Source organism: Plectropomus leopardus, chromosome 18, assembly GCF_026936395.1.
Source record: "Plectropomus leopardus strain MGB_pleo_1.0 chromosome 18, ASM2693639v1, whole genome shotgun sequence".
NCBI classification, from domain to species: domain Eukaryota; kingdom Metazoa; phylum Chordata; class Actinopteri; order Perciformes; family Serranidae; genus Plectropomus; species Plectropomus leopardus.
In genome coordinates, this window is record NC_142193.1 from 5833199 (window position 1) to 5957612 (window position 124414).

General features: G+C 38.5%; 9 protein-coding genes and 1 pseudogene across 17 annotated transcripts; 2 read left to right on the forward strand and 8 right to left on the reverse strand.

The window, feature by feature from the left end:
* Positions 1-6666: 6666 nt before the first annotated feature.
* On the reverse strand, positions 6667-14012 carry foxj1a (forkhead box J1a). Its single transcript, XM_042504560.2, has 3 exons — positions 13800-14012; positions 12509-13127; positions 6667-10233 (listed from the first exon to the last, which is right to left on the reverse strand). The coding sequence occupies exons 2-3, from the start codon at positions 13064-13066 to the stop codon at positions 9373-9375; spliced, it is 1419 nt and encodes a 472-aa protein (XP_042360494.2). The 5' UTR covers positions 13067-13127; positions 13800-14012; the 3' UTR covers positions 6667-9372.
* A 9007-nt stretch (positions 14013-23019) lies between these two features.
* Positions 23020-43096, forward strand: ubald2 (UBA-like domain containing 2). The gene is made up of 3 exons (XM_042504593.2): positions 23020-23302; positions 31414-31470; positions 37756-43096. Exons 1-3 carry the CDS (start codon positions 23183-23185, stop codon positions 38107-38109), a joined length of 531 nt encoding a protein of 176 aa, XP_042360527.1. The 5' UTR covers positions 23020-23182; the 3' UTR covers positions 38110-43096.
* Positions 43097-43373: 277 nt separating this feature from the next.
* Positions 43374-64057, reverse strand: LOC121956203 (uncharacterized). 3 transcript variants are annotated; one of them, XR_015779624.1, is made up of 17 exons: positions 63407-64057; positions 57655-57735; positions 57425-57505; positions 56741-56854; positions 55260-55695; positions 54445-54530; positions 51306-51428; positions 50819-50887; positions 50573-50737; positions 50355-50473; positions 49454-49519; positions 49147-49254; positions 47567-47717; positions 47039-47150; positions 46540-46653; positions 45185-45373; positions 43374-44630 (listed from the first exon to the last, which is right to left on the reverse strand). XR_015779624.1 is itself a non-coding variant. In XM_088091018.1 (16 exons), exons 1-16 carry the CDS (start codon positions 63752-63754, stop codon positions 45243-45245), a joined length of 2304 nt encoding a protein of 767 aa, XP_087947144.1. In that variant the 5' UTR covers positions 63755-64057; the 3' UTR covers positions 44643-45242. The 3 variants fall into 3 exon arrangements, 2 of the variants coding, with proteins under 2 accessions (XP_087947144.1, XP_087947145.1); XM_088091018.1 differs by lacking the exon at positions 43374-44630 and having other exon boundaries at positions 44643-45373; XM_088091019.1 differs by lacking the exons at positions 43374-44630; positions 57655-57735 and having other exon boundaries at positions 44643-45373.
* Positions 64058-66257: 2200 nt separating this feature from the next.
* mfsd11 (major facilitator superfamily domain containing 11) lies at positions 66258-77451 on the reverse strand. 2 transcript variants are annotated; one of them, XM_042504539.2, is made up of 14 exons: positions 76928-77451; positions 76132-76250; positions 75980-76035; positions 75414-75521; positions 75245-75324; positions 75067-75163; positions 74905-74963; positions 74647-74794; positions 72300-72343; positions 72152-72217; positions 71937-72062; positions 71474-71648; positions 70190-70325; positions 66258-69941 (listed from the first exon to the last, which is right to left on the reverse strand). In XM_042504539.2, the coding sequence occupies exons 2-14, from the start codon at positions 76225-76227 to the stop codon at positions 69780-69782; spliced, it is 1353 nt and encodes a 450-aa protein (XP_042360473.1). In that variant the 5' UTR covers positions 76228-76250; positions 76928-77451; the 3' UTR covers positions 66258-69779. The 2 variants fall into 2 exon arrangements, with proteins under 2 accessions (XP_042360473.1, XP_042360472.1); XM_042504538.2 differs by having other exon boundaries at positions 76132-76295; positions 76928-77449.
* A 1712-nt stretch (positions 77452-79163) lies between these two features.
* srsf2b (serine and arginine rich splicing factor 2b) lies at positions 79164-84461 on the reverse strand. Of its 5 annotated transcripts, none has more exons than XR_015779625.1 (4): positions 83824-84460; positions 82858-83168; positions 80630-82507; positions 79164-79391 (listed from the first exon to the last, which is right to left on the reverse strand). XR_015779625.1 is itself a non-coding variant. In XM_088091022.1 (3 exons), the coding sequence occupies exons 1-2, from the start codon at positions 84210-84212 to the stop codon at positions 82871-82873; spliced, it is 675 nt and encodes a 224-aa protein (XP_087947148.1). In that variant the 5' UTR covers positions 84213-84461; the 3' UTR covers positions 79164-80702; positions 82858-82870. The 5 variants fall into 5 exon arrangements, 3 of the variants coding, with proteins under 3 accessions (XP_087947148.1, XP_042360515.1, XP_087947147.1); XR_006106699.2 differs by having other exon boundaries at positions 80630-80702; positions 83824-84459; XM_088091022.1 differs by having other exon boundaries at positions 79164-80702; positions 82858-83156; positions 83824-84461.
* A 3793-nt stretch (positions 84462-88254) lies between these two features.
* LOC148186424 (uncharacterized) lies at positions 88255-93002 on the reverse strand (annotated as a pseudogene). Its single transcript, XR_015774805.1, has 9 exons — positions 92894-93002; positions 91817-91907; positions 91290-91681; positions 91074-91162; positions 90799-90940; positions 90568-90683; positions 89828-90001; positions 89627-89716; positions 88255-89450 (listed from the first exon to the last, which is right to left on the reverse strand). The product of XR_015774805.1 is annotated as an uncharacterized LOC148186424 (transcript).
* A 1126-nt stretch (positions 93003-94128) lies between these two features.
* LOC121956389 (GTPase IMAP family member 7-like) lies at positions 94129-99374 on the reverse strand. The gene is made up of 2 exons (XM_042504571.2): positions 97220-99374; positions 94129-96258 (listed from the first exon to the last, which is right to left on the reverse strand). The coding sequence occupies exons 1-2, from the start codon at positions 97230-97232 to the stop codon at positions 95453-95455; spliced, it is 819 nt and encodes a 272-aa protein (XP_042360505.1). The 5' UTR covers positions 97233-99374; the 3' UTR covers positions 94129-95452.
* Positions 99375-99529: 155 nt separating this feature from the next.
* On the reverse strand, positions 99530-103335 carry eif1 (eukaryotic translation initiation factor 1). Its single transcript, XM_042504602.2, has 4 exons — positions 103150-103335; positions 101852-102015; positions 101632-101733; positions 99530-100849 (listed from the first exon to the last, which is right to left on the reverse strand). Exons 1-4 carry the CDS (start codon positions 103178-103180, stop codon positions 100805-100807), a joined length of 342 nt encoding a protein of 113 aa, XP_042360536.1. The 5' UTR covers positions 103181-103335; the 3' UTR covers positions 99530-100804.
* A 1351-nt stretch (positions 103336-104686) lies between these two features.
* On the forward strand, positions 104687-109424 carry LOC121957159 (uncharacterized). The gene is made up of 5 exons (XM_042505682.2): positions 104687-104853; positions 105569-105630; positions 105710-105820; positions 106504-106653; positions 106939-109424. Exons 2-5 carry the CDS (start codon positions 105604-105606, stop codon positions 107023-107025), a joined length of 375 nt encoding a protein of 124 aa, XP_042361616.1. The 5' UTR covers positions 104687-104853; positions 105569-105603; the 3' UTR covers positions 107026-109424.
* Positions 109425-109569: 145 nt separating this feature from the next.
* Positions 109570-120961, reverse strand: LOC121957245 (polyserase-2). Its single transcript, XM_088091020.1, has 10 exons — positions 120829-120961; positions 117300-117320; positions 116521-116683; positions 116138-116406; positions 115437-115582; positions 115092-115362; positions 114213-114384; positions 113052-113305; positions 112805-112899; positions 109570-112264 (listed from the first exon to the last, which is right to left on the reverse strand). Exons 1-10 carry the CDS (start codon positions 120881-120883, stop codon positions 111938-111940), a joined length of 1773 nt encoding a protein of 590 aa, XP_087947146.1. The 5' UTR covers positions 120884-120961; the 3' UTR covers positions 109570-111937.
* Positions 120962-124414: the final 3453 nt, after the last annotated feature.

Below are 124414 nucleotides of genomic sequence, written 5' to 3' on the forward strand. Positions count from 1 at the left end.
GGATTAGAGCATAAAGTATTGTTTCATACAGATGATATCTTACTGTACACATCGCATCCCCTTTCGAGTTTCCTGTTACCTGTTTGCCTGTTGTAAGTTTAATGATTCCTGAGTTTAGAGTGGCCTACAAATGTGACATTGCATTTCAGTACTACATAACAAACCACATGAGCTGTACAAAACAGAAGCAGTATTTTAATGAAATTATGAGTGTCTGGATCATAAAGACGACACACACAGATGATATAATAAGAGTTGATGATGCTTTGAATTTTGTTAGAATTGATGTGCTGATCTTATTCCTTTGCTATAAAACCTGTTGGTTTCACAGTCCTTCTTGTAATTTCCCAGCTCACTGTGAAGGTTTACTGGTCACTCCAGAACTGGCTTTGTCATGCTCGTCTTCTGCCATCTCATTCAGTCCCCTGAAACACCTACAAAAGAGCGTCCCCCCCAGTCCTGCGTAATGAATAAAGAGGCCCTCCCACTGTTTCCCTGGGTATTGTCTCCATGTTGTTACACAGAGTGTGTATTGCTCACTAAGCCTGTGATGGATGTCGGATTACCCCTCTGCCTGTGTCTTCCTGACAAAGAAGCATCAGCCTGCACTGCAACAGAGAAGACACACACACACACACACAGAGAGAGAGAGAGGCAAACATGCAAACACACACTCCCCAAACATACACCCACCACCATCCTTAACATCCTGCATACAATGATCTACAAATCTTTGTCCTGACCTCGACACCCTGAACACGTCAGAACCCATATGGCATTTTCCGGACATTCATGTTTTGTTTTTTTTTTATAGTAAACTGTTTTAGTGCATTTTGATAGAAAAAGTATCCAGTTTTTTTACTTCACTGCAAGTACTTATACCACAGTACAGAAATACAAACACTGGCTACAAATTGATCCTACCACAGAGACACAAATATGCTTAAACAAGATGTCCTTTCATGGTGGTGCAAAATAAAAACATAATTCCCCATAATGCTTACAACCTCTAAAACTCAAGTTAAATGTCTGTGAATACAGGAGTAAAATAAATGAATCAAAAGTTAATGTTTACATCACCTTATTGATATGATCTTTTAAGTGTTTTGAAACGTGATGAACTCACCACCAACCTGTTTTAAAGTGTCTCCTTGTATCAGGGGTCATTTAAGGGCATAGTTTAAGTAAACAGAGAAGAAGCTATAAAACCTGAAAGTCTCCCTGATGGATTTTATGGTGTTTGAATTTCCATGTACTGCTGTGATGATGATGTAAGCCGCATTTTTACTTACAAAGCAACATAAATTGTTACTGTCCACCTGTGTTGTGAATGGAAATGTGTTTTTTTTTACTTCATGTTGTAACTGGTTCATTTCAATGTGAACTGGGCAGTTCACTTCCTGAAAACATTGCTGAGTGACTTTTCTTAATATTTGTCCAACAGATCCTTCATCGTTTGAATTGGAAACTGGTGTTCATCCTCAGCCTCCATTATCTATGGAGTCCAACAAGGATCTTTACTAGGCCTGACTCTTTTTTTATAGGCTCCTTTTAGGTCACATTACCAAAAATGCAAACTTTCTTTTCACTTATATTGTTGATATTCCCATCTACTTCACACTAAATCCCATTTTGGTTGAGAGAGTATTCAGATTTTTACTGTAGTGAAGTACTAATACCGCATTGTGAATATAGTATATATTGTAATACATATAGATATATGTAATATATATAGTAAATATTATAAATATAACCAAATAGTGAAAAAAGGAACCAAGAGTGTAATTGGGTGAATGTTATAAAACCTTATGACTCAAAAGAATCATCATGAGCAATTGGTGGTTTTGCTGCTGCTAACTTTACATCAACAGGTTCTTCACTGCTAGGAGTGGCACTTGTTAGCTTGCTGCTTGTGGCCTGCATTTGGTGATGGACTTTGGAGCTTTGCTGTGTCAAGCCAACATTAATATTTTTTTTTCTGACGCACCCTACTCTGCTCCTGATTGGTTGACTCTGATAATCTTACCCTAACCCCAAGCCGTCTCTCTCCTCATGCCTAAACATTATCAATCCATTAGGGCAATTCATACTAGTCTGTAAGAGCCAGAATAGGGCGGGTCATGCCTTTGCCATGGTAGATGAACCAGTGAACCAAAACAGGTCCAAAACAGGTGAGCATCATGTGGTGCCCCCTGGGTACATAGTGCGCCCTGGGTAATGCAGTTTATTTAGGACTATTATTAATAACTCACAGAACCTGATATGGAGAGGTCAGAGGAGAGTAATGGCAGTTTGCAACGCTTGCAAAGAAAAAAACCCATCAACACCTGCTTACATCTGGCTTTTTATGAAATGGGAATGTGTATAATCGGCATTCACACCCAGGTGAAATGACTCTGCAGTAGACATGTGTTTTTTGATCAACATTGATGGGAACACAACACAAGTGGATGCATTCATTTCAGCTTCTTTACCGACGAGATGCAATGACGCACAACGACTAATTATTATTCGTTTCTACTTAAGAATTGCTAAAACATCGATCCAAGTTAGTCAGCACTGAGACTGAAAGAGATAATGAATAAGTAAGAGATATGTAAAGAGAAGACACTACCATAAAGGTTTCACTGAACTCTGTTGATGTCACTGTCTACGGTTTACCTGTTCTCCTGCTTGTCCGTGACATTCCACAGACACACCAACCAACACACATATACAGAAAAGGTACACTCATTCGCTGCATGGCTGCAGAGCCATGTACGCAGGTCTGTTACTGGCAATGGGAACACACTCTGTTGCCTAGTTTTAGCGGGTTTACCTGTGTTTAAAAAAACCTGCATGCATGCACTAATTTTGGTGGAAAAGGGATATATAAGAGGTGCCAGGATGCAAAAAAAGCCAAGGTAAAATAAAGAGCACAATGTGTCAGTGCCAGTACTGCAACTGTTGTCAGCCCATTCTGAGCACTAATGTGTGGCCATGTGATCTATTTTTGCTATCTCTTATGTTTTTCTCCTTTCTTATACTCTGTAAAGCACATAGAGCACTCTGTGTTGAGTGTTGGTGATATATAGTATTCGTGATTTATAAATAAACTGAAGCTATCATGCCGAAGAAAAGCAGCTACTTTAACGTAGAAGATCTCACAGAGTGGGAGCCTCACTTTGGTAAGGTAAGTGAACTTTCACAAAACCACTACGGTAATAAATCTGGGGCTCCATCCAGCTTCTCTTTCTGTCTGCTGTACTATCCCTCCACAGCTCTAATCAACACCACAGTCTCAACAAGACTAGTGCGAGAGAAACCTCAACCATTCCCACCCCCCGCTCCAGCACCCCAGTCCTACATGACAATGGTACCAGCAGTTGCCCAGGAAACAGGCCTTTCATTAGCTGTGTGATAAAAAAGATGTATTCCCCTTCTCTTCTACATCCACTTTTTTCACATCTTGTTTTTTTGGGACCCATGTAGATAAGCTTCAGCTCTGAGGGCTCCCAGCAGCTCAGATCCCTCACCAGCCTTTCGTTTTCCAAGTCTTACTCCAAAGGGATACCAGTGGAGTCGTGGGGCAACGGAAAAAGACATCCCGACTGCAGAGAACAGATATTTTTAAGTCATTGACCTCCCAGTTCCTGTATGTTTAAATTACATGTCTGAACTTTAACACAGAACACTGTTCTCGCTCCTTCACTCTGTTATTCACATGCTTACATTTCAAATTAACAAATGGTCATTCTCAGCAGTCGCAATTGGCCAGTTGTAGTTTAATTGTGGGTATTTAAACTTGTTTTTCTGGTTTCCATCTACTGATGATGAAGATCATGTGATGTGATCAAAAGCTACTAAATGCATCTCATGGTCAACTGCTGTTTGTGCGCGATGACAACTTGAAACTCAGTCAACTTGAAACTCAGTCTCAACTTTTAAGACAAGACAAGACGAAATAACCCTTTAATGTTTTTTCCGGATTAAAAGTCAGATCGATCAGCAATAAAACACACCCTTACTCAATTATCTGCTACAGTTTTACTTTGCTTAGTATGTGCAGTAGCTTATTTTAGCAACTTTACAACTCCCTTTACACTGTTTTAGCATTTGCTGTTTTTCATTATTGTTATTTGTGGCTGCTGTGCTACAGTTACAGAGACTAACTTTAAGCTGACTTAGACAAGAAGTCCTTGAAGTGGTCAGAAAAAGGTCATTTGAATGTCTTTCTAAATCTACAATCTAAGATCATGTAATGTTATCAAAAGCTCTAGAGCAGCTAGTGAGGAGATTTTGTGATAAAATCATTGTTAAATGATAGTTTCAAGGTGAAGAGAATATTTTTCTCCAATAACAAGCAGCTGTTGAACAGCAGTTCTAAATTAAAACACATTTTCAGAAAAGAACAAAAATCTCTGCATTTGTTGCAAGAAAAATATTTGAAATGGGCCCAAGATGTCAAGCTGTTAGTATCATCCTCTCTCACATCAACTGAAACCTGACTGTAAATGGCTGCATCATCGTCCGGGCACATTGGGTGTTGGCGTTTAGCACTTTCAGTTTGCAGCGTTTCTAGGTTGGAACAAGCAGTAAGGGTTAGCGTTTCAGCAGGAGGCTCCTCTTACCTGCAGCCGTCAGCAGGGCCAGGGAATAATACCTGCATCAGGTTACCACGGCCTCTCATCTAACCAGCCTGCCACATTATAATTATGAGCCCTGCAATCCAGCTGGAGAGCTAAGTCCAGCAGGTAATAGCTGTCCAGGGGGGCCTGCGTTGAGCTCAGGCTTGGGGGGGAAGGGGAAACGTCAGCTCTCCTTTCCAGGAAAAAGGCACTGGGGCTTGGGCATGAAGATCCAGGATCCTGCTCTTCCATCAGAGTGTTGGGTGTCCATCATACAGAGGTGTAGTGTTACACCACTTTATCTTTGCCCTTCATCTCTGAGCCATCATTACCTCATCAGTGACCACATACAGACACGCTCACTGACAGAGATGCCCGTCTGTTCACGACCCCGGGGGGACGCAGGCTTCTTAAATTCTACGTATATGCATTTGATTACTGCGGCTATTCATCCGACTCTGTGAACGCGAGCCACCCTGCTAATCTGCAACAGGGTCATAGAGAGACGGTGTGGTCTACAGCGGGGCAGACAAGCGGTGATATATGGGGCCGTGGGACACTTGTCCCCGTTAGACCCCACACCGACCCAATGAAGGACCACAGATCCGAGCGTCATGGGGAACAAGAGTCTGACTGAGCACAGACAAAGACCTGAAAGAGAAACCCAGCCACCCCCTGCTACTATTACCCATCCACTGCCTGATCACAGCAAGAGCCTCGAAAGAGATGAGCAGGAAAAGACCAGCGTAAATCTCACGTACAGGCACACTAAAGCAAAGTGGGGGTGGAGGGGGAGCGCAAGACACCAAGAGTAACATAAGAAAACAAGAGTCTTCAGCTATGCAAACAGCTCTGTGATGCTAATAATACTATGCTTAATGCTCACAATGACAATGCAACCATGCTGATGTATTTACCTATGTTCAACATCTTACATTTAGTGTGTTTTCTTACTAACAATTGCATATTAGCAGTAAACACAAAGTACAGTTGAGGCTGATGGGAATGCCATTAGTTTTGCAGGTATTTGAGGTTCAAGGTAAATACAATTCATCTTCTAGGGAACATGAAGGTCTGTATGAAATTTTGATCCAACCCATCAATAGTTTTTGAGACATTTCAATTTTTAAAAAAAAAAGTTAATCTCATTAGATGAAAAGTAAGATGATCATCAAAGTCAGTAGGATTCATCATCTGGAGAATATGAATGTTTCTACAAAATTCTATAGCAGCCTAGATGCAGAGATATTACATTTAATAAATGATGATGGTGCTGCAGGAAATGTCAGATGATCACCAAAGTCTTTACAGTTTATCCTCTGGGGAACTTGAATATCTGTACCAAATGTATTTTAAGGCAATCCACATAAAGCATTTTACACTACACAACAAATGTAAACCTTAAAGTGGCACTAGAGGAAAAGTGAAATGATCTCTTGTCAGTAGGGTTCATCCTGAAAGAATAACAAATGTTTGTACAAAAATTTCTCAGCAATCCATCCAACAGTTTTTGAAACATTTCAATTAAAAAAAATGCTCACAATGAAAGATGAAATGTGAGATGATCATTAAAGTCAGTAGGATTCATCATCTAGGGAACAAAAATGTCTCTAAATTAAAAAAAAAAATAGCAACTGAATAAATGATGATGGTGCTGCAAGAAATAATAATAATAATAATTTGTCCTCTGGAGAGCTTGAACATCTGTAATAAATGTCATGGATTCATTTAATAGTTGTCAAAAAATTAACTCAAATTCACAAATGTAAGCCTCAAAGTGGTGGTATCAAAGCCAGAGGGGTTCAACCTGAGGGTACCAGGAATTTTGTAAATATTTTCTGTAACCCAATGGTTGTGAAGCATTTTAGTAAAAAGAAATGTTGATCATACAATGGCACAAGATGATTCTTCATACAAATCTATCCAGTAGATTTAAAGATATTTCACTAAATAGGCGAAAAGAAAGGAGGGTTCATCCTGACAGGACCAAAAATGTCTGTATAAAATTTCATTGATCTAATGGTTAAGATATTTAATCTGGACTAGGCAGACCCACCAAAAATAATTAAGACATATCATTGAGACAAGCAAGATGCCGTTATTTTTTTTATTGTCAAAGAAAAGTGGAAAATAAAATGAAAACAGGAAAGTAAGAGAATACATACAGTGTCTCTGACCTTACAGAACCAATCATGAGGTAAGATGCCATTATTTTGCTTCAAAATTGTTATTTGAGCGAGAGGAGCAGACAAACATTTCACTTTTTTAACAGAGTCCTTCCTCCTGTCAAAGTGTGCTCACACCTCATAATACACACACTAGGGAAACTGTTGTCTCGAAAGTAAACTGCACGAATAGACTTCTACAACTGCATATAAAATATAACAATTATTGCTGTACATCAATTGCACTTTCACACATTTTAGAGGAAAATGGGAGCAATAAGTGTATGTTTAAAGTTAACGCTACTTAAATCGTATGAATTTTGTGACACATATCAGATCTTTTGTTCATGTACTGACAGCTCCATCTCCATCGCTGCATCTCCCTCACATGCAGTACTAAAAAAAAGACATTTCCTCTTTGTAATAAAAAAAAACAAAAAAAAAAACACTGCCACCCTGTCAAGTCCCAAGTGTTGTTCTTGGCACATATAAGGTCAGGTATTCATTTACAAGGCATCTTGGCCTTTTGGTGAGCTTTTTAAGGTCTTAATAGTTTTTTGTTAAAGAATTTAGCCTCTGGCTTTTTAACTTTTGCACCATGAAGCTCACACATGTCCTCGACTGCAGACACAGGATCAAAGACAGTGGTTACCAAATACTTTTACAAGGAATATTTCAGTCTGATTTGAAACAAGTTTCCCTTATTTCTGATGATTATCAATCTAGTTAAACTGGTCCTAATTATTTTGGAAAAAAATGCATACAGAGAAAAGTTAGTATTAAAAACCCCACGCAAAAAACAAAACCCTAGTACAGTGAATCACTCCTACACCAAACATCATTTGGCAAGTATGTCATTATTCATCATTGTAGTGCTGCTGTCACAGTATTTACATATTAAAAAAATTCTGAACAACAAATGATTTCTCTGTCAATCATAGCCTCAGCCTTAAATCTACCGATACTACTCGCTTATTTCTTCCTCTTTAAAACCTGTGGATTACTTGTCTTCAAAACTTATTCAGGTCTGATGAAGTGTACAATTACAGCCTGACAGCACACTTTTTATGATGTAAACAGAGACCATAATGTGTCATCCTAAAAGCCTGTTCAAACCCAAATTTTAAAAATGTGTTGAAATAAGTTCCTTCAAAAGGATAAGCTTGTATTGGTGAAGTGAATCTATGCAAATGATTTGAGTTAAAATCCATGTTTTAAAATGTGCGTCATAACTAATTACTGAATATCCAGAAAGAGCCTGCCTTTGCTGTCTATTATAGCTTATAAGCAGTGTGTCACCATCCAATTTTATGGAAGTTCCTCTCTCAGAGTACAAACTGGTTAACACATAGTCAGCAGACAAGAGGACATGATACAGCTTCAGCTAACAAGCCTGCTAACCATGGATGTATTATTTAAACTGGATAGCAGAGTCCAAGACGGTGCAAACTGAATCTATTAAAAAATTGTTTTCCAGGGCACAAAAGCCAAAAAGTTTGTCCCACTGCACATGCTCATTAGTGTTTCTCCTTCTGGCCCATAGACTTGATGACATCACTTTCCTTAAAATCAGTTTTCAAAGCTCTGGAAACGTTTACGAAAGTAACACCTCATGGTTGCATCGGGGAGGCTGAATATTTGTGGGCTCAGTCAGAAATTTCAAAAGGTCCCCTGAAGTCATTTTTCAAACTTGAAAAAAGTCGGAGAAACCTCTCTGACCCTGACAACAAAATCCAGTATGGCTACTCTTCATGCATTAGCAGTAGTAAAAGCTGTCGCAATATACAATTTATTAGCACTTCTTTCTTATTTATGTGTCATTCAAACAGTTGTACGCACAGTCCTGTCCAACTTCCACTACATCAGTGGAAATGTTGCTACGGGGTTTGAATGCATGAAATACAGTGATACAGTAATGCATTGTTATCAGCTGTTAGCTAGCTGTCAGCTAACCTGGCTAGAACTGGTGTTAAAATCTTGGTTTTCCGACTTTTCTAAGTTGTGTTGGAATGCTGTCAACTCGTACGTGACATCATTCCCAGGTCCGACCTCCAACTTTCGCAGTAAATGGAATGCAACCTAAGACAAAAACTAGTACTCAGACTTGTTTTGAGTTCAAGCATTTCTAGGAATGTATTTGTTGTAGTACTGCAATTGGCCACTGGGACAAACTTGCAGCAAAGTGGCCGCACTTTGTCAGGCTCCCTTCAAACATCCATGCTACTAACTCACAGGTTAGTTACTACGGAACTGAGTTTCTACAGCACAATATTTTGTGAGGACGAATTATATTCACTGTGCTGGTGTGACAAGGTTCTAATTCTGAAAGTTAGTTTGTGTTTGTCTTCAGTCTTTTCATGGTTCACCAAAAGAGATCAGACATAGGTTTGTGTTCTCCAGGTTGACATGAAGTACTTTTGCACATTGTGGCATCTTTGTTCAGTAGGCATTGGAAATGTACTTCCTGCATGAATAAGCATCAAAATGTAATTCTAAAAATACTTTAAACATCTTGAAAAAGACAATAAGGGTTGCTTGAGTGTAAAAAATGTCTGTTATTCCTCAGTGAGTTTTTAGTGTGAAAGAGGACCAACTGTTCCTCAAAGGAGGGTGTCAATCCGGGTGCTCGGATCTCCGCCTAATGAGTCTCCCAGGTCAAAAAGCTGGTCCAGGTTGACCGAAGAGGTACAGAGGAAATCGTTGCGGCCTTGTTCCTCCTCTTCTGGCCAGGGGCTCTCCAGGAAGGCGGTGGCAAGGAAGGTCTCCTCATCAAAGTCTGACACATCATTATTCCTTTGGTTCTCCGCCAACACGTGGATGTCCGCAGTCCCCACAGGGGCTTCGACTAGAGAGATGTGGGTCCCCCGCACTGTCAGGTCCTCCTCTTTCAAGATGGGGCTCAGAGGTTCTCCTCCCTCCAAAGTGAGCTCCCCGCTGAGGGCCGAGTCCAGCAGGGCGTCCCAGTCAAAGTCCCCCTTCAAAGGTCCGATCTCTTTCGGTTCGTCTGCAGAGAGCAAGGGGGAGCTGGAGCGCCGGGGGGCTTTGGCGCCGCCAATTCTGGACCCCAGTTTCCTCTTGTGCCCACCTCTTCCCCTCACCACCGGCCAGGACCCCAGCATGGTCCCTTCAGCCATATGGGGGTCCCAGTTCTGGTCGGCACCAGTTGCCTCTTCGAACTCCTTAAGGAGCCGCTGGGACTCTGGGTTGATGCACAGGCCACCCTGACCTCCTGTGGGGCTGCAGGGTCCTCTGGATTGTGGCTGGAGGTTGACCCTAAGCCTGTTCTGCAGGGCTGGGTTGATCTGGACTGGTGGCATTCGTCTCTTCTTATAGGCACCACTCAGGAGACGCTCAGCGTACTGAGGGTCAATCTTCCAGAAACCACCCTTTCCTGGCTCGTCCTTCTGTCGCGGCACCTTGATAAAGCACTTGTTAAGCGACAGGTTGTGTCGGATGGAGTTCTGAAAATAGAGATGCTTATTTTCAGATGATAGTTCACAAACAGGTTTATTTTTTTAAAAAACTTTTTCTCAAAGCCACCTATAAATCTGAAACTAAAGCCAGCAGCTCTTTAGCCTAACATAGGATAAAGACTGGAAACATGGGAATACAGCAAGTCGGACTCTGCCCAAAGGTAACAAAAACAATTTATCGGCATCTCTTAAACTCACAGATTAACAAACCCAGTCACACTCCTAACTCGTCAAATACTGATGCTTGGTCAGTAGCCCCTCTGAGTCAGACAGTGACACACTGAGGCACCCTATAGCAGCAGCATTTTTTGATGTTCTGAGCAACTGGTGCAGTATAAAGAAGGAGACTTGGACTTTCAAAGGAAAACTGCTGTTTGTGTCTTGTGTAAAACCAAAAGTCATTAGAGCTATTTCAATAACAACATAGTGTGCTAGTATGTGTAGAAGACTGTGCTATTGATGTGTGCGACATGTCACATAACATTATATTACATTACATTAGTGACAAACTTATTGTTAGCCAAATGATGATGTTTGTTTTCTGTGAAAACTTTACTAGCTTTTGTCTCCTAAACCTAAGGAAGTAAGGTTACATTTTTTTGTTTGCCTGTGTTCTAAATTTATTTTGAAAAGAGACTGTAATCATATAACCAGTGGAAACTATACATTTCCCAGTAAATCAGTTTATTTTAAAAAAGACAAAATTCATGAATGTGTGTAAATCAACACACTGCCCATGAGCATCCAAAACTGACGCTGGAGGGGTACCTGGAGTGTCATAGCTTCACATGAAGGGCTACTGACCAAGTGCTGCTATTTGACAAGTTGAGAATATTTTTAATTAACATGTTGTATTTCATCCATTTAACGAATACAAAAACTAAAGTATTTACAGCTAAATAAAGGAATTTAGTCAAGATTTTGTTTGTCATAGTCTGGCAATCTCTTGGTATTATAGCATCCCTTATGATTTACTATGAATACTCCAGGAAGTCACTGCTCCTGACCAAGAAACAGTCCCACACACAACTCCCAGTAAACTGCTACATCTTGTTTTTATACTTTGGTTTTTGTACAGATGACGCAAATTAGACATGTTATTCTTTTTTTTTTTAGAGATGTTGAGAGGGGCAGGTGGATTTTGTTACCTTTGGCCAGGCTAGCTGTTTCCCCATGTTTCCAGCCTTTATGCTAAGCTAAGCTAACCATCTGTTGGCTGTAGTTTCATATTTACCATGCAGACATGAGAGTGGTTTCCATCTGAACATCCAACGTTCTGCAAGGAAAATAATTTAGCTCAAAATATTGAACTAATCTTTTAAAGAGAAGCTACCACAGCCTATCTGCAGGAAGTAAAGATGGCAGTGCACCATACATCAAATTAATGCGCTGTGTACCATTGCATTCATCCACCTGTCGCCTCCTACTTCTTCTTCACTGGAGTCTAAATAGAGCAGTGACCCGGCGACCTTTGTTAAATATTATCTGCCCCATGTACTGCTTTACAATAACAGAATGCTGTGAGCCAGACGCTGAAACACGGGAGTACAGCTAACAGCTTCATCAATCATTTATCCAGCTAAATTAAACTTTTTCCTGAAAATTCCTGCCCTTTGGAGGGAGAATCTGCTGCGCCTCCCTTTCCTCCTCCATCACTTGTTTATGCTTAAGCATTAAAAACTATGTGCAAAAGCAATGCAACAAAAATAAAGTAAAGCACTTATTCATGTTTTCTAGTTAAGTTTTGTGCAGCTTAGGGAAGTGTTGATGCTCTGTGGAATTATTAATTACCCACAAAGCTAAGTCACTAATACCTGAGAGTGTGGCAGCAGGCCCAGGCCTCTTTTTACTGTGCTTTAACCCTTTGGAACCTGGATCACCATCACTTTTCTGTATGTTGAGTTCAGATGCCTCTTACAAGTATAGAAACCTTTTATTTTAGAAAAGTATTTTTAAAAAGCTAGCTTTTTTGTTTTAATTTCCGTTTTTTGTTTGTTTGTTTGTTTGTTTGTTGGCTAATTTTCTGAACTTGTTTACTAAGTTCTTGCTGATTTTTTTGGGTCATTGTCTTCTTTCTATGTTTTTCAAAGAAATCAAGACGATTTGCCCAAGTTACATAAGGGTTTCATGCCAGCTGTGATTTGACCTCAGAGAAACACATGGAGGGTGTTGGAAATTAGTCCTCTATTGTGAGGTGATGTGTGTGCTTGTTTGTGCGTGTGCGTGTGTGTGTGTGCGCGCGCGCGTCTGTGTGGTCCTTTACCTGCCAGGTGGGATCAGCATGTCGGTAGTAGCAGAAGTTGTCGGTGATCCACTTGTAGATGCAGGACAGAGTGATCTTGGTCTTCTTGCTGGCCTGCATGGCCATGCAGATGAGTGTCGCGTATGAGTACGGCGGCTTGATGTGCGCGTTGGTCTTGTAGTCCACCTCATCGGGGCAGTGACCGTGAGCCACTATGCCGGGGAGGGACTGCATCCTGCTGTAGGCCGCAGCTGTGGGCTTCCCCGGGGTCAGGGGCATGCCGATGGAGGCGGGGTCCCCGGCCAGAGGGGAGGCCGGGGCATCAGAGCCAAGCGGCTGATGGCCGAACAGGTGCGGCTGGTGGTGGGCCTGCTGCGGCACGTTGGCACCGAGGATGGAGAACTCCTGCAGCCACTGCAGGCTGGTCAGGCTGTCGTCCAAGTTGACGGAGCTGCAGCTACTGATGCTGTCGTTGTTGACGATGTCCCGCTCCTCCGCCTGGGCAGCGGCGGTCACCACCTCCTCCTCCAGCCCCACAGAGCCTTCAGGCCAGGGGTCCGCACAACTCAGAGACAGCATGGCTCTCTCCAACACCTCTCTGTCACCCGGCTCCTTCTCTTCCTCCTCCCCCTGCCACCTCCTGACAGGAGCGAAAATATACACCCAACTTCAACAAAGTGCGAAAGGGCAGGGCAATTTGAAAACAGAGCCTCTGTGTGCGCGTTTGTGCGTAAAATGGAAAACTTTCAGATTTGTTGATTAAAATCCAATGGCAAGTCTGTCACCTTGTGTTATGAGAACATGTAAGATGTAAGATTCTAAGGATCTGAAAGCCCTGCTGTCTCTGAGCAGCAGCCCTCTCTATCTCAAAGAACTTTCCTGAAAACCGCAGTGCGCACCAGACGCTCAGCGCAGAAAAAGAGCGCACGTCTTTCCCCACTACATCTGTTGGCTTTAAACCTACACAAATGTATTAATTAGTTAAATAAAACTTTAAGAAACAACTACAAAAAATTGTTTTGTTATAATTTAGATTTAGCGTATGTCCCCTTTGAGGAAACCCGCACATTTGGGGCGTTACGCGTAAAATGTGAATTTTTACTGCTGAGTCCTGTACGGTCAATATTCTAACGCAATTATATATTATTGTGAGTGTAGTTAAATATAATGTTTGTTTTACTTTTTGTTTATTGTAATGCTTATAATAACTTTGTATTAACTTATCCAAAGACGCACGGATAACCTATTTAAGGCCCTCTGGAGCAATTTACAGGTGTTGATATATAAAAAGTATATTAAGGTAAAAACTCACCTTCGGTCTGCTGTTTTGTTGAATAGAGACCTTTTAAATCCCCAAACGAGCAGCAAGTATTGAACGTTCAGCCTCCGCCTGCTTTAGGTGCACCTGTTGTCAACTTGTGAGTGAAAGAAAAGAAAAAGAGGAATTCCTGTGGATGCTGTTTGGCGCGATGTTGGGCGCTTCTTCTGCTCTGTGGAGGTCTTTGTATAACGGGTGTCAGCGGGCTGCAGGATCCGTCGGGGAGGCAGTTTAATACCTGGTGCAGGAGGTTTGTCTAGCAACCATAGAAACGGTACACCCCCCTTGTAAACAGCTTCCCGGGCCTCCATTGGCCTGCTGGTTTCTATAGCGCTTCATTTTTAATCACTCTCAAGTCAACTGAGGCTGCTGCCGTGCAGGTGCTCAAGCTGAGGCCCGGGGACCCAACAGGGGACCTTTCTACTTTAACAAACTAAGGATTACTCTAATTCTAGAGTGATTAAACTCTAGTTATTTCATTAATTTCAGAACATAAAAGGGTGGCTGGCTGTGGCCTAAATATAGCCTGAATGTAAAAATGCTAAATATGAAGCTACAAATAAACAGAGGCATCTGAAATATGCAGCGGTGGAAAGTCACTAAGTACATTTATGCAAATTCAATATTGAGGCACTTGTACTTTAGGTAAACTTGATTATTTCAGTTATTTCAGTCAACTACTTTTTACTCCACTGCATTCATCTGACATCTTTTATTTAAGATTAAGATGAACCTTTTAAAACCTTAACAAATTGGTATGATTCAAACATGGGAAGATGGTGAAGAGCAACCCAAGGAGAAATTATCCCAAAATTAGTAAGACATTACTAAAACATAAGAAAATTATCTGAAAATAATTTAAAAATGTAAAACAAAACAAAATAAAAAAAAAACAGCTAGCTCAAGATAATTCTAAAATAATATAAATCTAATTATAGTACTTATATAGTTTTCTAGACATTTTTCATAGTTTTTAGTTGTATCTAATATTTTTAGACACCTTTTGTCCCCTTTTACTAATTTTTATCCATATTGTGGAACACTTCTTGCCAAGTTGCTCATTATTTTTTTAATCGTGTTTTCGAAAAAATCAAACCAATTTCCTCAGGTTTAATAGCTTTAAATGCTGAATGTCTGAAGACACCACAGGAAAACTGATGTTGATCCAGGTGTTAAAGGGTTAAAGAGTGTAGCTGACATGTCTCCTCTAAACTTCTCACATAGTTTTATTTCAATCATTCTTCAAATGATCAACTTTTCACTTGAAATTTAAGACAAGATCAAGACAAGTCCAACAACTGAAAACAGAACATAGTTTCCTCTTCTTTCCCATTAACCATCTCACGACCTGTCGGATTTATCAGGTGACCCTTTGTAGGAGTCTGGCCCCTGGCTTAGGACTCACTGGACTAAACTAGCAAATGGTGTAACGTAATGAAATAGTACTTGGTTTTATTACTTCAGTATGTTTTGGAAGTATCTTTACTTGAGTTTTTACATTTTTGTGAACTTTCACCTTTGCTCCATTACTTTTCCTAAAATAGAATGTATAGTTTTATTCCACTACATTTCTCCTGCACATTTTAGTTACTTAAAACAGGGAGGACGGTAAGATGGGAGAGAGACGGACAAATGAAGGGATGGGAGGAAAGGGAAAATGGATTTTGTTCTTTAAATCCTCTAAACTGTGAAAAAGACCTTGTTTTGCTTCAAGTGTATGCTCCATTGTGTATGCTATGAAAAAAATAACTTCATAATTCTCTGAATTAAGGCCTACTTGTAAATTTACTTTCAACACTTAAATGGGTTTAATATCATAAAATTACTTTTGATACTTAAGTATGGTACATATCAGCTACTTTAAAAGTTATACTCAAGAAACATTCTGATTGGTGACTTTTATACCAAAGTCAATTTCTGGTAAGACATCTGTACTTTAACTCAAGTTAAGCCTCCAGGTACTTCATCCACTGCTACTAACTTTATATAAAGTAGTTTAAAGTAGGTCCTCCAGGAGCAGCTCCAACATGCCGCTCTAACGTCAATGCTTCAGTATACCTAATGATATCACATAGAATCAGATATTAGTCACAGGAGACATTTTACATGTACACAGCATGTACTTTTACTACATGAAGCTGTACATTTACTATTGATACTTTATAATCACAGGGTTGATGACACTTCATACTTTTACCACATATACTTTAAATGCATTACGCTGATGATAATACTTTAGCACTTATACTACATTAGGCTGATAATAATACTTTCGCACTTATACTACATGGCGCCCATTTCTCTTGCCAATACTTAAACTACATGAAGCTGAGAATACTTCTCACTGAAAAAAAAGATGCTTTGGACTAGCTTTAAAAAAAAACTTGTTACAGCTAAATGTATTGTACTATCTCAAATAACACAGAATTTGGTAAATACAATTACATGTCTATGTCTGTCTTTTTTTCTATTTTTCTTATCCCTAACTTATTTCCCTCCCCTGTACTGTGAGCATTGCCAACCCTGAAAAAATTCCTTGTTCCTCATTTGTTGAACTTGGCCAATAAACGTGATTCTGATTCTGATTAAAACCTAAAATATTTGTTTAATGTCAAGCAAGATGTTTCTTTGGCTGATGGCAAAAATTTACATTCACATAAAGTAAAAACATTTATTTAAAAAAAATACCATATGTAAATACCAATGTATAATTTTATTAGTTTTTCAACTTAAATGTTTGATTCAGTACAGTCGATACTATATCATCAATATCAATATATTACTTTTAGTCCCAAGCCAAAAATGTTATTTCATGTTGGTCAATTTGATGGCTTTTTTCTGCTTTTTTTTTACAACTTAAATATGACCATAAATAAACAGCAATAATATAAACAAATTTTTACTAAAAGATAAAACTGATAACATTTTTAACCGTCAATGTTCAATGTAGTTTACGTACTGTTAATAAAGACAGAAATATTTTCTTCAAAAGATCTTAATGTTTATTATGTCTTTTGCACCTCCTTTTCAGTTGTCGTGTTACTGCAGTGGGATTTTAAATGCAGGACTGTTAGTTGTAATGACGTACCTGCTTGTATTGGGGCTTTAATTTGTCTGAATACATTTTCCACAGCTGCTCTGCTGTTTGTCCACATTCTGCACGTATAATGAAAACAGAAGAAGAAAACAGCTCTGGCTTCATCTTTGAATAAATTTAATCAGTAACAAACTAACTTTGGACTTGGAAGGGAGGGCTGGGGGGTGGAGGGGTGAAGGAATGTACTTTTGTTCATACGTCAGAAAGGGAGAGAAAGGCGAAACAAAAAGGTTTGGCCCCTTGAACGTTCTATTAGTGTGGCTGAGTGGTTTCCTGAGGCCCCTCACAAAGACAACTGTAAAGCAATAAAAAGGCTTCCTCATCTCTTGAGTCCCGATGTCTCTTCAAAGCTGGACCAGGAGGACAGTGTGCCGCTGAGGACGGCTGCCTTCAATGGGTCAGACACTCCACTGTGTCTCATCTCCACCACTGCTGATCTGAAAGAGATTACACTAATTTAGCATCACTCCTCTTACAGATAAGCATAAAAAAGAAATAACAAACAAATAAGTTGAAACAGGTGTGCTTCATTCACTGGATATGGAAAGTTCTGGAGATCTACTTCAAAATAAATGTGGCGCAGACAAGATGAAGGGAGTACGAAGAGACATAGTTTGACATAATATTAAAAAACATAAAGAATACATAATTTATACTAACATTTTACATGTGTAGTAGCCAGGGGAGTTTTTTGGGTTTCAGGACATTGTAGGCTCAGCCCAGACCACAGTAGGGGGATCTGGGGGATCCTCTGCTAAGAATTTATTTATTTATTTTTTAAACAAGTTCCTTTTTGATTGTTTTACCTGCACTCAGACACTTTTTTGCACTTAAAGTACATGTCTCAATCATTTAAATATTAAAATGTGCACCTTAAAAAAACGTGTTGATTTTACAGATTATGACTTGAGATGTTAAAAATATTAGTAGTCATAGTATTAGTAGGCTTTTGCGTAAAAACAGAATACCTCACAACTGCTATCATAAAATATTTAACAGGAAAATGTATTAGCTAACATTAAATTTGTTTTTGGGAGATATTACATTTTGTTTAACTCACTCACTCACTTGTCAGATACATGTGTTGTAGTAAGGCACTGTAGCCTAAATCTATTAGCTTCCTGAGGTCTCTCCTATGGTTTTAAATTACATATTCGCAATTATGGAAGAAATATTCAGATGTGTAACTTGAATAAGTCTTGCAATCTAACTCAGGCTGTTAAATATAGTTTAGTAAAAAGGACATTATCACCTGCTGAGGATGTAATGGAGTAGATGTTTGAAGCGGCATAAAATGGAAATATTCAAGTAAAGTAAAAGTACTTTCAAATTGCAGTAGTGAGAAACTGTATTTAGCTGCTTAATACCACTAAAGCATGCAAAGATTGAAACAAGAATGAAAAGTCAACTGGGTCAAGATTAGCAGAAGCACAGAAGGGAGCGTGGCTGTGTGGCGCTTTAACAAGGTCTGCTTCCTGTCTGTGTCAGCTGACAGAAAACAAAGCAGCACAATCAAACCAATAAAACCAACCCGATCAACGCAAAACATATGATCTATGTCACCGCTGTCACTCTTGTTTCTGATCACAACATTTATCTGTTTTGCTGCATTGTTCGAACTCCTCAACCAGCCCCCATCACATCACATATCAACTCCAGCAGAGGTCAGAGGTCAGAACAGGAGCAGCCAACCAGAGTAACCTCAAAGAGAGAAGAGGTCAGGGAGACGAGTCAGGACTACAGAGGGATTATAGTCTGATGGTGGACTTGACTGACAGTCAAATCAGACGCATATAAACACCCATTGTCAAATAGCAGATCGCTGCAATACAGAAATTTAAGTTATACATGTTCCTTTTCCATCTACTCAAAACATCCTGCAGAGTCAATGTTCAAGAAACACAAGAAGGAAAATGTTTGATAAGCAAGAAAAATACACAAAAAATATGTATTTTTCAAAACCAGCTGAAATCAAAATAATTAACCACGGGCTCACAACATCAAATCCTAATAGCTGCTCCGGGAATAACTTACACTGTGAAGGGTGGTGAAATAAAAGTCCACTGATGAATATTTCCCTACAATAGTTACAATGATTTGCAACAGGTTTAGAGAGGTAAAAGGTAGGATACTGTGGAATTTCCCTGTCTGAGAGAGGTGACATACACTTTACAAAAAATCTGGTTCTTTTAACAATGAATTACTTGATTGTGTTATTTAATAACTTTCACCAGTTTCAGCTTCTCTAATGTGAATATTTTATGCTTTTCTTTGTCACATATAAAAATTAACTAAATGTGTTTGGGGTTTGCATTGTTGGTTTTAGATTACTTTGACCACTGGAGAACTGTGATGTAATCGTTGTTTTATTTTTTTCTCAAATGTTTTTAGAAAAAGTGATAAATACAGATCATGGCAGTGTGAAATCAGTTTAAAGCCTAAATGAAGCTGTAGGTTGAGTTTTGGGGACTTTTCAAAGTACAGTGGTGTTATCTGGTATACCATAGACACCCACAAGAGTTGTGTATTAAAGTACTTCAAGTTAATTTGTCTTTTAGATCTGAATCTAGCAAGCATGTCTTGTCTGGGCCTTTTTTGTGTTTAGAAGTAATGCTAGCTGTTGGACAGACGAGGGAGCCAGATACTATTGGATGAGAGTAAGGACCATGTTCTGTCTGTCTCACTGTAGTGCATGTGAGGACCTTAATTGGAAAGTATAGAAAGCTACAAAAGACAATATTTGGCTTCATTATTACCAGACAAGGAGCATACTGTAAATGAATATAAATATGTTATTACTACTAAGTAACCCTCACCGTGTGATAATAGGCTATTCATAATTTTTTACAAACTAAACAGTCATGGAATGAGAAAATTATCAGTAATAGTTTAAAATGAGCTCCACCTTAATCAACTACAACCTACTTTTACATTAATACATGGGTCATAATAAATGAAAATAGTATAACAATCATAAGGGACTACTTTATAGCCCATTTTACAGAGTGGTATTATGAGCTACAGTCTGGTGTAAAAGCTTGTGTTTGTGTGTTAGCTCACACTGAATCATCTTTGTCATGTAATAACACCTGGGTGGGTGGAGGTGGAATCACGGGGAAATCCGCATCATGGACTCCAAAAACAAACAAGAGTGCCTGTGGAACCCTCTGTGACAAAGTCCAGTTTGTTGAGACAAATTCATGTTAATCATTCACTCCACAGTTTTAATACAGAGCCCTCTGTCTTTACTGCATGATCTTGTTTTGGAAAGAGAAATGTCTTTCAACCAATCAGAGGGCTGATTTACAGACAGCAGCAGGTCAGAGAGGATGACTGAACAACAAAAACTCCAGGAAACAGAAACTATAGAAAACAGCACTCAGTTCTGTGTAAGAAACTGCTCATTATTCCACACCTTCTGGTAAAACCCAAAACATTTCAATAATTGCCCCTAAAATGTGGAACAGTTTGTCCCTCGCTATTAGATCTTTCTCCTCAAATGATGTTTTTGCAAACCAACACCAGATAATAATAATAATAATAATGATAATAATAATAATAAAGAAATAAAGTAAAAAGAAAAAGAAAATCACCAGATGTTTCCACCACCAGACCACCAAAATGTTTCCTAAAAATATACACACATTTTTAAGTAACATAATTTATAAAAAATTTAATTATAGTAATTATAGACACGGCTTTCTGGACAATTTTTTCTTTTTTGTTTTAATTCCTCATTTTTCAAAAAATGTTGTAAGGGCATTTTCTTGTCACCTTTGACTTTGACTAATTTGCAATTTGTGGACATGTCTTGGAAGGTTGCTAGTTGCCTTTTCCCCTGTGTTTTTGAAAGAAACTAATTTGTTCAGGAACCAAAAGAACACTTGTTTGAATACTTGTAAAAGTTGTCTGAAAGCAGCACAAGAAAAGTGATGCCAATCCAGGTTTCAAAGGGGTAAGGGTTAAATGAGTTGGTTTGAATTATTTGCAGTGATCAGCTTGGCAAGGAAAAATGAAAAATAGTTAAAGTCAAGTTAAACAAAATTATCCAGTAGCTGCAGGAAAAAGTCCAGAAAGAGGTTTGTCGTCATTATAATTATGTATTTAAAATTATGTTACAGAAAAAATGTGAATTTTTTTTTTATCTTTTTTTTTTGTTTGTTTTAGTTTTTTTTGTTTGTTTGTTTGTTTGTTTTGTTAACTTTTTAGCATTTATTTTCAGGTCATTTTATTGCAATTATTATTATTATTATTATTTTTACTTTTTTGTTTTGTTTTTGGGCAATGATAAGTTGCTCATTGCCTTCTTTCCATGCTTTAAAAAGAAATCAAATCAGCTTGCTGGTATATAGTTGGATAGAGAAAATAGTTCCTACATGAAACTGCAAAAGTCTGTGGATTACCTTGAGTAACTGGGTCATGATATCTAAATAGAGACATTACTGAGCACCGCAAGCTGAATGCCATCTAGTTCCATTTCATCGGTCAAATCTCTAATACTCAGCAACTCACAACAAAACAATCGAGATTAATAAATATCACCACAGGTACAAGGAAAAATATGCATTTTTGATTTTCGTGTGACCCGCCCCTTTAAAAAGGTTAAATATAGACTACAACACACTTAAAATGATTAATATTTCTTCAGGAGGTTTCTGTTGTCCAATACTGACAACCCTTTAGGTAATAACACCCTCCAACAATGCATAATAGATAAGATTTCCTCTGTCACGTGTGCTTTCACCTGCACCACCACTGAATTATTCACAAGGAGAAGCTTCACTCATATGATAAGATTAGCATTGTACTATCAGGAGAACTGTTTCGGTCTTGTCAGTCCTCAGTACATCAGAAACACATGTCAGTTTAGGAGGCAGGATACCATTATTATTAAAAGACTGATTATAAAATACTTTCAAATCATCAATACCTGTCCCTAACGCAGTTTTCTTTAACCAAACCGAGATTTCAAAATGTAAACACCCTGAATATTTAGCCTACCATTATCTAAGTTAATATATGGCCATATATATTTTTGCACAGTACATTTTCAGTAGCTCTTTTTCAAAAGATAGGAGTAGTAATACTATAATATTTATTACAAGAGCAGCTGAAGATAGTTACAAGGAGAATGTGACATGGTGTGGTTAATAGCTGAGTCAACAAGCCTTTAGCCTATTTATGCAAAATGTGTAGACCATAAATTATTATGGAATTACATAATGAAGGAGTTGTCTGTATTAATATAGCATCATGGTTCATATTATATATAGACTTATGTAGAAGGACAGTTAAACATATAAGAGATTTTGATATAGTGCAGTTAAGTATGGTATTGGACATAAGATATTGTATGAGGTGGAATATATTATATAAGATATAGTATAATGTGCTATGTAATACTAACAACAACAATACTAATACTAATATTAATACTAATAATATTAATAACAATAATGATAATAACAATAGTTATGCGCCTTTCCGCAATATAACATGAATTTTAAATGCAAAATGCCATAGAAAAATAGCATAGTAGTAATATAGTGTAAAGCATATTATAAAATGCATTATTATTTGGCTATTATTATTATTATTATTATTATTATTATTATTATTATTATTATTATTATTATTATTATTATTATGTTACATAGTACGTGATAGTAATAGTAAGGTATGGTAAAATATAAAACGTAATAATCCCTATCAATGGGACCTGTAAAAAGTAACGTAAAAAGTATACATAAAAGTATGAGTAAACAAAAACATTTGCTATGTTTATGTGTGCGTGTACTTTATACACCTGCCTAAAGAAACAGCCAATCAGAACTATAGATTCACGCCCGATATCCAATCAAACGATTGACGTCAGTGTCGAGGACATGAATAAACTCATGTGGACAAACCGACAGAAAACCACAGAGGCGGAGAAGTTATTAGGTTATTACTGACTGTTACTCTGCTCAAATCCACTCGCCGGTGGTGTACAGGAGACACAAAACAAGCGCACCGGTAAGTTTAAACGCTTCAGCCAATCAGCGCTGTTCTCGGTTAGGAGCCGTCCAATCAGGAGCTCGCTCCTCTTTGTTGTTGGTGATGACATGAAAATATTGTTGTTGCTGCTGGAGGCTGCGGAGACTCGGCGGTGGGAGACAGACAGGCAGACAGGGAGGACCGCGGGTCTAAAGGGTTCAGAGGTGTCGATCCGAGTGAAGATTTTACTTGTTTAGTATTGTTTTGGACTGTAAGGCAACTGCGCGTTGCGGGGAAAGCCGTCATGTCGGTGAATATGGACGAACTCAGACATCAAGTCATGATCAACCAGTTTGTTTTGACGGCTGGATGCGCCGCCGATCAGGCGAAGCAGCTCCTACAAGCGGCCCACTGGCAGTTTGAGGTGAGACCGGACGCTGTTTAGTCATGTCTTTAATGCTGACTGTTCATTTAATCTCCAAGCTGCATCTGAGCTGTCCACACATTTTAATGAAAGCCTCGTGCTGTGTATTTAAAGTAGTTTGAGTCCTGCTTGACGACCACGCGCTCCTGGAGCTAACATCAGCTAAGCTAGCAGCACTGAGGACGTGGTGGTAGCCTCCTCGCCGTTTTTTGTTTACATTCTCGTCAGGAATCCACCGTGTCATTGCCAAGCTAATTGTTGTTAGCCTAACTGCTAGCTGCCTTTATCAAACATTATGATCGCCCCAGATCGGCTATTGTTTTATGGTTTAATGGCTGTCATTGGAAATAAAAAGGGTTTATGATAACGTGGAGAGCTCAAATCACTGATGCCATCTTGTCAGACAACAAGGCCTGTCTGATAGCATGTTCTCATCCATTACTCAGTGATCATAAACTACAGGTTTGGCTTGTTTGTTCAGATCAAATCTCACAGGATGATAAACTGAACCCTCCCTGCTAAACGGATTCAAACAATCTCTTAATCACATTTCCTCTTTTTATGTTTATTGAATGGGTCAGAGGAGTCAGCACAACATTGTGCTGAATGATTGTACTTTTGGTCCTTTTACAATAGAAGATCAGTTGAGGAAAATACTCAAACACTGCTCTTAAGTACAAATTTGAGGTACTTTATTTAAAGGTCCCACAGAAAGCTAATCTTCAAGTTCATACCTGTATTTTAGGTATCTACAAGAACATGTTTACATGCTTTAATCTTTAAAAAATCATTACAGACAGGGAATGACTAACAGTACTGTAGTTGCAGTTTCTACTTTTATATATTATAGTTGTGATATCACAACTTGGCAGAAATCTTGATGGCTTGTTTACAGTCACATTTTCTGTGTATGTGCTGTGTACGTTTGGATACTTTAACAGTATTTATATTAGGGCTCAGCAGGTCATCGGCCAGGCAGATTATCAGGGCCAATATTTGGTATTTTTCTCATTATCTGTATCTTTGTTTTATTTTCATGATTGCAAATAAAATGAAACAGTGCAGAGAATGTGTCAGCATGGGAGGAACTTTTTGAGCTATTTTTGTTTAATCATTTTTAATTTAAATTTTCATTTGTCTGAAGTTTTGTGTTTGAGTTTGTTGTATTCTAAATTCTAAATGCTGACAGAAAAACATACATTTTTATTGTAAATGCATATGGGTTCCAAATATTGGTCATCAGTCTCTTTCACTACTAATAATCGATATTGGCCCTGAAAACCCAATATTGATTGACCCGTAAATTATACATACCTACACCTGCTTTACACTAAAAAAAGACATGGAAATGTGACTTTTTTTTACAATATGGGACCTATAAATATTTGCATTTAATGCTACAACACCATGAAAAATTGACTTTCTAGGGATTCGTGGTTCCCACAGGATAGCCACGCCCCAAGCATATGATCTTATAGAAAATGATGCATTGCTGTAGATTGAACTATCCAGCAGTATGTAAAGGAGCTAAATGATAAGCACAGCCTTAAACATCTACAGCATTAAAATGTAACATACACATTAATGAAGCAGAAATATTCATCCGAATACATCACTGACAGGGAAAATTGTACTACACATTATATTTTGATGCAAATACATATATTAACTTAAGATTTTAAATGCAGGAGTTTTACTTGTAGTGGAGTATTTTCACAGTGTTGTATTACTGCAGTCAAGGGGCTGAGTACTACTTTCATCACTGGAGCACATAGGTTAGAGAGTTCAGACTGGCTGTACTGAGAGCTACGTTAAGTGGTCTGACATTGATCCTAGTCTTGTTCAGTTTGGCCTATATATAGACTGATTAAGATGCATTATCCTTCCAGCTGTTCTCAAGCCTTCCTGCGCTATGAACGCTTATTAAAAGCTGAACTGATTAGTCGATTAGTTAAGTCTCTGCTTCCAGCTCCTCCTCCATGTTAGGGTTTATAAACTGACTGTTTGGGTTTTGGATTCTTGGCCAGACAAAATAAGATGTTTTAACTCCTCTGGGAAACTGTGTTGTGGCATATTTTTCTATTTCCACACCAGAGATTTCCAGAAATAGTGTGCATTGTAAAGTAAACAAAGTAAAACACATATCACATGAGGAGTTCAACTTACAGGAGGAACTTACAGCGTGGCTGAGGTGAAGAAGTCAGAACAAAAGCAGGGAGGCAGTATTTAATGCCTCTGATTAGGCTCAAGTGATTCCACCTGAGGAGGCGGGTCTTTCCCAGGCGGGAGCGCTTGATCCGATTCACCTTTCAGGTGAAGTCTTCGGGAAAAAAATAGGGGGAACATTTTTAAAAAGCTAGGGAAATATAATAATCACAATTACACATTTAACATTATGTTGAAAATTTATTATAATTTTTAAGCACTTTTTCAGGTCATTTCTGTGATTTTTTAAAAACTTTATTTATTTATTTATCTCTGTACACTAATTGTTAATTAATTTCTTATTCTCTTATCCTTATTTCTTATTCTTAACTTTTGGGTCATTTCTTTCATCTAATAGAATATTATTTTAAAAAAATAAACTAGGTGTAAAGGACTAGGGAAAAAAGAAAAAAGCAAGGAAAATAGAATTATCAAAATTCCATATTTATCATTATGTTACAAATTTATTATAATTTCTTAACACTTTTCCAGGTCATTTTCATTTTTTTTACTTCATTATTATTACTTATTTATTTATTTAGATAATTTTTAGATACTTTTCTTGTACTTTATACTAGTTTCTTGCTAACTTTTGGAGTCATCTCTTCTTCCATTGTGCATTGCCCTCTTCAAGCCAGTTTGCACTGGTTTCAGTTGTTTAATCAATATCACAATTGTTAGATTAATATAAAATGTAAATAACATTAGTTGCAGCCCTGCAGTCATTACTCTTAACCCTTCTGTTCCTGTCAGCTGACTTGGATATGAATGCAAACACCACTCTGTGTGTGTGTGTGTGCGCGCATGTGTGTGTGTGTGTGTGTGTGTGTGTGTGTGTGTGCGCGCGCGTGCGTGTGTGTGAAGCCCTCGGGCAGATAGAGTGTCAGATACAGTATATCAGGCCTGTTGAACAGCTGACAGACACCTGAAGCATGTCTGACTGCTGAGCCTCCAGATGGTTGTGCTCAGACCACACCTCCATCTGTTCATCTGTTGGGGCCGAGCGATCGGTGGAGGAGGAGGAGGAGGAGCAGGAGGAGGCTCAGCTCCTCTCAGGTGTTTGCTGTGATTGTCTTAACTTACTCAGGAGCTCAGTGGTGTCAGTGGTACTCAGAGCAGCAGCGAGTCAGGCTATTGGTTTATTTTGGTTTTGATAATTAGCTGGTACAAGTCGATACTAAATGATCAATAATCGATAAGTCTACAGAAAATCAATCTGCAGCTGTTCTGAGAACTGATTAATCGTCTCAGTGATGGCAACAGAGAGGCTGAACATTTGAATGTTTAAGTGAAAGCTGAGAACATGTTTGGTAGGTGACTGTCGGTCAGTGTTCAGAGACCATTGTTCTGCTGCTGCAGTGACTAACCTTCATGTTACCAGGACAGCACAACACCGCAGAGTCCTGTGAGACAAACAGCTGACTGACGACAGCACGGCCGGGAAACACATGTAGTCTGATCAGACTTTTTTTTAAAAAGACATCCTTCTGCATCAGCATCTAATGTGACATTTGACCTCCAAAGCGAGGCTGTGAGGACAGTGTGTGTCACATTCTGTACTGATTTATGGTTTGTCATATTGTAGGCTTATGTTTAGTCATTTATAAGCCTTATGACTAACATGGACTTGATTTAAACGGATTTATTACTAATTCTTTATGGCAGAAGTAATCCCATTGAACGAGCAAACAACATAAAGTGCTTCAGAGAAAGTCAACTATGGAGCTGAAACAATTTATCCACAACTTTTTTGTTAATAATTTCATCCATTTTTCAAAGAAAGACACAGCTTCTTTCCTTCGTATCTTTGTATTTTGGACTGTTGATTGGACAAAACAAACTATTTAAAGATGCCCTTTTGGAGTCTAGGGAATAATAATGGAAAATTTCCCACATTCTCTGACAATAAAACTTTAAACCCAAACTAAAATCTGCCTGTTTCTGAACCATATGTTTACAATTTGCCATTCTAGAGCAAAAGAAAAGAAAAGGGTTAATTGGAATACAAAGCTGCTTTTTATTTTAAAAATAAAAACAAATAAAAGGCAATCATTAAAGATCAAAAGTATAGCTCACATGTGGAAATAAATATCATCAGTATGCTTCCTCCTCATCCGAATGAGGAGATATTTTTCTGTGCTTTTACCATTTTTGCAAAATGTTTTTTTTTTTAATTAAAAGGTGCCCGTGTAGTCTGCTAAATGTAAAAAAAAGCAAACAAATTATTTTCAGTGTTGATTAATATGCAGATGCATTCTCAATGATCCAGTTTGTTTGGAACATAATGAAAAATATTAAATTGCAGTTTCCAAGGATTTAAAGTCACATCTCAAAATTTTCAATTTGCAACGATATAAAACAAAAGAAAGCATCTGCATGCAGGAGAAGCCGGAACATGGCAGATATTTGGCGTGTTTTTTTCTTGATAAGTGACTTGAAAGATGAAGTATCTGTTATTGGGCTGATGGATTCAGCGCTGATATGCATGTGTGTGAGACTGGAGAATACAAGGTGGTGTTTGTGTTTGGCTCCTCTCCGTCAGTGTGAGAACGTAGTAAACAGACCATTGTTTCCGTCAGTGTGACAGCAGCGGCCTGATTACTCGCACTGTTCTGATTCTGGCTGTGAGCCGAGGCTGAAGGCAGCTTCTGTCCTCAGCCGGAGCTGCAGCGATGCTAACAGCTCTACCACAAGCATTAGATAGACACTATGCGGTATGTTTCAAAAAATAATACTTCTGAGGTTTCTGCAGGTTAACATTGTATAAATTTGACTTTTACTTAAAAAGCTCCTGTAGTCCTGTACAAAAGGACCGTATTGTTGCTAAATGCTGTGAAAGCTGTGACATAAATAATTGATTTCAGCATTATGTCCCTTTTTTTATGCCCCAAATAATAACCTGTTATCATAATAACAATAAGTACATGTACTTACGGCTGAGCAATATGGAGAAAATAAGTATCAAGTATATTTTTGACCATATACTTCAGTGATTATGGTACGGTTGACTATTGGTGCCCTTGCTAAATATTTACACTATGAGATTTTTGATGACGAATCATCAGTAATCAGTAATGCAAATAACAGAACAGCTAGAACAGTCTGGTAAGTTTATAAAAAATGACATCAGTGTCATATCCCGATATGGTTCTGATATTAATATATTGCACAGCCCTACATGTTTTTTTTTTAATCCCAGCACATTTTCAACTTTTTAATCCATGTTGTTTAAAATATGACATCCAACTCGTCATATTTTTTTATAGGATGAAAACATGGTTAGATTTTAATCTGACACGGGACATGATCTAAAAGGCTTAAAAAAGCTTTTTTGATTTTGTCCCCATTTTAAGTAACAACATACTGAATTTAAAGTGAAATTTTTCCACCTAAATATATCCACCTGTATTACATGAACGTTTCTGCTCTGAGGACATAAACTCTCCAGTGCCGCAGCTTTGGGGTGAACGCCGGTGTTCAGCTGCAGGTCAGTATCACTGCGCTCCTCCGTGTGAACCTCCCCCTCAGTGTTTGTTTACAGCAGCAGGAAATGTGAATGGACAGTGTGACATTAGCGACCGAACGGGGTCCTGAGAAATAAACCGAGACGAGACAAAGAGCCGCGTGGACTCTGTGGCCTTTTTATACAAAAGCAGCAAAGCGCTTTGACGCTTTGAGATGTGTGTCACGTTGTACGGCAGACATTCCTGCACCGCCGCTGCTGTTGTCAAACAACCAGACTGTGGGAGGAGGGGAGGAGGGGAGGAGGACGGGGGAGGCTGCGGGGGGAGAAACCACTGCATTCACTCAAGTGTTGGTGAGGAAGAGGCCTCCAGTGAAGGGAAATGGAGGCTACGCCGAGCAGCAAAGCAAGCTCACGCTGCCCGTCTGCTACTCGCTCTCCCGTTTAACCCTTTCAAACCTGGATTGACGTCACTTTTCTTGTGCTGGGTTGTGACGCTCTCACCCTGAGCAAATTGGTTGGTTTTCTAAAAATCTATACTTAAAATTATTTTACAGAATAATAATTATTATTCTTATTTCTGTTTTTTTCAGGTCAGTTCTTTGTTTGTTTTTTTTGTCTTTTTTTTTTTTGTTACCTTTCACTTTTTTTGCACATTTTTTAAAGTTTCTCAACGTTTTTCCATGTTTTTGAAAAATAAAAAAAGGCCATTATACTCCGATTTCAAAGGGTAAAAACATGGTGCGGTTGAGGGAACGGCATCTACGTATGAGAAAGTAATTTTGGAGAACTTTTATAATGCAGTGTGAAACCAACATCGTTTTTTCAAAGTTGTTGGTTCACTTCCCACACTGATTATCTTCTGACTTCACCCTCAGTGTTTCCCAGCATTCACATGAATCAGGCTGCAGTCACATCCACAGGAATGTCTTCCCTCTGTTATCAGCTGCTTGTTTCTCTTTCTCCGAGGTCATGAAGTGTGTGTTTGTTCTGTGTTCACAACAAAGAGGAACAATACAAGAAGCCAACTCATTTCCTTGTTTGTGCAGGGGAGCAGCCATGAAAGCAGCTGTTTATGTTTTATAGCTGTTTTCCAGCCAGCCGACTCCTCCGACTCCAGCTGGAGACCTGCTGTTGTACGGCTGCAACAATTTTTTTAATTTTTTTATAAATAACCAAGTATTTTCTCTATTAATTGATTAATTGTGTGGTGTTTAAAAAACAGTGGAAAATTTTCATTTTAGATTTTCAGAGTCCCAAGGAGACGTTTTTAAAAGTCCAAAATGTTCAACTTACTCCAAAAAATACCAAAGATGAGCAAAAAACATCAGCAAAAGTTATAAATATTTCATAAGCTTTCGTTTGGTTTGCGATCACAGAAGAGTAAGAAGCTGCAAATGTTTTTTTTTTGTGACATTTGTTTGAAAAGTTACCAAAACAGTTAACCAATAATGGAAGTTGTTGGTAATTATTTTCCTGTTATTTGCTTGTTTTGTTTTTTTCATTCATTAAAGTAAAATGCAGATGCAGATATTGGCCCCAATAATCAGCCAGGCCGATAATCTGTCGACCCCTTCTCTCGATTATTAGGAAATAAGTTACAGCTGTTGATGAATCATTTTAGCTCAGCTTTGTTGTTGTAACATTAGCAAATTTGGAGGAAGTTTTGGTGTCATTTGGCTTCCTGTGAAGTTTCACTCTGTATGTCAGCGAGTCAGTTAGCTCGAAGCTAATCTGTGAACGCCTGGCTCTGCTCTGCAAACCCTGTTTCAGATCCCGGCGTGGAGATAATGCTTTTAACCCCGAGCTCACGTCACCAGTTGTGTTAACTGACCCGCGAGCTGATAAAGGCGGGGGAGAGAGGAGGAGAGAGGGGGGGAGAGAGGGAGAGAGGAGGAGAGAGGAGGAGAGAGGGAGAGAGAGGAGGAGAGAGGAGGAGAGGGAGGGGGGAGAGAGGAGGAGGAGGGGGAGAGGAGGAGAGGAGGAGGAGAGAGAGGGGTGTGTGGGGGTCACTGACTGTTGGAAGAGGAAAGAAGGCAAATGTTTCTGCACTTCAACATGTGGTTGTTTTTATGAAATAAAAGTGCTGATAACACAATTCTCTCTGTCTGTCCTCCCTTACATCTCTCTCTGCCTCCCCTCTCTCTCTTTCTCTTTCTCTTTCTCTTTCTCTCTTTCTCTCCCCCTCTCTCTCTCCCTCTCTTGCTCTCTCTCCCCCTCTCTCCCTCTCTCCCCCTCTCTCTCTCCCTCTCTCCCTCTCTCTCTCTCTCCCTCCCCCTCTCTCCCTCTCCCCCTCTCTCCCTCTCCCTCTCTCTCTCTCTCTCTCTCTCTCTCTCTCTCCCTCTCTCTCCCTCTCTCCCTCTCTCTCTCTCTCCCCCTCTCTCCCTATCTCCCCTCTCTCCTCTCTCCCTCTCTCCTCCTCTCTCCCTCCCTCCCTCTGCAGACGGCCTTAAGCTCCTTCTTCCAGGAGGCTAACATCCCCAGTCACCATCACCAGATGGTAAGTCCATTTGTTTCCTCTTGAAGACATTTTTTTTTTTTAAAAAAGGCATGTGCGTCTAAACGGAGGCTGACTGGCTGTTACTGGATGGTGGAGTGGATGAACCCACTGACCCGCTGGCTGCAGACACACAGCTGGGCTGTACACACACAGCAACACTCCCCGCAGTCAGAGCGAGCGAACACAGATCAGTGAAAGATTTTACAACACTGCTCCTAAAAACATAAAGAGATGTTTTATTAGAGCAGGTTATAAAGCGCTAAACTCACCTGCTCTACTTTTTGCTCTTTAGCTGCTGAGCTGACGGTGCGAGTCGATCTGTTTCTGTTGAGTGCTCTGAATTCCCAGGCCCTCTGAACTACCCACAAAACCCAAGCAAACACATTCCACAGTTTACACAGTCATGGAAAAACCTGGAAAAGTTGTGCAATTTGCAAATAGCAATTTCCGGGCCTGGGAAAGTTTGGGGAAATTATATATACTCTAAAAGTCTTGGACTTTTGTTTTGCAAACCTGTATAATAACACGTGTTCAAAGATTGTTCATGGATTGATATTTTTGTTGTTTTTGCAGTTTCCGGCTGAGACAAATGGTGTAGTTTGTTTTCTTTAAAAATCTCTTTTAAAGAATACATGCCATCAAAACCTGCAGGATGCCATTTTTTTTTAAATTGGGAGTAAAAAAAAAAAAAACACAAAATAAAGCGATATAAATTTGTGTGCCGCTCACCTACGGCCAAAATAAAAAGCGTGCTTAAAAAAATATATGCATATATGTTTTGATTTTTTTTTTTTTTTTAAATAATATGTATTTTGAAAAAATGATAGATAATAATAAGAAAGAAACAATGTTTGTTTCAGAGAATGTATGGTCTTTAAATTTGCCTTAAAAAGTCATGGAAATCTCTAGGTAATAATGTGTACGAATCCTGATTTTAATGTTTAAAATGTGAAGGCAGCTTTGGACTGGGACAAACTTTGGTTCTTCTGAACGTTTCTGTCTTTTGGGGTTAAATTTCTCATCCAGATTATAAAACTTCAGTTCATAGTCATTTAGCTTTTGGGCAGGAAACTCTGATCTCACTTAATTTGGGCTGAAACACATCATGGAGGGTGTGTCACGCTCTGATCACAGTTATATTAAAACAGCCTCTCTGCTGTAAGGAAGGGTGTGTGTGTGTCTGCAGCCATAATAGCTGTTTAATCTTTAATTGCAGCCTTCAAATGCAATAATTATGGGCTTACAAAGAGGATTCATTGGACAAAAGTGGGTCTGAATGAATGAAATAATTCTTCTGTGGCTGCGCAGACTTGCGTCACTGCGTACTTGGCCCCGTGCTGCTTATGCAACCCTGTTTCTTAACTGTGTGCAGGTCTGAATCTTCTCTCTCGGGGTTTGTCCGATTCAGATCATGCAGGAAGAGCATGCCGACATCTGCAGCCGTGTTTTGTTTTCAGTCTGTTTTCCTTCCCTCCTCCTCCTCCTCCTCCTCTTCCTCCTCCTCTCTGCTGTTGGTGTACGTGCCTGTTGGTCGCTCTGGGCGGAGCATGTTGTAGCTTGAGAGGGTGAAGAAGGAGGAAGTGTGTGTGTGTGAGAGAGGCAGCGGCTGGAGTTTGTTATTATTTTGGGTGCAGTACGGTGACATCATCTCGCCCAAGGCTCTGGTGTGTGTGTGTGTGTGTGTGTGTGTGTGTGTGTGTGTGTGTGTGTGTGTGTGTGTGTGTGTGTGTGTGTGTGTGTGTGTGTGTGTGTGTGTGTGCGTGCGTGCGTGCGGAGTTGTACAAAGCTGTACAGCTGTAGAGGCCTGAGAGAAGGAGTAAAGCAGCTCATGGTGAGCATCAACTGCGAGCTCCTCCTCCTCCTCCTCCTCCTCCTACGCTCAAGCTGTCCCAACATGGCTCCACGATGCCCTGAGGGCCGTGAGCATGGACGGGAAAGAAGTTAGTGTTGCAGCAATGATTATACTTTAATGAAAGATTAACTCCATCTGCTGTCGACAAGTTGTCGACTCTGTCAGACACAGAGGAGAAGGAGAAGACAGAGAGGAGGCTCCGAACAAACAGAGCTTATTGTCTGATCGCTAACTGTCGATGAACTGTTTCCTAAAAACGACTGTTGGTGGATGAGATCAGACTGAGTCAAGCTGCTTTATTTATAACACATCTGAGACATCAAACACATCCAGTCACAATAAAAACAGCAGATGTGAAGACAAAACTGTGGTGGTGAATATTACACAGATGATAAAAACTTAAAAAACAGCCCTGTAGAGAAAAGGGGAACTTTTGCTGTGAGTTCAGGCTCTGAAGGTCATCGGCTTGATAAAAAACTTGTTCTGTGGCATGTTGGTCACGCATGAGGCTCGTGTGCAGAAGGAATACCATTGTGTAACCTGTGTGTGTGCGTGCGTGTGTGTGTGTGTGGCGTGACAGTGTCATCAAAGGTGTTTTTGTTTCTAATGTACACAGAGTTGCAGCCTGAACACCGGCGCTCCCCGAGGAGCCGCGCAGGAATGTTTCTGTTAATATTTCATCCTCAAAGCAATGAGTCACATGTTCTGTTGTGTGTTCATGTAGCAGACAGTTTGTTTACAATAACGTCAGATCCAGATGCTGTCACTCACGTTGTGATTCAGTTTGACTGATGACATTTTACTGACGGAGCGCGTCAGCAGTCTGTGGGAAAACACATCTACTGAGACATGTTGATCATATTTCACACATGACTGTTTCCCCAGACAACAAAACCTGAAGGACATGGGTCACGCTTTGCTGTACATTTGCAAGAGAGTGAAAGCAAATTTGGGCCCTCTGGTTTCTAAAAGGTGGCATTGGAATTAAAGTCCCCACAGTCACAGATTCTATCAAAATGATAGACAAATGAAAGAATTGGTCCCAAAACAAAAGTAAAGTGCGAGTCACTGAATATGATAGAAACAAAATGAATGGCCAAAGAAGAATCACACTTCAAACAAATTCAACTCAGATGTCCTCTCAAAACAAAAAATACAGAAAGCCAACTGAAGGTGTTGACTCTCTGGAGACAAACAACCAACTGAGAAAAGCCAACCTCCCTATAAAACCTCCCAGCTGGCTGATAACTGGAACTCAGGAGAACATCACAGGTGCACCCAATAACTGCTGATTAGCAAGGAGACCTGGGACAGGATTTTGGATCTCTATGCATCTCTGACCAGAACATGAGCTAATTATTAGTTTGATTTGTGGTTTTCTGTTTTGATAACATTTCAGAGGAAACACTGAACATCTGCCATGTTCAGTAATATTATATCATGGTGTATTGGTGCAAAATGTCAACAGTTTCACCACATGTAGAAATTCAGCTGCACCAAAACTTCTCATCAAGCCCCAAACTGATTTAAAATAATCTTAATCTGCTTTGTTAATTTGAGCCCCAAAAATGTGCCTTTATGCAAAACTTGTTTTTTAGATACACCTGCATAGAAATCCAATAAATCCTACTTTTATGGTTATTAAGGATGATAATTTAAAAAAAAAAACACACACAATAATGAAAAAATAAACATCTCTTTTACACAGAATGATGTTTTTTCCTTTTATCTAATAATTGCTTTTTTCCTAGTAAAATACCCTTCTCGGCACACAGGAAATGAATAATTAAATTTGAGTTTTTTAATTAAACCTGTTACAATCACTGCTACACACTGCTTCATCCTGAGGAGTTACCAGTTAAACGATGCTCCAAAGGCTTTTCCACCTAGCAGAAATCAAGCACTTACTTCATAATATTCAAACTCTAAACTCTTGTCAAACTATCAGTGCTCTTCTAAAGATAAAACTGTTCGGTTTTTTTGGTAAACCAGCAACTTGAGATAAACTTAGTTAATCTCACAGGAAACTGAAGCATCGCTGCAAGTTCAGATGGATAGAAAAGATTAATAACTTCAAAAACTTTCAAATAAAACATGAAAAAACAACATAAACATCTGTAAAGTGCACTGAGACAAAAACAGCTTGAATATAAAAATGACACTTTGGGTGATGGAGGCTGGTGGAGAGAGTGTCTTGTGTTAGCAGCATGAAATTCAGTTATTACGCTTAAAGCAGCAAAACAAAGTGTCTCATAGAGTGGTGTAGGAGGTAAACAGTTGAGTGTGTGTGTGTGTGTGTGTGTTTGTTTACACATAACTGAGTGTGTTTGCTCTAAATATAGCGCCCTCCCTCCTGCTGCACAGCTGAGAGGACCCCTCCTCTATTTCTGTCTGCTACCTGATCTGTGTGTGTGTGTGTGTGTGTGTGTGTGTGTGTGTGTGTGTGTGTGTGTGTGTGTGCGTATGTAAATTGCACTTTAATTGATGTTCTCACTGAGGACGTTTGGCATTTAGCAGCGTGTCACACACAGATCACAACTGTCCACAGTTGGATTTTAAAGGAGATCTGTGAGTTTTCGGTCCCGCTGTCAAAAACATTCACATGGTGCTTCTTCTAAAGCCAATTACAACGTGTTTAGACTTGATGTGCAACAAAAAAAAAAGAAATCAATAAATAAAATAGGAATTTTGTATTCATACCGGGACATGTTTAAAACCTTGTTTTCATTTGGCAAAATATATCACACTGCTCAATGCATACTATTAGATATTTATCTAATTAAAATACAGTCTGAAGTCACAGAAGAATAACACCAAACTAACATATTTTTGGAGATTTAGTTCTACAGATGTGTTATGAAGGATTTTCAGTATGAAAATCCTTTAAAGCATTGGTTTCCAATCTGTGGGTCCTGACCCCCACTGTGGATCACCTAAGCCTTATTGGGGGTCACATGGTCTTCTTGATTTTAAGGGGTGTAAGAAGTAAAGTAAATTAAATCATTATTTTTAATGTTTATAATACTATTTAAGATATAAACTTTAAAAAAAAACAACCACAAAGATAAAGGAGAAATACTGAATTTTGAAAATAATTATTATTGAAAATAATTATTATTTGATAATAATATATTTAAGTATATATGATTTTTGCCTGATGAATGTCCAGTTACTAAAATTATCTTAATTATCGTAATTCTTCCCTCTCCTACGCACCTGTTTGGAAATAGATCTGCAAAATGTTCGCTTGCACTGGCATGTATTACTTATAAAATAAAAAAATATGTATTACAGACAGAGAACTGCATATAAGAAAAGACTAAAAATATCAGGAAAACTACATATCTGATGCAATATCCACAAGAAACAGTTTCATCAGGATTCATCAAATGCAGGCGTTTTACACAAACCTGGTGGGGAAACGCTGTTCAGAGGATTTCTCAACAGGAATTCTGTTCCCTGCTCTGAAACAGAGTTTATGACGGTTTTATCTTGCGAAATAGAATTTGAGAAATAATAACTAGAGAAATAATTTACAGCTCCTAAATAAATAAATAAAACACTGATCTTGGACTGGTGACCTCAGTATTTCTAAAATCCTGACAGCAGCCTGCATCAGCGAGGGATTGTTCTCCTCTGACGAACGCTGTTTCTGACAGATGAATTCAGTTACTATAGCAACGGGTTTTGTTCACAAATTCAATAAAGACATGTTTTAGATTTGCTGCTACTCTGACTTACACCTTTCAAAGGCCTCTTCTCCATGGCAACTGTGGCTGGGGCTCATGGGTATTGTAGTATTTGGAGCTGTCCATTGAATTGGCAAATAAAAGCTGAATTCTCAGGAGTTGAAATTAGGGGTCCACTGCTATGGTTTTTCAGGGCCAATACTGATACCGATTTTTAGTGGTTAAAGAGACCGATAGCCGGTATTTGGAACCAATATGCATTTACAATAAAAATGACAATATTTTTTTCGTAATTTAAAATTTGGAATATAAATGCCTTTAACAAATGTGTAGTCAAAACTGAACCTTTCAACATCATGTACAGCAAGTTCCCTGCAACTTTGTTTATAGTTAAGTAAAAATATAAATAAAAAATGAATTAATAAAAATAGCTCCCTGAAGTTTTACAAAATAAAAGCTCTTCCCATGCTGACTCTTTCTCTGCATGTATTGCCGCATCACAATGTATTGTATTGTGATACCGACTTTTTCATCAGTTCATTTTATTGGCGATCATTAAATAAAACACAGATACAGATGTTCGGCAAAATCCCAAAAATCCGCCCTGATAATCGGCCAGGCTGATAATCCGTCAACCTTTAATCAGGAGATTGAGGTATCTGTGTTCAGTAACATCGATGTGATTTTTAAAAAAGCTTTAAATTACTTCCTGTTAACTTCCCTTCTGTTGTGTTGGTCCCACAGATGTGTACTCCCAGAAACACTCCCGCCACACCGCCCAACTTCCCCGACGCCATCACCATGTTCTCCAAGCTGCGGGCGTCTGAGTGCGGTTCCAGCGCCGGCAGCGGCCCCTCACAGGCATCCATGGCCTGCTCCCCCCCTGCCCCCTCCTCCACGTCGGGTTTCGGCTCCTTCTGGGCCTCCTCGCCGCCCAGCCACCAGCCGGCCTGGCTTCCCCCGTCGTCGCCCACCGGCCACCACATGCACCACCACTACCACCACCACATGCAACAGACTCCCATGTGGCCCCCAGTCTCTCAGCAGAGCGGCTCCCAGCAGCCCCCCGTTGTATCGGCGCTCCACGGCCAGAGATGAGATGAGGCGGCGAGGGAGGCCGGTTCGAGTGTAGCCAAATGAATCTGTTTCAGGAGGATGGGGGGGGGGGTCAGGAGGGGAGGAGGATCACGTGTGGAATGAGAGGAAATGCAAAAAGACAAAGATACTGTTTTCCTCTCTTGTTTTTCTAAACTGAAGACGAGCTCAGCGGGAGACTCTTCCTCGCCGTCTTCATCACAAAGTCACCCAAGCCGAGGAAGAACCTGGAAGCTCTCCGATGATAACACTGAGACGCGAAGTCTCTGCAGAAACTTCTCTTCATCGTCAATGCAAAACAAGCCCAGCAGAGCACTCTCTGAGGATAGGAGCCATGTGATCTTTTTTGTTGTTGTTTTTTTTAAAAGAAACTCTTCTTCTTTCAGAGGGTTCAGAAATAATCTGGCAGGAAGTCGGCAATAACCAGCAGATAAACAAACAAAGGTGGCTGAAATGGCCTGAGAGCACGGAGCATGTGTACAGTGTGAACAGGATTATAGATGTGTGTTAATGCGGAGCCACGAGGCAGAGTTTCACTGACGACCACAGAACGGCTCCACGCACTGAAACTCGACTCCGGCTGGGTTACACGCCATCGTACCACAGAGGCACAACAGTTGGTGCATATCATGCATTATTACCATTACATCTGTGTCACAGAGCAGATTTACCACAGAAATAAACACACGGTGATCCCTGAAAATCCCCGAAGGTTGTTTAAAAACATTCACCTCCATCTGCATGAGAAAATATTTCGTCTGCTGCACATTAAGAAAGAATATTAATTATTCTGTCATCCTCTGTCCCCTTTTAAACGCTCAATTTGTATAACATAAAAAACAAGAGTCGAAATTTAGCCTCTCTTTTACTTGCTCCTGTTACGATTATGCAGTTTCTAATTCAGCATTTCTGTAATCTGAAAAAAACAAGTCAGTGGAGTTTACTTTCTGTTTTCTAAGACAAATCAGCTTTTTCCGCAAAGTTTGTATTAGAAACAAAATAAAACTTTGTGAGCACAAAAAAAGACAGCTCCCATGAAAATGTGCCAGCACAGTCTGTGGGCTTATGGGAAACATAGTCTGTTAAAGGCTGTTAAAAAAAGGAAATTCTGAATAAATTATGATATTATGTAATTTTTCTTCTTCCAAAGCTGAATTTTTTTGCAAATGACAGTTTAAGTTGTGGTTTCACAACTGTCAGCTCTCAATTTTTATTACACTGATTTCATTTTATATTTTATACAAAACTTAGGGACTGCTTGTTATTTATGAAAGGGGAGAGGGCTGCAAAAAGGGGAATTCTTTTTTTTTGAATTGGCTTAGGGGAGGGACATTTAACTTTAAATGGTCGTATTTAAAATAAAAATAAAAAATTATATACTCTCAGAACCCCCAAACAAGAGTGAGTTTAAAGGTGTGTTTTCTTTAAAAATCTCCCAAATCACACCATTTATCACAGCCAGAAACTGTGAAATATGATGATTTGTAGTGAAGGGGGGTCATAAATTTGTCACTCAGTGAGGCTCAAGGAAAAGTATTTGTAGCTCCAGACAGGGTCACGATACGAGAAAACCAAAAGTCACACCCCAGCCACTGCCCTTCTCTGATAAATAAACTACAGTCCCTTAGATGTTTTGTTGTGTCGCACAAGAAGAGCAAAGACATATTTCTGACTACCTGGATAGAAAATACAGACGCAAGTTTGGAAAACCTTTATGCTGCAGCAGACGGAATATTTTTTTCATCCAGATGGACAATTAAGTGTTTACTGATCCTGTAAATCCCTTCAGAGCTGCAGGAAGTGTTAAAGCTACAGTAGGTAACTTGAAAAAAGTGTCATATATCATATACTATATCCTGACAGTAGTACATGACAGTTAATCTCAGACTCCTCGTAGTGCTCCTAATGGCATTTCCAAGACTCCTCTGGGCTGCGATTAGTTGTTTTTTTAGTCAGGATTTTTGCCTCACCTAAACAAAAACAACCAATCAGCACCCTAAGAAGTCTAGCAAATGCAAAAAGGAGCACTATGAGGAGATTATCTGTCTCATGTACTACTGTCAGGAAATAGTGACAGTTTCAAGAAATATGAACAAAAGTTTTAAGTTATCTACTGTAGCTTTAAGAGTTTCCGATAATAGACGAGAGGCACATGTTGGTCAATGTGTCAAAAAAAGGTGAATGAAGATGAATTGCAAAGTATAAATCAGATCAATAAGTTTAGTAGAACGGCAATATTTTGAAAACTTGAGGAGCTGCCACATTTAGGATGCAAGTTTTTGTTATGAATTATTTCAGCCTGACGGTCAGAGACTTAAGACAACATGTTGGAAGGTAGTTTTTAATTTTCCCGACTGAAGAAAACCTCATGAAGAGTCGGCGTCAGATTGTTTTTTCTGTTTATTGATAATGAGGCAGTTTTGTAAATAAAGCCAAAAGATTTCAGTCACGCTGATGAACTCACAAAAACGCACATTTTAATTTGACGGGCTGCCGGTACCTCTGCCATGTCTCTGTGTGTCTGTGGGGGGGTTTTAGAGGCCAACTCAGTGATTTTCCACACAACCTTTCAGACGCTCAACCACTCCTACCTCTTGTCTGTGTGAATGGGAGAGGCCCCACATGTGCTCTGAATGTATTCTCTGCTGCAGACACAGACAGGATCAGAGGGTTTAAACAAGTACAAACCGCTGCCCAAGAATTTACAGCAGAGCTCGGCGTGCGGCTGAAATCTGTGCTCACACCTGAATTCAGCCCAGAGCCCTGAGTGACTTTTTGCGGATTCACGAAAAAACCTCAAAGAGACTCTGTTTGTTCACACGCTTACAGAAAAAAAAATCACCAGTAGATTAGTTTCAAGTGTTGATATCGAAAAAAAGTCACTTCGCGAGAAAGAGGAAGCAGTTATTGTCGAAATCAGGGAGCGACGAGATGCAGAGAGAAAGAAAAAAAAAACAAAACGGATTTTTGTTCCTCACGGCGTCACACAGACAATCAACTGTTTCCTCTGTTTCTGTATAATTTTCCTCTTTTATTTGTTTCACACCGGCTCACTTTGAGTCCGTCTCTGGGAGGTCGGGCTTCACGATCAAAGCTGTTATTTTCCCGTCAATAGATTGCTCAAATACACTGTTCAAATCCAAAAACATGATAAGATTATATGTTAACTCCTGATACAGAAATGAATGAAAGGATCTGTGACGTAAAGGAAAAATCCCTCCTGAAACACTATAATAACAGCTGCTGGTGGTGTGTTTTACACCTCTGGACTCATTTTTTTTTTTCTCTTCTGTAAATCTTTCACATTCTTGGGTAATATTTTGACTAAATGGAACCAGTCAGCATACAGACATGTTTACCTCCCTTTCTCTGGGTAATTTTCCTTCTTTAAAAGGAGTTTTTGCAGGTTTAATAATATAGATACTTTACATTTTTTTATATTTTCTGAATGCAACCCAGACAGTTTTACATTTTCTCATTATTCTTTGTCAGTTGCGGTTTTTGCAGACTGTTGGAGCTTTCTGTGGTAAAATAATCCATCACAGTGAACATTAGCATTTCAGCATCATTGAGACTGACTGCATTTCCAGTTTTGATTGATTTGAAAAGACTACATTAGTTTCTTCATAGGGGTGTAGTCACAAGTTTCATCACAATGCAATGTAATAGTTATTTGAACAATAAATATTTGCTGATATCACAAAGTCTGCTATGATATGATTCTGATTAGATTATATTCAGGGGCGTGCGATCAATATGAGACCATATCAGTACATTTCCTAACCGTCTTGTTCTTGGCTGCCTACCATTGTCCCATTGTCTGCCTGGCACTGTTTGAATGTTCAGGAAGGAAGTTTGCGCGGACAGAGATGATGACACACTGGTACCATGGGAATTTCAAAATAAAGGCGTATCTTAGAGATGACTGTATGCATTGATGTTTTCGATTTTCATTGATTAAACTAGATTGCTGATAACTGATCAATATATGGATCCAAATCGATGCATCGTTACATTCCTATTTCATTATCAATTAATCTGCCCATTTCTCAAATTATCAATTCATCGCGTTTTGTAAAATATCAGTGAACAGAAAAACAAACTGTCCACAAATACAAAAGAGTTTACTATTGTGTAAAAGCAGCAAAGTAAGGTGCTTATGTACAGTTTTTAGGTACTTGATTATTTTTATTTTACGCTACTTTTCAGCTCCACTACAGTTCAGATTTCAAATATTAAAAGTTTAAATTCAGCTACAACGTAAACATGCTGCTTACAGGTTCATGCATCAGTAAGTTTTGGTACTCTATGTACATGTTGTGTCTAATATTTCTATTCTTTGATGCAAGTTAATATAAATGATGCAGACTTTATGTTCACTGTGATGGATTACACGACTCCAGAAATGAGTCTGCAGGTCTGTTTTTATGCCTCATTAAAAAGAATGAAAGTCAAGGCTAAGATGTTTTCATGGAGGAGTTTGATGACCCGAGGGTGGATTTTTCCTTTAAATCAGACAGTTTGTGGACGAGTTGAGGCGGATGTTGAATGTCTGAAATGTGCTGAACTCCTGACTGATGAGTTTTGGTGACGGGACGTGTCGTCTGCTGTTGTGTTTAATGAACGAGTTGCATGTTTGGGAGGTTTGGGGGAGGACAGGAGAGTCTTTGTACAGGCTTCCTGCGGGGTGGATTACTGGCTTAGCTCCGTTATGGAGCTCCATGTAGACGCGTACTGTGACTATGGAGATTTTGAATCTGTATCCAGTAAAATCCAGCTGATGTGTCCCAACCACCCTGAAGATTTTACAAACTGGGTGTTTTTTTTAACCTCCTGTTCAACTTTTATTTTGCTCTCACCAAGTGGATGACGGTATTTTTTTTCTCTAATCCATGGCTCTTTTATAGAGATTTCTCTCAAGTACTTTATGTTCATTTCCTCTGTTGAAATTTGTATTTATATGTTTAATAAAACAAGGTATGATCTGCTACTTGGCTTCGTCTCTCACTGCTGACAACATTTCATCACACTTGTTGTAGTTTTTCCTGTCAGGGCTGAGGGACAGTTGAGAAAGCAGAAAAACTACAAGTTTACTCGTCTTTGCATAAGTGAGAATGAAAGTTTGAGGAAGGATGTGGTCGGAGCTGAGCTGCTGTTTCTCATCAGTGGATGTGTGTTCGACCCGAGAGGCCTAACATGACCCGACTGCTTTAAAGAGGAAGTGCAGAGTTACGTTCAATGACAGAAGGCAAAAGAGACTGATGAGCTGCTGCTAAAAACGTTTTGTGACAGCGTGTAATGAATCATGGAGCTTCAAAGTGCCACAGACATGACTGAAGATAATATTTAGACCTGTTACAGGAGTAGAAGCACCATTAAATAGATATTCATGTTCAAATACTGTACAATTAAGTTAAACTCCTAGTACAAGTACAGAAATATTATCAGCAAAATGGACACAAATAAAAGTACTTGTTGTGGATGATGCTTGCTATATACATTGTTTTTTTTAGCACGGATGATGCTTGATGTAATTGTCCACTTTATAAACTTAATCTTCAAAAACCTGTCTTATTAAGACATTTTTGTCCTGAAAACCTTTGTGCAGAAAGAGTTCTTAAACCAGCTTTTTAATAACTAAAATATTTAAAACTAAAACTGGTTTTGTCAGTTTAATTTCTCCACTTAACTCCTCAGTTGGTTTCGTTTCAATAACAGTTCAAAGGATCAATATTTCACTTAAAATCAATGATTGAAGTTCAAAAATTTATTAAAAAAAAAAACAAAAAAAAACCCCAAACTTAATTTCTTCTTATCTCTCCCATTAATCATCTCACGACCCCTCAGATTTATCTGGTGACTTTGGAGGGGCCCGACCCTTAGGTTGGGAACCACTGGACTAAACTAGCTAACGATGCTTCAGTATTAATTAATAATTATTGATACTTGTACTTAAGTAAAGATCTGTGTACTTCTACCAGTCATAGACATGTGAAATGTGACACGTGGCTCCAACTTCACCCTGATTTACGGCCAAAAGGTCATCAGACAACGGATCTTGGATTCTCATCTGAACTAGCATCCTTATTTTAGAAAATATAATTCAAGATTTTGCTTCTTTTACATGAGTTTTGTTTAAATTTTTTTGAAACCTTTTTACTGGATAAATCATATATAAATTACAAGTAACTAAAGTTGTCATATAAATGTAGTGGAGTAAAAGTGACAATATTTGCCTCTGAGATACAGTGGAGTAGAAGTACAAAGTGGCATGAAAAAGAACAAGTGCGTCATAATTAAGTAGAACACTTGAGTAAATGTACTTTCTACCTCTCAAATAAAATACTTGAGAATGAGGGAGTGTGCCAAGACATCAACCACAGACTTCAAAAGTGACATAAAACCAAATTCTTGAATGACAGGAAATAATCTGGAGCATGTTGCGACCGCACTTCAAAGTACCGTTCTCCCCTCCCTTCATCTTTCCTCGTCAGTGAGTCCTTCCTGCTCTCCGCCTGCTGTTTCTGTGAACAGGATGTACACTTCTGTAGCTGCCGGTAGTGATGATGTGTTTCCCCCGTATGATGCAACACCCGGGTTCTTGACCCCCTGCTGCACAATGCTGACAGTTACAGTGAACAACACATGGGGGAGTTTTATTACTGTGGCTGCCTAAATATGTGTGCTGTTTAGTGTTTATGTGAGCAGCCAACTGTGTCTTCTCTGCAGCATGTGGCTTAACATTTATAATTATAAACATTTATAAATAGATAAGTAATAAGAATTAATAATAAATACACTTCAGTGTGGTGTTCCATAAAGTAATAATAACAGCATTTAATACTGATGCTGAAAGATTTGATGTTTGCTGTCACGATTATTTTGTGTCCCACTGATTGGAAGAATTCTTTGGAGCAGCAGAAAGTGATGAAATGAAGATAAAAAGAAACCAAACAGACCTCACAGTGCTGCACCCAGTGTTTGACAAATGATTTATGGGACATTTAGAGCAAAAAAAGGGTTACAACAATAAACAAATGAATTAAATGAAGATAAAAAAAGGATGAAAGCAGAGTACCTCTTATCTGCAGGAGTTAATTACGTATGAAAAAGAGTGGAGTGCTGAGTGTCGCCCCCTATAGGTTGAGTGGCTCGTCAGCATGAGGCTCTGTGTTGCTCTCTGCCGCTGCTGAAGCCGGAGTGACGGAGCTCTGAGATGTGCAGCCCAGTGCTGATACAGGCCAGTCCCGCCCCGAGCTGCTGGAGGCTGGACACACACAGCAGGAGAGGAGGGGGAGAGGGAGATCAGGTGAGACGTAGGAGTGTGTGTGTGTGTGTGTGTGTGTGTGTGTGTGTGTGTGTGTGTGTGTGTGTGTGTGTGTGTGTGTGTGTGTGTGTGATGTGTGTGATGTGAGAACCTTCACACTTTTTTAATATAACATAAAATGCTTTTCTAAACATAATAATTCAATGCTTTGGTTTGATTTGATGTTTTTATATTTATGTTTTTTGTTTTGTATACTCTTAAAGGTCTAGAATATAGGATTACAATAATGAAAACATAGTTGAATGAATATGAATATGATAATATAATAATTTCTGCCAACAGATGCCTCAAAATTGTACACACTGGACATTTAGTACTTGAAAATTTTAAGGAAAAATAAAAGACTGTCTGTTTCTCCATTACTTTCATCCACACTTAAAAATATCCACAACTTATAGGTGAATTAAAATTTGTGTAAAGACATTCATTTTCCCCTAAGAGACATTTTTGGACAACTCTGTGTCCACTTTAGTCTTAAAACAAGACAAATGAAGTTTGCCAGTTTATCACACTAACACTAACAGCTGAATAAATATTAATTGTGCAAACTGTTCGTTAACTAAGAAAATTATACATGTTTTAATGTGCATCAATTCCTTTTAATATTTGAATGTTTTTCCTTCATTTTCATATTGTTACTTATGTGTTTATTGGGAAACTTTCAAACACTGCAGAGCTCTTCTCATTTTAAAAGACATGTCTTACATAGTTTTTAAAAAACTTTAAAAAATGTATTGTAAATACTTTCATTTTGATATTTATGATTTTGACTTTTGCAGTACCTGTATTTTCTTTTGCATTTTTCTTACTATGTTGTTATGCACCAAAATACCAAGGCAAATCCCTTGTATCTGAAAACCTACTTGGCGATAAACCTCACATTGGTGACACCAGTTCCCACTATCGTCAATGTTGAGCTCAGACGGTCAAAAGTTAAGGTGAGCTCGGCCATCTTGATCTTTTGTTTTGAATGTGCATTGATCAGTTCAGAAAAGTGACTTGTTCAGCAATAACTGAACTGGGTATGTAATGTGTGCGTGTGTGTGCGCGTGTGTGTGTGTGCGTGTGTGTGTGCTTGCCTGCCTGTGTGCATGTGTGAGACTCACCTGAGCGGCTGCACTGGGTGCTCTTGGCACTGTTGGGGTGATGAGAAACCTCTGGAGAAGCGGCAGGTTTGTGGGACAGCGAGCACTTGGCTTTGTCTTTAGTTTTGCACATGCCTGCAGCCATCAGAGGAACATGTGACAAAGGGTTAACAACTACGACCACAAACCCCACCAGCTGTGTCTTACCTTGACATTTTTAGCTCTCACCTAAAATACACTGTAAGGCATTTGTTCTCATGAGTCATGTTCAACAGTTCAGTGCAGGAAGAGACTCTGAGAGCTTCAGCAGGTGTGAAATTACTTCTGCGTGTTTCGCATAAACCACCCAGGCTTTGAGTTTTGTCATTTCCAGGGCCGAAAGAGCCACTGACACATCTAAAGCTGCTAACAAGTCATTTAATAATAATGCTCAGGAGACACTATTTTGCATGCATTGTTTGTGTACCTGTACATTGCTGTGACTACCAAAGTTTCAAACACATAAAAAGTGGAAATTTACCGTCTTTGGTGGAGATTGTAGGTAGTTTAGTTTCTGTATTTTTGGTGGCAGGTGCGTTCAGGCGACCTTTGTAAATATGCCCGTCCAGTCCGATGATATCAACCTCCTCTGTCTAAACAGTCAACACACACACACACACACACACACACACACACACACACACACACACACAGAAAGGGAGCAGTTAATGGTTAGGATACAGCTGGCAACATCCAAAGAGACACTCTATTTGGTGACTTTATTTGGATAGACCACTTTCAGATAGTTTAAGAGTATTTGTGACAGCAGCTGATTAATCGAGATTCATCTGTTTCGCTTTGTCTGTAGATGTTCAACAAACTATCTGTTTTATATATATTATGTGAGTATAGGTGCCAGCTGAGAAGATACAAACATTTTCTCAGATTTAGAGAGACTTTAGTTGAAGCTGTTGTGTGAATAGTTCAACAACTGATTAATAAATGCTATCACCGATTCTTGCTGTATACTGGAATGTTACATCAGAATAAAAAGGTGTATCTGTCACACCTGAATCACGCCGTCAACCTCTGTCTGGGTGTGGTGCTTCATGGACTGCAGGCCGGTGCGTCGCTGGCTGGCTGAGGTGACTGTGTGACTCCCCCCGCAGCTCCGCGACACCGCCAGGTGACTGTAATCTGTCATCTCAGAGATCCGCTCGCTGCTCGCTCAGAGAGAAAAACGTCACCACATGAGAACAGAGAAACTGTGAGTCTGCAGCTTCTCCTTTTTAAAGTTTGCTCATGTCGAGCTTTAAATTGGAACAAGACAAAGGAGAAGATCATAAACTGCTGTTTTACGTTTCTGCTATTTATATGCAAATATTAAAACGTTAGGTCTTTGTCAATGGTTTCTGGTCAGTGCTTTTATTGTTGTAGATGCTATTTCTCATGCTCTCAATATATACCCATCTTATTATTTTCTTTTTCAAGCCCTAATTTCATCAAACAAGATGAATATTAAAGGTACAGGTGGGCAATCAAATATTTCTTTTATTTAATTAATTTATTTTTTAATATTTTTTTCCTTTTGATTATTATTATAATTATATTTAATATTATTATTATTATTATTATTGTTGAATTAATTTATCTTTTTATGTTTATTTATTTATGATTTAAATACATATTACTATGATTCTGCATCTTAAAAATGTAGCCCCCCCTCTTTTCGTGTGTGGACTTCAAATGAACCCCACCTGTGGGATTTCTTTGTGATATTGCTAAATGTACATGCTGAAAAAAGGGCGTCTGGCCTGAAACATCAGTGTGGCAATAAAAAAATGCTATAGTTGGAGAGCTGTCCTGATCTTGACCACATTGATAAAACATTTCCCTGTCTCCATCATTATAAAAGTGGGTTAGGGTGGTTCTGTAACAGACATTGTTATGCTGAAGGAAGACCATCACTACCAGCAGACTGAGAGTTATGTTTAACTTCAGTGTTTACTGGAAATTACTGGACTGTAACTTAATTGTAAACAGACTTTTCACTACATGAACATCTCTCTCTCTGTGTCATGAGGCCCCTTTCACAGGAGTGTTAAATCATAGATTTAAGAGCTCTAAAAGGTAATAAAATCACTGAAGATTGTATTAAATCACCTGTTTTCCCCTTAAGACACTGTCCAAAGTAGACTTAAACATCAGTAACACAAACTCTCCCGATGTCCTGTCCTGTCCCTGACTCACTGGTTCTGGATCACTGTGTCAGAGCTGCAGGCCCTGTCGCAGTGTGTCACCTGCCTCTGCACGCTCTCTATCTGCCTGCTCATCATAGTGTAGCTCCTCTGAAGCTGCTCCTTTCTCCTGCCAGAGCTAGCCACCTCGAAGTTGTGGCGGTTGGTCCCTGGTTTCAGGCTGAGGGGACAAATCAACCTTACAAAATATCAGCTGATGAAAAACTAACAGATGCTCTGAATTCTGAGGGATGAGACTATGTACAAAGTTTCTAGACTTTTTACTCTCCTCTTTATTTGAGTGAATTACTGAAAGCGTTTCAGACTGTTGTGCCACCTGCTGGTGAACAGAGGGCACATGCGCTAAAGTGAGAGGACGTGAACTAACTGCAGGTGACTCCTCTGATCTCACCTCCTGTAGTGCTGTCGGAATTGCTCCAGGGCGTACACAGTGAATGGCCTGATGGACTTGTGCGAGGGGAATCCAGGAGTGGAAGGCAGCTTCACCAAATGCCTTTCACTGCCACAAACACACACAAGTACATGAGTTTAGAGATAGAGATATTTAAGGGTATCGCAATCATTTTATTTAGTAATCTGAGGAATAATAATAAAATAAACAAAAAACACTGTAAATACAACTAGAAAATGTCTTCAACTTTGTCTTGTGTGTAAATCTAACAATAGAAATTATGACAACTTGGGAAGTGTTGACTCACTGTGCGGGGGTGTGCATGACAACAGGTCGGTCACAGGAAAGGCAGTGAAATCTGTCCACCAGCTGTCTGTAAATAAACATAGCTGACTTAACACAGGTCTTGATTGTCACAATATGTAACGCCAGTGCGAATGTGTGAGATGGACACGGCAGAACTGACTCCTTATAAGACTGTATGATAACAACACTTACATTTTCACTATGAAGACTAATCAAATAAGTAAAAATAACACCTGAGTGTCCGCTAGAATTCAGAGGAGCATTCGAGCTGTTGTACACTTTTTAGTGTTAAAAAGGAAAACAAACTTGACTAATGCTGAAAATCTAAAATTTGAAAAAAATTAGTTATATTCCATCTGTTTAGCAGACCCTGAGGGACACAGAACTGATACACAGCTGACTGGTGAAGCTAACACTGACCTGCTTACATTACCTGTTTAGAGTGAAGAATAAAAGAGGAAATATGGAACATGGTTGACATATCTGACCTGACATTTGATTCAAAAAATGTCTGATAATGATGTCAATTCACAAAAATAATACAATAAACCTCACATAACAAAACATTATGCTAATAACATTTGACTAACTTATCTAATAATATAGGTTAGTTTATGTAATAAAACTCACTTTAAACTGTATGAATTCTGTGAACTAACTTTTCTACGTGTATGCAGACAGTTGATTGCTTGATTGAATGCTGCAACAGATGTTTCCCAGCTAAGATATTTTTAAAGTTTTAATGGTGCTACCTGATTTATTGATCACTAGTTTGAAACCAGCTAGTAGTTATGCATTCATTCAGAACTAACAGATGTGGTGATGGATTTGTGAGTAAAAGCTTAAAACTTTCACTCCACAAGCTCCAGAGTAAATCAGTGATGAGTGATGTGGCCTCATACTTTCTGATACCGGCAGCGTCCTCGTGCTCTGGAGCTCCCTGAGCCTGCAGCTTCTCGTGGATGTTCTTCCAGCGATCTTCAAGCTGCTTCTTCACAGAGTCCAACTCAATCCTGTTCAGCTGCAGTCGGACATCACGTCACAGATAATCACAGATCCAACCCTCTCATCTGTCACTGAGATGTCTCAGTTTGACACAGTGCTTCTCAACATTATTTACCTTGCATTCCATCTCAGTGGAGAGTTTGTCGATGACTTTGTGCCAGTCCTGCTCCTGGCCCGTCACCTTGTTCAGCAACTCGTGGAACATGGCGTTGAGATGCTCGGTTGCAGAGTCAAACTGCAGACGACTCACTTTGCTCTCCAGAGCAGATTTGTCTGCTTTCTTCGAGTGTAAAGACAGAACAAGAAGTTCAGGATGAGCAGGATTTAAAAAGACGGGCAGACCCCTTGTTATCTTACTTACGATTTCACTCTCAACCATCTGCTTATCGGCCTTCTTCTCCTCCAGCTCCTCTGTCGTCTTGTACAGCTCCTGCGGACACACAAGCAGTAAGATCAGAAAAAAAGTGTTTCCAGTACACAAAGAAGTTCATTTTTTCAGTGTTTCCTTTGTCTTTTTTTATTATTGTAAATCACTGGAAAGGTTTGCTTCTTTAAGACTACAACAAGAAGATATTGCTTTTTCTTAATGAGTGAAAAACCAAAAAGACTGTGAACCACTGATATTCATTAAAGAGTAGACTGATGTATTAAATAGAGTTTATGCATATCTTCAGTATCCATATCAATTTATTATAACAAGCACTGTGTTGAAGATAATAAAAGTATGTAATGTAAATTGTTTCAGCTTATATAATTACTGTCAAACCAATTATTTGGACATTTTGTGTCATGGTGGAACAATGAAAATACAAACAAGGAAAAATGCTGACAGCTTTTTGTTTGTTTACCTCTATATGGCTCTGTTTCAGTCTGTTGTCTTCGTCCAGACATCTGGCAGTTTCGTGCAGCTTTTCACACTCAGCTTGAAGCTGCAGGATTGCCTTCTGCACGTCGTTCACCAGCTCAACGTTCTAAAACACACACACATATACACACATAATTTTTCACATACAATCATATTAAAATATAGAGAAGCTCGCCATCAGTTGGCTGGAAGTGATGAAGTGTTGCATCCCTTCATGTGCCATTAATCAACTGTCACTGGAAAGAACAGGACCTCGCCTCCATGGAATGCATGCTGGGAAACGCTCTACGCAGTCTTACTGGGATGTAAAATGGATGACTAGAGCTAAAAGAGTTTGTGCATAATAGTGGTGAACACTAACAGAGCTTGTGGTAATTGTCTCCAGTGCAGAGCTCATTGTAGTGGTTTTGGTCGACCTTATCCTGACGGTAAATGTGGTGAATCAGCTCTGAGTCAGCACACATCTGCCTCTAGTGAACCAAACTGTCTACAGGTTTAGCTTGCCTCTACGTCCTGCAGTGTCCCTGCTCTGTCTCCAGCCTGCTGTTGGAGAAGTTTGTTCACAGTGTCCTGCAGCTGCTCATAATGCTGGAACAGAAGGCTGAGCTCCCTGCCAATGTTCACTGTGCTGATGGTGAAAGCTGATCCCTCTCTACTGTGACGGAGGCTCTGGCTATCATCGCTCTCATCCTGTCCAGCCTGGTACAGCTGAGAGGTCAAGGACTGCATCATGTCCTCCAACTTGCCTCGCAGGTCGTCCAGCTGAGGTCAGAGGGCAGAGAACTGAGATCAGACTGATATATGTAGGTTAGATACTGGGCTTTTGTTAAAAACTTTAAACATGCTGATGTGACTGATTTGATGGCTTGTAACTCAAATTAATTGGAGTTCAGCAGGCTGGAGATTCCACGCAGGACGGGTCTGTTTGGTCATTGTCAGACCAGTGTTACAAAAGCAATTCTACACCACATAAATGAAAGTTAAGTAACTGCAGCAGCAGTTTAACATATAGAAGTTTTATAGATATAGAGTTTTTACATTTTGTACCTGAACAACTTATTGACTAAAATGGAATATTTCCTATTCTTCATATCCAGAAACTGAACTCAACATTCAACTTCAACAAAACAGATATTTTGGCTACTTCGGAGCAGCAGAAATAAACCATGAACACAACATGTGACGTGTTATTTACCTTAAAAAGCTTGTGTGTTGAACTTACCAACAGCTGATAATCTCCATATTCAGCAGATACGCAGCAATTTGATCATTCATATGGAGTGGTCTTTGTGTTTACCTTTTGAATGTAAGTCTAAGATTTACTGTCCTTTGAGCTCTGTTTTTTTAGCTCTGTGTTCGCCAGCTTGTCTCTAACTGTGTCTGTCTGCTGTTTGCTGCTGAGCAGGTGGTGCACAGTGGAGTATGACAGCTTTTTTCACTATGAGAGCTGTGAGAACAGTACATTTGTGGGCCGGACAGATAAGCAATGAGCTTAAACACACTATAAGGCTCCGTTTGGCTAGAAGGAACCAAAAAGCTGGGTTGTAAATAAATGAGTTATAACTGCTTTAAGTTTTTTGAGTTGTTTTTTTCCCTTCATCTCTGTAGTAACTAGCAGGACAGTCCTGGAGGACACATGCTGGTAATCTGTACTAGTATTCAGCAGAAAATATGCTCCAAAAAAAGTCACAGATGCTTCAGATTTAAAATGTAAAATATAAAACAAAAAAACAAACATAGGTCTAAACTGCTGTTGCTGTTACTCGTCTTGCCTGTAAGTGGCGTAGGTTTGACTGAAACAGAATTACAGGTCCGACAGTGCTATCTGTGTGGTTCCACAGCAGCACTACAGTAGCAAGGCCTTAGCATTAAAGACCCTTTGTAACATGTCCCCCTGTCTGACCTGATCTTGTAGGTGTTGGTCTGTTATTCTCTCCACAAATAAAGCCTGTTTAGCCTTCAGCTGCTTCATGTCCTCCTCCAGCCTCTGCACACACTTCCTGCACATGATAGTGAAAGCACAGACCAACGTGTGAACTGATCTGAACACTCACTAAGAGCTAAAATATAACACAAAGTGATTGTGGATATACAGGAAACAAGTGAGGAGAGAGACTCAATATTCATGTGATGCTCACATAACAAAGAACAAACATCTCAAAGTCAACATGCGACATTTAAGTTAAACTTTTCATTCTGACAAATTAACTGCACTGATGATGGGTCACCATTTTCCTCTACTGAAGCACAAAGTATTTTATAAGTTAGAAAAAAATAAACCTGGAAAAAATCCATGTATATATTTCTACTAAAATAATTTCTTTCATAGCTGAATTTAAAACATTAGCTGAACAACCACTACTGTGTTCTTCTAAACTCTGTTGCATCTTTCCTGCCTGCTTAAAGTTCTAATCTCTGCTATGATTAATATTCTTTATTAACATGGTTTTCCCACATAAAAAGTGTCAAAAACTTTCAACAGGGTCTAGAGGAAGATGTACTCTTTCTCCTACTGCTCTGCTAGACTGAGTGGTATAAGAGCAATACGCATCAAGATGACTAGTGTTAGCGTTAGAGGAAATATTGGAAGGGTTCAGACACGTTTGAGCCTCAGTCAGGCCCTGACTCAGATGAGGACGCTTGAATCTAAGTTTTTAATTATTAAGTGTAATAAGTAATAAGAAAAACTCAGTTTTGAGTTTAGGGGATTTATGTTGTGAGGAAAAAAAATTGTAATGAGTTTTAATTAGCTGTGGTTGATTGTTGGCTGTTATTGTAGACATATATATTCCCAGACTGATTCTTTGCCCTGTGTGTCGCCCCCTGTCTTTACCTGAGGTAGGACATTTGCTGTCTGAGCTCATTAGAGACTTTGCTGTGTGACTCCTCACTCCCTGAAGACGCCTCTGAGGTGGTTTCTCTGTCTTGGCTCATTACACTCATAAACATGTCCTCCAAATTGTCCAGCTTTGGACAGACACATTATATCAGTCCCGGAACAGACAGTAAGTGACACTGTTGAGTTTGTCTTGGAGCTGATGTTGAGTTTAAGAAAGCAGAGGGAATACCTTCTAAATTGTATTTTGCTGCCTCTAAAAAGTGTGCTGTTGTCTCTCACCCACCTTCTCCCGGTCGCTCGTCAGGCTGTTTATTAAAGCTCCCTGCTGGTTCAGTTGATCCATTAGGTTATTCAATGCATCCTGTGAATCTAAATGTACAATATGACATCATTAGCACAAGTCAAGGAGCTAAATTATCTCAAAACAAGACTTTATTTAATTTAGGATAAGGATTATGGTGTCCAAATGTGTCCACATTGCTACTAATAAAAATAATAATAATGTTACTACTACTACTAATAGTAATAATAACAACAACAATAATAATAAAAACAATAATGATAGTAATAATAATAACAATAATAATAATAATAATAATAATAACAACAGTATAATCTACCTACCCACACCTTTGATTAAAACAATGACAGCGACAACGTCTTTATGCTCAGTTAAGCTGACCAGCTGCTAGATGTAGCTTCACATTTACCCAGTTCAAAAAAGGTTTTGACACTCCTGTGCTATAGGGACAAACATTTTCTTGGTTACATATTGTAAGTTTTAGCTTTGCTAGTTTTAGCACTGGAGTTCAGAACAAATAAATTATTTTTGGGTAAATATTTGTTTTTAACTAGTGAGTCAAATTAAAAAAATTAAAAATGTGTCTTTTAAGATATATTTAGATTTGTATAAGATAGTTATACTTTCTGATTTAGTTGCCTTTTCGTATTTTAGACACCCAGGCCAAAAAAAAAGACTGACTTAAATTTGTTCATTTGCTGAATGAGAAGAAAGATTTTAGGGCCTTTAAAGTCAGTCAACTTACTACATGTAACTAAAGGGGCAGAACCAGGGAACATCAGATGACATAAAATTACCTTTATTATTGATGAGCTCTTTAAGGTGTGTCATCTGCAACTGGTCCACCTTTCCTTCTTCCAGTGCTGCAACACGAGCTTCAAGTTTGCTAAATCTCTCCCTCAGTTTGCCGATGTCCCTCAGGGCCTCTACCGTATCTGAGTAGCGCTCTACACTGCTGGCCTTTTGAGTCAGGGGCGTATTAGCAGCAGTCGAGTCTGTTTTAGCACGAGTCTGCTGCAGTGGCCCTGACAGGACTGAAGGAGCCCCTGTGGCTGTCCCAGTGTCCGTTGAAATCTGCGCAGAAATCATTGGAGCTGCTGGCTGGCCAGTATCTTCCACAGGATGGGGGGATGAGGGCGTGCTGGTATGAGAAGTTGCTGTTTTTTCAGCTGTAAAGTTGCTGTTGAAAGGTGTGTATGTGGCTTGATCATCAACTCCTGAATTGACACAGTCCTGTAAAAAAAAAGAGATATGTTGAAGGAGACCGTGACAATGCACAGGTTTCTGGGTCATTTAGGCCACTGTTGCCTTAATAGATTTATCTAATCTAAGTGTGCTTTCATAAGTCTGATGATGGTTAAAATCAAAGATAAGAAATATTCAGTAAAGTGAATTTGTGTGCAGCCATAAAATTAAGTTTCTAAGTGAAAATGATATGCTTTTCAGCTTTTATGGATAAAGACTTTGTAAGGTACTTCATGGTCTAATAAAAACATGGTCAAAATCTGTGTCATAAGGTAAAAATAAAGATAAAGACAACTTAATTTATCCCAAAAGGGCAATTCTGTTTACAGTCGACCAATCGCATAAAACAGTAAAGACAGTATAAAACACACACAATCAACAGCAGCATTCAAACATAGGCATGTCTGTGCGACAGATTTACAGATGGACAACCTGAGCATAGCAGCAACAACACACAGATCACTACATGGGCAAAAATACCCAGCCATAAAGCGACCCTACACATACAGCGATGAATAAAATAAATAAATTCATAAACCATGCTGCTCTCTAGATTTACCGCACTGACTCTTATGACCATTATTCATCTGTCAGATTGTGTGACGACTGTTTGTGAATAATAGCACTACAATGTAAATAGAAAAAGGTATATGAGAGCAGAGTCATTCATCTCTTGTGATGTTGTTATGTAATGTTGTTTGTTGTTTTGGTACCACAGGTCTTCCAACAATCATTCATTTTTGTTTGGCCTCCATCATTTTGCTTTGTGTGTACATGTGCTTGTTTCCCTAAATCTTAATAAAAATGGTGCTTATGAAATGTCACACTGGCCAGTGTATACTGTTTCATTACATGTCATATTTTAGTGAAAGTCAAGGCTAAGAAACAGCTGCTCTGTAAACAGCTGTAGTCTTTTAAAATAAGGTATTTTGGATGATGATTTGTGATTTCTGATGCAAACTCAGGGCAGATCAGGGGTTTCCTATCCCAGTCTGGCGCTGAGAGCACTCTGAATACCACCTTTGGATCTCACCTTCTGCAGGTTTTCTCTGTTGCCGAGCAGAGCCGACTGCATGATGTCCCAGGTCACACACTGACTCAGCTCATCTGCAACTGGATACTTTGGAAATTTTTCCCTTAGCGATCTCTGTCACAGCGACAACATAAGAGATGAAACTTTAACAGGGTGTCTACATACATTTAGTGCATTTAAGGCCTTTTAAAGGTTTAACCACATATAAGACTAATTTTAAGGTAAGAGTGTGCACCTGTGCATATGTAGGTTTTATGTGGGACTGTAGTTGTTAGACTGAGTTAGTTTAATTTACGTTTCACCGACAAGAAAGTCCAAGTATAAAGTACAAAGACACTGTCAGGTTCAATGATAGGTTTAGAGATTTGTAACACCAGAAATATGGACGCAGAAGAGCCTGATTTATTTTGACAAAAAGAAATTAAAGGTGAATGACTGAAATCAGACAAAATGTTTTTGACAATTTTGACCCAAAAAATTCAAATTTAAGACTATTTAATGCCTTTTAAGGCCTAATATTTAAATAAAAAAAGTTTTTGAGGACCTACAGACACACTGTTTAATCAGCTCAGCTTATAGCAACAACTTTTATTTATTTTTTTATTAATTTAAAAACAAAGAGTTTATAATGTAACCCTATGCAGCGAACAGTTTTAACAATATGTTGATATTATATTGTCTTACCACAGTGTCCTCAAGAGCGTCCACCCGGTGGCAGCACTTCTCCACGTCAGAGACTGTCTCTGTTTGACCTGCATCAACCATCTGGACAGAGCAGAGAGAGAACAGCCTATTGCAGTGGGGAAACACCACTGTTTCAACTGTAAAACTGTCACCAAATTACAGTTGCTTCCTGTTGATGGAATAATTATTTTATCAGTATTCTCAGCAATTATCCATTTGGACAGTCTCACCTTCTGCTGGTGGTGGAGATCCTTCATCTCTTCCTTCATATTTTCTCTTTGGCTTTGGAGCTCCTGAAGGAGCTTCATGGCCTAAAACAGGCACATAAAAACAATCACTGGCTGTATAAAGTTTAAATTACTTTGTTCTTTGACATATATGATATCAAAAAACTTCTCGGTGCTCAGATTTGTGGCTATAATTACTCAGCTTGATCTCACTGAGGGATCAAATGACACTTTCAAAGCTTAAACTAAAGAAGTGTTTCAGGAATCTGCCTCATAGGAAACGTCCACCTGACCTTTGACCCCAATGAAAGCAGACAGACTTTCAACAGAAGCTGACAGAAGAGGATGAAGCACAGATGAGACAAATCAAGCTGTTACACTTGTTCCATGTGTGCTATCTCAGGCTATAATCTGCTCTTTAACCAGGATATTTAAATTTCCTGTGAGGCTGTCAGGGTGTTGGCAAAGTAAACAGGCGTATTTGTGTGTGTGTGTGTGTGTGTGTGTGTGTGTGTGTGTGTGTGTGTGTGTGTATATCACAACTGAAACAAAGGACATTCCTGAGCTGCATGTGAGGTGGTGTTTAACTTGTGTCAAATGTGCCCGGACATGAAGTGATGCATAGCGACCCCACAGAGCTTCACAGCCTTCATCAGCAGCCTGAATGACTAACAGCTTGTTAATAAATGACGTCACACTTTATGACAAACCATATATGGCCCGTTACCGACTGGGACGGTCCCATATTGTAAACATCTGATTTCAATATCTTCTTTCATTATAAATAGGTGTTATATAACTACTGTGAAAGAATCAAAACACTCAGTCCACAGAGAAATGCACACAGCCTGTGTTCAGAAACTGTGCCTCTAAACAAGTTGTCAGGACTTCTGTTGAACTGTGATGTCACAGTAGTACATTATATAAAGGTCAAAAGTGTTGCTACGGTGCCATTACAAGGCGGGTTCCCATCGACCTTCAAATTGTGCATACTGAAATTGCAAATATAAAATGCCACTAAACATGTCAATTTAAAAAATAGAGCTTTTACGATCACATGAGGTGGAATTTCAGGAGATGCCATAAAACGGTTGAGGTGGCAACAGTTTTGCCTCAAAACTACAATGGAAACACTTTTTTTCATTTTTATAGGTCACATGATGCTATGGCTATGTGCTTGTCTACTACAAGCAGTTTCCTGAAGCTCAAATTAAACTCAACAAAATAGTTTTTTGGTTTTAGTCCAAAACCCCAAAGTATTCCATTTATTATTATTGAAGACTAACAAGACCAATAAAAATTTATACTAAACAAAAATGTAAACGCAACACTTGTTTTTGCTCCCATTTTTTACAAGTTTAAGTTAATCATTCATTGAAAAAATATATTTCTCTTACGTTTTGGTCACAATCTAGTTAAAATCTGTGTTAATGAGCATTTTTACTTTTCCATGATAATCCATCCACTTGACAGGTTTGACATATTAATATGCTGATTAAACAGCATCATTAGTACACAGATATACATTGGGATGGTCATGATCAAAGGCCACTCTAAACATTTTTTTTTACCAGGGTCTTGATCTGACAACAGTCTGTCATCGTAGCCAATTTACAACTTATTGCCAAATTTACGGAAACGACATTGGAGACATCTTATGGTTGTGAAGTAAACATTCAGTTTTTGGGCAACAGCTCTGGTGGACATTCCCGCAGTCAGCATGACAACGGCACGCTCCCTCAAAACTATGGACATCTGTGGCATTGTGTTGTGATCAAACGGCACTTTAAGAGTGACCTTTTATTGTGACCATCCCATGACTCACCTGTGTAGTAATGATGCTGTTTAATCAGCACGTTGACCTGTCAGGTGGAAAGACTATCTCGAAAAAGGAAGAGTGATCAAATCCGCAACATAGATTTTAACAAATTTGTGACTAAACTTTGAGAGAAATACACAGTATGCATATAGTGCATGAAAAAAATCTTGGATTTTGAATTTAAACCTGTAAAAAAGGGAACAAAAGCTAAAGTTTTCATGAATGTATTTATATTTTTGTTCAGGGAATAAATGTTTGAAATTTTTACTTCTAATAATTGACTTTAACAAATAGCACGACGAAAATAGCAGCTTCTTTTCTGTCAAATGACTATATGATTATGTGACTACTCATTTAAGGTCGAAACAGGTGCATACATTATGCTAACTGAGTGATGGAAATATGAATTATTTTTTCAACATTATTAGAAACAGACTAAAACCGAAATGAACTGGAATTGGAAAATAATGAGACCATTAAAAATAAGTCAATAATAAATAATTCAATAAATCCTTTCTAACACTCCTGGATCCGACCCAAAAACTAATCATTTGTTTCTTGGCGTGAAGCCCAACTTCCCACCAAGTTATTCATTTAAGCTTTAAAAAGACAGTTTACTTATAAAACGTCAGACAGGACTTCCTGGGCAGTAGTTATAATTCAGTAAAGTAGCTTCACGTTTCATCTTAGTTACTCTTTAAGCTGTGGCCTCAGTTTGATAAGTCAGCCATTAACTGGAGCTGACTGTTGGTGCACTTTGATCAACAAACGTCACTCGGCTGTTCTCACAGAGTCCCATCAGCCACCACGGGGGGATCCACAGCCAAACACACGTTTTATGAGAACACTTCCTCTGACAGGTTAATAGGTGACCCCTGGCACACGGCCTGACCCCTCTGACATGTGGCATACACTGCAGTTATGCTACAGACAGGCGCTGCTCCGCCTTCAGAGGGGAAGACACTGGTGGATGAGGGCACGCCGGGTCACCTCACCATAGTTTAGTCAGCGGATACGGCAGCTGACCCCGATGATGCCCACAGAGGACATGAATGATTCAGACGGGCTTCTGAAAGACGGAGCATCACCTGCACCTGCCCGATGTCCTGCTTTTCACCTGAGAGCTATTCATCCCCTGACAAACAGAGTCATCTCTGCGGGGGACTAATTACCCTCCATCACACAGCGGGAGCAGGGGAGAGAGAGAGGATGAGATCAGGAGAGAGACAGGAAAAACATGATGACAAGTCTGGACAAAGTCCCAAAAAACACCTCTGGTTTTCTTCTCCGATCAAATTCGTATCATTTCTTTTCTTCCCTGTAATTCTTGGCTGCTTTAAGATAAAAGCTCAGCATTTATGTAACGATGAAAATCCTCACCTCTCTCTACCCCTCTTTAAGAAGTGGCCTGACAGAAACCTGAACGGAGACACGCAGAGGTCATTTGAGATGTCAGGGTGGCGCCCATCTCCTATTGTCCTCTTCTCTGTCATCAGCAGCTTAATACTACGCTGAAATGTTCACCACCGTCCACCAGATACAGAAGAATAAAAGAAGAGGAAGACTATGCTGCCGCCTTGGACTTAGACGTCTGTCAGTGATTCAAGGAAATTCTATTTAACCAAAAAAACCATGGAGCAGGACGACGATGGATTACAACGATAAATTACAATTTAAAAATGCTGCTGTCCTGCTCAATCTGAGTCAACATTTCATATCATACTGCACCTCTCCAGATCAGTGATGTCACAGCAGGCGTCTCATCATCTGACAGACTTAAAACACCTGTTGTGACATCAGTACTTGGGGTGTGCTTTTTACACTAGAAAAAGTAAAGTAAAAACAACTATTAAAATACATTTGATGCACGCAAAAAAGAAATCAAACTGGACCTTATTAAGATATTTAATTGTGCAGAGAACAACGTCACAGACAGCTCTAGAATTAATAACGATTGATAATATGAACACAATTATCCTCCCACACACAGGAAATGTATAACCTCTGTTTTCTGCTCTAATAATCCTAAAACCCTGGCTGGCTTCACATTTCATTTTTAAAGTTCTGTGTCTTAATAATACAGTAAAAGTATGATCTATGTTGGCGGAAGTAATAAGATCAGTTTGTTAGGAAAAAATAATAATAGTACTTAAAATTCTCCATTATTAGAAATCCTGCAGTTAAAATGTCACTTCAGCAAAGTTAAAATGTCCCTTCAGTAGGCAAAAGTTAAAGCACTCATTATCCTGAAAACCCCTCTGTGAGTTTTACACTATAACATTATTGTATTATTATTATTATTAATACATTAAAGGAACAAGACTGAGGGGAATTTACTGCCACCTACGGGTGAGGATTGCAGATTGCAACCTGTCTTTCCAAAAAAAAAAAAAAAAACAGACCAGGAGATTTAAACAGGTAAAACAGTGAATAAAGCAGTTTCACATTTCAAATCAGTTTTTGTCTTTTCAGCATGAGAGAGGCTGCTAGCCCAGCACCTACTACTGTGTGTTCACCTTTTTTTCTGATTATTTAAGATCCAGAAGCTTTCACCTGGAGCCAGATTATCCACGGAGGTCTTTTCCTCTCCAAAACAAGCTGACCAGGTGAATTTATACTGGTAAATACACTAAATAAATCAGTTTTATGTTAAAAAAAATTGTGTTTTTCAGATACTCTTTTTGCAGAAGAGCTCTTGGATGGTGCAAAAATGCAAATGTCCCAGAGTCAATGTTTGGTTTGTCCGTATTGGGGTACTGTGGAAACATGGACGACATGGTCGACTTGGTGGACTTTGAAGAAGAGGACCCCCTCCCTTTAGATAGAAACAGGTCTTTTTAATGTAGCAAAAATAGGACAAATCTTAATTTCAGGTGATTAGAAAACATCAAATTTCACTTCTGCCAATATATCCCCCTCAATCCTTCACACTGAGCCTTAGTTTAGTTAGTTTTCTATTACAGCTGTGGTGGAAAGAAGTATGAAGTACATTTTCTCAAACACTGTAACATTTTGAGGAACTTGTGTAATTCCATTTTCTTCTACTTTATGCTTCTATTTTACTATATTTCAGAAGGAAATACTGTTTTTACTCTATCATATTTATCTGACAGCTTCAGTTACTTACTTTGCAAATTACTAATATGAAATATGATCAACAAACAAATGGTGATGTATTATTGTATATTAAAATAAAATCTTATTTATACCCAGGGGAAAATTCACAACACACTTACAAAAACATAGCGTAATTAAAATGAGCTCCACCTTACCAACTGCAACATTAAGGGCATGAACACATTCATGCATAAATAATCAAATAATATAATTAAATGGAGTCTGGTAGGGGCCATTCTACATAATGAGTACTTTTACATTTAGTACTTTAACTATATTTTGATACCAATACATTTTTTGTACTTTTATGTCAGTAAAATTTTGAATGCAGCACTTTTGGTTGTAACATAGTATTTATACACTGCGGTATTGCTACTTTTACTTAAGTAATATCTGAGCACTTCTTTCAGCACAGAATTACAATCCATCATAAAATTGCCGTAAAAAAATAAATGTAGTGAAGTAAAAGGATAAAAGTGTTTCCCCAGAATATCTAATGGTGTATAACTATAAAGTAGCATAAATGAAAATGATAAGCATAGTACTTGAGTAAAGGCACGTATTGCTGGCTATATTCCACTACTGTATATAATATTGTTAATCTATCTAATTTGAAAATAAAATAAAGTTACATTTGCCATTATAGAAGTTTGTTTGTTTTAGAATTCCGAGGAAAAAATTTTTTTTTTGTAAAACAAATATTAAAATAGCGACCGTTAGGGAATATAAAATGTATTTGGGTTAAATAAATATTTAATACACAAATTTGATGAGTAAAAGTTGTTATCTGTAAAATATTGGATGAGTCGTTGCTCTCACCTTGGACACGCTGTCCTCGCAGGTCTGGATGCGGGACTGGAGCCTCCACTGGCTGTCCGCCGTGTGGCCGGAGGAAGGGGTCGGAGACGAGACGGTGGTTGTCCGCTCCTGCTTCTCGGTGCCGGGCTGAGCCTCCTGCTGTGCCGCGGAGATGTCCCTTTGGTGTTTGTCCTCCAGAACATCGCCGGGAGGAGTGTCCCTCCACCGGGTCTTCACCTCACGGATATCCAGATGCCGGAGCAATGCGTGGAGCAGGGCGTGCAGGGCGCTGAAGTTGACCGCACCCTTCTCAGGTGTCCCGATAGATAAATTCAACAAGTCCAACAAGCTGATATTTACCTCCGACATTTTTTTGTTTTAGTGCGCGAGAGCACAAAAGTTTCTGTTAGCGTTACTGTTAGCTAGTTTATCAAACTTAAACTGTATTTTAGCTGACTAATTCCACCTGTGCCGACTTCTTCCTCGGTTAACAGCGAAAATATATCGGATAAAGTTTTTTTTTTTAAATGTATTTTTTGGTATTTGTCTACCGTTGTGAATCGTTACCGGCATCCCATCAGCAGCGTTAATCTCGGTGGCTGTTAGGAGACTGTTTTCATGTTCAAGAGAAAACAGCAACCGCAAACAGCACGGATCAACCGGAAACAAGGCGAATTACCCTTCACAGTAATGCTCTGACGACGACAAAAAAAAAAACTAAAATTAGAAAACTTAACTTAGAAATGCTTCAATTTTAGACACATTAATGTAGATAAGTACATAAATGTCATATAGGCTATGGTGCGTTTTGCCTTGATTTTGATTCCTTACACAAACCTGTCCTTAACTTCACTTATTTAAACAAAACTAAAATTAAATAAATAAATAAATAAATAAATAAATAAATAAACAACAACAATAATAATAATAATAATAATAATAATAATAATAATAATAATAATAATAATAATAATAATGAAATAAAATGCTGGATCAAAAATGTATGATGTTATTATGCAGACTTGGTAAATCCCATATTTTATTTTATTTTTTTAAAGGAGTTTCTTGATGTAGAGGGGCCCAAGTGTTTTCCATGTATTATTATTGTCTGTAAGGTTGAATTGCTGGAACCAATTTGAGATGTTTTCCCTGTTCTCTTCCTCTTAAAGTGCAGTTTTAAAAGCCCAGATCCCAGGACCACCATTTTTCAGTAAACTGCTTTTGAATGATTAAACATAATTTAATGATATAGGCCTAGTCAATCAATCAATTGATTTGTCACATGAAGTCATACAAGATGCAAATGGTATCATCTTCCTGACCTCAACAGAGAAAAAATGCAGTCATGGGATCTTTTATGATTCTTCCAGCCTTATTCTTGCAGAGCTTTTTTTTTTTTTTTTTTTTAAAATTTTTTTTGGGGGCTTTTTTGCCCTGGTTAAATATCCTGTAAACATGGTAGAACCCTGTCTATTTTATGTCCAGCTGAAAGAACCACTCTTTGCAATTTAGGGACTTTAATACTTTCTCAACCAATGGCCCCTTGTGAAAATCTCCCTCCAGTTAGGCTTTTATTTTCAATTTTTAACCGGATGTAGTATTAAGCATTTATTGTCACTTGGCGCCACCTCCCTCCGCAGTCCCACATTGGGATCCACGCAGCGTTACTGATCACTAGGCAACAACCGGAGATCATGCTGCGTTCACGGAAAGGGAAAATTATCTGATTTTCTGGAGATGTGTCGCATTAAAGAGACAACTTGTTATCAGATACTGACTGATTCTTTTGCGGTATCTGTGACAAATAAAAAATCTGTAGCCCTCGTGTGAAATTCCACTAAATGTCTTTTGTTTTTCAAGATAAACCTGCACGTTTTGCGTGTCCTTGTATTGTGGCCATCGCAAGGCGCACCTGCACTAATCATGCCGTTTAATCAGCATCTTGATACGCCGCACCTGTGAGAGGGACGGATGATCACGGACAGAGAGAAGTGCTCACTAACATGGAAGTTAACACTCTAGCGACCAAAATTTGATAGAAATAAGTTTTTTTGTGCCCAGAAAACTCTCAGTTCTTTACTACACTTAAATTCCATAGGCTAGATGTTAGTAAAAACAACTGTTGCTTTTGACACACACACACACACACACACACACATACAAACACACTTTATTTAAGATGTGATTTGTCCCTGTATTTTAACTTCTGCACCATGTTGGATTCTCTTTATTTTAACTTTTCTTTTTATCCATATTCATTGAATATTAACGAAGGGAGCCTGAGATCAAAGATTTTCATTGTGAATGACTCTTCTCCGTATTTGATGTGCATATGACAATAGATCTCTTAAGACCTAAAAATATGTTTTGTTGTCAATCATTTTCTTTTATTGGGATTAAACGTAATAAATCATACTAAACGGTCAGAAAATTATTCATTTTTTTTTAATTTTTGAGGACGATTTAAAAGATACATTTTAATATTATTGTTAAAGGATAGAACCAAAAACTATATGGAAAAAGTAAATCTTTAAAATATTATTTTTATTGTGTAATACCCCTGCAAAAAGTTGCCTTAAAGTTGTTTTTTTATTTATTCCCTATCTTACTGTATTTTGTTAGTGGTTTTGTATTTGGTAATTATTGTCACATGAAAGCACATTATTGTCTGAATTCTTGGATATTTCCACAATATAGAAACTGTTGTAAACGGTAGCTGCTCCTGTCCTGTGGTGTCAAACCAAGGGCCTGATTTTCAAAAAAAAGAGATGTGTTATCTGATTAAAACATTAATTAAAGCTAACGGTATGGTTCTGTGGCTCATGCCACACAATATGGTAAAATTTTGATTTGTCCAGGTAAAGTACACAACTAATGTTCAAAATAATGTTTTATTGATAATAAAAACAAGCAAGCGAAAGTTCGGGTGTCACTCTTAATTACTACATTCAAGTATAAAATCCCCTTCATAGTACACATGCATTTCCCTTAATATCCTTGAGATTGATTGCATCCATTGCATTTGCAACACGAAACAAAACTTGAGCAAAACCCAACCCTTAATGTTTCATTTAGCAATAAATTAACCACAATAATGTGATGTAATTCATACACTGACACTTTAAACAAAAGAGAAATCGAAAACTACAGCATCTAAGATATAGTTCTTTGTGGCCATTTTTCACTACATTACATACAGCTGTCTGAAAAAGACAACATGTTTTCATATTTAGCACTGTGTTGGTTTGGCATCAGATCGGTTTTATGAGTGTAAGAACAGCAGTAATTTATAAAGAAATGAACTGAGTTTCCACAGCATTGCCAGCAGCTTTGTAAGGCTATAAAGGAAGCCAGTTGTGAGAAAGACTAAAATCTAAGTCCATGGTTTTGTTGTTTCGATGTTAGCAAGTTAAAGGGGCACTGCACTGATTTTACAAATCAAGATTAATTCACTCTTCATGGTTAGCTCTCTACAGCCTGTGAAAACAGTGAAAAGGACAGTTCAGCCCAAATTTTAAAAATACATTTTCCTCTTCCCTGTAGTGCCATTTATCAATCATGATTGTTCCTTCCTGCAGTTGGCAGGCATAGTTCAGTAGAAATAAAATCATTCCTACATAAAACTGCTCATAACAAGGTCTTATCTTGAGTAACTGGGTCATGATTTCTGAAATGCGACATCGCTATTGAGTTTTTCAATCATGTTTTTTGCCACTTTGAGCTCTACAAGCTGAGTGCCATATAGCTCCATTATATTGAAGAGAAGGCAGACATCTCTACGACCGATTACTCCAACACTCTGCAACTCACACCAAAACAATCAAGATGAATAAATATCACTGCAGGTAAGAGGAAAATATGTACTTATGATTCTGGGGTGAGCTGTCCCTTTAACATATATAAGGTCCATTATGGCTCAGTGTTATCTCAGCTTCAAATCATTAAAGGTGCCCTATGGAGTTTTTTGTAAACAGAAAAAAAACAACTTTTGAGAGACTTTTTAAGTATCTGAAATCCTGCATTGTTCACTTTCATGTTTACTAGCTAACAGCATTCTTTCTCATCACTTGTGTTTCTTCTTTGTTGGCACCTTTCTGCTCACGTAGAGTACATGATACAAAGTACTAATACTCTAATCATGGCCGAAAACTCCAGTGCACCTTTTACAGCAAAAGCTTGAGATTTACCAAGCAGGGAGGGTGTAACATAACACACTGTCAAGTTGCATTATGGGAATTGTAGGCACCAGCGTTTCTGGAGCTTGACTTTAGACTATGACCACTTTGAAATACGACACTTTTGAGTCCACCAACTTGAGCAATACTAAATAACAGACATGCCCCTTTAAGACAACTGCGATATTTTTAAACATTATCGCCAAAGTTTTTACAATTCATCCTGAGGGGAACCTGAATGTCTAAATCGAATTTCAATGATGAGATATGTACTCCAAACCAAATCAGTGGACCAACTTGACTTAACCTCTATAGCCAAACTGCCAGCCAAATTAAAAAAAAACACAAAAAATAAAAACGTTAAATTCCTCCCAGTTTACCATTTCTTCGTCTCTCTTCTTTTTTTTTTTTTTTGCCCTGGAAACATTCTCCATATAAGGAGTTGCAAAAAAATAGCAAATAAGAGAACAGGTCTGTTTTTTTCAATCCAAACAGCCTCTGTTAATTCCATTTGAACTAAACGATGTCATCCTCTTGTAATTATGAAATGTTTCCTGGAATGCAGAGTCAGCAGGATCTCATTACACCTAAACCAATTACATAGCACTTAGTGTATCACGAAGGAACGAGAAAAGAAGAAAAGCTGCATCACAGAGGAATGGAGGGTGAAAATTTCACACTCACAACCAAAATATGAAAAGTTTGGTGTCTTCATAACGTTTCCCTTTTAGCTACTTTGCTCCCACTTTGCTGTGTTGGCTTTAAATAAAAGTCAGATGACCAAAGCCGAAGAAGGCTCGGCAGGTAAATGACTTGCAGAATATCTGTCGTAAAATTTTATTTTAAAATTGTGATTACCTTGTGACTGGATTAGATGCACAGCACAGCTACTTCATGTAGAGTTTATCTCACTCAGCGTCCCAGCATTATAAAAGACATGTGGACCCAGGAGGGGGGGCTATTGTGTCAGTATTTCATTGTAATCAAGAATGAATTTTTTGCACATGGCATGCTTTTGTGAGTGCAAGAGACTTCACAAGAGAGTGAAAGAACTTTTAAAGGATAAGGCTGGCATTGTTCTACTTTTTTATATTCATTAAATCCCATTAAAGACCAAAATTAGCAATGTGTTTGTCTGTCTGTATATTCTGGCTTCCTGTTTGTAGCGTTCAGCTTTAAGCCCATTGGTTCCTACTAAAGGTATTTAAACACCTCAAAACTATAGAGTTTCATGTTTTAAAAAAAAGTAGCATTAAACTGCCAGTCTCTGTAGTTTTTAGTAAACAAAGAGAAGGAAATAGTGCATTTATTGGGGACTATTTTAAGCAGCGGATTAATCCACATTTGGTGCTCTAGTGATTATTTGTGGCAGCAGGATGGCATATGGGGAATTTAGTCAAAATAAACTTAAGTTTATTTTGACTAGAGTAATAAAAGTGTATGTAACTCAGTGCATTATTGTGGCTCTATGATATTTTTTTGGACAATGACAGGGCTATATGGCGCAAAGGAAGAAGATATATCAGGCTTTGATTCGCATAATTAATTGTGTATTTTGGTCTTAATGGGACTTTGTGACATGAAATATATAGAATGCTGCCAGACTTAAACGTAAAGTCAGTTCATGCAGTTGGAGCAGCTGCAGCCAATGAAAACATGCCGTTGGGGAGATTTTTGTCTTAAAACCTGCAGCTGATTCCCGATAAAGTCAGTGTTATTTCTTATGATCTCTTCACACAGGCACTAGCAGTGGGGCCAATTACCCCTCTTTATATCACTGTAAACAGGCCTCAAATCATAAGTATTTTTTATGTGATTAACTCTATTCATCATTCCTCAAATAAGTCTGATTTAAGTATATTTTTGGTTCAGATTCATTTTGAATGTATGCGCACAAAACCTAAGAAAAGAGGCCAGGAATGAACCGAAATGAGGTATATGTTGTGCTCACACAGTACCTCCTAATGGCTTTTAATTCAGGTACAGATTAATGTTGAGATCAGTGTTTGGTTCCTGCAGCCACTAACAGGCTTCGTACAGACCAGTTGTAAGAAAATAAACATACCACAGTGTCAGCCTCTGTTTGCAGAGGCTGGGATACGTTCATCATCATCATCATCATCATCATCATCATCATCATCATCATCATCATCGCTGGATGATTCTTCCAGCCGTGAAGAGATTAACATCTCTAGCTCCTCATCCCCACCAGACATTAGTCAGATGCTGTCGTAGTCTGACTCTCGCCTGTTGGACTCAGCCATCCACTCGGCCCAAAAGAAGGTGATGGTGCCCAGAAAACCCACCACGACCAGGATGAGCAGCTGCCAGTGCAGCAGCAGGTAGTTACTGTAGAAGAAGGCCAGCGCGGCCATGATGGACTGTAGAGGAAATAAAACATGTTCAAACTGTAAAACTAAGTGGAGAAATCTGAAGTAAAAGTCATATAAATGGTACTAAGACGAGAGACACATATAAAGACTTCATTTTCGAAGTCTCAAAAAAAAAATCATCATTGTGGCCCTAAAACTTCATATGTCATATGTTACAGTTGTATTTCAAATGTCTTCTTCCACAATTTCTAACTTCTTTCAATCTATCGTCACAGTGAACTGCATTTGAAGCTCACCTGTATGAACTTGAAGGTGGCGAAGGCGGGGGCGCTGTTGTCGTGGAACGTGAAGCCGATGATGCTGAGGAGCTGAGTGTTGAAGCAGCTGTCACCCAAACCGAGCAGGAAGCTGCAGAACAACGCCACGCCGACACTGAGCCACACAACACACAAACAGTGACGTTAAAAAAGACATCGCGTTATCCAGTCACAAATTAAGAGATCCAAAACAAGCAGGTCTTATTGTGCATCAAACTACATCTGGATCTAAATGTTTAATAAAGCCAACTCAAACAATCTCGGCTGGTTTAAGAACCGCTTGTTCCTGAAACGCAGACCTGAGACATCCAGCACAGACAAATTAGTTCACAAAATTAGAAATTCAGAAAAACAAAATTGTAATGTTCAGTAACAGCACACGTTAGACTTCTAAGAAAAATATAACAGGGGAAAAAAAGTGCAAAGACAACTTTAAGCAGCACTGAGCTGAAACTTTGACACAAGTACAGATGAACTAAACACTTTGAACTCCTCTATGAGCTTCTTTTTATACAAGATGTAAAATAAGAAACATTTCAACTATGAAGTATTATTCAGTACTCTAGGTCAAATATTTTATAGGAAGAAAATACGACTTAGTTAGTTCAAGAGACAAAACAGCCTTCACATGATAGAATTATTGTTTGAATTGCTGTCTGCTCTGTCTGTATCACAAATAAACATAATTCTATGTGTGTGTTTGTTACCACAATAGCATCACAACTGTGCAAGATGCAGTCATGAAACTCCACAGGTGTGTACTTAGTTGACAAAGGCCAAGTTTTTTGATTGGATCTGGGCCATGGAAATAGCATATTTAGACTTGTGACTTCAACAGTGAATTTAACATCACATAAGCTGAATACTGTACAGGCCAAGACAAAATAGGATAAATTTGACATGAACTGTAAACTGACTCATGTTCACAGTACAAAAAGGAAAGAGGAACTTTGAGAAAGCAGTGTGTCAGCCTGACAGACTGACTGTAAGACTGGATTAGACTGAAATCAGCCTGATCAGGACTGTTCTGGTCTGGAGGGGTACATTCCCACCAGTCATTTAAACTTTGTAGAACAGAATTTTAAAACCATGCTCTAGACATCTTAATTTGCAACCATTTGTCTAATTAGTTCAGACATAAAATAAAATAAATAATCCTGAGTTACTGAAGTGAGCCTGGTCTAACTGACATACTGACTTACTAACTGTCTTACTTCAGGAAATACTCAGTTTGAGCGGAGCCCCTCACTGTGGTGTTTGTACCTGGGGGTGATGTAAGCCTTCAGATCTGTCCCTGCCTCCGGGGCTATTGGTGCATCGCTGGCGATGTTGAGGAAAATCAAATAAAAAGCAACATAGTGGGTGATGAGCCCCAGCAGCACCACTGGGTTCCTCCCAAAGCGGCTGCACTTGTTCAGCATCCCAAACACACCTCCTCCTGGCAGGACGGAGCAGAGGGGGGAAGGAAATAGATTATTAGCTGCTGCGTGATATTCATCAGGTCGTTTCCTCATTCTCTCTGTACTGCTTTCATGTGACAAACTGCATCATCAACACTGACAGGGAACATTTTACCACACAACGGATACTTCTACTTCAAGTATGTTTTAAAGGCAGGATTTTTACTTGTAGTACAGTATTTTCACACTTCTACTGAAGAAACCGATCTGAATACTTCTTCGATTAGTTTCAGAAATACAGTGAAGAAGGGACCCAGAAGACTCACCTAAAATCTCGCCTATGCCGATGCAGATGCCAGAGATGCCGATTAAACTCTTTGCATCTTGGCCGAACCGCGTCATGGCACCGATGCACGTCCCGTACACCCCGCTGTAGAAAGTGAGCTCCAGGCCTGACAGAGCAGACAGAGCAGAACACATGAATCCAGACTTGCTAATAAATCTTTCACACCTGAACACACCGTTCTCTTTTTTCACTCACCTGTGTATCCTGTGGAGAAGCTCAGCAGCAGCATCTCTTTGGTGCCGAACATTTTAAATGCTTTCACTGCAAAAGAAACGTCCAGGTTGATGTTATTATGCAAGGGTTAAAAGCTTATGAAGAGGATGTAGTTTTATTAAAAGCTTACCAAAAGCATCCAGAGCTTGTGACATGAGGCTCGGCTGAGGTGGGCTGAGAAGAGGAGGACAAAAGCTGATATAGATGATACAACTGCATGGATTTTTTTTTTGTCTAAAAGCTCCCTGTCCTTTGACCTTTCACAGCCTCATATTTTTTCTTGGACATATTCACCTTCCAGCTCATCCCTGAACTGGACTCGGTTGTCGTGGCAACTGAATCACAGCAGGTTGAAAGAGAAATGACGAAAAGAAAACAAAGGATAGCATTTACATTTAAAGGTCACCTGTCTCGTCCTGTTCCGAGATGAAAAAAATAGCATCTTTGCTCTGGGTGGAGATGACCCTAGCTCCAATCTGTCTTTAAAAAAAAACAAACCTCAAGGACATTTCCAGGATTTATTTTGTAGAAATCCTGTGAAATAGTGTGACTATTCCAGAAAAAAGGCTTAACAGGGGGCACTGTTAGACATATTGGGCCCCCCAGACAACAGCTCAACAGCGGTGATGAAATAAATATCTCCAATCAATGGTCAGTTCCAGGGTCCCTGTGCAGTAAATTATTTAGAAATCATCCCTTAAAGCTTTGCTACACTCAACAGATCTTGAATTCCACGAATTGGGAGCCACAGACCCAAAATATACTTAAGACAGAATGATCGTACCCCCTAGCAGCACATTTTACTCAACAGGGATGCTTTTCGAAGGACTTCAAGCTGTGGGAAACTCAGTAGAGCCTCCAGTAGGGGTGGTGAACATGGGCACATTTTTCTTTTTTTAAACAGACAAATATTTAGCCTGAGCTCAGCTTATCCTCATGGAAAGGGCCTAATTAGGATCCAGCTTGTTTAAACAGCACATTTAATAATTATGAAGTAGGCTTGGGGCAGGGTCGCAGTATACCAGAGTATTTAGAAATCCTGATTCATCATTAGAAATACAAACGCTCATGTTTCTATTAAACTGATATGGAGGAGCTGTACAGAGGCAATATATTTTATGTAGTGCACAGCATGTACCACCAGAGAACTGTCTGTACTGGTGGAACAGGCAGCTAAGCTTGGAAACATGAGCAGTACCAGTGGTGGGGATAACATTACAGGCAGAGATAGAGAGATTTCAGGAAAAATCCATCTCACATTTAACTCTGTGAATTCAGGATTTATTTTTGACCAACCCAGAGCTGGTGATTGTTGAAATAATGGACTACCTAACTCAACGTATAAGAACTCATTTATGTTAAACGTTCGAACCATGGATGGACAGAGCCTTCATCGAGGCAGTGTAGCATAGTTCAAGTGAGATCGAAAGTCATGATGTATTTACTGTCTCTGTCTAAAGGGACAAAATTACGACCTCCTTCACTATCCTTCACTAAACTTTTGACTCTGCCCTCTAGTGCCATCTATTGGCTGTATATCTGTCATCATAAAGGACGCATGGAAATATGAGGGCAGTGACGTTTACAATGTTTGAAACGGACAAATTCATTTCCAATGTAATGGGAGTAGAAATTAGTCTTCATAAGACTAACAGACAGTTTTGGATCAGTTTATTTTGTTTTTGTCTAGTTTGAATGTTTTATGATAGCTAACATGGCAATTAAGCTACTGAGTTTGCTGTAAGAGAGAAACTTTAACTCATAAGGAATAGCTGCATTTCTCTGTTTAATAAGGATAAAATGTGTAAGAATATCAACATTACTAAATGTAATGAAAAACTGTATCCTGTAACTCAACTTTTTGAATTTTGCATCATAGACATAGCCTTCACATTCTATACACTTCCGCTTTTATGCATCCACACCTGCGACACAAGAGGAAGTCTCACAGCATGTAAGACATAGATATGATAAATAGGAAATGACAAGGTGTGAAGTGGCTAGTTATCAGGGTGGTAAACTGTCAGCCAATTCAGACAGGACGCAACCCTTTGTTTCAGCTTCCTTAACCTTTTGTTTGACTTTCTCCATCCACATGCTGTACCAAAACTGTATATATACTTGGTGTATAGTTCTGTCTTGGCATCTCATGATCAGACCCCTGGTTGTGTAGATGCCTTTTTGTACAAAAGCTGCTTTAATAAAACCCGCACAGACATTTTGTGTTTTTTCCCTCTATTGGTCTCTCTTTGATAAATAGGTCTTTAATGACACTGACAATTTAACAGTTTATTTATTAGACTGAAAAAGATTAGAGACATAGTGAACTCACTGATCGAAGGGGATGAGTGGTATGAAAAAAAAATCTGTTGTTGTATGTCACTTACGAGTGATAAAGTTTGTCATGGCTTGTACGCAACATAGAGTGACAAAATACCATGCTTCCAGGCCTCATGCGAACCCCTCTAAAAACTCACCTTGCTGTGGAGCTGCTCTCTATGCATTCAGCCTGCACATCAGCAGAAGCAGCAGGTTCAGGGTCAGGCTTCCGGATCAGAAAGAAAAGGAAGCAACCCACCAGACTGATCACCGTGAGAGAGATGAACACGGTCTTGCGGTCTTTTTCTGAGACACAAAACATGAGTCACACGCTTAAAATGAAACTTCTTATGAGAAGTCCGCACGGGAACTATGAATAGCAACATATGAATATGGAGGCAGTGATTGCCTCTTACCTGTTATGTGAACGTGTCCATGCCAGGCACAGTATATGTACAGATTTCCAAAGAATAAGCTGCGGAGAGATGATGTTTGCATTCAGAGCTCAAAACATGCACCAAACAACACGGTTCCAAATAAAAGTAGATTCAGGTTACATGTTGGCAAAAAAGTTTCACCTGAACTGCAGCAGCGCCCAAAATATGCCACTATTTCTTCCAATGGTGGTATCAGTGGAGTTTATGGCAAGCACATTTCCCTGAGCTGTCCACAAGACTAAAACAGGGAAAAAATCGACAATATGAATATTGAGAATTTTCCCTAATATGGCATGGTCATTAGATGATGATACTTTACCTGCAGCTGCTATTCCAACCAACACTGATGCTGTGTAGAAGCTCCACGTGTACGGGTAAATGAACATAGCTATGTAACCGCTGTAGAAAACAACATTGCAAGACATTACAAGCCAGAATGTGCATGAAAAAGGACAAGGCGGGGGTTGTGTTAGTCAGTGTGGGCTTACCTGTACAAAAGCCCACTGAAAAACATGGATAGCTGTGGTCCAATTACAGTCACCACTGAGGGGGCAATCAGGTTGGATGCAGAGAAAACGCCATAGATTATGGCCATGCTAAAAACAACAGACAGCAGTACAGTTAATGCATACAGTGACAGACAATGTGTAGACAATCCAGCACATGGACAAACTTTGAGAGAAGATGCTTTGTGATTTAGATATAGACTGATGCGTTTTTGGAGGGTCTTTCCCCCAAAGATTTCAAAGATTTTCTTTTTGTAAGTGACCATGTATGTTGTTTCCTGGAACCTTGATGACTGATGCAAACTGAACTCAGAGCAAACTTTGTTCCCTGAAATGGTTTACCTAAGATTCAATTATCCTTCAAGGAATTCTTGGGTGCCAGATTTGATTATAGAAGGTGCCACCAGGTCTGTGTCAATGCTGGGAAAGTCTGGCTCAGAATCCAACTAACAGCCAAAACTGGTTCCACAGCATGTAGTGTTGTCTTAACATCTGCACAGATGTTGTGTACTAGAGAATCTGAAAAAAACAAACTATAATCTTCCAACCTTGTGTATCCGCTCCCATGGAATTCTGTGTTATTGAAGCTCTTTATTACAGTTTGCTGTAAAATGAAGACAGAGGACAGTTTAGGACTTAAGACATGTATTTTATCACAAATTTAGTGAGATCAATCCAGAATGTAGCAAATGCAACCTACCTCTATATTGCCACACGTTTGAAAAGCAGTGAACATAAACATAAATCCAAAGCCTAGGATGATGATGTTCAACAGCCTTTTCCCCTCTGGACTCATTTTTGCAGTATACTTGCTTATTCCTTGAGGAAGTGAAAAATAAAAATCTACTGGAGTGAACAGCACATCTGAGAATATAAGAAGAGAAGCAGACATCTAAAAAAAAGCAGCTTTATTGACTCATAAGAACACTTGTTGAAAAGTAACAATTGTCACACCAAACTTCATTCAAAAAAGTCTTCTTTATCACAGATACATAGGCATGTACAAGACTTTGATATTTATAAATGTTTCAAGACACTGTTTTGATTCGACATCAAACACTGATAATATCGGCACATAAGAGATCAACATAACAGTAGTATATTTCAATAAAATAATAACTTTAAGTATAAATCCCTACTTCGCGCTGCCACCTGTTTCAGTGTGTTGTGGTGGATAAAGAACCTAGAATTAGCTATCTTACTTAAAGCTATGCTTAAAAGAAGTCTTGTTAATTGGTAAACTGTATGCCGAATCATAAAATGGATCGTTTGGATAGCAATAGCACCTAACCGTGTGCTTTATCAGACATTAGATTTGACAATAAGCATCGGAGTGTTTAATAGTTAGATTTTTAAAAGAGGTTTGTCTCGGTGTTTACTTCTTTAACTGAGGAAGGTCGACACAAAATCTTATGACAAGCGACAGATGTGTCTTTTCGTTGGTGTAATGTCAAATTTGAGAAAAAAACTGTAATGTCTGACACAAAACAACTTACCAAAAATGCTGAAGCTGTTTAGCTAACCCCTCTGGCTGCTCCTCTTTGTGCGGACTCAGGGTGTTATTAGTAACATAGTTAGCTCTTTGTGAAAGTCCCGATATCATCAACTATTCATCTTCTCCGTGTAGTTTCTAAACTAACTTGAACATGTTGGTTCCCGTCGTGTAAAAGAGAAAATACGGAATACTTTTGGAGCACCGGTAGACAGGACTTGCCAGAAACTGGAAGAGGGCAGTCATGTGAATGAATCAGCTGACTGTAGTGCTATCATTTGCTTACTGCGCCTGTAGCATTAAATCGTCGATTTACAAACGTTCAAAGCGGAGAGCGTTCACTAACAGTGAATCTGCTTAGACCTATCCAGTAGTGTTGCTTGTTTTTATGAAAATGGATTCTACTTCCGGTTAGTTGTTTATTAGTTGCACTTCACACTAAGCCAGGCGTAAATAACTACTTTAAAAATACGTCCGTTGATACGTTTTACAAGTATCAAATATTTTCTTAGAAAATACCCAAACGCTTTTGACCTTATGGGGGTAACGCTACGGCTGGTAAACCAATAAAACTACTTCCGGTTTGCGCAAATACAAAAAATAAAAACGTTGCAGTGTTTGTTGTCACAAACTGCAATATAAGGGATAAAAGCACAAAAGTAATTTTCTAAAACATTTCCCCACTGTATCTAATAACTTAGATTAATTTATTTTTCCCATGATGTGTTAATCAATTTATTTCATTTTATTTTGCTCTTTAAATCTTTTTGCTTTATTATAACATTAAGATGTTCACTTTTTAAATTTTTTTTACTTTGCTGTTGTTTGCTATGGCCTTTCATTTTTACTTCCCTGCAATTACTGAATATGTATTTTGCCATACCTGTTCTGTACATTTTAAATATTTTTTTAAGCCTGAAATAATCTCTCAATTTTTATTTTTATTTTTGATATATATGTATGTATATGTATGTATATATATATATATATATATATATATATATATATATAGATAGATAGATAGATAGATAGATAGATAGATAGATAGATAGATATTGAATATATATTTATGTATTCTGTATGTATGTATTCTTTCATGCTTATTGTAGTTTTCTACTATTCCTGGTTTACATCTTTATATTTGAAATACTTGTCTTTACTGTTAAATTAGTTTTCTATTCATATGTGTATGTTATGCACCAATACTCTACAGCTAATTCCTTGTATGTGAAAACCTGCTTTGAGTTAAGCTTGATTCTGATCTGAGTATAAATTTAAGGTACTTGAACTTTTGAGTATTTCGATTTGTGGTGCTTCTTTTTCTAACTACTGCAATACATCTTGGATGTAAATATTATACTTTTTACTCCACTACATTTGTGTGCATCTTTAGTTACTTTTAAGATGAGTTTTTCACCCCCTTCCTGTCACATGAAAACCATGCATCCATGTAGAGACATGGATTGTGGATTTGGAACGATTGTGGTAAACAGAAGTATAAAGTGCTCCTGAATGTGTTGAAAAAAAAATCTCCTTCTTGGGCTAAATAAATGATTTAAAAGCCCTTGGATCAGCTGGAAAATGTTTTGTCACAAAGCTGAAAACTAACTGTAGAAATGTGTGGCTCTTACAGGACAGCCTTGCTATAGACATAATCTTACAGAATATATATTGCTGCAGATTTAACTACCCAACAGTATAAAGGAGTTAAAATACAGAAACCTTAAACATACATACTAATGCAACAGGAATATTAATCCAGAAACATCAGATATAATAGTGAAACACAGAGGGAGCTGCACAATAACTACTTTTACATGTCATATTTGAAAGTACATTGTGCTTATTATACCTGTATACTTTTAGTCAGTGAGGGTTTTGAATGCAGGACTTCCAGGAGTATATTCAGTGAGGTATTAGTACTTCTACTGAAGATTAAGATCTGAATACAAAAAACAACATAGTTTTTGTCTCTAAATTTATTTTCCCCCTATTTTTTTGCAATTATTGTCAAAATTGAATTATAGTAATTTTTTTCGTGTTTGTTTTAACCTAAGATGTGTTTGAGTATGTGAAGAGCACTGTGCTGCTGTTGTTGTCAATAAAATCTTTTCTTTTTAATAATCTGAATACTTCCTTCAGTGCTGCTTTTTTTGGATTTTGAAGCATGTTGTTGCCATGAAGATGTACATGTACACCCCCGAAATAAAACTGAGAAATGAAAAAAAAAGAGACCATCGTAGACAAAAACACTGAATCTTTAATGAAACTCACATTTTCATCCATGACCATTATGGGGAGAAAAAAAAAAAAAAACACTTCATCTTACAAAGGGCGAGACTGCAGCAACCGTACCACTGGTAGTCACAGGAGCATTCTGGAGAATACTGGATACATCCAAGCACTCAGCAGAGCAACACGCCACCTTAACAGCTAACCAGCAATACTCAACTGCTACACAACTGCGCCTAGTGCACAAAACAAACATACAAGCAGGATTAGGATAGAAAATTTCAGAGAAAAAAAAAAAAAAAACACTTTGTCTCGAGTCCAGTAAATGGCGTCCTGTAAGATTTGAAATAAGATTTAAGGAGATGAGCAGATTTGTGATGACCTTTCGCTGACCTGAAACAATCTTCATACTGATAGCCTGCACATCACCGCTGTCGCTTCACTGTATGTTACATTTAACACATTGGAGTTAAAATTATTTGCTGTCCTGTCTAAACAAAGACACCCTGAGCCGCTTAAAAGCAAGGATCATAAAGGGGCCGGTGACTTCATTATGTTCTTAAGGGTCGGTTTTCATGAAATGTTTCCACCGATATGAGAACAATAATAAAAGCAAATTTTAAAGGTCCTTGTCCAGTAGTTCCTTTTGGATTTATTTCTTGTTGAGTAAGAAATAAAAAGTAGCAAATGACGCTCCGTTGTGTCTAACGAACCTGACTGTGTGTGTTCACAACACAGGCATGCATCAAAAAGCCGGGTTAACGTGTTAGCAAGATAACTTTGGGTTTAATTCTAGCTTTCTGGCATCGTGAAGCTGGCTCACTCACTACTTTAGATCACCATGGCTGATGCAATAAAATAAATCTACATTTCTGCACGATGTCAACGTGGACGGGAGCACTATATTAGGTAAAAAGGGAGACTGTAAAAAACAGACTGATTAATTATCAAAAGAAAAGAAAACCAGATACTATTTGGATGATTATTAAATTGTTTGAGTTAACAAAAACATTATAGACCAAAAAAACTAAATCTAGACAATGATCGATAGATTAACTGATAATAAAAAAGCGTCAGTTACTAACATCTTTGTTTTCAGAAATAATATTGTAGGATTACAGTTTATTTCTTTCATTATTAATCATCACTGGATCGAGTCAGCTGGTGCCACAGGTGATCCAGGATCAATGTATCAAATCAGGAAAGTCAAAGGAAACTGGACTGCACTCGCTTTTTGATACAGGCCCATCAGGAAATGAACGTAAAGAAGAGGGGCGACTCTTACAAACAGAACTCGTGTATTATCCTGTCGAGATCACAAAACCAGGTCAGAACAGTATTCCCTCTCCACACTGAACCAGATTTTTAAAACCAGAATAAAAACAAAAATCACAGCACATCCATGAAATGACAACGCTTTCTTTGTGACCAAATGAATAAAACAAACCAAAGCATGGAAGACAATAATAATAACCTTTTACAGCACGACACTGTTGCTTGCGCTGGATTCAGACTTGGACTTGAAGCGGTCAGTCTTCACCTGAAATCTGTGAGAACAGCACAAGTTAGGATACAGAACGTAATGTCAACGAGAACCTTTTTTTAAAAAAAGCTGATACTAATCAGCTGGGCACATTTAATGAGCTGTGAAATGACCACACATTTATAAAAATATACTGATATACTGCATTTGTAAGGTTTAGTTCCACTGATAATTAAATGATTATTAGAATTATCTACATCATCAATGCCACAAACATCCCTATACGTCCTCTGTCAATCCTAAATTCATCCTGCGGCTGTAATTTTAAAAGACATTTCTGCACATATATATATATATATATATATATATATATATATATATATATATATATATATATACACTATATTCTGTAGTTACTTTTACAAAATGCACAGCTCACAGTTTTTGCTGTTGATTCTCAGAAACCTACATCAACAACAGTGTTCTTGTGCTGTGTCCAACGTCTTTCACAAGCTTTCTGACCCTATAAAACTTCGGCAAATTAGCTCAATTTCTTTTGAAAACATGGGGAAAATGGCAGTGAGCAACTTGGCAAGACAAGATGCATTGCAATAAGCAGAAAGTGACCAAAATAAGACCTGTTTTTCTTGTGTTTTTTGGGGGGTGGATTATTTTCTTGTTTGTTTTTTAATCTCTTTTTTTGTTGTTATTATTGGGTAATTTCCTTGTAACTATTTTCCCTGATTTCTTCCAAATTTTCTGACCATGTCTTGTTAAATTGCTCACCAGACTGCCATTCTACCTGAACGGCCCGCTTCTTGAGGTTTTTAGGTGTTTTTTAAAATTCACATAATGTTGCAAATAGAACTGATACCATTTACCGATGAAAACTGATGACCGACCATTTTCATTATGAACACAACTTCTAAGTCATTTTAAGCAGAAATGCATTCTCTGGAATCACCGTCTCAAGGAGGCGAGGATCTGCCGCTTTTCCTTTTTCATATCACAAACTGAATGTTTTTGAGTTTCGGATTGTTGGTCGGACAAAACCAGACATTTAAGGGACATCATCTGGGAACTTGTAATGAGCACGGTCACTATTTCGTGAGACAACAGAGACCACACAATTGAATCGAAAAAAATAAGAGGCAGATTAAATATCTCCTGTGTGGGACGTAGTGTCATCTAGCAGTGAGGTTGCAGAAATGAAACTTGTCCTGTGTGCCAAGTTTGTAGAGCTATGGTAGCTGACACAAAAACACAGAAGGCCTTATCCAAGGTGAGTGCTTGATTTGTCCATTCTGGGCAACTGTAGAACATGGCAGACTATAAATATAAATCTACGGTAACGAAAACACACATATTTTTTGTTTCAGTTGATTAAATTGCTTTGTGAGTTTAGTGTGTTTTGGGACGTGCTACATGTTACACATCAAACAGTATTGATTTGGTTTTTGAATAGTTGATGCTTCAGGCTGATTCTTGCAGGATATGGAAAGTTTCCTATCTGAATATGGCCCTCTTACCCCACTAGAATCTGTTTTTTACTTACAATATATTGCATGACAATGTGGTACAAGCATAGATGTTAGAAAATGGAACTGACATGAAAGGAAGACAAACCTTAGCTCCACCAAAGCATCAGCGTCCCCCGACTGGGGACGAGACCTGGAAGACAGTTCATCAAGTAGCGGATACACACACACGTACCTCAACACCAAACCCCAACACTGACTGCCTCCACCCCGCTGCACAGAAACCCTCACCAGCAGCAGGTGGGCCGAGGGCGGCTCACCACATACCGTCTAACTGCTCATACTGCCTCAGCTCAGCTCAAACTCCACTTTAGCAAACAGGAGGCCGCAGCTTGGGAAGGAGAAAATTCCAGATTTGATTTACCATCAGAACTGTTCTTCAAAAACACTTAGCTTAGTATTCAGTGAAAATTCTGAGTACTGTGTATGACAGGACATGTGACTATGAAGGAGAATGAAAAAAATGATCCCGCATTGCAACTTTACGGGGGGAAATTTGTGTTTCAGCAACTTCTATATTTAAAAGTATGATGAGATTAGTTAAGATAAGTTTTTAAAGTTTCAGTTTTAAGGGGTAATTAGGTCTCCCATCCTGGCACTAACAGCTATTAAAAAAAAGACACCGGAATCAAAACAAATCTCTTATGTCCTGTGCAACAGAGACATCTAGTCAAATCTCACCTAATGTGGAGCTCTATGGGGTTTCGCCTCCATTTTCTGCTGCGGACTTGGGCTGGCTTTTAGATCTCGATCTGGATCCTCTTTTGGAAGAAGGGGTGCGGCTTCTGGACCTGGACTTGGACCTGGATCTAGATCTAGATCTGGAACGAGACTGGGACTTGGCCTTGGCCTTCTTGTTCCTTGGAGAGCGAGACTTGGATCGGGAGTAAGACCGGGACCTGGATCTGCTGTAGCGGGAGCGGCTTCTGGAACGAGAGCGGCTCCTGCTGCGGGACCTGCTGCGTCTTCTGTGTCTCGGGCTGGGGGAAGAGCTGGGTACATTCAGTGGGTTGGGTTATCATCTATGACATGAAAACAGCTGGAACTGAACTCAGTAAAATGTGTACTGGGATGGTGCTCATGAACTCAAATGATACAGCAGAGATATTAAACAGACTCAATTTGAGTTCAGTAACCTCTCCACTAAAAGATTAAATGGACAAATTAGATGGCATTAGCAGACAATACATCCTGAAGCACACTAACTTAAAATCTGTTTTTCAAAACATATGTCTCAGATTGTGGCTGCTTGGCTCAAACATTACAAAATCGCTAAAATAATAAATGTGCTGTACAGTTATGGATGAGTAGGTTGTCCTGGAAAAATCGGCATTCAAATGATCCACTAAGATATTGAATATTATTGACAATCTGAAAAGTTACAAGTGAGCCCCACTTCTCATACAACCCTCCAAGAATAACGATTTTGTAAAAGAAACCGATGATTTCAGAAATGGTTACTTACAACTAATTGGTGCCGATTTGCTGAATGACTCTTGCGGGTTCGAAAAAAATACTTCGCTTTTGTTCTATGAGAAAGTGTACTGGTCTGCACACCGACGGCAACCTGAACATGCAAATCCTTCAATGGAGTCCGGCGTCCACGCGACTTTAAGATGGCTATCTAACTAGCTGTTGCATTCTTACCTTCTGCTCCGCCGTCCGCTGTACCTCCTGGTCGGTCCTCCTCGACGGCCTCCGCCACCTCCACCGCCTCCACCTCCACCACCGCCTCCGTAGTGGGAATCTGGGGGTCTGCCGTACCGGGCCATCTGAACTCGCAGCTCCCGTCCATCCAGGAGCGCGCCGTCCATGGCGTCCATCGCGTCCTCGGCGTCCCGTTTGTCGTGGAACCGCACAAACGCGAAACCCCGGCTTTCTTTCGTGTAGCGGTCTCGGGGTATATAGACGTCCCCTACCCGACCATACTTCTCAAATACCCGTCTGAGAGTTTCGGGCGACGTCCGGTACGTTAAGTTGTCCACTTTGAGGGAAGTCATGCCGTCGACGTCTGGCGGAGGCCTACCGTAACTCATGGTGATTAACCTGTAAGGCCTTGCAGCCTTCCTCAAAATAGTTTATATCTGGGCTACAATTGGGCCTACCTGGTTGTAAAAGTCCACACAGACACACACGGGAGTGCACTTTACACGGGCTCACCTCGTCTGTGCGAAATTTATGGCTGCACAGCCTCAAAATACCTGACTTCTTCACACAACTCCGCCCGCCTCGCGCTCAACTCTGCCCTCAGTGTGATGCTGCTTCTTCTTCTTCAGAAATAAGGCGCTCCTCTGTGTCACATTTGCCCTGTATCTGCCTCACCAGCGCCCCCCAAGGAATCTTTAATTTCCAATGATAAACGTGCCGTACCAAACACAGCAACAAGCACAGATGAAGTATTCAGATCCGCGACTTAACCCTTCGAAACCTGAGAAAATTGACTTGATTGCTTTCAAAAACACGAGACGAAGGCAGTAAGATTAACATAAGCAATAATTAAGTAAAAAAATGTAAGCAAATAACCTGAAAATAAGCAAAATAATAATAATTAAAGAACAAAAAGAACAAAATCCTTTCCTTCCTTTTCTTCATCTGCCCATCTGATCCTTCTTTCCTTCCCCATTTTATAACTCAACTTTTTGTTGGAAATGTATTGGAGAAAAAGTGAAAGTTGACAGAAATATAAAAAATACAGATACTCCCAAAAAATACTTAGGTAGATGTAGCAAAGTATAAGTACTTTGTTTCATTACATGACTGGCTAAAATTACTGACATCAATAAAGAAGTTCCTGTTGGATGGGGGGGTAGGTGCTTGTGCAGTATTCATTTGTGGCATACATTTATTTACCACTCAAATGCATTTGCTGCAAGATTTTTCACAGTTTGGTTCCTCAGATACAACAACGCAGCTTCTTTTCCAAAAAGAAATGTTAACATTTTCCTTCGTTTTTTTCTTTCCTGATATGTTTTAACAGTGTTGGAGCATGTGCACTCAGTGAGGGGGGTTTTCTTTATTTAAGTGAAAAGCAATTACAAAACCTTTGAAAAAAACCTATTTTTAAGCAAGCATGTTACACAAACAATATGTCTTGTGGTTTGATGGGTGAAATCAGAGCGCATGCACCATTTACAATGACTGACTTGATTTATTTGTGAGTTTTTCCAAGTTTAATTTTATTTTATATCACCAGAACCTGGCTGTGTTTATGATGTTATTAATTAGAGCTGAGGGGGTGGACTCAAGCATGGACACAGAACACAGGGCATGCATTCAAAGAGAATGAGATTTATTTTGATGCAATGGGGACCTATATATGTTATAGAAATATATAGAAAACCCCCGGTCACAATAGAAAATCCCACTACATCTCCTCTGCTCCTAAAGCTCTATCTGTACTCTGTGGGCAGAGAGAAGGATTAGCAAAGTCATATGTGTACAGTGACAATGATCTGCTCTGTAGTGTGAAGAATCAATAATATTCATTCAAAATACTTACCTACAGATCCAGAGTTACATTTTGATAGACCTTTAACAGGGCCCCTGTCTCGCCCTGTACAAACTTTATGCAAATATATCTAAAGAATCGTCTAATAAAAATAGATCGGTTTGGTCTTAGGGACTTAGATGTAGAAGTTTCTGATGATGACTGGGAGATACACTCTCTGGAGGCAAAGACAGATTTTCAACACCATATTTCAACTGATGAAATTTAAAAGGATGATGCATACCTACATAACTCTCTCCCTGCAACATCACTTTGATAAAACAATAATAATACTGATTTGTGTATTAAATGTGGACTAGAATAATGCACATTACCTCTTCAGGTACTTTCAAATACAGCATTTTCTCAAATTAAATACACCCTCTTTTACAGACGCCACAACCTCTTTGGGAATTGAAAACCTTTAACCTATAGCAAAAATGACATAACGCTCTATCTGAAGCCAGGAGATCATGTAGAACTGCATGATACTTGCCAACGTATCCCTGAATATATGGCTGACACTTGTGCACATGTTCCCAGTCTCCTTCAATCTCACTTGAAAGGAAAATATCGTGATGTTGCAGATTAAGTAACATTCAAAGGTGGGACAAAATCATTGTTATGCAAATCACAAGTAAGTCCAAAGTCTTTGCACTCAAGCCCCAGATTGAGTCTGACGAGTCCCAAGTAATAAACTTTGAGTTTTGAGTCCTAATCAAATCATAATGCACTCCTCAATAAAAGTAATAATGCTTACATTTTATATTTGCAAAAATCATGAATGCTTTTAAAAATGTGCATTTATGATTTGTTAAAAAGTTTGTTAGCTTAAAAGCTAATGTGAACCAATCATTAGCACGCTGCTCAATGTTCATATTAACTACAACTTACATTTCTTTGTGCAACTTGAAGTGTCTTAGAAGCTGGGAGTTGTGCGTCATCTAATTTTCAGCCTGTAGGTTTTGCAAACTGCATTTTGTTGCATTCTTTGTACATTAACGATATGCTTGGGAGAAGGTATTGAGTATTTTTACATCAAAACACTCAAGTCTCACTGCAGTCTCGAGTCATTGGTATTAATGTCCAAGTCGAGTTGTAAGTCTTTTTAAAATTTTCTCAAGTCGAGTCTAAAGTCATTAAATTTGTTACTTGAGTCTGACTCCAGTGCAGATCACGTGACTCAAGTTCACACCTCTGCGAATATTATTCAGCATCATAAATGATAATTGTAGGTTTTTGTTATGTTTTTATCTGTTTCAATGTGTGAAAACCTTTTTATGAATATTTGTTGAATTATTTCTAAAAAGAACAAAAACAATAAATATAACCACAAAAATACAGAAATGTTTTTTTTTCTTGATCTTAATTTATTATATTTAACATTTATGTAGCCAATTCACCTAAACTGTGCATATTTGTGTATGGGAGGAAACCGGAGCAACCCGGAGTAAACCCATGCACACACGGAGAGAACATGCAAACTCTACACAGAGAGAGGACCAGAGCTGGACTCAGTCCTTTCTCTGTGAAGCTACAGTGCTAACCACTGCGCTTCCGTGCAGCCCGAAGACTGAAACCATCTGTGAATAAATAGAAGACGTTGTGTTGTGGAATTTAGAGTGAGAGAAAATACCAGCAAATGGTGAGGTCCCCCTCACACTAATGCAGAGAGGAGGTTCACCGGGAGGAAGTCTGGTGAACCATCACGATACACCTTACTTCCCTCCAGCACCCACCCGCCCACCCTGTCCTCCCTGCACACGTGTGGATATCATCCATGCAGCCAACCACCCATTCATCCACCCATCCATCCATCCACCCATCCACCCACCCATCCATCCATCCATCCATCCACCCATCCATCCACCCATTCAGCCCCATCCATCCATATTCATCCGATTCCATCTGTTCCATCAGGTTGCAGGGCAGCAGCCTGAACAAAGTACTCCAGACGTCCCAGCAACACTTTCCAGCTCCTCCTGGGGGATCCTGAGGCGTTCCCAGGCCAGATGAGATATATAATCCCTCCAGCGTTTTCTGGGTCTGCTCCAGGGCCTCCTACCAGTTGGATTTGCCCGAAAAAACCTCTAATGGGAGTCGCCCAGGGGGCATGCTAATCAGATGCCAGACCACCTAAACTGGTCCCTGTTGATACGAGGGAGCAGTGGCTGTACTCTGAGCTCCTCCCAGATGTCTGAGCTCCTCCCCCTGTCTCAAAGGCTGAGCCCAGCCACCCTCCAGAGGAAACTCATTTCAGCTGCTTGTATCTGCGATCTCATTCTTTCGGTCACCAAGAAAACACCTCATGACCATAGGTGAGGGCTGGGATTTAGATGGACCAGTAAATCAAAAGCTTCACCCTCCGGCTCAGCTCCCTCTTCACCATGAAGGTCCTGAGCAGCACCCGCATCACTGCTGGCGCTCGCCAAACTGCCTTCCCATCTCACACTCCGTTTTACCCTCACACGAGAACAAGACCACAAGATACCTGAACTCCTTCGCTTGGGGCAGCAACTCTCTTCCAAACCAGAGGGGGCAATCCACCGTTTTCATAGCCTCAGACTTGGAGGTGCGACTCTCATCCTGACCGCTTCACACTCGGCTGCAAACCGCCCCAGTGCATGCTGGAGGTCATGGTGTGAACAATCCAACAGAACCACATCATCTGCAATTCTGTGGACCCCAAACCAGACCCCTTCCTCCCCCCGGCTGCACCTAGAGATTCTGTCCATGAGGATCACAAACAGATTCGGTGACAAGGGACAACCTAGTGGACGCTAACACCAACTGGAAACATGCTTGACTTCACGTCGAGTATGCGGACGCAGCTCTCACTTTGGTCATACAGGGACCGGATGGCTCATATCAACCACCCCGGTACCCCGTCTTCCCGCAGTGCCCCCACAGGACTCCCAGAGGGACATGGTCGTAGGCTTCCTGCAAGTCCACAAACACATGTAGACCGTATGGGCAACTCCCACGACCCCTCCAGCAGCCCTGCGAGGATAAAGAGCAGGTCCGCTGTTCCACGACCAGGACGGGATCCACATTGTTCCTCCTGAATCTGAGGTCAGATAATCGGTCGGAGCCTTCTTTACCAGAACCCTGGAATAAACTCTCCTACTTTTCACGGATCATACCACACTAAAAATACATTTGCTAATATTTGTATGACTGCAAATTCCACAACACAAGGTCATCAAGTTTCTTGTGCTGAGTTAAAATGCCTTTCACAAGCTATTTAACCCTTTGAAAACTGTGCAAAGTGGTTTGATTTCTTTCAAAAATGGGGTGAAAGGCAATGAGCAACCTGGCAAGAGATGTCCCACAAACTGCAAGATATTAGTAAAAGGTGACAAGAAGGGGGAATAACACGCCACAAAGGGCCACAGGCCGGACTCAAAGCCTGAGGCAAATGGGGCGCACAACCTACCCAGTGAGCTAGAGGTCACCCCGAACCCTTTAACTAATTTGTGGCTAATTTCTGGGCCATGTCTTTTTAAGTTCCCCAGTGCCTTCTCCCCATGTTTTTGAAAGAAATCTAACTAATTTGCTCAGAATTCAATTAAACCTATTTATTCACAGATGGTGACAATCTTATCAACCTGTAAAAGAATACTTATCCGCCTCTGCACCCAGACGATGGTCCTCCTTCTGCTCCACATGTCCGTCAGTCCGCCAGCTTCCCATGGACCCTGAAGTTGTACAGGCACGTGAAGTCAGGATGGCCCCAGTTGCTCTCCACTTGGAGCTTCACGTGGCTGAAGACACCTTTGACATGATCCTGAGAGAAGAAAAATGAACAGAACGTTAGTTTGGCGGTCAAAAAGGAGGGAGAGGATGGGAAATAGAGGATATAATGTGTATGATAAAGACAGAAAACCTCTAACTCCAACAATATATTAGATTGTGAGTGAATTTTTTTGAAGAAAGTATTTCATTTTATGCCATAGTACTTACTGGTATTTTAAAAGTCTGAACTTGGTCCCCGTCCTGATCATAGTCAAAGGTTCCTAGCAGATCTCCTTCATCATCCAAAGTCTTCATGCCCTAAAATAGACAAAGAAACGAATACAATTGAACATCTTTTTGTTCTCTGTGTATGAGAAAGTGAAAAAAAAGGACATCTGCGGTGAAGAGAATTTGAAATATGTGACTTACGTAGACAGAAAACTTTTGGGGGGCGCTGGAAATTGAGCCAGTTGGGGTTACAGCCTTGGAAACGTGACCCAGTGTGACGTGGCTGATGGTGACTGGATAAGACAGGGCGATGACCAAATGTCCACGCCCTCCTGCAAAAGGCCAGCACTGTCCTGGAACCAGACATGAGCATCCCTGAAGACAGAAAGAGAGTTTAGACTGCATGTTCAGTGCTGGAGAGTAACTACTTAAAGTAATTCAATGACAAAATAAATATAACTGTAACAAGTTACAGTTCCTGGGAAAAAAATATGTCATTAAATTAAAGTTACTAATGAAATGTTGGTGGTTACATATGAAAAACAAAATCTTTCCAGTAAAAAGTTTATATGTTGAATAAAATATTCGTTCTGTTACTTTACATCTTTTTGCGGTTCAGGAATGCCTTCTATTGACATATTTTTGGACAACACAGGTCAGCAAAGCCGCTGACACAAATTTGAGCACATTTATGTGCTAATGTTGTTAGGTATTTTCAGCTTTAGTGCCCTGTTTAAAACATTTTGTGAGAAAAGTAATCAAAAAGTAATCCAATGTAATCAGTTAATTACTTGTTACATTTCTAACAGGGTAATCTGTAACCTTTTACATGTCACAAGTAAACTTCCCAACACTGGGTATACTGTATGTATAAATAATCCAAACCATCATATCATATAGCCACACCACATGGCGATGTGTTCTGTATTTGCAGTTCCTACCTGAATAACTGTCCTTGGGCTTAATGGGAGTTTCCAAACAGGTATCCCAAAAATCCTCAAGTATCCCGTCCGAGTCTGGTACGTTTCTGAGGACCGATCTGGTATAACACAAGCACCTGCACACAAAAACAACCACAAAGAAACTGAGAAATCCATCTCAAAATTAAAAAGCACATGTGCAAGTTACAATCTGACAAATGAAAATTGATCAGGGTGGTTTAGATGTCTCACCAAGAGACTCCAGAGCAAAGTTGGGCAAGGTGTCTGCTGCTGGAACCATGTGGTTCCTCAACCTCCGCAGCTCGTCCTGCAGCTCTCTCAGGTGCTTCGCGATGTCGTATCCTGCATCATATCCTGCGTCGTACCTTGCTTCCTGTAAGTGAAAGATGAATTTAATGGTGCATGTTGAAAACATCTTTGGACTGTGATTGTGTTTATGGATGCTCAGGAAGATTGAAAAGAAGGATTTATGATAAAATAAGCCAAGCTGCTACTGTGGGTCATACCTTGTTCTCGTTGGTGGGCGAGACCGGCGACTCAGACCGTCCTGAATCCAGGAAGTGACGGCTCAGGGCAGGGATGAAGTAGGCCACTCCTGATATACAGAGAAAAACAAAGCATAGGATAAACAGGTCAGTGATGTTTTATTCAAAGGCAGACAGTCTATAAAACACAAGCTGATGAATTGGATTTGATTGTTTGTGGAAGGAGAGTTTGCTTACCAAAACACAGAGGAAGTACGAGCAGCAGAAGAGCAAAATTCCTAAGTCTAAAAACACTAGGAACCCTGCTGTTGCTGTCTCTGTCGCTGTCTGTGTTTCTGCTGATGGTCCTCAGGCTGGAGCTCTGGCTGGAGCTGTCCTTCTTGTGGCTGGTGCTGCGCCTGGTACTTTTGTTGCTGCAGCCACTGTTCCTGTAGCTGCTGACAGGGGTAGTGCTGTAGCTGCTGACAGGGGTAGTGCTGTAGCTGGTGCTGGGGGTGGCGCTGTAGCTGGTGCTGGAGGTGGCGCTGTAGCTGGTGCTGGGGGTGGCGCTGTCACTGTTGTGGCCATTGTCCTTCTCACTGTTGTCAGTGGTCCCCTTTTTAGGTCGGGTTCTACATCTTCTGTAAAACCTGTTTATAATGAGAAATGTGTGAGCAACGACTGAAAGCTTTGAAGATGTATGATAAAAAACAAAATGTGTGTTTCACACATACAAAACGTGTGCATATATACAGCAAAACTGTGACATTCACACGCTATCTTACCTTTGTATGGTCTCCTTGTAGATTACTAAAGGGTTCCCCTGACTGTCGTAGTAACCCGTGCTCTCTAAGCGTGAGCTCCTTCGTGGCATGACTGTAAACAAAACAAGACAGCAGAGGAGGGGGTTAGTCACTTGCCAACACAAGTTTTGTCATACATTTTAAACTGTTACATCTCTAATTGTAATACATCTTCCATCAGAATCAACCCGGTGCATGTCAGTGTTTTAAACTTCAGACACACAGGAGCTAAAAATAATTCTGCATCAGAAGTGTGTTGCTTTAAATTTATGTTCATTTTTAAGGCTGAACTTTGTGGTGGATGAACCTGTCAATTATGTTCAATTTGTGAGTTAAAGCTTATTTTATATCTTCAGTATAATCATAAGTATCTAAAACCTGATGACAACCCCGATTAAGTATAAATTTAAATAGTGCTGCTCAATATGGAGAAATCAAATATCAAGATTTTGTTTAACTAAATACCTCAATATTGATATTTCAACAATATTGTAGGGCTGACTGTTGGTGCTTTCACAAAACATTTGCAAGATGAGATTTTAATAAATAATTATCAGTAATGTGGATATAATGACTGAGTGGCTAAAGATAAAAAAGATCATCCAGAATAGTCTGGTAATTTTGGAAAACTTCATTACTTTCCTGTGATGCGACCTTTAAAAACAGAAAAATACAACCCTTGCAATATTACGTTACCCAAATTTTATACGATATCTTGTCAGATATCTAAATATCAATATCATGTTGATATATTGCCCAGTCCTAAATTCAGTCAGTGCCATATTACTGCCAAAGTGCTATAACCCAATTAAATATAGGCTTACAGGAACTTTCCACCTGTGCATTAACATAACCAAAACAATGTAACCTAACATCAAGTTAAAAATATTGTTTTGGGATTTCATATTCTTGTTTTCTTTGCATGGATATTATGTTTTGTCAAGACCTGTTTAAATACTTAATAAAAAACCATAACAAAACAAAAAACATACAGAACTACCGTATCTCTGTTCCCTGTTTTTGTTATGGTTTTTTAAGAGATCTGATAGATTTATTTACCTTCACTTTTCGATGAGACTTCCTCGTAGATCAATACGTCGGTCGTGTCCGAAGTTTGAACCAGTTGTTTCCTCGCTGACTTTGGCAGGTTCACTGAAGGAGCAGCTGATGAAATGATGGCTGGAACGCGACTTTCCTTTATAAATCCATGATGGAGCGTTCGAAACCACTGACGTCACACATTCTGTTTTCGTCATAAAGAACGCGCGCGCGCAAAGATACACACACAACATACACACGCGCGCGCACACACATACACATAATTTTTAAATTCCATTAAAAACAATAAGAATATACTATAACCCTCCTGTTATCCTTGGGGTCTATTTGACCCCATTCAATGTTTATCATTCAAAAAAAAATTGTTTACTTTTTTTTGCTTCATATTTCATGACTTTTCCTAATTTGATGGGTACAATTGATTAAGCATAAAATTATCAATATGATATTTTTTCATGATATTTTTTTGCTTAACACATATTGCACGCATTGGTGTTCCTCTGGGGTCAATTTGACCCCAAGCTATGTGAAACTGTGTGTGTGTGACCCATGTGTGACCTAACATTCCCCACACCTGCAGGTGCAGAGTTGATACTTTTGAGTTGATACATGACATGGGGGGTATGAATGTGTGTACCCAATTCCCGCAAGGACATTGGAAGTTCATGCAAAATAAGGGAGGAGCAAACATATAAAAGCTTGCAAGGCAGCCCTCTATCCAAATCATTCCTCATTGTGCTCTGTATATAGTGCAATCTGCATGGTCGCTGGGGATATGATCTTCCCAGCCAGCATGCAGATTGCAGTACTTTCCCCACTTCAAAAGCAAGGTAAACTTAGTGTTGCTAATATTATCAAAATGGTTCCAGACCCCACCAGATATGCAGTCAGCCATGTTGAAGACATCAAGTCCTCATTTGAGCTCTTCATAACACCATCAATTGAAAATATTGTTCTTGGGATGACAAATTTGGAGGGGAAGCGTGTGTATGGGAAGTACAGTTGGAAAGACTTGGATGTAGTTGAGTAGCAGGATTTAAAGAAAATGTTAATTTCATATTTCAAAATGTTTTAATATACCTTGCACATTAATTCAAATGTTATTTTGTTTTTGGTGTTGTTTTAAATTTCATTTCATTCTTTCCCTTTTTATGTAGACTAAATGGGAAAAAATCAACAGTCAGAGTTTGCACAAGAAAAATTACATCTCACTGAGAAATCAATCCACCCATCAATATATATACATATTTATTTTTGTCTCAAAGCAAAAGGACACATGATATTTCCTTCTTTACTGAAAAGTCAATTCTCAGTGTTTGTGGTATTTTCAGCTTTTCACATCACACTTGTATATGTTAAATAATGGCCCAAAATTGTCTCCAAAGTAGTCGTGACATCCTGTTACACAGAAATCCTGCAAGTACATCTAGGCGTTAAACATGTTATTTTCTGAAAATCTGAACAATGAAAGTTAAACATCAGAGTGAAGGAACAATATGCTTAACATAATTTCAGTCGTAAAAAGTAACTGAATACATTTACTCAAGTGCTGTGGGCTACTTAAGAACAATTTTGAGTACTTGTACTTCACTTCGGTATTTTTATTTTCTGCTACTTCATGTCAGAGGTTAATATTGTACTTTTTACTCAGCTACATTAATTTGAGTTATTTTGCAGATTCAGATTAATAATACAGAATGTAATCAACAAATAAATAATGATGTAGATAAGGATAAGACTTTTAATTGATTCCTTGTTGAAAAATATCCATGAATAAATAAAGGAAAGAAATAAAAAAAAGAGCCACATTTAAGAGTTACGGTAAAGTGCTTAATGCATTAATACATCAATAATATAATACATAATATTATATATATTTAGAATTCTGAAATCGGCCATTCTGCATGAGTACTTCTACTTTTGGTGCTTGAAGTATATTTTGATGCTAATGTTTTGTGCTTTTACTTAAAGTATTCGTGTGTATGATTTAGTAGCATCTAGTGGAAGGACTGCAGATTACAACCAACTGAAACTTCTGTGTGCCGAGCATCTTGGAGAGATACAGTGGCCAACACAAAAAAAAATACACACAAGAAAAACATGAATGGCTACTGTAGAAAGAACATGGCAGATTACATATAAGAGTACTTCTGCATACAGATATAAACGGCCCATTTTAAAGTAATGAAAACTCAAAAATTCGTATTTTCAGGTGATTATTCCACAATGAAAACATATTTGTGAATATTATATAATATTTATACCAACAGATGCCCCTACACTTCACCTTTAAGTGAAATTTGGAACTCAAGACTTAAACTTTAACAGAGTATTTCTAAACTAAGGTAATAGTCCTTTTTCTTATGTAAAATATTCAACTAATTCTTCCACCATGACTTTGACTTAAACAAGGAAGCAAAGGCCTGAACAAATGTTGAAAGAACAGCTGTAGAAAAGCATTTAAAAAGTTACAAACCTAAAGTTTCATCCATTTACAGGTTTATAAACGGGTTGCCAACTTAGTGTGGCTGGTTTACTTCTGCCTTCTCTCCCATCAACCTACAAGCTAAGTTTGCGAAGCACCACGACTGTCTTCACTGCACGAACTGCTACATCTGGATTTGGATTCTTTTTAAACATCGTGTACATTAGTAATGCACCTGCTGCAGTGCATGCTACAGCACAAGCACCCATGAGGCAGGCGTCGGTGAATGCACCGCCTCTTTCAGCTTCTCTTCTTTCTTGAGTTTCTCTCTCGCCCCACTGGGTGTAGCCTCTTTCTCCATTTCTCTGCAACATGTTGTTGATCTTCTCTAATAGCTTAGTCACTTGCGACGGATCAGTGTCTCTGTTGTCAAAAACATGGTATCCCCCACAACACTCTCTGATGAATGCACGCAGAGCTGGATCTGCCCCGATTAACTCCTCTAAACAACTTCCTTCCGTCCTCAGATCATCTCTTCGAGTGAACAGGGCCATGGTGTGGTGTGCTGCCTCTTCACCAACGGTCCTCTGGATTATTTGCACAATTTGCTGCTCTTCCTGTGTGAATTTGCCGAGCTGGAGCACAACCAGGTACACAACAGGGCCACATGAAGTCGCAGACGTGAACCTCATGATCTCCTCCATCACTTCCTCTTGGATTTGGACATCTTGGGTGCTTTCAAACAGACCAGGAGTATCAACAACAGCCACATTCTGTCCGTCCAGCTCCACCTTTTCCATCTGCAACCTCTTTGTCACAGCAGAGGAAGATATCAGAGATAGAAAAGCCTTTCTCTTCAGGATGGTGTTTCCTGTTGCACTCTTACCAACTCCAACCTTTCCAATCAACACAATCTGCAGCTCTCTGGGCTGCACATAACCTGTTGAGCAAATAGCACAAAGCCATCATTCATGTTAACCTTTTCATTGAATCATAAAGACCAGTTTGACTACATTCTTCTTGCTGAGGGTAGCTGAATAAGACTGTTCTTGAAACTGAGTCTCACATTGATATCTTTTATATTTTTATATTTTGTAATGTTTTTTATTTGTTAATATACAATAAAAAAAAACATTGGAAAAAAAGCCTAACAGTTTCAATTCAAAACTGGTACTAGCGGCGGTATCTGCGCTCAGTGTGACAGCAGAGCACCACACCTTATCAAAAACTCATCAGTTATCCCTGTCAGCATACATCTGCCCTTTCCTTTCCACACCAGGAAACCCGATTAGAAGAGAGCTGATGCCATGTTTTTGCAATCTGTCCCCTCCACAAACAGAGTAACTCATACGCATCATAAAACAACAAATATATTATTATTACCAGCGGTAGTTGGAGGTTACCTAACACTTTAACAGCTGAGCTTATTAAGTTATTATGCTTTCTCTGTGATATAAGTTGCAACACTAAGTAGGAAAAGTGCAAATATAAAATTCTAAGATAAAATTCAAAAAGGTCCAAATCCAACCAAAATATAGTGTAAATGTACAAAGATAAAATCTGAAAATAAATGTAAATACAAGTATGAAGGCATCATGCTTAGAAGTTCTACGTTTTGTATTTTCCATTTAGCAACAAAAAACAAAGGAATTACAAAAAAATTACATTAAAACACAATTAAAGCTGTACAATTGATAATCATAATAATGATCAAAATTTAACTCTCATCACTGCTCAACTTAGACAGTAACTGACACCATTCACCACGCAGTCAGACTTGATGGTCAGTTATCACAACAATCAGTTTCTTTTTTTAAAGTGTCAAACACACAGAGGTAAAAATAACTCTGCAGATGATAAGCTGACTTATATTAGTAGTACTGTTTATTTAATATACTCACGAGACTGAGCCATATTTGTCGAGTAAAGGTTGCTGATATCTTCCCCAATGTCAATGTTTAGATATCAAAGCGTTTCATTTTCGTTTCATTGATCCCTCCTCCTGAATCGCACATCACCTGTTACCTGGGAAGGACTGAAAGCACGGAGAGTCAGTCTGACTGTTGGGTTTAGAAATCATTACAGAATCAAAATACAGGATTCAAGTAAACATTCAAGAAAGATTAGTCAGATGAGCGTGAGCTGGTGGAGGAGCGGGCCCAGGCAAAGGGAAGCAGCTGGTGAGAGGGCCACAGCTGACCTCATCACACTGCAGACCAGCGCAAAACTCTGGAAACTATTAAACATATGAAAGAACTTACAGTGTATACATGCACGTTACATAGTAAACAATGGTGCAACAAAGAAGGAAAAGTGAAAAATCAAAATAAATAAAAAATAATATATTTTTTTAAAAATATTGTTTATTGGGTAAAAGGAACAATATCTTCCTTAAGATTCATGCAATGACACACTACACAGTCTGCTTTAAAAGTATAGCATTGTCAGCAAAATGTATTTAAAATATATTATTATTATAATAATCATCATTGTTGATGTTAAATGCTGGTATACTTACTGGTGCATTAACATTTAACTGATGGAGGTGGATCTTATTTTGACTGCTGCTGTATTATGGTTTATTGTACTGCCTTACAAATCATTTTATATGGAGTTTGTGAAATCCTCAAAGAAAATCTGTTAAATAAATGTGGTGGAGCAAATAATACAATATTTACTTCAAGATATTTTTAAATTATTGATATCTTTCCTTTTTATTCAAAGTACAAGCCGTTGAAAAGGGCTATCAAAACCTGGAGTATCTCTACTATTTATACTTTTGCGTATAACATCTGCAATAGTGTAAATATTGTTGGTTTGTCTTCTATTTTAACATGCAAGTAATTAATGGAATGGTAAAAAGACAAAAATCAGTGTTTATCAATTAGTGATAATGAAAATGTATTCTGAGGTCATAATAAATTCACCTCATAAACCATGACAAATGGAAATGGAAATATACTTCGTATTTATGTTGCTGGGCACTGGTGCTTTTTGTTCTCATTTATAAATATGTATTGTTTCCACATACTTGTGTATATGTTAGTCCTGTCTATGTCCTACCTTTATTTGTCCACTTTTGTTGTCCTTTTCTTAGCTGTAATGTCTATTTCCATGTAAGTATATTGACAGCAATGCAAAACCAGGGTCAAATTCCTCATGAGTACACACATTTTTATCAAATAAAACATATTGTTATGTTACATTACTTGCTTTGTGATTAAAAAAATAACTGTGTCAATATTGGTGATATTAGTCCTGCTATTGATAGTACCAGATTGTAAGACAAATTTTTACTAGACCGCCCAAACCTCCTCAAATTTGCTATTAAATGTAGAGCATGAGTAAATTGCAAAACAAGGCAGTTACTATAAGATATATTCGGGGGCCACGGAGTGGAGTTGTAGCTTCAGTGTAAAACATATTCATTGTTGTTCACTCAGTGGATGTAGGTAGTAGACCAGTTTGTTTGTTGTTGTAAAAAAAACTGACCTAAAATGGTTCATCTGGATCACAATCATATTTGAGACCTAAAAATCTGCACCTGACTAGAAACATGTTAGAATAAATATCAAGGCTGTAATCACCAATTTCACACCAGCCACTTTTCCATTCGACACCCTGTGTAACCCAAACGTCTGGGTACAGGCCTGAGAGGGATATTTAGAAATGTAAAAACTAAACTAACCTTTTAGAGTACTATGAAGGAAAAATCTTAAGTCAGGGCTTCTCAGAGATTTGATGACTGAGTGCCATTTGGAGGAGCCAGAATATGATTGAGACTTTTTTATGACATACAAACCCTTAACAAAAACTACACCAGTCAACAGTGATACAGCCTATAAAACACTCATTCTGTATTCTACTTTTAATCTTTTTAATGCAGTGCATCAATGGCCTGCACAAACCACATGCAGAACTGCAGCACCTTCACTCAATAGTAGGCTAATAATACAAGCAATTTGTAAAGTTTATTTAAAATGGTTTTCCATGAAAGATGCGTGGCTGCTTTTCATAGCATAGTGATATTATCTTAATTTTTTATGCGCTTAACTACCAAGTATCTTCTGTAGTGCGTTATTCCTACAGGTTTAGGAAAACACCAGCACTGTGAGGAGTATAGTTGTTAACAAAATGTTAGCTTGACATCGAAACGCAAACTTTAAGACAAATGAAATCACCCATACATGTACAAAAAAACAACATGCTGATCAACTGCAGACATTTTATTGAACCAAATGTGGATTTTGCAAAACAGACTTGCTCTCCATCACCCTAAGTCAACAGGAGCACAGTGTGACCTGGCCATGGCTTTGATTTTTTTTTACTGTATTACTTCAGCATTACTACATCTTAACTCATGCTTATATAAATTATTGCATTATAGGAAATTAAAGTTTCAAGTGTCCATTATCATAGGCATGATACCAGATTTGTTTTTGGACCACGCCACAAAGCCGGACAAGTGCCAGAGTGAGGAAGTCACTTCATTTACCAGTAAGGTCAAATGTATTCTCAATGTTACACCCTAAAAAACATCCTTTCACTGAATTTGGCTAGAGCCAAAGATTACCAGTATTTGACTTCACTTCCCACTCTGGAGGGTTCATCTGATCACATAGTAAACTGACTCAGCCTCCCACATTACAGGCCTCGCTTTGACCAAAGTAAGACCACCACTGAACATCCGTTTAGTTGTAATACTTGGATTGGCAGCAAAAGGGAAAGAAGTTAGAAAAATGTGCCATTGGATGGTTAGAGGAAACAGAAATTTGCTGGATGGGGTGGTGAAAATTGTACTTTACACAATTTCTTCTCTGTAACCTAAAAGCAGGTAGCTGGGCATGTAAATGATGCCAGTGGGACACTTAAACTGAAAATAGGGAAGTGTACTGTTTGCAAACTACAGAAAATGACTTGTTCAGCAAATACCATAACAAAAACTTCTCTGCGCCTCCCCAACCTGCAGCATTTGCTCTTCTTAATGTTCCCACTTCAGCAGAAAACAGTTATAGAGTCTATGACCTTCCTGAACAAACCCAGCCCCCAATCCCCATGACACCACTCCAACATATGGAGACTGAACGTTTTATTGAAACACCTTGAAGTACAAAACAAAAAAGTTACATGAAATAGTGCCTTCTTTCTGCGGCACAAGACCTAAAGAGAAAAAAAAAATAAAGGAAATCAACAAAATGGGGGGGGGGAGGAAGGAGGAAGTGACTGTGGGAGGTTCATCACCACTCATCCCTGATGTTGTGCGGAGCTGCAGTGGTGTGTCTTTGTGAGAGCGAGCCTGCCCCCTGGTATTGTATGGGGGCGGGGGTGTTACAGAATCCCATGTTTGTCTGAGGTAATTCACGTGTTAACTAATAGGAGCTGGTGGGGTTGCAAAGGGGAGAGAGGGGGGAAAAAGAGCAACAGCAGCACATAGGAGGCGGGTTGGGGAGGGTTTTAACACCTTCTTGGAGAGAAGGGGAGGGCTTCTAGAAGCCGTGGACTTTGAGCTGCTCCTCCTTGGCCAGGCTTATCTGCAGAGAAGAAAGAAGAGATCAATAAATGACGATGACCTATGACCAAATCTGTCACGTGACCAGTACACCTCGTGAAATCGCGTAACAACCCTGTAGAATCAGTGTCAATTTTTTTAATTTAACTACACCTCCAGACCACTTTAATCAGTTGAAAAGCAGTTTTTGTTGATATTTAGTGGTGTTCTTGCAGGTTTTCATATACCAAGCCCCCTGTTGCCACCAAGTCTTATATTTATGTTATTAAATGAAGTTCCAGGCACTAGTTCCAGTTCAGCTTAGTTTAACGGTCTTGCGCGTTTTTTTATGACGTATGTTTCTTCAACACAGGCGGTGGAGTAAGAGAGCGGCCCTTCATACTTAACATGAATGTTAAACAAAAACCTTTGTGAAGTCATTTGTGAGTTTAGTGTATGAGGACAGAGTCACAGGGAGTATATGGGGTCAGTTTTTATCTTCTCACGTGGGAAGAATCGATGTCAGTACTGTTATAATAACCATGGGGCTTACATAATGATGTGTCAAGCATGGGACTGTTTATTACTCTGATAAGATTGTTTTTATTTGGCAAATGTTAGCCTGTGTGTTCCTCTGAGCCACTGCTGGTACTGAGTTACAATAATGTTTTCAATGTAATCTCATAAAAAGTAGTCTATTGAGACCCAGCTATGTACTCAGTGGTGAAGCTGTGAATACAGACAGCAACAGTGAGAGACTGAACCCCACCCATCTCAAAAACTTCTTCACATTCCTCTTCAAAAACAACCAAAAGAAAAACTTACCTCAATGAGGAACTGGCAGATATTCCTGCGCTGGTCTCCCTGAAGCTGGATCACTTCACCATACTCTGGATGCTCAATCACTGTACCATTGCACGCAAACTTCTGTTAGGTCAGGGATAAAAACAGAGTCACTTTTTGCAGAAAACAAGGGTGAATGTCACCTTTTCTGTGGCATTGGGTAAAAGCCGATTCCCACATCAACCCCAGCCCATGGTAATACCTTCTTGAAGGCCTTGACTAGCTTCTTTTTGTCATAGTCATTGGCAATGCCCTGGACAGTGGTGAGGGTCTTCCTGCCGTTCCGCTGTTGGATTCTTATGTGGATATATTCGTCAGTCCCGGCTGGTAGGCAGTCATGGCCCGGATTTGCATCAGCAAAGGGGTCTGGAGGGGGAGAGAGTGGCAGGAGACAATAGGACATGAGTAACACTTTCAAACAGACATTAAGCTCATGAAAAGTCCAACACACAAAAATGTTCTATACACAGCTGTCTTGTATAAAAAAGCACACATCCATGGGATTTCAGGGTGGACTTTGTTCAGTGTTATTCTTGTACTAGCAACAAAATCGGCTCTTCATCTTCCCTGTGTTGACATCTGGCAGAGCTTTCTGGAAGGGTCATTTTCAGACTGTGGAGCTGCACAGACGTACGAAGCTAAATTTACAGCCTACCAGCTTAACAGTGAAGTCTGGCAGCGTTAGATAGCTACTGCGAAGCCAGCAAACAGGATTGTGCATGAATTAACAGAGCCATGACATGGCAACTCTAACTGCAAGGCCAAAACACAACATATTTCACAGTATAAAGACAATATAATATACTATATAAAACACGTTTTCAGGGAGTAAACGACTTCCTCGACACATATGAAGTAACAAGGCCGCAAGGATTTTTTTGATTAATATGACCGGTATTATCTCGTTCAACTGTTGTGGACAAATCAAAATAATTGAGAGAAAGACGCTGTTCTGTCTGCACACAGATCAACAGGAAGACTTTGAATGCGTTTTTGTCCTTATTTCTCAACCGTCGCTCGGGGACAGCTGTATTTATCCTGTTTGCTTTCATCGACATTTCAGATGAAAAATAGATATCAATTCAAAATGTCATTTATGTTTAAAGAGACATAACATTGTAGGATTATTAATCACTGTTGTCAACAAACCTGCCGTTTGTCGGCCTGACAAACAATCGACTAATCAATGCAGCTTTAAGAATAAGCTAACACGTTAGTAGCACAATACAGGCCTAATGGCGGCAGTCTTAGCAAAGGCCCAGTAATAGACGACAATGTCCAAATACAGACCGTCAGACTTTCCCGTTTGAGATTTCCCAAGTTTCACTTTAATGTTCAATCGATTACTTTAAGATTCAAGCGTTATAATAAATAGTTAAATTCTCCACTAAGCTATTAAGAGCCCGACGTAAGCACGAAGCTCACCGTTAGCTTCACTGGTGCTCGCCCTTCCCCCACCTTGTCTACCAACCCAGTTTCATTTTTTTTTAAATCACTTACCATAGGTTGTGAGGTTCTGGATTTCGGACATACGATAAGATTTGCTTTCCTTTCGGATAATACCTTGGTTAGCGAGCGGTTCGTCGGCTAACTTTGACTTTTTGTCGTTTCTAGGTTTCGCCTTTTCGGGGAGACGGTGCTACGCTCTGCTCCGACAGCTCTCACAAAATGGAGGTTCTTCTAGCACGTAGATCTGGAAAACAAGCTTTATAGCTCCACCCCGAAGTGACGTCAGTACGTTTCAGACGTACGCAAGCAACGTCATCGACAGCCGCGCCCAGTCAGTTCTCAGTTTTCATGAAAAGATGACGTAATCGTTTCCTAATATTTTGCAACAGGAAAATTACCAGCATATTAACCCTCTTAATATTGGCAAGTCAAATTTCACTATTTATTACCAACCACTGAAAAAAGAAACACCAACTTTCAATCAGTTAAATGTTTTACATATCAGCCTAAGTAACGTGGGATCACATGCCTGAATGCTGGTATTTGATTAAAAATCAACATGCTCAGTTGGCATTAAACACGAATTCAATCGTAACACACAATATCATCAGGCTATAGCAGTATGATAGTATTTAATTAACATTATTTTTGTTTTATTGTTACTTTTGTTATTCATGATGGTTTGGAAACATTTGCTAATTACTCTTTAAATCTGGCCTGTAGCACCACAGATGAAACTTTTTCAAACAATTTGGATTTTTTTTTTCTCCCCAATGAGTAATGTTCTACTGATCATGTTTTAAAGGATCTAATGAGACCTTGTTATGACCAGAGAAAAATAAAGGGTCTCACATATTTAAATAGGTTTAATATACCTGAACACAATAGGATGGGTACCTTTTGAAAAATCAATAACATTCATTCTTCAAATGTTTAAAAATTAAGAATATGCAAATACGCCACAGGTTATAAGTGTTATGTTTAGTTTAACCTGTAGTTGATGAAGCAAACAGCTCAAATATTACACTTCAGGTACAAAATGTGTCACTGATAAAAATAATCAAATATCATGTATTACTTGTACTTGAAAAAAAAAGTAAAACAGAACAATAATTCTGTATTACAAATAAAAGTTCTGCATTCAGACTCTACTTAATTTACTTACAACTCTACTTAATTTAAGTACAAAAGTATATGAATCAAAATATATTATAAGAAAAAGAAATTTTAAAGCTTCTAAATTTACTCCAGCTATTAACAAAGCCTCATCTTACCTTAACCTATAATAATACATCATGACTCATTTGTTGATTATTTTTCATATTATTGATCTGAATCTGTAGAGTCAAACATAAATGTAGTAATACATTTCTCTCTGAGATGTGGTGGAAGTGTTAAATAGCATAAAATGAAAAATATTGAAGTTAAGTACAAGAACCATAAATACTGTATTTAAGTTAAGAATATGAGTAAATGTACTGAGTTACTTTAAATCGCTAAAATTAATCACTCAAATCTATTTTCCCATTCGCGCTGCTGTGCATGTATTTTGTCCCTACTGACTACCCTTTGTCTCCATGGTAACGCAGCCACCGCACATCTAGCTAATCCGTATGTTTACAGATGTAGGCGCGAGAATCAGTTCTTTTCTACAATTGACGAGAAAACAGGAAAATGTGACTTTATTTCAGATATACCAGCGTTTGCATTTATTACACAAGGCGCATGAATGAAAGTGCAGGACCCTTCAGAACGGTAACATGTTAGCACTGTCGGCTTCTCACTCCGTAACGTTATTCTTTGTTAGCTAACGATAGCTACAGCCAACAAAAATGTAAATCATCTCCTATTCATGTAATTTCCTTATTTTTCTAAGAGCATTTAACGCTGTGAGGGATCGTTCTTTACAACAAATACGTCTGATATTTGAGTCAGTTTTACTGCTAACAAAGTTAGCCATAGATACTTGTGTACTTTTATAAAGTTGCTGAAGTATTTTGGAAGTAGTTTTATGGCTGCATTGTTGTTGTTTTTTTACCTTGCTCGAATAAATTAATTGTAAACCTTTTCCTCCATTTCTGAGGTAAAAGTTCTTATACCACATTGTTAAACTACCCCACTGCTCTCTCTCTCATATATATATATATATATATATATATATATATATATATATATATATATATATATATATAGTATATCTATATAGGCAGCATTTTGGCCTGTTCCAATATTTCATGTGAAAACTTGCCTGTACCAATGACATGCCTACTAAGTTTCTTTCCATCACTGGCTACACTAAATATAACTTCAATCATTTTAAAAAAACACTCATAAGTTGCATGTAATCAGACCAAAAAAGAGAGCATCATTTCTGCAAAACTTACAACAGAAGGCAATTAACAGAGGCTTTTTGAAAACATGAATAATTAACAGTATTATAGCTTTTTATTCACTCTTTTCCTCCTGACAGAATTCCCAAAGATGTGAGGCTTGTGAAAGTTAAAGATGTCTTCTCAGAAAGAGACGATGCAAGTAAGAAAGAATACGACAAATATTTCCTCAGCTCATCTCTATCGATGTGGTGATATCTTTCGTTGGTCTTGTTCCGTAGGTGTTGCCCATCTGGGAGCTGTCCATCCCTCTCCCAGCAGTGCTGATGATCACTCTGAGTCTTTACATGATCGTCCTGGGGATCGGCCTGTGGATCCGATACTGCCTCAAGGTATGTGTTGCAGGCCCGGTTACTGTTACCTACAGAGCAAGCAGGCCTTTCTCCAGCCCACAGCATGTGAAATATGTATAATGTGTTGTTACGCTAAACTTAAAATTAAAATTGTAGAGGAAAATAAATAGTGAAAGCGACTTGAGTGGAGCATCAACAGGTAACTCGTTACTATGTTGATAATTTGAGGTTTTGTTTTTGGCTCCTCCTGGTCTTAGAAACTGAGGCAGCACCAGACAATATCTTGCTACTATGTGAACATACGTTTATAGAGAGAGCTGGAATGAAGCATTTGGCATCTGTTTTTGACCATCTGCAGTTACTTAAGTTTGCATGTAAGATCTGGACGTAGAATAGAATAGAATATTCCTTTATTGATCCCCCATTGGGGGAAATTCCAAATGTTACAGCAGCATGAAAAAAGAAAAGTGAAATGTAACAAAGAAAATAACAATAACAAATAACAATAAATAAGTAATAAAATAAGTATGTACATAGAGGAAATAAGGTATGTACACATAATAATAACTAAGTAATAGAATAGTATGTACACAAAAGATGGATTAGAGATGGGACCTTGAATGTACTGTAGCTGGAGATGTTTTAATCATATTCTCGTTGTTGGGTTTATGTTCCACTGTATCCCTGTTGAGATTTTTGTCTCTGTTTTCCCTCTCCCACAGGACCGTTGTTCTTCAGAGTGTGACGACTGCTGTCCAGACATTTCCATATGCGAGCAGTGCTTTAGATTTGCAGAAATGTGTGACTGTCGCCTGCCAACCTTACGCTCGTGTCGGGCTGTTTCGTGCCCATCTTCGTGCCCTTCTCCCTCTGTGAGTAATGTCCAAATACTTGCACGCTATTAAAAACAAATCAAATTACGTGTTCTTCACATTCCTGTTGACAAAGCATCAGGCCCACTTCTAAGGAAGATATTTAATCTATATTATACTTTATTTTCAAATTGCTCCGGGAAATAGTATTAGTGTACCGTTATCATTGGAAATCGCCAGTTCTAGTTCAGCATTGGAAGTCAAGCCCATAATTCACGCAAGGTACCATGGGGACTAGGAATAACATGGATACCTTTAAAACTCCTGTGTGATGTTTTCCCACAGTGTGCCAGATGGGACTGTGCCTGCACCTGTCAGCCTCCTGAGTGTGAGTCCTGCAACTGCCTCTGCTTCGAGATCAGGATCAAGTAGAAGGGGGTCGAGGTGCACTAATGCCACCGCCAGCTGATCGACTACATGTACTTCATAGTAATTTTAAAATGTATGCCTTTAATTGGAGTTTACAGTGGCATGACATTTCATGGTCAGTACCTTGAACCTCCAGGACACTGGACATGACTACTCCTTTTTGACTTTTACCTTCACAAAAGACTTAAGGTTTTTGTTACTGCTCCTTTTTTATTTATAAATGTAACAAAACAGTATTGAGTAAGAGTGGGCAATATGGATAAAAACTGGAAAATGAATTGAGTTAGTGGATGAAATAACCTGTGGTGTCTTGAGGGGGTCCGGGGCTTTTCTCCTGAAGCTTTGGAGGTGTGGGTGCAGGAAATGAAGACAATTAATCGTTACTTTCCAACTTAAACTCACTGTATTCAGTCTTCTTTAAAGGGTCAACTTTTCTCTATGAGACAGAGATTAAACAAAACAAAAACAGGTTGGTGAATCAAAACTCCAGTTCACTGTCATCTATATAACAAAACTAAAAACTCTATTCTTCTCTGCCTCTATCTTACACTTGTCTTTTACATATATTGACTCCCCCTCCCTTTTCAGCTCCCTCTCTTATAGGACAATCAGCTGATCTGTTTCAGCTGGCTGCCTGCCTGCTGGTTTATTGTGGGTCTTGTCGTCTTTTACTGGATGCCATGATGGTTTGTAGTCCTTGCTGCAGCCACAGGGAGGGAATGTATCTCCGCTCTCATGATATCACAAACCAGACAGAAAATGTGATTTGGAGGATGTAGTCAATTACATACCTGACAAATCAAGGTACTTCATCAGTGTCAAAGTAATGCTGAGTCTTCGGGAGGCAGAAATTACATTACACTTTTGGACTAGCTGGCAAAGAAATCTGTATGTTTAGATAACACAGTATAAACTGAATGGCAAATTCTCAAATTTAAAAACGCCTCACAGTATGTAATGTCATATCAGCCAAGCTTGTTTTCTTAGGAGAATTTCACTCACAAACAGCTTTTTTTAAAACTGTCACACAATGTCAAAACTTTACATAAAATCTAAAAAGAAAATCATTATCACTCATAGCTCTGTGAGAGTGACCAACACCACCTGTCATTTGATTCTTCATTTTGAGTATAAAGGGCTTATTGTGGGAAATCTTTTTTTATTTTAAAAATGTGAAACAGTGAAATTGACTACAAAATACATTTAGCAGGAGGAAAGTCCTACAAGGATCAACATGAGACCCAGTTTTGTTGATCTCTCAGATGTTGCTAGAAGTGCCTTCTGTGTTGTATCTTTCCAGAATGGTTAAGTTAAAGCTTGAGGCTGGTGTTATTCGATATACTTCTTACCGATGATGAATCTCATATTTAGACCAAAACCAAATATGTTTTAGTCTGTCTTCCGTCTCCTCTGCCTGTGGCTCTCAGCTCCTGGTCCATTGGTTCCTATTAAATATTTAAATCTTTAAGTGTCATTATTCATAAAAAAGGCTTGGTAAATTATTTTTTTTAAAAAAATGGTCACTGTAGTCTTTTATCAAACACAAAGGAGAAAATACTAGATTTGTTGGGGACTATTTTCAGCAGCGAATGAATCCACGTTTGGCACTATAGTCAGGGCTGCAGGTCAGTCAGAGTGTGGTGGCATCAATTCATTGTTAGTTTTCATTTCGTGGGATTTCTTGAGCTAAATAAAATAGAATATCACCAGACTTCGATGCTGTGCTGTAAAATACTGTACATGTAAAAAAAAAAAAAAAAAAAAACTAGCTGTGTGCTGTTGTTTCATACATTGTGGTATTTAAGCGTTTATTACATGTTTGAATTTCTTTGGATGCTAGAGCTCAGTCATATTTTATTTAAAGTTCTCATCATCAAGCATTTCTAAAGAACCGTATTTTCCCTGATGCTGTCGATAGAGGGCAGCACTGTCAACTGTCTTGCTGAGTCTTTTTAAGGTCCTGGTGCTTTTATTTCAGTATTTCTGATTTGGGAGACTTTTAGTTTTTCAATATTCTTAATATATTCCTTTCCACTATTTATGTCCCCTGCGTCGATATCTTTTACTTAAAGACATCTCCCTCAAAACACTTGTCAGTGTTGCATTATACTGACAAGGGTTTCTAATATTTTGTCCACCCCATTCATATCACTCATTCTACAGAAACACCTCTCTGTGTAACACAACAGTAAAACAGCAATACGAACTACATCAACACAAACTGGGAGCACTAGTTTTAACTCTTGTGGAGGTAATAAAGTGGCAGCTGTGTTTGTAGTTGATCATTTGTGCTTTGGAAGTTCAACTATATATCTAGATTTCTATATCTGTCAGTCAGTCATTTTCTGTAACTGCTTGTCCTCGTAAGGGTTGCGGGGGGGCTGGAGCCAATCCCAGCTGTCATCGGGCGGAAGGCGGGGTACACCCTGGACAGGTCACCAGACTATCACAGGGCCGACACATATAGACAGATATCTATATCTATCTATCTATATCTATACATATATAGATATATATACATCAGGGAAAATAATACACACACACACCTTTTCTGTTTTCTTTCATTTTATAGATATTAACTAAAAAATAAAAAAAGCCAGTGTGCCATAGGCACACACATACTCACAGCATAAAGGTTTTGACAAAAAAATCCAAAGGAGATTCTTAAGAGCCTTCACATTAACAGGACCGGAGCACTGACAATTTACATTTATCATTTAAACCAAATAACTATCCATTTCAAATGCAACACAAGCACTCTATAAAACAGATAATGTTTGTTCACTTTAACTGGGTGTCACTTCAGGTTTTGCTACAGTAGCTCTCTGATAAAATGAGGTAGATATTGGACAGGCTGGTCACTGTCACTGTGCTCCTCAGATCTCAAAAATGCTTCTGTAAATTTAATTTCAATACATTGTACAGAGCAAGAAAAGTGACAGCTATTTTGGCATCAGAAATAAAAACTGAAATGGAAAAAGGAAACACTGACACTGTCAGAAATCCACTGAAATTAATGAAATAAAATATTTTTTAAAAATTTATTCGATATGTTTTATATTCGGATATTTTTACGACAATCTTTGAATTTTCTCTCTATGACAGCTTTTTTTCCATTTCAACTTTTTGTGTAATTAGCCTTCATTTAAACTGAAAGTGAAAACAGAGTGACATGAAGAAAAAATCAGTCAATTGTCATTGAAAAACATCAAAATGCAATAAATAATAAAATAGTTTCAGTGCTTGTGTTATATTTTCTGTTGATTTTTGCTGTGCCTACGTTTTCTTGATCAATGCTAAATGCTGTCATTGTTCTAGCTCCATACACGTGTGAATGACTGCCATTAATTAAAACTGCAATTTAAGCTGATGTTTTCTGTAACTGGCAATAATTTTAGGGCATGTGCATGTCTGGATCCAAAGACAATGACATTTATAGGTCCTATTTAACTATCATTTCGCTTAGAAAATGGAGGAAATGTCCTCAGTAAATACAAATTATATATTACAAAGATTTTACACATTCGATTGTTATTAATATATCTATTAATTGATTAAATTAATATCTATAATAAAAAATATAAACAGATGTGCAGATATGCTATGTCTATGTAGCTTCTTACCAGGCTACATATACATACATGTTTTCAGTGCAGCTTAAATAATTCTTCATTTAGACTGAAAGTTCAGTGTCTCTTCCTAGAATGACGTTACATGTTTCATATTTGCGACCATAGACTGTATACAAAGATTTGGAATCTTTCTTTATTTACAGTCTATGTTTGCGTCAGGGTAGTGAAACGAGCTGGTGGTTACTGTCCTTCAAAGCAAATTCACATTTCAAAGTTTGCTTTGGCCTAAAAGTGTGTCTCTGTATTACATTAAAGCAAATCTTACATTGTACATTTTCTTTGCACTTCATATTGTGAACTCTTGCACATTCCCTGGTCAATATTTCACACATTCCTGCACAAAACTGAGCAGCTCTTTCCTTTCAAAACAGAAAGATTGTGTATAACTGTTATAGCATATAGGGTTTTTTTTTTGTATTTTAACAAATTTGTTAAGCTTTTTGTAATATAGATGCAGATTTAAACCTGTAGCTGAATCTGTAGTTGTTATTCACACAGTTTTTATGGAGCTACAACAGTACTGATAAGATTTGGCATTGAAAATAAAATTTGATATTTAAGGCATTAAAGAAAGTTTTTTGCATGTCACTCTGGCATCAATGTCAGGTTGTTTTTGCTTTGTTTTATGATTTTATTTTATTTTTTAATTCACTTTCTCTAATGTATATATATATATATATATATATATATATATATATATATATATATATATATATATATATATATATATATATATATATATATATATATATATATATATATATATTTAAATTTAAATTTTTTTTCAATTTCAACTTTCTGTGTGCTTTTTTCGGCATGGAGGGGGCAAGGACAGCGTGATTTACATTTAACCTACATTTAAACTGACACTGAATAAAGAGTGACATGAAGCAAAAAACATGGATTGAAAATATGTAGATTTTAAATGCATGTTGTTTTTTGTTTTGGATTTTTTAGAGTCAATGTTTCTTTTTTCAACAGAAATTGTATTTTTGATGCCAAAACTTCCTTTTACTGCTCTAGCTCCATAGTTTTGTTCATTTAACAGTGACGCAAAATTTCTCCAGCTCAGCATCTAGTTGTTTGTGCCGATGATTTTACCAGAAACATATATATTTAAATGTTTTTCTGGTGAGAGAAAATCAACACAACTGTTACCATAGGAACCTTGGATGCCTGATTTAGCCCTGCAAAACTAAATAGTCTCTCAAAGTCAAGACTGTTTACATTCATTTGTGCTCATCACATCATGTAAATCACTATTCACAGATAACGTTTGAGTCCTATAAGAGGAGGTGGAGACTCAGATAGGAGACGAGCAGATGGAAGAAGAAGAAGAAGAAGGTGGAGTGAGAGGAAGAGCCGCTGTTGCCTGTGGTCATGTTGGTGGCAGCTGTGGTGGCATCTGCGGTGACAGTGCCAGTGCCGGTGCCGGTGGAGGCTGAAGATAAGAAGCCCACTGTGCTGGACAGGAAGGTGCTAAACCTACTCAGTTTGGTGAACTGCTTCACTGTTGCTCGTGCTGCTCTGGTGGTGTTATCAGCTGATAACACTGCTGCCTGGAACCAAGAGCTGCCCAGCTTACACATCAGCGGACCTCCAGAATCACCCTGAAAATACAGACAAACATTCAACACTTTGTATGGCTTTGGCAATAAAATAAAATAAAATAAAATAGAAAAAGAACAATTTAACATTCACGTATGAGAGACAAAATAAATAGAATAATATCAAATAAATATAAATTATAAATATAATATATAGATATAATCAGAATATTAGATAGACAATAATAAACAAGAAAGAGAAAAGAAAAAAACTACTAAAAAAATTAACAAGACTTTTCAGTGATTTATGGTTTAATTGACATTTTGGTTAGGGGGAATTATGCTATAGTACATCACAATTATACCGTCTAACAAGCAACTCCAGATTTTATACCTGATGACATCACACATTTAATTTTAGCACTCTTTTTTGTATTTAGGAGAGAGTTGTTCATGTTTACTAATATTTTTTGGAATAACGTCTGAATTTTGAAAATGGACGTATTTCTCCTTTAAAGTTTCTAAAGTTTCAGGACCAACAAACACCTTACTAAAACAGAAAGACATATGGAAGTATAATAATGTACTGCTCTTGCTGCTCACCTGCTCCACAGTAAAAGTTTCGGTACAAATGGTGTCACTTGATGCATTCCCACAATTTTGTATCGAGGTCTGAATCTCCTGCAGAACTTGTTCATCTGAAGTTCAGGGGAAAAAAGCAAGAAAATGATGAGAAATGAAACAGCTGAATCAAAACCAGATGGCTGGAACCTGGGCTAAATCAGCATACATACAAGATGTGCATTAATCTTAAATCTGAAAAGGTGAAAGGACGCAGAGTGTTACTCACCACCTCCTTGTTCAGAGCTCCAGCCAGCAGCCCAGCACGTGGTGCCCACAGCAAAGGTTAGTCCGTTGTCTATGCAGATGGGCTGGATGTAGTCAGACAGGGTAGGCTGGGGTGTCAGCTGAAGCACGGCTACATTAGATCCAGTCAGGTTGCTCAGGGTGATATTGGTCACATTCAGTGTCACCTCAAAAGGATTAGATCCATTCAGATTCAAGAGGCCCAACTTAACGGTCCATTGGGAGGCATCTGGTGAACTGTGTGAGATTAAATAAACTGAATTAGGACTGAGAAGAAACATCTGAATGGTTTAAAACAAGGACTGGACCTCTACAAACTCAGCCTCATAGACTCTTTCCCAAAGGGCATTGTCAGAGGCCAGAGGCATCATGCTATTGGACTGACTGTCTGTGTCATTCTCATGAATCTTAAGAATATCCAGAGAGAATTTCTTCAAATTTGGCACAAACATCAACTTGGACTCAAAATCAGAATTACATCCATGTCTGTGAAAACAGATTTCAGGTTGTCCGTCCATCTCATTCTTATGCACATATCTCAAGAACACCTACAAAGAATTTCTTGAAATTGCATAAAATTTTCACTTGGACTCAACAATGACCTGATAAGGTTTTGGTGGTCATAGGTCAAAGGTCAAAGTTACTGTGACCTTGTCTTTCTTTTTTGTTGGTAAACGCAATATCTCAAGAACACCAAAGGGTAATTTCTTTAAATTTGACACATTGCCTCTTGCCTCAGAATTACATCCATGTCCGTTTTCACACACACGGATTTAAACTGTAGGTGCAACTTCACTGGTGCACGGAGTGCAACCTAAAGGCGGTAATTCTAGTTTATCCAGTTTTTAACAGAATGCATGTACATTACAATTAAGGATGACGCTGGCAATTTTCTGTCATTTTCAACAGTCTGACTTCTTGTCTGTGGCTCCCAGCAACATTTAAGCAGACACAATGCTGATGACTACCAAGCTCCATCATTCCTCCATACATTTATTTTCATATGATAATAATAGATAATAAAAGAATTGTGCTGTGTGTTTAAAGTTTCACCGAGCTTCAGCTGTAAGCTTAGTGTTGTTCCAATTTTGTAAGCAGTTTTTAAAAATACTTTCCTGGCGTTATATCACTCCAGGAGTCTCACCTTGAGAAGCAGGCAGCATTGCTCAACACAGAGTCAACAGCCACCAGAGTCCCACCACACATATGACTTCCACCCTTCTGTAGGCTTGCCATCCAGGGCCATATACCAGCTGTCGCCACAGAGTTTCCTCCCGCAATACGTGTATTCTTTGGGGCTTGGCCACAGACCACAGCTGAGGAAACAATTAGAATCACAATCAGATTACTGGCCATTTTTTTGTGCAATTAATATATGCACACAGAAATAGACATAAAGGACAACAACAGAAATATCAGACGGTGACTGATGGATGAAAGGAGCAGCTGAAAGAAAAGTTTTTGACCTAGTATACTGAACGGTTAAGTTTTACTTTCACTGTGCTTGGCATTCTACTGCTCCATCTGTGCCCAGAGTACACACTGTGATCCAAGAGTGGCACATGAGTAACCAAACTATTTATATATATATATATATATATATATATATATATATATATATATGTGTGTGTGTGTGTGTGTGTGTGTGTGTGTGTGTGTGTGTATATGTATATGTATATGTATATGTATATACACAAGTATTTGGGGTACACACACAATCAGATAAGATAAAAATTGTGAAAATATAAAACTTTAAGAGAACAATAGGATCTACAACATATATGCGATTTACGCAGTCCTGAATATAGAAATGTAGGGACCAGTCTGGGTGGATATGCATATATGTTGACACGAATGTGATGCATCATATCTGAGGAATAGTGATAGCATGTTTATAATAATGTGCATGATATTGCACCTAATGTGTCATGATTCTTTTCATCATTTTTATTAAAAATGAAAATATTTTAAAGTAGAAATTTAAGGTCAAAATCTGTGTTTCCAGACATGACATGACACTCACGTTTGGCTGTGGTTGTTGTAGGGAGGGTGGTTGGAGGTGGTGGCAGGCCAGGGCAGGTGACGCTGAGGTCACTGTCAGTCCCAGTGGATGTGAAGGTCACATAGCCTGGCTGTTCAGTGGTGACCAGGCTGTTTATCCACGTTTTATACTGGGACACTCTGGTGTACACTCCTGGGAAATTAGGCTCAGCACAACCATTTCCAAAACTCACAACTCCCTCCTGGACCCACACACCGTTCTGCTTGCTCACCAGTGGGCCTCCTGAATCCCCCTTTAAGGAGAAAAATATTTAGATGAGGGGACTCTTTGCAGGAGGTCAAAGCTGAGGCAAACAAAGATGATCACCTGACAGGAGTCCCTTCCTCCTTCTCGTAACCCGGCGCAGATCATGTTTTCTGTGATTGTGCCCACTCCATAGTCACAGTTACACTGTCTGTTCCCCGCTATTGGCACCTCCACTTCCATTAGCTCTTGTGGGGAAGGAAGGGGTACTAAAGAGAAACAAATACATTTCAAAAAATGTGTTGAGATTTGCCAAAATGGACTGTGGACAATGAATCTGTCTGTGAATCTCAGGAACCAGCAGTTTTACAATGTCAGCTTACACACTAGGCAAACAAATGGTCATGATATTCATGCAATTTCCTCAGCAATTTAATCTTCACAAATGAACACCACTTTTAGGGTTTGTTTTTTTTAAATGTAATCGCAAGAAATGAAAAGCTCAAGCTTTAGGACTCATTACTGGGGCTGACACATTTCAACACTTCTACAAACCTACAAAAGTTAGCTAGCATTTTCTTCAGGGTTTCTGCTACCAGACCCAGGAGCAACGGGGATTGATTGTGGACTGATGTGTAGGTATGGTGGGCTGCTCCACCTCCAGCTATACGCTCAAGGCGTCAAAATGGGATTCCACAAACCAATGGGTGGCACCGCAGTAGCTGCATCTATTATTTTTTACAATGTATGATTCAAATATGTCAAAAATGATGGCACCAGTGTAGTCAAATAAATGAATCTAACCCAACTGCCCTCTGACCCACCTCCAGATCCAATGTTGCCCCAGCCAGTGACCCAGGAGTCAATGCCGTCAAAGAAGGTGCTGTCTGGAGCTGCCAGGCACACGGGCTGGATGAAGTTGGTGAAAATCACTATTGCACTCAGCCTCAGGAGGGAGATGTCGTTTTCACTAGTTACAGGATTATAGTTTGGATGATTGATGACCTGTGTTACCGTCCGAGAAACCTCGTTGGCATTTGTTCCTTCTTGAAATTGGCGACCGAGATACACAATCAAGTCTGCTTCACTCTCCCTGAAGAGAAACGAAACAGTGCACAGACATTGAAATCAGAGCACTTTAGCAAACACAAAACCACTCTGAGAATCTGTTTATTTATTTATTCATGGGTTTTTTTTTGTGGCTCACGTCGGGAAGCAGTGAGCAGCAGTCATCACCCATTCACGGTTTATGAGGGATCCTCCACAGATGTGTCGCCCAGAGACATGCAGGCTGGCCTGCCAGGGCCAGCTGCCCTCAGGGGCCGGCTGTCCCCCAACAATTCTGGTGTTGAGCGTCGGCCGACCACACACTGACAGACAGACAATGGAAACACAGAGTGAGCAAGCTTTTGCTCTCCTCTGGATTACCAGTGTGGTTTCTGATAACACTGCGCTCTCCTGGTATTATTAACTTTAATTGCTGGTTTAGGATTATGATCCTTGGAAACTTTAATGGAGCTAGACCCTTGACAATTGACATTGAGGAAAAAAATTGGCATTGAAAAATAAAATATTGGCATTAAAAATAAAAATCAAATCTAAAAATAACACAGAAATTAAGATTTATTTTATTTCATTTTGCCTCAAATGTTCTCTGCATTTCAATTTTTCCAAGTGTTATTTTTTTTTTTACTAGCTTTGCTTTTTTTTTCATTGCCATTGCTTTAATTTCTGTGCTTTTTCAATGCCAACTTTTATTTTTGATGTCAAAATGCATTGTTATTGTTCCAGCTCTCAGGTGTGTCTTATCCAATAGTCCTGACTAAAATAGGTCAAACTTTTCTTATTTCATTCTTATTTCAAATGGGGTTTGACCACAAATACTAACAATGAAGAAACTATAAATAAAACAACAAAAATCCCAGCAACATGTTGACAAGTGGAGAGGACTTTTTTTTAAAATTGTGCACAGAAACTTTGACTTACCATTTAGTTGAGAGTGAGACTCTGAAAAACAGAAAAAAACCAAAGAAAAATTTTTGAAGCAACAGCTCTGCATACTGATATTTTTAAATGTATTTTACATGTACACGGGAGACATTTTTGATTATCTGTTACATTTATTACCTAGCTCATTCAAACACAAAAATTTTTATCTGCTTTTTCCCCCCTGTCCTCTGTCAGCTAACAGAGAGGGAAAATAATTCATCATTGTCACAATCAATTTCACCATCAAAGGCTTCCAAAACCTTAATTTAATGCTTAATGCTGCACCCTCCTGTAATTTATTGCATACTTCTAGTGATAAAAAAAAAAGATTTAAAAAAAATCATATCCATATTCAGCGTGATTTTTTGTTGGATTAAACATTTATATATAGATACAACTAAAGAAGCAGAGTATAGCAGTATAGCAGAGCTTGATCTTATCACAATGATGATTTTTGTAGCCACTTTTGATCAAAAGAATGAATCAAAATTATGATTTGACTGTGAAAACAGTTGCAGATTGTAGAATAAATGAGTTAATTCCTTGTGAAACCTTTATCATGATGATATTCTTCATTTGCTTCTTTTTAAACTGAGATATAACTGACAGCCAGTCTTCAAAAAGTTTCATTACTGTCCATTAAACGTATATACGAAGTCATGAAAACTCTCGCAACTGTTATTAATTTACTTTATTAACGCGTGAGTGTGTGTTGACATACTCTGCATATCTCTCCCTTTAAACAGGCACCTTTTACACACTCTGACAGAGGTGCATGCTAAAAAACAACAACAATTGTTGGGCCTCTTTCATCTTATTTTACATGTGGATTTAATTATGTCATTATGTCTTCTATGTCTTTTCATGCACTTGGTGCATTGTATGAAAGGTGCTATACAAATAAAGTTTATTATCATCATCATAATAATAATAATAATAATAATAATAATAATAATAATCATAATAATAATAATAATAATAATAATAATAATAATAATATAATTATTATTACTATTATTATTGTTGTGTTGTTATTATATGTGAGGTTTTTTTTGAATGACCATGATGATTTAATGTTTTTGTTGATATTTTTAAATGCAAATTTTAACTTTGTTTTCATTTAACTTTATTTATCTATTGATATTTTACTTATATATTTTAGTCTGTTTCACAGTTTGACTACCTCCTATATCATTTATTATTTTAAACATATTTATTTATTATTTTACTCTGTGCTGTTATCCTTTCATTTACCTCTTATGAGTATTTTGTTTATTTATTTATTTACTTACTTATCTATTTATTTTTATCATTCTATTTATAGATTCTTTCCTTCCTCTGGTGTTTCCTATGGTAGCGTTTCCTTAGTTTTTGGTTTTAATGAGTACTGTTTTTGATATTATTTTGTGTGGGTGTGTGTGTTTTTATTCACATGCTTGTGTGCTTGTATGTGTACTGTTGTTGTATGCTTGACTGTATACAAATACAGTCTGACTGACTGATCATTGATTGATTGATAGATAACCCTTAGAAATATTGTGAGAAACTAATACCATTTTATGAAAACTGTTTTTGTCATTAATACCAAGTGTGCAGTCACGTTTCTCCTTGCTATAGTCGCAATAATGTTCAGTAAGAACCGTATGGCTGTCCACAGTCTTGAGGGATCTCTCTCAATATATCAGCTTTGACATTCATTTGCAATCAAATCCAGAATGTGATTAATAAACAAGAAAATCAACAGCCTGGAAAATGTTCAAAGATACATTTTAGCAAATGATTGGATGAAATACTGATTCTGCTCCTGGATGACTAGCTTTCCTCAGTAAACTTACTGGACTTAACAACATGCGGCAACCTGAAAACCATCTACTGCACACATTTCACTCAGCAGTGTGAACGGAAATCTGTGATCCCAGAGACTTAATCCAATGACTACAAACATTCCCTAAAATAGGTTAAATATGCTTTAATCTGTCCGTATAGACTCAAATAAAACCCCATTAAATCTCTGAAATTAAATGCATAAATATTCTTTCTTCTTTTTTTTTAATCTCACAAAAAAAGCCAATCTTACTTTGAGGACAGACTGAGAAAACTCTGAATGTTTGGGCTTCTATTAAGGATCAAATGACAATTCAGATGAAAACTGTAAAATGAATAGATTCTGATCCTTGATAGCATGTTACTGATCTGTCCTTAAAATAGTGTCATATTTGAAATAATTTGTGTTGAATGTTCATTTTGTTACAATGATATTGATGATGAATGAAAATAGTGTTAGTTTTTTGTTTGTTTTTTTAAAAAAAAGAAAGTATTTTGTCATTTATACCACATCAAATTTTCTCCATGAACTAAATCCCTTAAAAACAAGATAATTTGCGTGAAGTTGTGTAGGTTAAAATGAACAGTGAATCCTGCTTTATTACCAGAATCTGAGGACTTGATGCACTGATGAACAGAGAGCGACAGGCTGTGAAGTGTTAACGCAGACAGTGTCTTATGGGCGGATGGCAGTTATCTGCTACAATGAGCTGCTGCTTCCCCTCACATCACTACCTGCTGTACCTAGAAAACATTATCTTGTCACCAGACTTTTATGCCCTACGGAAAAAGTTACAAATTAGGCTCATTTAAACTGCCACTTCAGTACAAAATAATCTTGATTAGTGGGTTCCTAAAAGATCCAAAGTTTCAGTTTTCAAGGTTTGAATCTTTTTTTTTTTTCCGCAGCAACTCAGAAGAAAATATTATACTTTTTTTAACCCCCTGTATTGCATCTAATAGTTAATGTTTACTTTGCAGTTTGATTTATTTTTAAAGAGTCAGTGAGTACATTCAAGGTTGGTTGTTTCTGCTCTGTAGGAACATTTTAACAGACAAGACTATGACTTTTGGACTTCCAAGAGTTTAAAAGACTTTGCCTAGATAAGAAGTCTTACTTTATTTTGTCCTTTTCTCTTTTGTTTGATCTCTTTTATACAGTTGACATATTCTGCGCACATCAAACCCATTAAATCTATCACATTTCTGCTTTATTAAAGTTCATTAACTTTTTTTTTATAAATAGTCTTGTTTTCTGTGTAATTTATTTTGTATGCTTATGCTTGTAAATCATTTGGACTTGCCTAATGGTTTGAAGTGTGCTATATAAATAAACATGTCTTGCCTTTGTTGTACTTAAAAAATAAACAGTGACTATTAGTCACTTGAAGTTGAGAGAAGGTAATTTTGTATTGATTAAATTGGTTAAAACTTTTTTTTTTTTGCCTTGCATGCTTATTTTGATTCATTAAAGTGCAGTCTACTTTTTTTTTTCACTGAGTACATTTTTTAATGCATAAAGTAGAATTATGTATGCAGCATTTGCACTGGTGATACTTTTACTCTCATTGTGTAACTTGTCTTACTAAATTAAACAATTTACCTCCTAGTCAGTGCTCTTTCTCCACATATAGCAGTCAGTAGACCTTGAACATACTTGGTTCAGGTGCGTGTGTGTGTGTGCAGTGAAGAAGGTCCTTACCATGTGTCAGAAGAGTCAGCAGAGCCGCCACACTGATCACTTTGCAGAGAGCCATAATTGTAAATTCCTAACATCAGTCTGCTCCAGCATATATAATCTTCTTCTCTCCTCCCCCCCTCTCTCTCTACCTCTCTGACAAACATTGTAACCTGTCCAATGACACGCCCAACTCCCTTCTGCAAATAAGCTGTTTCACCTCATAGCAAACGTCACATTTGTAAGCCACAGTCACTCAACTCTGTTCTTGCACAAACCTGGAATAACCTCCCAGATGAGGTTCGACAAGCCCAGACTCTGATCACTTTTAAGTCAAAGCTAAAAACATTCCTTTTTCACCCTGCCTAGTTCACCTGCTGACTAACAACTTATTTTTAAACTTGATTTTAAATCATATCAAATTATCTTTTTATCTTTGCACGTCTTGTCTGCACTTTTCTTTTAGTCTTTAAGTAACTGATTTCAACTTGTATATCTTATCTCTTTCTTTTTTTTGTAAATCTGTATCTTTTATTATGTTTTTTTAATATATTTTAATACTCTGTAAAGCACTTTGAATGGCCCTATACCATACAAATAAAGCTACCTTGTCTTGCCTTGCCTTCTTTCCATCATACCAACTTATAGTTCCACTCAACTTGCACTTCATTTCAGAGGCATATTTAATGCATTGATTCAACATCTGTAGTAACTTTTGAGATCAAAATTTGACATAGAAGCCTATGATGAATCTTATGAACCGCAGTGCATTGTTATAGATTCAGTTTTGTTTGTCTTGTGACCTTTCATGTAAAACCTCTACCAAAGACACATTTCCCCTTTAAACTTCTTTCTTTTCAACAACCTATTGAGGGACAAAGAGTTAAAACTCACCAACATTTTTATTATCAATTTATTATTTTTAGGTCAAAAATGAGAGATTAGACCAAAAACTCAACAGTCAAAGAGAACTGGTGAGGACGCACCTTAAAATGACTAAAAGCTCACACAGTTCTGAACACCGGCCTCCAGAAAAATCCTTAGTTTTGTGACCCTACCTCCTAACGCCCTTCAATCTTCGCTCCCATCAGCACATTGATCACATGATCACAGCTGTCCAAAATAGGTGGGTTATGTTTGAATTATTGGCTCATTATTACGAGGCAGTTTTCAGGCAATACTATTTGAAGGAAAACATACAAACAGTGCTTCAGAACAGCCTGCAGAACTTAGTTTCTTCTTCTTCTCTTTCCCATTAATCATCCCTTACGCCTCAAATTTATACGGTCACCCACTGAAGGGGCCCAACCCTTAGTTTGGGACCCGACGGCCTAAACTAACTAACTGTATATTGAAAGTAGCTCCAGTTGGAGCAGCTCCAACAGTAACATGCTGCTCTAACAGTTATGCTTCAATATTAACTATCGAAAAATGTCACATAGAATCAGAGATCAGTCACAGGAGACATTTCACTGCACAACATGTACTTGTACTGCAAGACAATTCTTCTGTATTTTAACTACATGAAACTGATTTGTAATAATCTTGTAATAATACTTGCATGACTGTAGTTGGCCTTATACTTGAATAAATAATCAAAATGTTTTTTTTAGCTGCTGTATAAAGACCTTGAGGCACTAAAATGAACGTGTCAGTGCTTGTATTGATTAATTCAAAATTAAAGTCAAGGAATGAGGTGAACGCTCAGACATCAGGAAACAAGATCAGTGCTGACAGGCTTCAACAGACCGACTGTAAAGCTGCAGATCTCACCAGGCAACATTCCTGCGTCTCTGCACACAAGTCTGGTTGAATTTGGCATTCAGTGACGGCCGTCTATTCCCCCTGTCACACATCTGCAGTGGTGGGATGTAACTAACTAGTTACTCTGTTGTACTGACCTTAAGCACAAATATAAGTTGTACCTCACTGTAGTATTTCCAGTTTATAAAGCTTACTTCTACTTCTACTCCACTACATCTCAGAGGGAACTTTTTATTCCACTTATATGACGCTTGTAGACATTAAATTTACCAGGCTTGCTGGGTGGACTTCTGAAAAAGTGCAGTAATTGAGCCCTCCTCAAATCTGCTTTACTCATATCAACACATGCATGTTTTGTCTCTCCTTATTATAGTTTTCAGGTCACGTGGCAGCTGCCCACATTTTTCTCTTGCAATCACTGTATACAAAATAAACAAAAAAAAGGCCATACCATTTTACTGAGAGGGGGTTTTCATTATGAAACAGGCCACATTTTACTGAAGCAAACTAACAAAAAAAGTTTTTTGTTGTTTCAATCAGTAGGCTAATGGTAAATATTTAGGCTCAAATAAAATTTAACTATCATTGCCTAAGGATGACCATGGTTGTTGCTTACCAAACTTTTGCAGTATATGAGTAATTGTACGTAGTTATTGGGGTGAGCTATAGCTCACTAGAGTGTGTGCCCCATAAAGCTGAGACCTCTGCAGCGGCCCAGGTTTGATTCTGACCTGTGGCCCTTTGCTGTGTGTCACCCCGTCTCATTCTCCCACCTGTCCTGTCTCTTGTAAGCTTACTATTAATAAAGATAAAATGTTCCCCCAAAAAAATCTTTTAAAAAAAAGTACTTGGTAATTTTTTACCACTTATTTTAATTGCCTGATAGCACAGTGCTTTGTTTTTAAGTCAGTCAGTTAGTCAGATGTGATGTTGATGGATTATCTTTCTGCAAATTTATTATTTTCCAAGAGGCAACATCTGGGGCTGAAAAACGCAGTGCCAAAAACTGCAGTTCCTCTAGTGGCCACTTGAGGTTGGCTCTAAAAGTCAGACAGTCCCCAAAGACCCCCACGTTAAAATACCTAACTTTACAGCAGAAATAAATACGTTTACAGCCTGATAGAAAAGAATGGAGCTGGAGCTAATTTCCCCCTTCTTGACAACTGTCCGTTGGGTGAATTTTTACATAACTCACCTGTTTACATTTTATTAAGGCGAAAAGTTTTTGCATAATTAAGGGACAGGGCTGCTTTGAGTCTGGGAGGTGTTGCCTCAGTTTGAGTCAGATCCACCCTTTGCTCTTGCACAGCTTCAAAGTCTGATCTAAACTTCTGGCTCCGAAAAAAAAGCCAAAATGCTAAACTTGAGGCTGCCAAATTACAGTCAACCAACCAATGAGTGACGTCGAGGCAGCTACGTGCATCATTTAAACAGTCTATGATTATTCCTAAAAATAAACTGAAACCAAAGACTGCTCAGAAGGAAGGAAATAAAATCTAGAAATTAATTAAATAATTTGTGAAAACAGAAGAAATGTGAAGTAAATAAGTTCTGTAACAATCAGGATTAAACCTGAAAAAAATCCCACGTGGTTTGTTCCTTTTGAGTGTAAAATAAAAAAAAATAATTAAAAGCCTGAGAGGAAGCAAAGGACTTAGAGGAAGTCGATCAAGTCTTAACATAAACAATAAGACAAAGATGAATAAACAGAGCAGGTAAAAATATAAAATCGTTATATGATAAACAAACAAAAAGGTGTGAAATGTCAATACGGGAAGTAACAGTGACTTACAAGTAACTCAAAGGACAGCTCCACCCTCTACTTAAATAAACACAAACTCCAAGA

What these genes read in the sequence shown, in the direction of transcription:
- foxj1a (XM_042504560.2), bottom strand. Translation starts at nt 13,066, where the DNA reads ATGCTGTCTCTGAGTTGTGCGGACCCCTGGCCTGAAGGCTCTGTGGGG. An exon ending in ATGCTGATCCCACCTGGCAG is followed by an intron (nt 10,234 to 12,508) that starts GTAAAGGACCAC and finishes CTCTATTTTCAG; the next exon opens with AACTCCATCCGACACAACCT.
- ubald2 (XM_042504593.2), top strand. Translation starts at nt 23,183, where the DNA reads ATGTCGGTGAATATGGACGAACTCAGACATCAAGTCATGATCAACCAG. An exon ending in CGGCCCACTGGCAGTTTGAG is followed by an intron (nt 23,303 to 31,413) that starts GTGAGACCGGAC and finishes CTCCCTCTGCAG; the next exon opens with ACGGCCTTAAGCTCCTTCTT. An exon ending in CCAGTCACCATCACCAGATG is followed by an intron (nt 31,471 to 37,755) that starts GTAAGTCCATTT and finishes TTGGTCCCACAG; the next exon opens with ATGTGTACTCCCAGAAACAC.
- LOC121956203 (XM_088091018.1), bottom strand. Translation starts at nt 63,754, where the DNA reads ATGTCGGAGGTAAATATCAGCTTGTTGGACTTGTTGAATTTATCTATC. An exon ending in GCGAGGACAGCGTGTCCAAG is followed by an intron (nt 57,736 to 63,406) that starts GTGAGAGCAACG and finishes TGCCTGTTTTAG; the next exon opens with GCCATGAAGCTCCTTCAGGA. An exon ending in CCACTGAGATGGAATGCAAG is followed by an intron (nt 50,474 to 50,572) that starts GTAAATAATGTT and finishes GTCCGACTGCAG; the next exon opens with CTGAACAGGATTGAGTTGGA.
- mfsd11 (XM_042504539.2), bottom strand. Translation starts at nt 76,227, where the DNA reads ATGAGTCCAGAGGGGAAAAGGCTGTTGAACATCATCATCCTAGGCTTT. An exon ending in AAGGCTTACATCACCCCCAG is followed by an intron (nt 70,326 to 71,473) that starts GTACAAACACCA and finishes TGTGTGGCTCAG; the next exon opens with TGTCGGCGTGGCGTTGTTCT. An exon ending in CCACCTTCAAGTTCATACAG is followed by an intron (nt 69,942 to 70,189) that starts GTGAGCTTCAAA and finishes TTTCCTCTACAG; the next exon opens with TCCATCATGGCCGCGCTGGC.
- srsf2b (XM_042504581.2), bottom strand. Translation starts at nt 84,212, where the DNA reads ATGAGTTACGGTAGGCCTCCGCCAGACGTCGACGGCATGACTTCCCTC. An exon ending in AGCGGACGGCGGAGCAGAAG is followed by an intron (nt 83,169 to 83,823) that starts GTAAGAATGCAA and finishes GAATGTACCCAG; the next exon opens with CTCTTCCCCCAGCCCGAGAC.
- eif1 (XM_042504602.2), bottom strand. Translation starts at nt 103,180, where the DNA reads ATGTCCGAAATCCAGAACCTCACAACCTATG. An exon ending in CCAGAACCTCACAACCTATG is followed by an intron (nt 102,016 to 103,149) that starts GTAAGTGATTTA and finishes CTCCCCCTCCAG; the next exon opens with ACCCCTTTGCTGATGCAAAT. An exon ending in TAGTCAAGGCCTTCAAGAAG is followed by an intron (nt 101,734 to 101,851) that starts GTATTACCATGG and finishes CTGACCTAACAG; the next exon opens with AAGTTTGCGTGCAATGGTAC.
- LOC121957159 (XM_042505682.2), top strand. Translation starts at nt 105,604, where the DNA reads ATGTCTTCTCAGAAAGAGACGATGCAA. An exon ending in GGATCCGATACTGCCTCAAG is followed by an intron (nt 105,821 to 106,503) that starts GTATGTGTTGCA and finishes CCTCTCCCACAG; the next exon opens with GACCGTTGTTCTTCAGAGTG. An exon ending in CTTCGTGCCCTTCTCCCTCT is followed by an intron (nt 106,654 to 106,938) that starts GTGAGTAATGTC and finishes GTTTTCCCACAG; the next exon opens with TGTGCCAGATGGGACTGTGC.
- LOC121957245 (XM_088091020.1), bottom strand. Translation starts at nt 120,883, where the DNA reads ATGGCTCTCTGCAAAGTGATCAGTGTGGCGGCTCTGCTGACTCTTCTG. An exon ending in GCTGCTCACTGCTTCCCGAC is followed by an intron (nt 116,407 to 116,520) that starts GTGAGCCACAAA and finishes GTTTCTCTTCAG; the next exon opens with GGAGAGTGAAGCAGACTTGA. An exon ending in AATGCTGCCTGCTTCTCAAG is followed by an intron (nt 113,306 to 114,212) that starts GTGAGACTCCTG and finishes AATCTCACACAG; the next exon opens with TTCACCAGATGCCTCCCAAT.